Here is a 144,179-nt window from a genome sequence, read left to right as displayed (position 1 = left end):
GCTTTGTATTCATGTAAAGGTCATATTGTTATGCAATCTCTTTTGTTCAACAATGTTTTCAACAGGATAAGAGTACCTTATCTTACTACTGTACACGGTATTCTTACTAAAAGAATATGCTTCCTTTAAAGGCACCAGAAAGCTGCTTTTAATCTTTGTCACGTTAAACTCATTTCAGTCTTTTTTAAATGGTAAAGGGACTGGTTCTTAAATAGTGCTTTTCTACTCGAGCAAAGTGCTTTATACTGTACACCATGTCTTCATTCAGCCATTCACACACACTCAGACAAGCACATCTAAATCACATCAAGTGCTTTCTATCTAACACACATTCACACTCTGATGAACACATTGGGAGAAACTCAGAGTGCAGCATCTTGCCCAAGGATACTTTATCATTCAGACTGGAGCAGTTAGGGATCGAACCACCAACCTTCCCATTAGTAAGTAACCTGATCCACAACTACCCTGTCCCCAAACTGATGGGTGGAGAGTGAGCTACTGCTTCAAAATGTTTGAATCTTTGGGCAATTAGCTGTCAATACAACAAGCAGGACGGCTGACACAATTTTGTTGGCGAGTGGTTAAAAAAAGAAAAAAAAAAAAAAAAAAATTGCAAAAGTCAACCATACAGAACTTCACCAACATGACATCTTGCATATTGATATAAATTATAGTTTGCTGGCAACAGTGTCTTAATTATTTGCTAAACATTTGGCTTCCCGACAGAAGCATAAAACAGTGTTTCCAACTGAATCAAAATTGTTGCCAGCATATTTTTTGTTGCATAAAAAAAAAATAAAAAATCATAAATAAAACAACAAGAAAACAATTCCAATTTCAAACAGTCATTTGGTCAGTTTTAAGAAATATTGTGAAAGATTACTGCAGCTCATTGTTTGGGATAAAAAGATGCAGGGGTGTTTTTTTAGACGCAAGGAGCTACCTGCATGCATTTCAAGTTTCAAAACCTTTTAGGTCCTCTCATTAGGGTCTGGTTGTCCTGAGGACACGGTTATAATCCAGAGGGGACTGTCTGTCTGTGTGCCGTCTGCATTCACCAACCCTTTGCAACATCCTCCCCCTTGATATCACACTGAATAAACAAGCACTACCTTTTCTATTCTATTTGATAATAGTGACTCAACTATATAAAACTGTTTTGTTTTTCATGTATCGTATGTTTTTCTTTTACTTGCTTACATACCATTTATGCTGAATCACTTTGTAATGTAAGCGGCCAGAAACTGTGGTTGCAAATAAATAAATAATAAATAAATAAAACAAATTGTTGAGAGGCCAATAATTGCAGTGGAGATGGACACGGTAAAACAATATATCATCAAAAGACACTGCAGGATACTGAACGTGGGTGAAATAAAAATAGACAACACAACAGCAAATACAGAAGGTGCTTACTATGCAAGCTGTTACAGATGATGACACAGTTGCATAGTCCATAACATTATGATCTAATAAAGTAGCATGTTTCCAGTTCTTAATTGAATGCGATTGTGGAAGAAGAAAGTTTGTCTGCATTTGACAGGTTAGCGTATGCTAATGGAGCTACGTGCAGAGGCACAAACCACAATAAGTATGGTTAAGCCTAACTGAAAGAACTGAATTAATACTTGAGTTGTTTGACTTGTATCCCCTCTTTGGAGCAAAAATATCAAAGCCAATGTTGATGATTTGTGTGACATAGTCCTGGGTGCCTGACTTATGGATATCAGAAGAATCAGAATCAGAATCTTTATTGTCATTGTACACAGAAGTTGCACAACGAAATTTAAAATGCATTCCTTTCTAGGTGCCTCAGACAATAAATAATAAAATAATAAAAATATGAGTGATAAAAATGATTACTAAAATACAGTGCACAATAGTAAATTAAGACGAATCTAGCCCCAATACACACACCAACGCACGCACACAGTCAGCACTACCACCCCACATCACTGTCCAAACCACACAGAGTTCAGTTCAATGATAGCCCTGGCATAAAAGCTGTTCCTCAGTCTGTTTGTTCTGGCCTTCATTGTCCTGAAACGTCTGCCTGATGGCAGTAGCGAAAACAAGGAGTGTCCAGGGTGTGAGGGGTCCTGGAGGATGTTCTGTGCCCTCCTCTGGCAGCGGGCATTGAACAGTTCCTGGAGGGAGGGCAGGGGACAGCCTATGATCTTTTGAGCCGTGTTGATGATTCGCTGGAGTGTTTTCCTGTCTGCTGCTGTGCAGCTGTTGAACCACACGCACAGACAGTAGGTCAGGATGCTCTCTACACAGCAACGGTAGAAGGACACCAGCAGATTCTGGGTCAGATGCTCCTAAGAACCCTCAGGAAATGCAGTCTCTGTTGGGCCTTCCTGACAATGCTGGTCGTATTGATACTCCAGGTCAAATCATCCTGCAGATGTACTCCCAGGAACCTAAAATCTGAAACCAGCTCCACTTCATCCCCCTCGATGAACAGAGGTTGAATGACATGTGTTGTCCTCCTAAAGTCTACTACCATCTCCTTTGTCTTAGTGGTGTTCAGGATCAAGTTATTCTCACTGCACCACCTTGACAGCCGCTGCACCTCGTCCCGGTATGCTGACTCATCCCCGCCTGATATGAGCCCCACCACAGTGGTGTCATCTGCAAACTTAATGATGCAGTTACTGGCATGTATGGAGGTGCAGTCATGTGTGTAGAGGGTGAAGAGTAGGGGACTCAGCACACAGCCCTGTGGAGAGCCGGTGCTGAGGCTGATGGCTGAAGAGAGGTGGGGACCTACTCTTACCCTCTGGGAACGGTCTGTCAGGAAGTCCTTGATCCAAAGACAGGTGGAGCGTGGTATCCCCAGATCTGACAGTTTAGTCACCAGTCTGCCAGGAAGGATGGTGTTAAACGCCGAGCTGAAGTCCACAAAGAGCAGCCGAGCGTAGTTCCCCCCCTGCTCCAGGTGAGAGAAGGCAGAGTGGAGGGCCGTGGCAATGGCGTCCTCTGTGGACCGGTTGGCTCTGTAGGCAAACTGGTGGGGGTCTAGTCTGGGGGAGAGACTGGAGATGACGTGAGCCCGGACAAGCTTTTCAAAGCACTTCATAACAATTGGTGTGAGTGCTACTGGCCTGTAGTCATTCAAACCTCTGATAGTGTTCTTCTTGGGGATGGGGACGATAATGGAGGACTTCAGGCAGGAAGGGACAGCAGCCTGGCTCAGGGACTGGTTAAAAATGCTGGTAAAAATACCAGCCAGCTGAGCCGCACAGACCTTCAGTATCCGTCCAGAGACACCATCGGGCCCCACAGCTTTCCTGGGGTTCACAGTTTCCAGCATACGCCTCACCTCTTGCTCTTGCAGCCTGAGGATGCTGCTGCTGCCTGCTGATGGATGTTGGATGGCTGTCTCTGATTGCTGTACCTCAAAGCGTGCAAAGAAGCTGTTCAGCTCCTCTGCCAGATTGATGTTACGCTGATCAACTAACAGGCTGGGTTTGTAGTTCAAAATATGCCGAACCCCTTGCCACACCTGCCTGAAGTCGTGGCTCTGGAAACAGTCCTCAATCCTCCTCTTATACACAGCCTTGGCCTCCCTGATGCCCCTCTTCAGGTTGGCTCTGGCAGCGCTGTAAAGCGCCCCATCACCAGCTCTGAAGGCGATGTTCCTTTCTCTGAGTAAGCTCTGCACCTTTCCATTCATCCATGGCTTTCTATTTGGAAAAACCCGGATATTCTTGTCCACAGTTACAGTGTCGGTGCAGAACTTGATGTAGTCCAGAACAGCCGAGGTGTACTGCTCCAGGTCCTGGTGCTTGAATACGTCCCAGTCAGTTGTTTCAAAGCAGTCCTGCAGCTGTTGAGAGGCACCTTCAGGCCAGGTCTGAACAGTCTTAGATGTAGAAAGAGCAGTTTTGCTGAGGGGGGTGTATGCTGGAATCATAAGCAGGGACAGATGGTCTGACTGGCCCAGATGTGGCAGTGGCACAGCCCTGAAACCCAGCTTGATGTTAGAGTAGACTTTATCCAGTGTGTTGTTCCCTCTTGTAGGGCATTTAACATGCTGATGGAACTTGGGTAGAACAGTCTTTAAATCGACATGGTTAAAGTCTCCTGCAATGATGTGTACAGCCTCAGGATATCTGCTCTGTTGACTGCAAACCGTGTCATGTAAGAGACTAACAGCCGAGTTAGCATTAGCATCAGGGGGAAGATAAACAACAGTGATCAAAACAGCTGTAAACTCACGGGGCAGATAGATGGGCCTGCATTTAACAGTCATGTACTCCAGGTCCGGAGAGCAGTGGCTGTTCACAGTCATACTGTCTGTACACCAGCTGTTGTTTACATACAAGCACACACCCCCTCCTCTGCTCTTACCGGAGGTCCGCATTCTGTCATGCCGGTGCGTTGTCCTGCCGGCTAGCTCGATGGCTGCATCAGGAATGGATGAATGAAGCCAGGTCTCAGTGAAGAGCAAAACGCAGCAGTCCTTCACGGTCCTGTTTGTAGCCACCAGCAGTCTCAACTCATCCATTTTATTCGGGAGTGATCTTACATTGGCGAGGAAAACACTGGGTAACGGAGGTCTATGAGGCCGTTTACGTAGCCTCTCCAAAACGCCAGCTCTGCCGCCTCTTTTCTGCCTCCTTTCTCTGCGCCGTCTCCGTCTGCGACCCCCCCTCACAGGGATGATGAACCACAAAGAGCCAGGTGGTCTGGCGATGTCCACCGGGATGTTGTGAGAGTGGAGGAAGTCAGCCATAACCGCCTGCTCACTTTGTGCTCCTATATGTAGGAGTTCGTGCCGTCTGTATGTTATAATGTCCGCCCGACATAATGGTGATGTGTTGAGCCACAGTTGAAGCACACATAACAACATACACAATTTCACAGAGCACCGAAAAGGAGAGCACTGAGCCGCTGCGACTATGCGCGCCGCCATCTTGAAAGACCGGGATCTGTCCCTGTGTGCTAGTGTGGTTCAGAGTGTCATGGTCCTAGGTCGTTGACCCTGAATTCTGAGTTTTTTGAGACTTTGAATTCTTGTTTATTATTAGGCCTCCTGTTTGGTTCTTAGGTTGCATATTGTTATATTCTTTGCACCTTAGTTCTTTGTTCCTGTTTACTGGTATTAGTATTCTGCTTAGGACTTATTTGATATAATTTCCTGCATTTTCAGTCTTCCCTCTTGTATCTTTCTATGTCAAGTTTGTGTATGCTAGGATCCGGTCTCTTTGTGTAGTCAGTCACTTCCTGTTTAATTTTGGTAGCCTTTTGCCCCTTTTGTCTTGTATTTAGTTTTACTCCCCCGTCTCCTTATCACTGATTAGTTTCACCTGTACCTTATTTACCCTGATTAGCCCTAGTGTGTCAGTTAGTATAAATAGCTTCAGTAACCCTTTGTTCTTTGTCACAGTGTCTGTTGTACTTCCCTGTGTGCGTGCGTGTTTTGTTTTTTTTGTTTTTTGGGTCTGGATTTTGGTTGTGGTATCTTGTCTGGACTTTTCACCTGTAGGATTAAAGATGTGCTTTCTGTTTATTCTGTTTATCTAGAGAATCTGCATTTGGGTCCTCATTTATCAATTCCTGACAGTGTGGGGGCAAAGAGTCATCATACAAAGAAAAGACTGTATTACACTTACCCGAATCAGAATGCAACAGGAAAGAAGGGGAAAATGCTATCTTTTCCATACGCACTCTATTCATAAATCCAGTCTTTTCACAATCTATACAGTATAGCTGCATTTGAAATTTAGATAGCAACTCACTAAAAGTCAAATGATAAGTGTGACTATGTTGATTTAAAATCTGCATGGTGTTTGATGTAAACTCATTTTTCTTTTAAAATGAAAAAATATAGTTTTGTTTTATGGTAGAACTGCTTTTCAATCAGCTATCACCATCCCCAAAAGGAGAAACTCAATGTAGCTCGTTTAAGACTGAGGATCTGTGAGGGGTCATACAGCTCTGTGTCAGCAACAGGGAGATGGATCAGTTACAAATGAGATGGGTTACAACCATTAACTAAATGGAGAAAATAAACACCACATTTATTTTACTAAGTTCTTTCATGGTTACAACCTATGTATATGGTACAAAAATAAAAGGCTTAAATAGTCAAGTTTCAGTGTTATGTGTGCAGGATGCTGGAATGTGTTGTTCAACAAAGCCTTATTTTCCAGTGTCATGACTACAGGAGCTCTTACTGTTAGCAAACCTGCCTTTTTCCCTGGCAATTTGACCCTGTTAGTTACATAAATACACTGCACTGGATTTCTTTTTATCTTTGGCTGGGATGATAATATTCCACTTTTTGCAATTACTTCAAAAGGTGAAAATATGTGGAAATGATAGGTGGCTTACTGCCAGTGTCTCTGGCAGAGTTGACAGCCTTTCCTGTTGCTGCCAAAGATTCAGCAGCATTTGATTTGCCTGGTGGCTAGCACCTAATTTGCCACCCCATACTCTTCTCGTCAAGACAGGCAAAGCAACTAATTGCAGAGAACTCCATGTTTTGCAATCAGGAACCATGGGCCAACTTTGCTTTAATGGATGGCTCTATTTCTCAGTTTTGTTTTGTTGTCTTTTAATATGTATTTCTTATTATGGCATTTTTCTGTACTGAGCAGTACTAACAGGCACAGCTCCTGCAAACACAGAACGATAAAAGAAAAGGTTTCTCATCATTATTTTTAACAAAAGGGTGAATCCTTAGCTTACATGCTGACTGCAAATTGATAAATAAGATGAAATGTTGCACGTTTAGTAAAGTTTGTTCTCATTTTAATGTAATCTTTGTCAGCAGGTGAAAGCCTCTAATAGTTTCTGATGCACTTCATTTAACATACAAAGCATATAATTACTAAGGGGTAATTAAAGCGGTGGCCTTTTTAACCAAGACTATAACTCACTGAGCAGCAGGGTGACAATGCTCAAGTTGTATCTAAAGAACTAAAACTAACACATAAGTTGAATAGAGGTCAACAAAAAAAAACTGCTTAACAATAACAGCTCAGACTTTATCTTTAAATTAGGATTCATGGCAGTTTTGTTCTGTATTTCCTTCTCAAATGCTCCCTTATAACAACCAAATCCTAACAAGCGGTCTCTTTGGTGCATCTTAATTGGGCTCATGGATTTACAGAGGATTTGGTATTACGGCCTCTGCAGACTTTAGGCTCAGTGTCAACAAAAGCAGCTGGAATATATTCTTAGTCTTGACTTTAAAGAAGAAATCATTACAGCATGCTCAGAAAAAGATGAGGTCAGCACCTTCAGAAGACACTATCTTGGTGTACAGTATGTTAAGCTGTGAAGTCACAGTAACCTTAACCTCTGCTCTTTGATTCTTTTTAAAGTGTTCACAAGAATGAGGGAGACTTACAGACGGGTGTACAAGCTGGACAACTCTCTTTTGCCATTGTGGAGCCATAAAGATGAAATTAATCCAGATTTTGAGGATGACATGAGGTAAAAGAGAATTTTGATGGTAATTCTGATTTACTGTTTGCAGTCGCTTTTGATAGTACTGGTAAATAGTCCCCAGCAAGCAAAAAAAAAAAAGACGCTATAGCTGATAATGCTCTTCTAGTACTCATCTTAACAAATTTGTGATTAATTAATCATAATTACAGAATAACAAAAGACACAATGCACAGTACCTAGACTAAACCACTGACAATTGCTAAAAACTAGCTGAGGCTTGTACTGACCTGATCTTCTACAGGGAAACAATAATCCTATAATAAGTGTTGCAAGGCTTTTCTGCCAACCACATTTGCCGATTCCTTTAACTTGTTTTGTGTAATTGTATATTCCAGTTTAAATAACTAAAACCCACATCTTCCTTATCCTCCCTGTAAGAAATAGCTATTATCTCTGGCTACAGTTCCTTGGCACAAAGCTGCATTTTATAGAGATCAGTAGTGCAGAACAACATGGAAAACAGCACCCCAGCTGTACTGCAGAGAGTCAGGACAGAAAGCCGTCACCCGCCCCGCTCACAAGGGCAGTGAAGCAGACCTACAGGGCACTAGAATATTAAAATCTGGGCTCAGTAAAACTAAATTTGTAATCACTGTTGTAGAATATTTGATATAAAGCACAAAAGGAGAAAATTCTGTATTGACATTTGTGTAAGAAATATTTTTTTTCCTTGAAATTCACATGGATGAGAACTAAAACAATGCATTAACCAATTGCTACAGTTATATAAACATCATCTACTACACCAGTTTATTTGTCATTTGTCACTTGTGTTATGGCATTTGGAGGGAGTAGCTGTGCTAATTTTATGGATGAATTAATAAAATGCAGTACTGTTGCAGTACTGTCCATGCCATTTTGAAGTTGTAATTAGAATATTATAGTACTGTAGATCGTGTAGATGTTCATTTTGATTCACTGGACTATATGAAAATGAACTCCTCACAGAACAGAGGATTTGATATTGTTGTGAATGTGGAATGACCTCTGTCAGGTACAACTGATAGTGTTTTGTGGTATTTTTGTTGACCGCTCTTCAGCTGCCAACAATTGCAGATTCCCTCCACGCATTATATGACATCTTGAATTTAATATAACTTTTGAGACTTTTTTTCTTATTCTAATAAGACATGTTACAGTTAAAAATACCGACACATTAAAGCTGTGTAAATAAGTGCTTTAACCAACAAAAGAAAATATCTTCAATGTCAAGATAATAAAAACATTTTCAAAACGCAGGTAATGTACAGCAGTAAAGCAGTTGAAATAACTGTTTATATGTAATGTAGATACAGGCTTGGTTCTTGTATGTCTGGCCTGGGATTCCTGGAGATTTTAATCCATAATAATGTCTGAGCAGCAGAAAAAGCCTCCCTTTCATATTTCCTTACATAGCATCAAAGCATGTCTCCTCTTCAGTGTACCTGGTTGATCTTATCAAAATTCGATGATTGTACAACCTGGGACATGACAAGAAGAACCCAAATGTCTTTGCGGCTGTAACTGATTTCATCATCCGCAGATGCTGGACATAATTTCTCTAAACAAAGTACACATTTTGAATTGTAAAGCTTTTGTGCAGACTTCACTGCAGGATCATGATGAGTGTGTGGCACTCCAGTTACTTTTGTTTAGTAGATAAAGGCTTATAACTGAGGAATCCACAGCAGTTTGATTCTTGTCTTCACCCACTTGCAAATGCCAAGACATTGACAGTACAAGTTTCAGAATGTAAAATCATCTCAAAGCTAAAAACAATGAACTTCAAAGGCTATAAAACTGCCAGTTAATGACAAGGTGTATATCCATGAGAAATATCTGCAATCACTAATAAGGAACGGGGTTTTCATTCTAAACACATTTTGACAGCTTAAGAAAACTATGATCGCTTAAAGGTTCATCACCTTCAAAGCTCCAATATTGCCTTGAAATTTTAACTACTTGGTCATACTGTTTTATGGCAGGAAGACACGACTTCTTTCTGCCGTGTGGATAAAAGCCTTAATAAAAGATTGGAATAAATGTATAAAATATTTAAATGTTCCTATTTCTTTTTCAGTCTTAATAGGGTAAGTCAAGAACATCCAAACGTTACAAGAACAGCTGCATAATCCAGATATAACAAACACACACACCAGCTGTTTCAGGTGGTCCTTTTGCCGCTCTGACCACTGCAAAAATGAATCCATTCTTTTTAGGAAAGTCAATATGATGACGATTTTAGCCAGTGATGTACTCTCAGTGGTGAAACGCAGCATTTCTCAATTGTCATCACCATCTCCACTCAATAACTTTGAAAGATTGTCCTGGACAAGGTCAGTCTTCAGTCACTGTGTCCCAGTAGTTTCCAGCTGATTTTACACAAGGATCTGAAGAAGCTAATGATGCAAAAAAATAAATGGTCAAACGCATGCTTGGCATGTTATAGAAGGCAAATATGATCTGGACAAACAGAGCAGGCTTTTGCAGCATATGTAGTGATAAAGATAACGCTCATATAGAGATGGGGAAAAGTAAGCAAAAGAATGCATCCAGTAATAATGACTAACTGTAAAAATGTACCAACCCTACCCTTCATTTACAGCACCACCTACGGAGGTAATACTAAAGGGATATTAATGTGTTGTAATCTAATGCTGATTATATATTGGGAAATATAAAAGCTATACTAATGATACTAATGTATTCAGACACATTTTGCTTTGCTTTTCTCTAAAAATACATTATTTTTTTAAAGTTCTGCTTCTATCACCTGATAGGAAACTGTCACCAAATCTCCTTAAATGGGATGTGCCCCTGAATAAATGTCCTGATAAAGATTTATGCTGCTTGCATCCAGGAAGACTCAAAGAATTTCTGCTCAGGCTTACAGAAGGCTGTGGCATTTATTTGCTCCTCATGGTGCAGTATGTTTTCATAAATATTCAGCTCTGTTTCCTTTTGTTGGAGATAAAAAAAAAAAAAATGCTGTCAATTGTCAGATGTGTCAAAACATCTAGGAGACATCTAAGTGACTGTAACAAGCATTAGCTAACTTCAGTCCTATTATTGGCTGACAGTGTTACAGTGCAGTCTACTGAACCACGCAACTGAGGAGTCACTGTGGAAAAACTTGGAAACCTCAGCTTTAGCTGCTGTGTGTATCAAAAGAGCAACTGTGTACAAAAATTGAGAATTTTATTTTATTTTTTTTTACCTAATGTGATTCACTGGTGGAAGAAACTGATTCAGTGTTGCATTCAGTTATCAGTTTGCTATCAAGGATGACCGTGTACCTTGTAATATGACTATTCACTCTACAATATGCTATAGTGATCAACAGCTGCAACACTGCAGAACACAATACAGATAACAACACACGTAGCAGTGCAACACCACTGCCCATAACCGTTTAGCTCTGTCAGACAAAGAAGTGTCACTGTCAAATGGTAATCGATTATCATTAAATCAGCAAATCTGATTTCTTAGATGTAAAATGCCTGATACCAGTTTTCCTACACATGACTTGCTTAACTGCTTCTAAAACAGGAATAGCAGATGAATTCCAACAAAATAATCACTTGTGACTATCCACTAATCCATCAGCAGTGGGTGTGGTGGCAGCGGTTTTTGCATTCATTATCTTTATTTGTCTTTGTAAAAACAAAACACAAAAACTAAAGGAAAAAAACCTCCCTATTGGATCACTGGCAATGGCTTCTAGAGGCCATTGTAATTATAAAGGAGGAGATGAAATGATGAATAAAGTTATAGAAATGTAAAGGAGGATGGGGTGGACGGGTGGAACAACAAAACATCAAACTTTAATATGAGAGATTGATGGTCAGTTTCCGTTTCAGACCAAAAGTTGACATTTGTTTTAACCTTGACTTTCTATAAACTTTCCAATGTGTTTATTAGTAAAAATGATGACAGAGGTTCTTTTTTTTTAACCTTTCAAGCTAAAGAAGAAAAATATCTGTCCTATCAATCATGCACAGATCATCAAACAACACTTGCTCAGGTTAGAGAATTTCAGAAATCTAGAATTCCTTACTCTGGAGGGGATTGCTGCTGTTTTGCAAATGGACACAGTTTACATCTTAGCCTGACATCATTCAACACTGCTGCACTAACTCATATTAAAACCAGCCTGCATTTCAATAAGGACAGATAATTTGAAAGAACTGAACATGATTTATTGAGATACAGAATTCAACTAAGCTATTTGATGATTAGACTCAGATTAGACTATGCAGATCAGAATCCCAGCGGTGATAGGAATTAGGACAGGACCACCTAGAGTCTAGACGCAGTTGGTGGTGAAGATGAAGATGGATGCTTGGAAGGAGCTCAGACTGACCAGGGTGAGTCAGAGATGGGGGAGGTGGCTTGCATGAATGAGAGTCTGAAAGGCAAAATGACAGAAGAGCACTGAGATTTGCAGAATGGAGGCTGATTGGGTCAGAGAAGGCAGGCAAGAAGATGACTGGACCAGAGCAATGATGTCAGCATTGAGTTTGACAGTGTGCGAAAGCAGGCAGATGAGTGATTACAGAGCTTCCTTACTGAACTTAGGAATAAGTTTATGACAATAATAGCTTTATTTTTATTGACACAAACACAGTATCTTACAGTTGTTCATACATATATAATTCCATACAGCATTTGGTGTGAATTATATGCAAAAATTGTGGTCAAATGATTAAGAAAAAGCTATAAAGCCTTGTTTTCACCAGCTATTTAAAAGCAGACACTGATTCATCAGACCTGATGGACTGACAAAGTCTGCCCCCACGTTCAGGCAAACTCAAAAGCATGGGAGCCTTTGGATTTAAAATAAGCATGTGCAACAGTTAAATCATCTCATCAGATGATGGTAGAGGCCGAGTGCTGGAATAAGGTCCCGGCAGCTTTGCTACTCTTACGTCCATAAGTATCTGCACAATCATAATTTTTGTAATTTTAACACAAAAGAAAGAGACAGATGCAGAGTGGATAATTTGATCAAATCGTCAAAATGAGTCCCTTAGATTTTTTTTAACACAATTTTTGTTTTAAGTTATGTACACTAAAGGGTGTTGTGATTTTTACAAATAATGCTTTATAGCAGCTCCCAGTGGCAGATTTGTCATGTGATACAGGTCAAAACAAAACAAAACAAACAAACAAAAAAAAATCAACCAAAAAAAGAAGAAATGACTTGACAGTGGTGAAAACTGATGTAAATCCATGAACCAAAAGCACACTCCAACCCTGACAACACAGGTTTAGTTCTCATTTGCAATCTTCTTTCTTTTAACACATCCATCCATCCATCCATCCATTTTCTACTGCTTATCTGGGGCCAGGTCGTGGGCATAAGAGCCTGAGCAGAGAAGCCCAGAATCCCACGCACACTCGAATATCCTTGAGAGGATGAAGAGCTGGTCCAGCATTCCGCAGTCAGGACAAAATTGCATTGTTCCTCCTAAACCCAAGGTTCAACTAACAGATTCTCCTCTCCAGTACCCTGGCATAGACCTTCCCGGGGAGACTGAGGAGTGTGATCCTCCTGCAACTGGAACGCATCCTCTGGTCCCCCCTCTTAAAGTCTGCCAATCCATAGGCACCACCCCAGATCTCCACATGTTACAGATGCGTGTAAACCAAGATAGTGATGAATGAGTCATCCCCCTCATCTTCAGACTCTGCTTCCTCTAAAGAAGGCATGCCAGTGGGATTGAGGAGATCCTTGAAGTTTTTCTTCCACCAACCGACTATGTCTTCAAAGTCAGCAGTGCCTCACTTGCACTGTACACTGTGTGAGTAGAGCAGTTTTCCCCTCCTGAGTCACCTGACTGTTTGCCAGAATCACTTTAAAGCCTACCTAAATTCTTGTTCCATGGCCTCAACTTATTCCTCTCACACTTGTGTTTTTGGTTAATCTACTACTAGAGCTGCACTCTGCCTGGCCTCTCGGCTGCCTCTGTCCCACAGGCTAACCAAATCCAAAAGGACTCCTTCAACTTGATGGCTCCCTTCACCCCCTGGTTTGGGGATTACCACCATGACAGGCACCAGTGACCTTGCAGCTGCAGCTCTGTGCAGCTGCCTCAAGAATGGAGCGGCGGAACACGGTCCATTCAGGTTTAATGTCCCTAGCCTCCCTCTGAATGCTGTTGAAGTTCCCCTGCAGGTGGAGGAGGGAATTGAAGGTTTCACTGACGGAGACTCTTTCAGACATGCCCAGTGCACCCTTACTATACATTTGGGTGTTCCAGACCTGTCCAGCATGCTACCCCTCCACCTGATCCAACTCACCACCAGGTGGTGATCACTCGACAGCTCAGCTCCTGTCTTCATCTGAGTTTCAAGTACATATGGCCGCATATCTGAAGATACAATTACAAAATCAATGACCAAAAAAACCTCGTCCTTTTAATTTTCTAATTTTTTATTCGAGTCATATGAATCGCTCTTTTTCTTGGCTCCTCACCCAGGACCATTTTGCTCTGGGAGATGCTACCTTTGCCTTGGGAGACCTTACTCCTGGTAGTGTCTCCCAAGGCAAACAGTAAAGCCCCTAGGATCACTGGGACACACAAACACCTCCACCATAATAAGGTGGTGAATTACAGAGGGCTTTTGAAATAATTCAGATAATTTACATTTAAAAGATCATTGTGACTTTGTAGTTCAAAAATACCAGGGCACAGCGTTGAAGAATGGCAAGAACATGAGCAATTATGACTCCATTATCAGGGATTTTTTCTGAGGTCATATGGTGAAACACAAAACAGGCCTGTCAGTCCAGTCTGACTTTAACAAACATGAATTAGCTGCAGTACTGGGCAATGTGAGAGAGCAAGGCCTGATTGAAAAGAACACTTTTCATTGACAAGCATTAAATCAATGGGACTTTAGACATGAATAGCACACTATGCCTTCAGTACAAAGCCAAACACTCAATTTCTCAGCAGTGTCTTGATGTGACTGTTGTGTAGCACTGACTGTACTGGGGTAATGATGGTGTCTTTCACTCTATTAGAAAAATCCAGTAGAACACAGGATGTATAAAGTGATTTTCTTCCACATAAGGTATATGTTCCTGACAAATTATACTGCAAAATATCAAGTTAGTCAAAAAAGTCCATATCTCATAATGATGGCCACTGCTCCTGGACTAAAAGAAATGTTGAGATTTTTTTTAAGCCATAGTATCTTTAGTTTAAAAATGCTGATGGTTGAACCATTAACAGGTTCCTCGTTGAGACTGTGAGAGAAGTAAATCTAACCATCTGGAGTTTGTGCAATAAATTACATGTTACAAGTGTGTTTTGCTATCTTTGTGGGGAATTTCCATTGACTTCCATTCATTTCTACAGCCTAAACCTTACCTTTACCCTTTTCCTAACCCTAACCATCACATACCTAACCCTAACCCTAACCTAACCAATTCATACCTTAGCCCTAACTCTGACCCCTGACCCAAAAACAGGGTTTCCCCTTGTGGGGACAAGGTTCCAGTCCCCACAAGGAGCAATTGGTCCCCACAACGTAGTATATGTCAGGAAAATTGTCCCCACAAGGTATTATAAACATACGCACACACACACACACACACACACACACACACACACACACACACGCACACACGCACGCGCCATCTACCTCTATCTGTAAACTCGTACTGAGCTTCAGTCTTGTGATAAGGGATGGCAGGGTCTGTGATATTAGACACAGTTGTTTGGTATATTATTGTATATGTCAAACAAACATGCCTGACTACAGACTATGAAAGACTATGTTTCTAAAGATTTAATAATGTGCTGGATTTATGAGGTTGTCTTGTGGTGTGTGTGTGTGTGTGTGTGTGTGTGTGTGTGGTGATCACTTAAACTGTTGCATTTTAAGTATGTAACTGTTTTTACTTGCAAAGATAAGAACCATGCTGAAGCTATAACATACTGCAAATGTGATATACTTCTCAAAAAATTAAAGAAACACTTTGAAACCACATCATAATGCGAGGAAAAACATCATGGTGGATATCTATGCTGAAATGGATTGGGTAATGTGTTAGGAATGAAAGGATGCCACATCATTTGATGGAAATGAAAATGATCAAACTACAGCCTACTCAAAATGGTAGTTTTGATGGCCCCTATGTGCTTGTATGCATGTCTGACAATGTCAGGGCATGCTCCTAATGAGACAACGGCTGGTGTCCTGGGGGATCTCCTCTCAGATCTGTACCAAACTGGGGAAAACTGGCGCCGTTGGATGAACTGAAACATAATATCCCTGGGGTGTTCTACTGGATTTAGGTCAGTCAATGGCATCAATTCCTTCATCCTCCAGGAACTGCCTGAATACTCTTGCCACATGAGGTCAGGCATTGTCATGCACCAGGAAGAACTCAGGACCTACTGCACCCGTGTAAGGTCTGACAATGGTCCAAATCCATGGATTTCATCCCAATACCTAATGGCAGTCAGGGAGCCGCCTAGCCTGTAGAGGTCTGTGCATCCCTCCATGGATATGCCACAGGGTGAACCTGCTCTCATCTGTGAAAATCACAGGGCACCAGTGGTGGATCTGCCAACACTGGTGTTCTATGGCAAATGCCGGTTGGGCTCCATAGTGCTGGGTGATGAGCACAGAGCCCATTGGAAAACATCAAGCCCTCAGGCCACCCTCGTGAAGTCTGTTTCTGATGGTTTGCTTAGAAACATTCACACCAGTGGCCTGCTGGAGGTTATTTTGTAGAGCTCTGGCAGTGTTCATCCTGTTCCTTCTTGCACAACCAAGCAGATACCGGTCTTGCAGATGGGTGAAGGACCTTCTACAGCCTTGTCCAGCTCACCTACGGTAACTATTTTCTGTGTACAAATACAATTTTATACACAAGCAATAGTAAAAACACACCAACTAGCTGCGGCTGTTATAGGGTACAGAGAGTTAAGTAGCAGAGGGGGTTGTTAATCAGTTTCAGCTGCTCTGAAGTTCATGTTAGGTGCGCTAGAGACATCCCTCAAAACAGGAATGGTTTTATAGGATGAGACCATCTACATTTTTTCCCCATTCAAATTTTTTGAGCAATTTATGTCCACATCCTGTTGGCTCTGAGCTATAGCATCAATAGACAAAAGCTACTGTCAAAGCTGGAGATCCAGACTCTGCAGCACAACGGGAACAACAGTGAGTAGTATGGACATAATGAGTAGAAGAGGGCAGTGTTACTGACCTAGATGGTGCCCAGCCACCTGCTATGACAGATGAATCTACTAAGCTGAGGATGAAGATTGCAGCCAAACTCAAGGCAACCATACAACCAAGGACACGGCTCCCCTGGCTCACTGACAAAGTCCAGTCAGAGGAAAATCTTGTGTAACCTCTGTAATGCCCTCAGATTCACCAGTTGGACTGAAAAGCGATTGAATAGTTGACCGGAATTTAGGTTCAAGAGACAGATGCTACAATGTGTGACATTACAGTGAATAGGTGGAGGCCTTAGCTGAGTGGCAATTGCTCTATCTGAGAAAATGAAAACACAAATGAACAACTTAAAAGATTGATAATTTTTTTTTTCAGTGTATAGTAAATGCATTCTTTACTGTACCTTACAGGACCTTAATGTACCTTACCCTGGGCTAGGTGAAATCTAGAAAATGTTATAAGACACAAACAGAAAAATCACCACAATGTGGGTCTCAACAGACTTAATATTCAGGAAAATAAATGTGATAACACTAAATTTTTTTTCAGTTTTACATCCTTTACAGTTTTTGATTTCATTCAGTTCTCTTTCAGTAGTGATACATTCTGGCAACTATTAGTCAGGACTGCATCACTGCCTGTTTCTCCAGGTAGAGTATTTAGTCAGGTCTAAAGTCAGTTTGTTCTTTGTGGGTGCACCCAAAAATAATAATAGTTATCAACATTATGTGGGCTCTGTTAGTCCTACCATATTGGGCTGTTTTACACGCTCACCACCTTCTAGGTCAAGAAGGAAATCCAGGTACGAACTTCAGGGAGTTTCATAAAATATCAAAGAAAACCCAGCCTGCATAATAATAAAACTCTTATACACAGTCAAATCCACATTTCTGTTTCCTTCTAGATGTAAACATACTGACAAAACATCTCTGACATTTTTAATGGCATAAGGCTAATTATCTCATTTGATAAGCAATGTTTTAGTCCTTTTTACCTTGGTTATGAACTGTCCCATACAGCTTTAAAAACACTGAGGATTTTTTTTTTTTAGTTCTTTTCAAACCATGGATTGTAACTGTAGTCAGCTACAGTTAGCTGAAAATTCACTCAAACATTGACTTACTGAGACAGTCAGAAAGTAAAGTAGTTAGACTTTATCAAGCAGGTTGTCTGTTGCCACAGTCATTTTTACTGTTGCTTCTGAATACGTTTAATACTTTTAGCTGATACAAGAGGACTTGTTTTCACTCTGTTTTTTTTTTTTTTTTTCCCAATTTTACTTCTTCTCAGCTCTTTTGTGTCATGTGTGTTGTGTTGTCTCTGCTCTGGCTGAGTGTGTATGCTATGAAACAGCGTGGGACTTGTTTCTTCCCTCCAATAGGATTTCAGTATTTGCCATGTTATGAAAACTATACATAATAAACTTCAACAATACAAAATTTTACGAAATAATTCAAATCAGAACCCATTTTATAAACCTAAAAATAAAACTCTACTGGGCTACATTACAGATGTGAGCACAGCTCTACTCACTGTCCACACTATAAGTATTACTGAGACCAATAAACTCGTATGCCACTGCCACAGTAACCCTTGAAACACTTGGGTACAAGAGCAAGAATGCATGCAGAGAAAGCCCCCTGTGGAGAAGAAGGGTGGAAGCCAAAATCAGGGAAGCTGGCAAGGACCGGCTAACAGAGGTGCAGAAAGGAATTTGTGGATGGATAAAAGATACAAGATTTCCATAACTGAGATAATTTACATTTCCACCAACAATGTGGCATCCTTTCATTCCTAAGACATTACCCAGTCTTTGATTTTTTTTATTAGGGCCCGAGCACGAACTGTGCGAAGGCCCTATTGTAATTGCTTCGTTATTATTATTTTTTTTTTTTTTTTTTTATTATTATTATTATTATTCAGGCAAATGAATTGGCTTTTTGGGGGCTTTATCATATTCAAAAACTCATGAAACTTTGCACATGCGTCACACCTGGTGAAAATTTAAGTATTTTAATGGGCTCGGGCAAGGGCGCGCCCAAATGGCTCGCTAGCGCCCCCTAAACTGGAGCCCCACCGCTGTGTTTCACGTACATGAATGAAACTTCATACACATGTATATCATGTCCAGGCGCACAAAAAATCCTCTTGGAGCCATGCCCTAAACCCAACAGGAAGTCCGCCATTTTGAATTAATTATGCAAATTTGGCGATTTGCAGCCCTCACACTTTTTCTAATAACTCAGAGGTTTTAGACGTTATCATCTTCATATTTGGTTTGTCTAACCTACACCCCCAGGGGAATCTAAATCTCGAAAATGTTGAGTTTTTGCCAAGGGGGAGGGGTCCTTATGCCCCTTTGAACTTTGATCATTCGCCATGAAAATTTGATTGCCTCTCATTCATACCTACATGATCCAATGTGCATCAAACTTCTCCAGTAGGATGAGGGTGCCCCCCTGAACACATACATATGACAATATTTAATATCAGTCGCAGCGCCACCTAGTGGGAACAGGAAATGTCATATTTTACACTTGGAGGTCCAGCTCCAAGGTGGTTTAGCAGAACCATCTCAAATTTCACCTGGAAAGCCTTAAGAAGTTGGACTTACTGTGTTTTCAAAACTGTGACTTTTTGACAAAAGGGCGTGACCCTTATGGGACGGCAAAGTTCGATGATTCGCCATGAACACAAAAATGGCTGTAACTCAAAGCCAACTTGCCCAATCTGGCTCAAACTTCAGTGGTATGATAAGCATGCTGCCCTGAACACACTCATATGCATAAAGTCCATAAACGTTAGAGCGCCGCCTAGTGGCAGCTCGGAATATCTTAAAATAGCATGTTTTTTGAGTAGCCCCGGAGCTACGTTTTATCTACATGTATGAAAATGTACAGGCTCATGTAACATCCTAAGACGTACAAAAAAGTCTCTTGGACCCATACCCCAAACCCTACAGGAAGTCGGCCATCTTCAATTGAAGGTGTCAATTTTTGCGATTTCCACGCCTGCTATTTGAACGAACTCGTCCTAGGGCATTTCACCCACTGACACCAAATTGGCTCCAGATCATCTACACAAGTAGCCCATCAAATATTGTGGAAATCTTTACAAAATATTAAACGGCCTTGTCACACCAGGCCATTAAATTTGGCCTTTGTTTTTCTCCCTCACCACCAAAATTGTTTGTGCACTTGTTCGCACATGCTTTGTCTGATCAGGCTGAAAATTTAATCACTCATGTACACACCCAGGCTGAATCCATAACTACAGATTCAAGACTGTAGGCGCAATAGCGCCCCCTACAGAAGCAAATGAAAATTTGTATGACCGTCCACAGAATTAGTTTTGCTCTGAAATACATGAAATATCTTTCACCATTCCTTACAAAATCCTCATCTATTTGATAAGCCTCCTGCCCTGAACACATTGATATGCATAAAGTCCATAAACGTTAGAGCGCCCCCTACTGGCAGCTTTAAATATCATAATATACCATGTTTTTTAGCTAGCCCCTGAGTTACATTTTATCTACAGCTCTGAAATTTTGCACACTCATGTAACATCCTAAGACATACAAAAAAGTCTCTTGGAGCCATACTCCAAACCCTACAGGAAGTCCAGCATCTTCAATTGAACGTGTCAATTTTTGCCATTTTCAGGCCTGCTATTTGAATGAACTCCTCCTAGGGCATTTCACCCAGTGAGACCAAATTGGCTCCACATCATCTAGACAAACAGCCCATCAAAAAAGTCAATCAGACCCATGCCCTATTTTGCATGCTGGAGCCGTGACCACACCCCCAAATATTCCATTGCGTCTATGCCGAGAGCAAAAGATACCTTTTCCTATAAAAGAATTCAACTTTCTAGAGACCCATCACGATCACAAAACCTCCGAGTGCGGCACGGGTCGACGAGCGCCACAGGTCGACGCGCGCGGAGTGCGAGGGCCCGATATCACCGCTTGCGGTTTTAATTTTTTTTTTTCCCCATTGAGATCAGATTTGTTTCAAATTGTGCCTTACATTTTTTTGAGCTGTGTGTGTGTCTTTTTATTTATATATATATATATATAGAGAGAGAGAGCATCTGTAGTGAGTTTGTTACTAGCAGCTTGTTGCTAAAAATATAATTTGCTCCTACTGTATTTCTTGAATGTTAAATCTACAAAATGCCAAAGGCAACACAGTTTGACAGGCATAAAATAGAATTTTTGCACCAACAACCAATAGAATTATGACAGAAAAAGTACTGTCACATTTGATCCACCATGCAGTGTATATACTCTATATTTCCATTCATGTTTGTATATTTTAAACCGCTGCTCCAATTTCCCATTTTCTTAGCACAATATAAAGAAATGAGTGGCGGCTTATGACTTTTGCACAATACTGTAGACACACACAAGTCTCCTTATATGGTAGCATGAGTGACAACCCTCCTGGGATGTTCAGGGATGATTTCCAGCATATTGCAAGTCTTTCTTTTTTTCCCCCTCTCTTTTTTTTCTGACATTGTAGGCAAATGGAGGCGCATTCATTATTCTGTAATTAGCCTGCTGTTAGTCTTCTGGTATATTACTCATTACATGCATTTGCCACACAGTGTTGTGACAGGAAAGGTAAAATGAATGAGTGCCGTAGATAGGATCCTGCTCTCAAAGCCACTGCTAAGTGACCATCTCTCTCTCTCTCTCACTCACACACGCACACACACACATGCACACACACACAGAACTTGGCAGTCTAATACTGTAAGCATGTGAGAGCTTGTGCAATATGCACCTGTGATACAACCAAATCTCTCAAATCTTTTGTTCACAATACTGCGAGAAGATAAAATTCCAGTCCATTCTTTGAGTACAGTGGCACTTCATTCTTGGAAGTTTTTCATTTTGGTAGAGGAGAGCGCCAACAGCTGGAAAATGTAATGTTTCCGTAAATGATGCTTTGTGGTTGATGGTGAACACGATGCTTGTTGACTGATAATGTTTCAGGGGGTTGAAAACAGGCCAACTCAGAAGGATTTGGTAGGATGTAGGAGAGCGACAGGACAGTGAATCATTCTGTAGAGATCAGTGCACAAAGAGAGGCAGCTCACCTAAATGCAAGCAAAGCTGGGGGAGCTAGATTCCTGTTTAAAAGACAAGAATACATCAGCATTGTATTAATCTACAAGTTAATGCAGCAAAGAAATTACACAGTTTCATGAGAATGTGACACATTATACGTAAGGGGACAGGAAATTAGTTTTAGATGCAGTTGGGAAATGTTAAAATATACTTCTGTATACTGTACAGTATACAGTAGTATAAAATGTGATATAGCTGTAAAGTCACCAAGTATCTCACCGAGTCCTCTTCATCTTGGCTGTTTTCTCTTGTCAATAATTCTGTCCACATGTTTATCAGGCAACATTGGCCAAATACTCTTGAGTAGTTCATTGTAATATTTATACCCCCTGAGAATATACAACAACAGTAAACACTGCACTGGCAGCACATTTTTTAATGGTAAAGTATAAGCCAACATTTGTTAATTTATACATCAGGTAGACATAGAACAATAAAAGCATACATTTTGAATTGTATTACTGTCCATCCCATAAATGTAACTTTAACTCTCCTTTGGATTCTAAAAATCTATAATCCTAAAGACAGATTATAGATTCTCTGCTGTTCACCAGCTGGCTGCTAACTGTATCTGTCTACTGTTTGGTACTGGGTAGTTTCATTTTGATACTTTTTTTTTTAATTCTGAAATTACTGCGTGGGTACACATCTCAAAATTAATATCACAGAACACAACTCATCACTGTATCCTGCATGAAGGTGACCAAAGGGAAGTGGAGCTGTGCTATGTTACACAAATCAAAATTTCAGAATCTTTTTGGAAGGAAGTCTGAGCTAAAGAGGAAAAAAGGAAGATTTGGCTTGTTACAGCTCACAGCTATCACTGCAATCACAATAGAACTGTATAGAGGTGCATTAGTACACACGGCAAGCGTGAATTACACTTCTTTGAAGGCACCATTAGTGTTAAACAACATTTACAGGTTTGGTGCAATATGATGCTGTTCACCGTGTACAGACAAGCAGTAAAAAACAGGAAGTGTGGTACATGTCCTGGGGCTTTGACCCAGAGTTTTGAGCTCTGATTATTTTTTAGTGATTATATTTGCTCCTGTCAAAATGCTTATATTAAAATTCAATTTACAGTTAAAGGCTAAATTGTGGACATTCACTTTCTGGTTACTTCATTTAATGGTAAAGGTTTATCTTGCGGGATAACTGTCATTAATAGGTGTGGCTGGTAACTGTAACTGCCTAGTGGAGCTATGCAGATGCATTACTAGAGGAAGCAGGGTGGGCACTTTGAGTTAATACCTTTTGGGACCAGAGACTTGGCCTCTTAAATGGAGAGCTAGTCCAGACCTCATGTGCAAAGGTAGCTGGGATCTGACCAAAATAATACATTATTAATTTCTATTTTCATGTGCATTTTACACTATATGCTAATCTTTTCAGGAACAGGGTTAAATCAAAGTGAAATTGTGATAAATACATATTTGTGATATATATATATATATATATATATATATATATATATATATATATATATATATATATATATATATATATATATATATATATATATATATATATATATATATATATATATATAATGCATGTATATAGTTTGTTGTTTTGCTCACTTATCAATATTTAGGTTTAAATGCCTTTCCAAACTTCACTTTCACTTATTTTTTTATAAACCATAGATGATATCTTAAATTATAGAAATGATTTGTTGTAAAATACTGTAAAAATAGAGCCAAATCCTTTTTGTACACACAACATATTTTCAGACAAACATCTCAGTGATTAAATGCCATATTTCTCTTTTTTTCTTTTTTACATGTGGTATTGCTATGAATTTAATGTGAGGTGAAAATAGTATTTGCTTGAGATCTTTTGTTAAGCATATTCTGAATAAGGAAAGACCAGTTAAATGGATATCTTTGTTTGGCTGTGCCCTGTGTGTTTCAGGATAACATTAAAATTGATTTTGCCACAGGGGATCCAAAACTGTCCAAAGGAGTCCCTCACCCGTACGCTTTTCCTTGAACCTGGATTCCCACTTGGGATTTGATGCTGGCCCTGATCTTGTGCCTCGGTCTAGCAGAGTTTCTGCAACACAGCAACATTTATATTTCAACGGCTGAATATGAATTATGCACAATAAGCAGTGAGAAGGAATTTAATGATGCCTCGCTGGTACAGCCTGCCTCAACAAACGAAGAGTGATTCCCCCTGTCTTAGCTGCGGGGATGGAGGTGCTGATTTGAACAAATCTTTGACCTCCTCCTTCTTGTTGCTTAAGGTTTGCAGTCAACGCACAGGTTTGGAGAGAGAGAGATGGGAACGAGGGAAGCTCACCCTGTCAGAATATTGATCGACTCTGACATCTAATGTAATGATTCTTTGTCAGTAAAGAAATGACTGGACAGGCTGAATTTGGGTGGCATCACCAGTGACTTTTAATTAAGACTCCTCCTGCCATATCCTTTTGACCTCGTCATCTATAGCACAAAGCAGCCAGTGAGAGTTGATGTTTTGTCATTAAAACAGCGAACACTTCTTCCACAAAAATCAGATGATGAGTTATCCTCTGTCGCTCAATATAACCTTGATTTACTGAAGGTAAGACTCCCGCCGTGAATGAAAATTGTATTTTGTAACAGCAGTTTAAACGTATTCTTCCATGCCCGGGACAGTTTATTCTACAAGTCTCACAGAGCTCAGCACTTGTAACTCTAAGCCTCATAAACAGCAGAGAGACTGCTCGTGCTTCTTCCACAAACATTTGATTTAAGCTCCTGGACAAAATTAAACATTTAAACATACACGTTCAATGATTCACACTTCCATTGCTAACAGCAGTGGTTTTCCGAGACAAAAAGGTGTTATGCTGAAACATTTGCTAAATGCATCTGATTAATGGGATTTACAACCTATTGTGGAATGATTCCTGCATTCTTTAACTGATTTTTAGTAGAAGTGAAGTGAAATGCCATTACAATCAAAGCCCATTGTAATGTGGGATAGCAGGGAAATGGGTTAGCATTTTGTATTATTTCATTAAACCACATCAGGAATGGTGTATTTTACATACATTGTTATTGCATTCTATCTAATGTTTTTTTAATTTATTTTTCTGGCCTTGATAAGGATAATGTACTCATGTGTATGAAATAGCTATGTCCAAAAAGTACAAAAAGTAAACTGCTTCCTGTTTATCGAGGCATCATGGGTCTTCTCTTCCTTAGCCTTTTCATCTTTTTGTTACATGCAAAGAAATTAACACAACGTTTCTGCTTGAGCAGTTGTTGACTCTTGATATTAACAATGACCACAAATATATACGGGATCCTATTGTGGGATGTGTGTGTGCACACTAAACGGGGGTTTGATTCTGAGCCACATCACACCCTTCAGAATTAGAAGCTTGCTGCCTGCAAGTCGGTGTTAAAATAGAAAGTTGAGAGGCTGTGTGTTGGCTGTGTGTGTGTGTGTGTGTGTTTGGGGGCTGTGTTTATTTTCCCTGTGGTGCCACATAGTTAATAGTTATTAATTTCTGTATCATGACATGGAAGGCTATTATTAAAGTATATTTATTAACCATTTCCCACGAGGTGAAAACAAGCCTTTTTTTCTAGTGCATGTACATATGCTGTGGCACATATAATAACACCTTTGTCCTTGGTAGCCCAGGTAGCCACTGCCATCAAGTTGTTTTCTTTTGCCACTTTCAAAAATAGGTCAGGAAATAAGGCACATTTTCTGGTGTGATATTGAAGGGTTCTTTATTTTTTAGAAGCTGAAAGCGTTTTCAAAATGTTTTAGTTTGTGTGCGAGTGGCCGCAGGCTTCCATTTGAGTCAAGTCAAAACACTGTAAATGCCTTTGGACATTTACTCATAGTGATGAGCTATATTCAGCTCAGTGTTGACTGACTTTGTCTAGATAAAATGTTTTTCTCATTTTAAGGGCATATCCGTCGTGTTATATATCCTGTTTGCATATCAGGCAAACAACAAACAGTGTTTATGCTCAGAAGGCTTTAGCCTTGTAACCTATGCACAGCAAAAAATCCTCCACTTGAAGCAGATCAATGAAAGCTATGCATCGGCACAATAATTGCAAGGCACACTTACTGTATTAGTATAAAGTTTGTCTTCCACATATTTCATATCAAATAAATCTGCTCTAAGGGTGATTTTTTTTTTTGGATTATGGATTATAACAGCCCGTTCTTCCATATATCCTTACCTGCACTGCATTGTCTTTAGACTGTTATGGAACACGGTTGTGTCTGCATCATAGCTCCACATCTCACAATCTGCTGTGATTTCTTCTGCTGTCATTTCCCATTCATTAAATGATAAGGCTTTTTTTTTTTCCCCCACTTTTCAAATGAAGGTAGTGTCCAAACTGTTTTCAGGTATACGGGTTTTTCTGCTTCAGTTTGCGGCAAATCTTTTTTTTTTTTTTTTACTTATAACAAAAGATTTGCCTTTAAACCTCCAAACTTCCCAGTTGTTTTCACCTGTGCAATACTTTGTGCCATTTCAGTTCTCTCAAGAAATATAATCATATGTTTGCAGAAACTCTGTATCTTCAGGGAATCCACTTCTTTTTCTTGATTAAAAACACAGTCTCTATTGTAAAATACACAAATTGGCATTTCCAGCAGACAGGGATTGGAAGTAGTTGTTGAAAACATTAACATAGTGCTCTCAGTTTGACAGGATGGACAGCAGGTCAGGAATACCAACTTGCTGCTGTAATCTCAAGTCGGTTCATTAAACCTGTCTAAATCTTACTCTCAACTGGATTCGTCTAAGAAACACATGTTTGGGTTGTGTTGTCCACATGAACTGCTCTAAGTAGATCAGTAGATCAGCAGTTTCTGAAATACCCTTACCAGCCTCTCTGGCACCAACAATGATGCCACTTTCAAAGTTGATGACATCGCCTTTCTTCCCCATTGTGATGCCCGGTTTGAATTTCAGCAGATTGTTTTGACCATGTCAACATGATGCATTGAATTGCTGCCATGTTATTGGTTGATGGGATATTTGTGTTAACAAATACTTGAACACATGTACCTAATAAAGTACCCAGTGAATGTATATTATTTACTGTGCTGTAGTATCCATCTTTTCTGCAACAAGCATGTTTTTCAGAAGAGCAAGAATGCTAGATATAATTTCTGCTGGAGACTAATGATGTTTTCATGCACTAACCATCTTTTTTCATTTTAGTATTGGTCTACAATGTTCTGCTTAGGAGTTGGATTGCTTGAGGCAAAAAATTTGACATGAGTTTGACTCCTGCATCATTTATGCATTGTCAGCATTGGCATGCAGTAGCTGCAACAGATTCAGTCCAGTGAACAAACATATTGACGTGCTGCCACCGTCTAAAAGACTGAACCAGAGTCATCATTGGCTTTATATTGTTCCAATGAAAATAATCTAATTTTTATTTAAAGCTTATTTCACAAGTCTCAGCATTGAGAGACTGAAAAAAAAGAAATGAAGGAAAAGAACTGAAGTAAGGTCATTAGAAAAAAGACATAAGTAGAATGTACAGGACATGTTTTGTTTGACCTTCTTTTTTTGGTTAAGGGTTGAATGCTAATATCTAGATAGACAGGTGTCTCTTGTTCCTGTTATTGAACCAACACTTGCTGAAATAAGAATTTACTACAAGACTGTTGCACAATTTGAAACTGGATTAATTTTATAGCAAGTAGTACTTAATAAACCAGCAACTGCCTGTGGAAGCATACATAATTTGAATTAGACTATTACAAGACTATTAGAAGTCCCAGTCAGTTTGATAATGAAGTTACTACATATACATAAAAATGGATATGATATTCATTAAATCTACTAAAGCTCACCTTTTTTGAAACCAGGGAACAGGAAAAAAAAAGTCCAAGTTGAAAAGAAAATGTATTAACAAGAATATGTAAAAAGTACTGGTTTAAGGTGCAGGGATAACTTGATCCTTAGTTCAAAACTGCATTGCCAGATGAGACGTTTCTTCCCCTCCCAAGGCCTCAAGTCATTATTCAGTCCCTATTTGCATTCAGAAGTGTGATGGTTTTACACAGCCCAAGAAATATACCTGCCACTTGTGGGGTCAAGCATATTCCTTCAAACACTATCTCCAGGCTGACAGACTGCTACTGCAGAAGCGGATAGTTTATCATGCACTAACAATTAGGAGCTAGATTAGCGCTGATAGAAAATGTAAGCAGTTGTCATGACCAGATGAGAGAGTGAGCCATCAAATAGGATGAAAAGATGCAGCTGTCAGCCTCCTTGTTCAACTTTGACTGGGGTTCAGTTTAATCCAGGGGAAAACCTATCTGCACAACTTACTTTTTACCAGTATTTTCTTCATACATTATAGCTTCCCTTGTCCTTGTCAGGGTATTCATGCCAAACATTATGTTTTTAATTAACTAAAGGGTACAGTATACTATTGTATACTGACAGACCTTTACTCAAATTTTAAGTCATTTTTCAAACAATTATATTTACACATTTCCCCTTTGGATCTCATATATTTAGTTGCAAAATATTTGGAAAGTAAATGCATACAATTTCCACTCTTTTCACCCCCACACAAAATACCCTCATTAGTGGCACACAATGGGCCACTGGGTGTTGATTCCCTGAAGTGTGAAACTTTCTGCCTGTCTTTCTTCTACCTACGCAGACCATGCTTCCACCCAAACACTATGATCTGATTCCTTTAAGCTATAATTTAAAGTCAGACATACAGCACACAGTGGTTTTCTCACACTTTCTTCAAACTTTGCACACATTTAAATAATTTATTGCAAAAAGAAAAATCAATATGTCCAATAAACTTATTCTCCTACACATACAACCAGAATGTTGCATTTACCAATACCTACCAAACTTTACAGCAATACATCACACCTTAGCATTCATGGCACATTCAGTTTATGGACTCTTTTCTCCAGTTGTCTTGTTTCTGTAAATCTCCCTGCTTGGTGCAGGATTTACTGGACTCCTGTTAGCTGTAGCTGCCTTTCATGAGAGTCAGTAAAAAATGAGTGAGTGTGGTTTTCTTATGGGAAGCTCATAAGCTGAAGTGTGGCACATATGCACGGAAAGAGAGGGAAGGGAACTGAGTTGTCAGAGAGAGATTTTAGTAAATTCACTTTGGAGGCAAGTTTAATTACTATGCAAGGTTTGATGTGCATGGATCGTTGTAGTGTAATGACAGTGTATATGAGTATACACAAAAGATGACAAGGATGTTTTCAAAATTAAACACTTTTGATGTTTTAACTTTAAAAGGATTATAATTAGTGCCCTCAGTTTAACTGCACTTACTTTGAGGCACACTGGGATGTGGTGACCAGGTGTTGCATAGTAATCCCTAACTAAAAGTATGCGTATTCAGAGCATGATAATTCAAACTGCATGCACGGCTTGGCAAAACAGAACAAATGACCTCCCTTGTCACTCCTGCAAAATTTACCATGCGGGGTGAGAGATTAGCAGTCCTTGTGGTTGAGGCGTAGAGGGATCAATAAATCGATCATTTGAGTGTAAGAAGTCAGCTGGACATCATGAAGGACCTCTAATGTCAGGAGCCTATTAATTGGTTTGTTTATGGAGCTCCAATCACAACATACCACACCTCTCCCACAGAAAATTAATGATTACTGGCAAAAGGTTAATATCCACTCAGCTGAAAATGAATCAACACTGAATTAATGGGATCATTACCTACACGGATTGATAACAAAATTAGTCTTCTTTCAAAGCAGGACTGTCTGGGATGCGGTGGTATTGATTTGAAAAATAATGCATCTGTTAGTGAAGCCCTTGACCAGATGGCCTTCATTGAGCGATCTCTAACGTTGAAGGTTGCAGCCAATGAAAGAATGGTTTGGACTAGAAAGAAATATCCTTCAGATAAGAATGTTGGTTTTTTTTCCTCTTAGAATTTTTAAATGATTGAATGCGGGCATGTCTCGAAAAAAGAAAAAGTGTGCTGTTTTGATTTAAATTAAAATTTTGGAAGACAATGCCATGCCTTCCTACTTCTAAAACTTGCAACTTCTCTCTTTGAGAAGACTCCAGGGGTTCGTTTTTGTTACCATCCTGTTTTCGCAGTTTTAAAGAGCTAAACTAGCAGCATATCTCACCATAGTGATTCATATGCGTGAAATAATGTCTCTGTGGAAAATTGTACTGGGTTAATAATTGGCAGGGAGTAAGACAGTACTTAGAGTAGACTCTGGAGATGGGTTGATTCATGTATCAATTCTTCATTTGAACAGCACTTCAAAGTAACAGTCAAATTGAATCTGCAACAGAGCTGAAATTTCCTGTTAGCTGTAGAATGTAGGTAGAGTTTTTTTTTTTTTTAAAGAAGATTATGTATCTAATTCTGATATATAAATTTTATTTATAGATCTGTTTTATTCTTGTGTGTGTGTGTGTGTGTGTATGTGTGTGTATATATATATATATATATATATATATACACATATACACATATATATATATATATATATATATATAAACACACACACATATATATATATATATATATATATATATATATATATATATATATATATATATATATATATATAATATATATAATATAATCAGGTTCTCAACATCTGTGTTAATAGCAAGACCCACTGTGCAATTATGATCTAATTTTTTTTTTCAAAACTAGGGTGTACGGGTAATTTTCAGAAAGTATTTAATAAAAAATGCATTTATTTAATGATAATTTTCACTGCTTTTACTTTTAAGACTATATTTCTAATAATCTTTTCCTCTAGATAAATATACAACTAATAAAACTTACAAAACAGTATTGTGTGCATTTTAAAACCCTCTTGTATCAAATTTTCTAGCAAGCTTAAATGCAGCATTCTAGACATTTTATTTGGAGATACTGTTTTTCAATTTTTTCTAAATATTCTAGTTGTTACTTCCAAATAGTGTACCACAGTAACTCAAATATTTGTCTGAAAATCTGCACCAATAGGATAATTTCAGAACTCATTTGATTTCCTTTTACTAGTCTGAACGACTCCACTTATGCAAATGTTTCTCCCTGTTTTCAGCATTCATAAACTGTCTGCCGAGATCCAAATTTCTTAAGGGAAATCTTCCCATTAGTGATTTTCAGCACTCCCTCGAACCACATAACTGATCAGTTTAGGAAAGAAGCAGCACTCACCACTAATCACACATCTTCTCAGTTTGCTTGTTAACACATACATCACATTGTTAATGCTGTACTTGGCCTCTTTTTAAAACAAGTAGCTTCAAAATTAACTATTTTACAAAATTGATTTGCTTGTTTGTCCTTTGGCTTGACAACAGCTTATCACATTCCTTCAGCCAGCACTGCAGTCCTTATATTCATTAGCACTAAAGCTTGGCTTCTGCATGTGATACAGCTCAATCCAACTGTGACGTAGCTGCCTCAGGCCTACTCTTATTGCCTGCTGAGGGTTCATTATTATCAGAATCAAAAATCAGTCTGTAGATGAACAAAATAATTTAGAAAGAAAAAAAATCTGGCAATTTTATTTTTGATTTTAGTCAAATTTTTTCTTATCATCCAGACAACACTGGTTTGCACCTGGTAAAATATCTTACTTAATATTAATTTGGGGTATCCTTCTGGGAGCTAGTCCTGTTTGAAAAGGATTCAAAGTTCATCAAACCATAGACACAAATTGTTTTTTGTTTTTGTCCATACTTTGAAAAACTGAACTATACTGCTACGGTTCACAGGTCATATTCTGTAGGACAGATCCTCAAATTCAAGTGACGGAGGACGTCTTTAGAAGAGCTTTAGAATTTTTACTGGAGTGCCAGGCTTCAAGATGATCCCTTGTATTGGCCTGAAGCCTAGACATTAAAGTTTGCTCTTGGAGGACTGGCCTCCACATTTTTGATCCTTCCCCTGATCTTCACTGATAGACACTTAGTGCCAAGTAGATAAAGACCAGTCGTGGCTTGTGAAGTAGCAGGAAGGACTATGTTCCTGTAGAACACCTAGTACCTATGGGGCCTAAAGCAGACATGTTTCAGTATCATCATTTTTTTTTTCTTTCTTCTGTCTACTAGCATGACTAGTGCCATTCTGTTTGCTGAGGCACTGACATACCCCTACAGTGTGTGTACAGCCATACTGTGTGTTTTCTAGAAATGAAAAGCGTACCTTGATAATTTCTTTGTCTAAGTTGTCTTTAAAATGTTTAATGAATGGAGACCTGAGCTGCTGGTTGTCATATAACTGCAGTCACCTGTCTCGCTCTGATTAGAAGAGAAGTTGCTGCTCTGGGTCACGTCAGCTTTTCACAGCCTCCTGCTGATTGTTTATTCACAGCTACCACACAACCAAAAATAAGTTAACTTAAAACAGCAGCATGTGTCTGTATCTGTGTGTGTGTGTGTGTGTGTGTGTGAGAGAGAGAAAGAGTGAGTCTGTTGTTGTTGTTGTTGTTGTTATTATGAGCATTAATAAGTGATGGGTAGAGGAAAACCACTGGGTTAATAGTATTCAGTTGCAGCTAGATTACTGCACATTACCACAGAAGAGTTTGGGAAGGCAGTGTGATTTCCTGCCAATTCCATTAAACATACATTAATTATGTATGCCTAATTTACTGGTCTACAATATCAACATGTTTATCTGTCAGTGATTACTGTTTAATTGGTGATTAGATGATAACTGTGCGCACTAATTGTGAATGGCATTTTTTGCTTTTAAAGTCATCTTTGCTCATGTGGACTTTTACACAACGCACAATACCTGCACAGAAAGCACCGTATTAATCAACAGAACACAGAAAGCAGGATTAATAACAAACAACACCATGATGGTAAAAATAGTGTAGACTTCCCAGACTTTCAGATTCAGTTGCTTGTTGGTTTGTATTTTTGCAAAAGTGCTCCGAATCAAAAGTGTTTTTTTTTTTTTGTTGTTGTAAACATGAGAATTTTTAATAAAGTGGACAGTTGCAAAAAACTGAAGATGATTCATATCTGAGTCATTGTAAAAAAAAAAAAAAAAAAAAAAAAGCATCACACAGGTTTGTGTGTAAGAAGAGGCAGACTCAGAGAATGTGTTGGGGCAGCAGGGATAGAAAATCACCCATCGCAGCACGGAGCAGAGAATGGGCTTTGAGTCAAGATTTATGAGAAGATGCTTTCTCTCCTGAGGTGGTTAAAGAGGAAGTTCCTGATTTGGAAAGCAGCATTATATGAAATGATTGTTGGTAATTGCCAGTACTGATTCTGGTGTATGGAAATGGCAGGAACTGTTGATCTCAGGATATTAGAACCATGTGTGATTGAAAACTCTTTCTGTAATAATTTTTGCCCTTTTGTTATTGACTTGAAATGATTATTACAGCAACTTCAGAGCGAGCTTCGACTGAAATGGGTTGCAATATAATTTCTTCTCCACAAAGCAGGGCAACACTTGAATACATTTTAAATGGAAATGTGGATTCTTGCTGAAGACGCATACGTTATGTTTGAATTGCATGTGTTGACATGGTCAGGGTGGGTTGTCCTTGGCAACCGATGTGTGCATTGTTCTCATTGTCAGACTCAAACACTTACATCCATCTAAAGATAAAAAATATTGGGAAAAAATATAAGAAAAATACATGACTGTAGAGAGTGGGGGGAACAGGTTTTGCTAAATAGCAATTCCATAGCAAATACAATTGCATTATATATTAATTAGTTCACTAGAAATTAATAAAGGTGAGCATGATAGTCAAATGTAACGTTGCGTCTCATTTTCAGCTTTTTTTTGTTTTTTTATTTTGTGGACAGTTTGCAGTTGCTAAAAAAACCTTCACTGCTTGTTGGCAACGAACAAAGAAGTTGTTTTTATAGAATTTAAAACCTTTTCTAAAACTAAGCTCACAAATGAATCTGTCCTTTACTAATGTGAATGTCAGTGGGCATTAAAACGAGCAATTTAAGAGACTACATTAGAGATTTACTCAGAGTGGAGGAGTGCTAAGTTGTCAGAGTTGACACTATTGTGCCTCTTTACACAGCTGGTGATCATTCACTCAAATGAAGTGAAAAACCAATTAGTTGGTAGTAATGGAGACTTCTCTTCAAACATCCATGTTTCCACAAGCAAACTATTAACACTGTATTTTGTTCAAACTGAGCTTATTTTTTCGGCACCCTTTCATTATGCAGTATATAATTGGAACTCATAAAACAGAAAAGTGAATACATAGTTTTGCACTTTAGCGTGCACAGATTAAAGCCCTTCAACCAAAAGAAACAAACACACAAAAGGCTACTGCAAAAAAAAAAAAAAACATTTGTGGGTACATCCAAGTGTTTTTTTTTGTTTTTGTTTTTTCAAAGCACTTCTTACTGTTTCAACTTCCTGCCAAATTTTCAGTAATGGCTGACAAATATGAATTTGTACCTCATTTTAGAAATGATGGCACTTGAGCAGTGACAGTTTGATGAGCAGGTGATGATCATTTATCATCACGATCGTCTTTACTTGAAGCTGGAAACGCTGTGGAACCACATTAACACAGCATGACCCCCAGTGGGAGGAACACATGAAGGACAGCTTTGCATGTCTTTCATGCATGGTAAGCCTTGCCGGCTGTATCACAGTGCTCCGCCTGTACCTAAAACAAGGAAGAGATACAAAAGAAAAAAAGGTGTGTGTGTGTGTGTTTCTGTTAATGAGAGACTGTATCCAAGTTTTCACTTTGGAAAGGAATTCCCTTAAGTGTGCAATCCTGGAAATGCAAATGACAACACGGCTGCATATTCAAAGATGTAAAATGGAGTCATCATCTGTCCTAATAACCCTGTGGGGTGCTTTCTGTGGATTTCTTTGAGCATCTCTACACTGAGTAGGAGGGACTGTTTGGCTTGGAAGGTGGATAATGCTTGTTCTTAAGCTTAGCAAAAATGTGAATAAATAAATGATGATAAGGGCTTTTATTAACTGTGTGATTAGCATGTCTTGCTTGGAGTTCAGTTATCTTTAATGCAGTGCTGAACCTTTGTGAAACAGCTTTCCAACACACTTTGTAGGTTTGGAGGATGACATCTGTGAGGAGAGAGAAATAGAGAGAATGGGGGGGAGGGGGGGGGGGGGTAAAATTGCAGAGACATTGTCAAGAAAACACCAAGGGATGGCTGCACAGAAAAGCCTCAAAGTGGAAGTTGTGACTCTGGGATAGTGAGGCTCAGAGGTAAGTGTTCAGGCTTGGTGCTACAAAGGGCAGTATAGTGCTTACTTTGATTGAATCAATTGCTCTGTGTAAGTAGCTGCTGGTGCCGGCTTCCCCCTGGGTGACAGAGAGGTCTACGGAGAGTGAACCAATCCAACCATCCATGGCAAGAGAACAGGGAAGATTAACAGAGCAATGCATCATAGCTGTAGCAACCAGTGATGTGTAGCAGACTGTATTTATTGACTCATTGGCTGTATTGATTGTCTCAATTGATGAAAAGTCCAGAGACAACAGACAGATGCACAGCAGATAATGCAAAATCAGAAAATAATAAAGAAATGAGGATGGGTCACGTTGTTATTTCATTGCATGAGTAAATGAACATTTCACAGCAAAAGCCTGTAATATCTGATACAAGCATTCAGTCGGTTAGCACTGCTGATCACGTGATTAAGTGTTTGCTAGTAAAACGTCTGGTTACAGCACATTTGACTGGCATAAGTTATCTCATTCAAGTTAAGCACACACAGTAATGGCTTGGTAATTTACCTGGGCATGTATGTAGCTTTTCCTTGACAACAAATTCTCTTTGACATTGACATTGTTCCAGCAGCAGCAGCAGCAGTTTATTTAACACGCCATTAATCTCTAACGACAGAAGACTGCATAGCAGCAGATGTTTGGTAACAAACTTCTGCTCGGTCCTCTGGTGTTTTTCTTCACCCTCATTGACATGTATTACTGTGACAAGAGGAGGGTCACAAGGCAAGCAGGACCGAAAAAGTCAACTGTTATTTTGTGTATGCTTTGGCAGCACCAAATTTTTCTTTTGTCCAGGTGCAGAGTTGTTTGATGCACGAGACAAAACAGATTCATCTGTCATATTATACCAAAACCACTGATAGCGCACCACACCGCATTGCATGGTGCATGGTCATCAGTATGCTAATGTTCAAATGTGCAGTGAAACAATCCAATTATTGAACGATGGTCACTGTACATCAGCTCTCTTATTGAATATGTGTGCAATTAATGAGTGCAGATCAACCATAACAGTGACACAGAGTAAATTAACACTTTGGTAAACTTAAAAGGATTGTCTCCACTCAGATTTAGACAACTGAAAAGATGAGCACGTGTCAAAGTAATATAGCACTATGTCTGTCATGTCCTCTTTTCTCTCTCTTCTAAAGCAGCAGGACTGTGTTAAAAGAAATAATACAGAACACACCACGGCCTTAGCCATTGAAATAGAATATCTTTTTGTACTGAATGCTGGTGAGTGGGTGTGAGGGCAACAAACTGCAGGAAAGTAAAGGGAGAAGAAACAGGCAGAGTTTACCCTTAGGGCTCATGAGGTAAGGACACTTAACTCATCGCATGCATTGCCATAGTCAACATGATTTTTATATCAGTTCTATGCGTAAAACCCAAAAAGGAATAAATCATCTCATTTACACAAATATAAATATATTTTATGTTTGGTATATACAATAATGATTTGCCGTCATCAAGAAAAAGCATGTCAGTAAACTCTTGCTAATGGATACAGACACTGCAAAGACAGCCATGATTGATTGGCGTGCTCAAGCACTCTCTGAAGATGAAGCCAGACAATAGGAGTTTTAGTGAGAAGGCTGGTGGTGTGGCTGAGCCGTGCCATGCTAGTCCTGAGAGCTATGAGTTTCACTGTCCTCCTCCAGCTCCCATTCAAAGTTCTGACCAGTCATTTGGTAGAACATCATGTTAAAGGGCTTGTAGAACTTGTGCAGCCGCCGAATCACATCCGGGTCAATTTTAGGATGAGTTCTCCCTTTAGACTTGCCGAGGCATCTGGGAGTGCTGCTGTCCTCTGGCTTCTTCAGACATGGAAATCCTTTTGTTTTATTAAAGTAAAAGTGTTTGTCTGTGACAATCCGCTTCAGCCCCAAGAAGTCCTGCACTTTGGCCATCTCACCAGCAGGATCCACAATGAGCCTCTCCCCGCTAACAAAGTGCATTTGGGAGAGAGGGAAATACTGCATCCAGCTCTCCAGGTGAAGCGCATATATTCCTATACGCAACGCACTCCATGAGGCGTCTATAAGACCCAGCGTCCGGTTCTTAAAAGCCAGAACCTCAAAGGTGGGGATATCAGGTTTCTTGGACAAAGTCTGTGTATAGTCTGAAATGGCTCTAGTGACAGGATTACGCACAACAATAATAAGCTTGATGTCCCTTGCCATGGAGTGGATACGCTTGGGGGCATGGTTAGTCACAAAGTAGCTTGGTGTCTTCTCCATGGTGATCTGCCCCTCCAGCGTTGAAGGCATCAGGTCTCTGGGAACAGAAACAGCAGGGAGAGAGAAAAAAGCAGCTTAGCATGGTATTACCCTGAACACGTCTTCCAGTGCAAATTAAATACGCAAGGACAAGGTGCAAGCAAATTTGGTACATTTACTAAGCAGTGCATTATTCGAAATTACAAGAGAAAATAACCATTATTATCACTGGACATTATGTTGTGAGGAGAAACATACAGCTAATTACATCCGTAGAGTAATATGCAAGAGATAAAAGAAGGAAGATGAAACAGCAGGAAAGCAAGTATGCTCATTGCTTAATTGACTCCATCTGTGTTACTCCAGGAGCTGTTTTGGAACTTTAATAATGAGTTCACTGCATATCATTAATACTGGGGTGCCTGGGGTATTGTTTTGTCATACATTTATTATGCATGCTAGGCTCACATTCTGTGCAGACAGTTTTATTTCTAATGCACATGCAGTTCCCCTGCAGGAGAAGATTGCAATGGGTGCAGGCAGCTCTTTTCTTTTCCTCTTTGTGCTACATTTAAGGTTAGGGGCTGCTCATTGAAAGCAGCGGTGATTAATTATCAGATTCAAAGTGATAATTTGTAGTACAGTTGAAATGTCCCTAACTTGATAAATTTATCCAGGGAGTAACGGGAAGCCCTTTGCCATTGCCACTAATTTTATGTTGAGCTTCTTCTACGAGAATGAGTTGTAGGATAGGCCAGTGCAGAGGCAAGTATATCAAATGCACAGAGGCAAGTCTTGTTTTTGCAGCTTTTATTTTTGTATCAGTAATAAAGCATAGCAATTGCCTCAAGCAAACCCTTATCAAATGTTTACACTGATGTTCATTCCAATCCGTACTGTTTTCTTTGTTTGTAGGCTATGTGATTCAGTGCTAAATTGGTACATTAAATCCTCTGTGAGACATGCAGATTATTTAACTACTAACAAATACAAGCACAGGAGCTCTGCAATACAATGTAAAAAGAAGCAGAATCCAAGCACACAGATAGTTCCTTCCTTCCAAATTAAGCAGTGTTTGCTTGGAAATGAATGTACGAACAACCGACCAAAATCCAAATTATTTCTTCTGCAGACTCACTGATTTAGTGGAGGAAATTCTCCATAATTCTGGGATAAAAGCTATTTCCTTCTCCCTGCAATATTCTTTTTCCATTTGGCTGCCCTGCACCACAAACCTACAGTTGTAACGATATAGTCACATCAATCATTTGCATCTTGGACATATTCTAAATTAACTGTTCTCCAGCAAAGAATCCAATTTACTCTACTAGACATAAGAGCTGTTATGCACATATCGACCACACACATGTACCCACGGATACTGGGCTGAAAGTCTCACAAGTGGCCTGGTAATTGCATCTCAGTAACAGTATTGCCTTCCTGATGGGTAATTTCCCTCCAGATTATGTTTGTCTCTTGACAGTATAGAACTGTAGTTACTTCTGGGCCTGTAATAGGATATTAAACATATCTACAGATAGCATAGTGACCAGAAAGAGTATTAGTTTTCATTATATTCAATCGCTTTCCACACTTCTCCTTTCCAGTAATGAATGGCTAAAGATTTTTGTAACCTTTCAAGGGCTTCAGGTCTGTCTACCATTAAACTTCAAAGTACAGTAGGTGGTCTAATGGTGCAACATCGCCATGCAGAAAAAAAAAAAAAAGTTCAGATATACCACAGCGAATCACCTTGAAACAACCGATATCCTACTGTATGGACATTAGCTGCAGTGTCTCAACGGCAATCTTTGGAACATATCCAATTGAAAGGACAGTTGTACACTGTTCAAGGTTACTTTTTTGAAAACATGAACATAACAAGCTATTATTCTAATCGGGCACACTGCTCGTCATCATGCATTTAATTAAAAAGCAATGGAAACCACACAAGGAAGGTACTTTGTCATTGTGCCTTTGATTGGGAATCAGTCATGGACCATGTACATCTAAAATGTCAGTTGGATGTTGAGGCGGGACGGAAATCAAAACGCTGATAAACAAGGTAATTTCACTGTGCATGGCAAATGACTCCTCTGGCCTTGCAGTCTAGTGGAACTGAAGTAAACAAGAGCAAACAGTTAACTCTCACTTTTTTCTCTCCACATCAGCTGCTCAGCTCAATGCAGGTCATTCAGGTGGGTAGCTAAATAAAATCCATAGCGCTAAAGAGGCACTGCTTACCATCTGCTGTTTACTGCCTCACACTGAGAACATACCACATAACATTTATTTCTTGCATTTCAACACATGCCCAGCACTTTATTTACATAGCAAACAGAAGTTTAAAGATACAGTAAAGGTGCTTCACACTTGGATGCATTTAATCATATTTACCATGTGAGGCATACTAAGTTTTTGCATCGCAAGTGTTTCTAATAAAACCATTGTCAAAATATGATTCTATTACAATAAAAATAATTCCTTCAAATGTTGACAAAATAGCTTGCAATTAGATCCGTTAAGTGGAGCAAAGAAGTCCTCTGCAGTGAAATAATTGATGAACAGAGAAGGTCAACCTTTAAAACAGATTCATTTTCCAGTTGTACCAAGGTTACGTACTCTTAGGAAAGGAATTCCATTTCACACCCACTCCGCATAGTATTCAGATCTGGAGGATGTCATTTTAGAAAGCTGATTCATCATTCAGAATGCAAAGCACACCATATCAAATTTTTGTGTTTGTTAAGGCAGAATATTAGCAGATAATCACAAGTCTTCATGTCTAAACACCCACTACAGCATGCCCAAGCATTTAACTCAATGTTTCATTCTGTTCTGTCAAACTGTTGCGGGGAGGAATATTTCTGAGGCACGATGAGGTGAGGGATCATGCTCATCTACATTCCCAGATACTGTTTATGGAGAAACGCAGTCTCTCCAGGGAAGCTTCGTTGTTTCTAATAAACTCTGGCAGAGGAATAAAAGCTCCCACAGTCTCTCATTTGGATTGATCACATCTCAGCTGCAGCGTATCAATCTGCCCTGTTTCCTCCATGTCATGTCAAATACAATCAATTATTCTAAAAGAGTCCACTCATAATAAGCTCCTGACTCCTTGGAGAGTATATTTTGGAAATGGTCCCAATGATGTGGGCAGAGTTCTGTGATTTTTTTCAATAACTCTTAAAAACTAACATAATGATATTGAGGTGTAAATTACAGAAATGCTTTGCTATCTGCCAATACTGACTCAGTAAGAGAGAATAATCCTTTTGTCGTGGAGGTGTCAGAATCTTGTTATCTTGCCATTTGTGAAGGAACATATTCTTTTAGTCCTATAAAAGAGAAAGCAGAAGCTGTACTCAGATTTGCTAAATAGCTTTGATAAACCTTTACAAGTTAACCCGTGTCCAAACTTTGAGTGCAGGCAAAAAAATATATATATATAGAAAAGGAAAATCAAAGGTGAATTTATTGCACTGAGTGCAATTACAAATATCAGCTGAGGGTGTAAAAGCATTTTCATCAACAACAGTCAGTCAAGACATTTGCAGTGAGAGATACTGTGGTCATTTTGCAATGAATAATCCAATTATTTCACCATGAGTGACATGTTTGTGATTACAGCAGCACAAAGAACAAAGACATGGGTTTACTGCAAAGTGGAGAAAAAAAAACAAAAAAACAAAGGTTGGTCAAATGAGTCATTCTTTGCTTGGCTCTCAACAAGTGGATGTGTACATGTTTGGCACACAAAAAAAACAAGCCCACAGGCCAGAGCAATGGGGTCCTGGTGGGTCTGCTGTGGAGTGGGAGGCATTGTTTTGTCATGGTTAAGGTGCAACTTTTAGGAAGAAAACAAATACAAAATAGGCTGCCATTCTGAGCCATCAGATTGTGCTCAAGTAATGGCAGAGAGTTTGGCTTGGTTTTTTGTTTTTCTCAACCTGAGTCTGACCTACTGTAACCACTTGATTGCGTAGTGAAAGTATTCCTTTACCAGGCCTGCCTTTAAGCTATAACCTGGATTTAGTTATATAATATAACATTTACCTAGACCTACTTAGGTTAAACTAGTACAATTACACTGTGAGTATTATGTAATTTATCATTAAGAACATTATGTGAAAAAAGTGACATTTTCAAGTGGCCCCCCCCCCCCCCCCCCCCCCCCCCGCCTTCTTTTTTTAGTGCTGCTCCCAATTCATTTTCTTTCCTGTTCATCCCATTTATATGTTGGATCTTGTTTTTTTATTTCTGTGTACATTTTTCTGCCCTTTGTTATTTTTAAAAAAAGGCAATATATGAGGCAGGAAAAACCATACCAAATCAAATGATAAAATACATCCAGGTGCTGAATCATCACCTAAAATAAATGCAGTTTTATATAAATCTGTACCGCAATAAATATTACAGCTATGCCAATTATAATGTTCTGTTTTTGTTACAAATGCTTTACAAATATCCTTTTTGAGGTCGTTGTTTGTGGCTGTGTGAATTGCATTGTGTTGTACTCAGAAGTCGTTCTAATATTTTGTCTATTCGTGAGCTAAAACAATATTGTGACCATTATTTATTTATTTATTTTCTGTCAGAGTTCCCAGGTAATTTGCAAAGAAACAAGGATGAAACCAGAAGCATTTAGACTGAAGACTGTTACCAGGTTGTTTCAGTGCTGTTAGTCAATGAGATGAAACCACGCTGAGCTCTGAGTTTTTTTTTTTCTCCTTCTTTTCTTTCTTTTTAATTCTTGTGGATGACAGAATGTGAAACATAAACAGAGTTAATTTCATCATTTTATCATTTAATAGTACACCATATTTATTAAGTGCTATTACGTGAAAATTACTACTGGTGTAGTATTACCACCTTTTAGGAACCAAAATAAGCAAAGCAGATTAAAATCATAATTCATATATAACAGCTTTCTTATTCAGTAGTAATTAGGAGGTAATTGAGGGAGAACTCTAAGTTAATGGTCTAGTAGCTGGAGAAATTTTTTGTGAAGGATAAGTCATTAATAAGTGATTTATAATGATTTCTAAAGAGTCATTAAGCTACTAATGTGCATGATAGTGGTAAATAAGTACATCTTAAACAACATAAAGTGCTACTGTACTATGGATTTAAAACCAGCTTAACACATTTCAGATTTAATGCTGTTGTAGACAGGCAAACAATATTATTCATACAAACAGTTTGCTTATTATATTTTCCACCACCTCCTGTGATCATGCAATACAGACTATATGCCTGTCCAGCTCCATCATGCCATCTACACAAATTCACCACACAGTCATCTTTGTTTAAATGCAACATTTTGACCCCAGTGGTCAGATTTATGCAGAATGATTTTACGCTATCGCTGTTAGTCCTTCCTCAGGGTTTAAAAGACAAGCAAATTGTGTCTGTAACACGACAGGAAAAATGAAAATGTGACTAATTAAAACACAACACAGTCCCCACTCTAAACAAGCCCATTATACTTGTGCTTCTGCGGGACTGTAGGCTTCGGCGGAGTAGTTGAGGACAGAAGTGACAGCTGGTCCTGATCAAACCCTTATTCCCCACTCCCTTCCTGAGATCCCCTAAAGACCATCCCATTCCAACAGTGGGTAAGCCAGGTACTTCTCTGCCCACATCACCAGACTGCAGTGCTGAGATCTAAAGCTGTGCTCAGATGCCCTTTGGACATAAAACATCATGAAGTAAAGTGTGGCAATGAGGGAGACTATGAGGATGTTTGGAATACTGTACCAACCTGCAACATTAGTTCGTAACAGTGTATATGAGCCAGAAAATGAGTCTATTTTTAACTGTATTAATGTCTGGGAGAGAGAATGGAAGCGATCTTATCTCAAATCAAACTTCAAGGATATTGCCTGTTTTCAACTTCAGTGTCTTGTCTTAACATTGCTGGCTATAAAAAGGAACTGATTTCTAATCATAAATCTAGAAATAAACATACAGTACATAACCCAAAATAATATCGTTACATAATGGCTCATCTGTGCTCTAATAAAAAAAAAAAAAAAAACAGTTTGCCACTCCTCTGAAAGATGATTGTCTTCTTGTATTGTTCTTTACTTGTTTGTTTATCTGCCTTTGAATGAACTGATGAGAGCACTTCAGACAACACTCATTCAATTTGATCACAATTGCCCTCAATATTCCATTATTGATGTTGCCGCTACAGAAACAAGCTGTTGTTATATGCTCGTCCCAGCAGTCCTGCACCACTTTTACATTCATTTATTTACAAAGTTGGAGCACAAGCAAAAAAAAAAACACAACATAACAGCCACATACAGTTTAATGTAATATGGTACTATCAATGTTAATGAGCCAGTCAATAGAAAGCGGCCTCTACGTTTTGATTACAGTTAATCTGAAGACACTGCATGCTCTTCTGCATGAAACAAAGGAATTTTCATTAACTTCTGCTTATTCCAACTTTATTTACTTACACTGTTAAAACCTTCAAATGTCTAATAGCTCAAAGAGACGCACAAAACGGCCAGCTCTAATTGAAAGTCACACCTGAATACGTCAAAGTCAAAGGCTAAAATTTACATCCTGGATATGTTGCGGATCCAGCTCAGTTAAGCAGAACCAATTAATATGACAGTTTGAACATGATAGATTTCCTTGCCAGAGAAAAATGGGCAACACTTCAGGATCCAATCAGTTTAAGTTGACCACAGACAAAACTCTGCACCTGTTTGGCTCCAGCATGTAAAGCAACCTTTTATTAAAAAAAAAAAAAAAAATACTCATTATTTTTGTTATATAACTCCTTAATGAGCTCTTATAAGGCATGCTTCTTCTAAGTGGATTTATGAGCTAGCTGAAGTGTAACTTTTGATAAAGTGTTTGTCAGAATGACAAAACTGAAAGGCATCAATTATTGTTGTTAAACAAGATGACATGAAGATGTGAGCTGCTGTATTTCACCAGATGAGTGCCAAATGATTGGAGAAAGAAATTATATAAACTAGATAACTAACGTCAACAGATTTGCATGTGTGGCTGATCTAATTTAATATAATGGGGGAGCATATATTTTATTTGATTTTGAGTATGATATGTAGGTTTTGGCAAATTTATAAAATGCTCTACATCGCATCTTACTGTTGGTCTGGTGAAAACTTTAAAAAAAACAGATTTCATATCCAAATGATAGATTTTGGCAGCACTATCAGTTAACACCTGAACATTTTCTGGGAAAGACCTACCAGAATCTATATTTTTTTTTTTTCAATTTATTATTAGGCTGTGGGTCAGTGTGACACTTCAAAGAAGAAGGCTGCACAAACTCTTACTTTTTGTGTGCAAGACATTACTCTAACACAGACAGAACTTTGACAGTTTTCTCCTTTTAGAGAAGTTTGAGGGAACTCACAAAATGTCAAGATGAATATCGTGGAAAATTTAAAGCAAGGAGACTTCTTACTTTTGTCATTTCTCATGTTGCAGAAATTGGTAATCTTTGCAATGAAACCTTTAAGAAATGTCAGTGTTGGGCCCTGCTGATTCTATATAATGCACTTTATTCACACATTAGAACAAAGGAGGCAAGCCACTGAGTTGAGTACTTGGCTGTTTTCTCCCTCAAACGTATGCGTAAAGCTACTCACAATTTTCACGGGTATAGAAATGAAATAGTAAGCAATTCAATTCAGTTTTATTTATATAGTGCCAAATCACAACAAGCATAAGGTAGGGGTGATATTATTTAAAGATAATAATTAGTTCACTGGTTCAACATCAGTATAATATGTCTTGAAGCTTCCACCCAAACCTGATTAGCACTGTTCAGAGCACATTTGCATCCATTTCTTAGCTACTACACAGCAGATATTGAAATGCATCAATAAGCAATCCAGCAAAAGCAAAAGTATGTACTGCCTTTCCTTTCTTGTCTTTCCTGTTTAACATTAATCAAGGACTTCAGCAGCTCCAACAGAAATGCAGGAACATCACACATAATGGCATATAAATGCTGCATGGAGTCACACTTTCAATCTTGACAATCCTGAACATTATCATTTAAATAAATGTCTGAAGCCCCTATAAATCACTTAATGTGGTATTACAATTGTAATTAAGTCTGTGGCTGAGTGATAAAAATGGTGCAGCATATTTATATTTGGAGTATTACGAAATGGTTCTAGTGACTTTCCCAAGAAACAAATGCTTTATTAAATTATTAAGTTAATAATTTGTACAACAAATACTTCCTGCTGCTGCAAGCTTCATATTAAAAACATTAACTACCAAAACAACATTGCACTGTGTTAGGGAGGCTGTGTCTCAGGAGCTAGAGAGGGTCATTTACCAATCTGAGGTGCCCCCAACGCATCCATCAGACTGTGAGTGTGTGAACATTAGGTTAAAAGTGCTTAGGCATAGAAAAAAAAGCACAGTGTGTATGTGTGAGTGGGTGAATGATGCTTATAGTAAGAAAGTGCTTTGAGTGCTCAAATTGAGTAGAAAAGCACTATACAAGTACCAGTCCATTTACCATTTATGTGCAAAGGAAAGGAAAGGCAATGTGTGTGTCAAGGACCTGGGCACTTATGTCAATTGTTCATTAAAAATGCATCTCTAAGACCTGACAAAGGTTATTTTATATGTTTTTAGATTGTGGATCAGTTTGACTATAACAGAGAGTAAAGGGACAAAAAGGAACAGCCACGACTTATTTGTATTAAATCCAGTGTTTTTACCTCCAGTGGAGCCAAACTGAAATCTTTGAGACTGCTTCTTTAAAGTATGAAGTTGTGCAGGTCTTTTACATAGACTGACCCCTTCATACCATTGAAATAATGCTCATTAATCCTATATTTGCTAGATTAATTTCCCTGTAATTTGCATTTGACCATTTTTTTTTAAAATGAGGTGTGTCCTGCTACATGTACATTCTCACATTTTCTCCCAGTTTCCCTGCATTTTACATCATCTAGCAATGGTTGGCGGACCTGAAAAGGGCAGAATAGCAATATGATACTTCCGATGCTCCACATACAAAAGAAAGGATTATTGCCTTAGAACAAAAGAAAAACTCATTGTGAGGACAAATGGAGATTAGCATTGGTAAAGAAGGGTATAAATTTAAGCTGCAGGTTTAACACATTCCAATATTAAGCTTTAGCTAATAAGGAATACACTATGACCCAAGAGTGTCTGTCGACACAGTTTCTATCCTTCAGTCTTTCAGTAAATTCCTCAGTCAACTGTGGTGTGAAACTTCCAACCTCAAAAGAGATGACAAACGCCTCTGGCATTTAACTCTTTTTATCCCTGAATGTGTGAAGATGAGGTCAACTCTCAACACTCATTAACACTGTTTTATCTACAGGGTCCCTCTTTTCTGTTTAATTCCTTTCACTGTAAATTGGATCATTGTGGTACTTCATGATTTAGAGAAGTGTACCACAAACTGAATAAAAATGTCACTGAATCGTAATTCTTCTGTATTTTCTCTGTAGTGTCTTCATCGTCGTGTCTGACCTCCTGTTATGACCGTATGAGCAGCAGCAAAAACACATGGAAGTGCTCTGAAACACGTATAGATCCTAACATTTTAGCTTTGGTGCAGCTTGAAAGGCTTAGATAAAATTTACAAAGTGAAATGTGCAGTATTTGAAATGTTGGGTCAGCAATTCATAGCTGCGACTGGTCAGCAACTAAAAGTGATTTTCTCTCTGGAGGAAGGGTGTGAGTCTATTCTGTCTGGAGAGTGTGGCAGCCTGCTGGTGTGCGTGATTTTAGATGACTTCGGGCAATGTGCCATTGCTGATAGTGCTTTGTAAACATTGTATTTCATTTTAAATAGGGTGTGACTCATGTATCACACAGTATAGCATGTTGATCCTGTCCAACAATTTTTATTATGGTCTGTCTTACATATCTTGCCCTATACCTGTGTCTCCTTTTAATGTCATCCAGGTTCTAGGCATTTTATGTTTTGTATATATTTCGATATTGCTGTTTCCATGTGCATCCTATGAGCGTTTGAGACTATATTTCACTTTTGTCGTGCATTTGAAAAAAGCCTCTAAGATTTTTTTATTATCTCCCCACAGACAAAACGGAAAGCAAGGAAAGAAAATAAAGGAGGCATGAAATAAAATGCATCTATTACCTGTGTTTGAGAGATTTACCAACTACCTGTCTCTACTTATACACAGTGCAACAGTGTGTAGTGTGGCGCAAAAGCACCTTTAATACCAATCAAACAGAGCAGCACAAATTCTTTTAAGCTGCTTTTGGTCATCTGGGCAGGTTGGCCCATCGCAATACTCATTGTAAAATATTACCTTTGGCTGTGGCAAGAAAGGATGGAAAACAGATGAGAAGGGTTCCTCTATAATATGGGGGTATGTGATGCACCTGACAAAGGGAGGAAAATGGTCAGACGTGTCTAAATGGTAGGTTGTTGCTAACAGCTTTTATTCGTGTCTTTTTTTTTTTTTCGCCCATACAAATAAGCTTGAAATGAAACATATCAGCAACTACATGTATCTTTCAAGCACTTAGGATGCTTACTGGTGAGAGGGAAAATAAAAACTCCCTTCTAAACAACAAGAACAACAACACTGATCAGCCAAGGCCCGGGACACCCAAGGGACTATAAAAATAAATTATCAAATAAATGATATGTAGCCCAAAATACATTTAATGCATTAAACTGTGTTCTACATGTTCTCCTTGTGCCTACATGTGTTTTCTCTGGCTTCCTCCCACAATCCAAAGGCATGCTTGTTAGGTTAACTGCTGATTCTAAATTGACCGTAGGTGTAAATACAAGTGTGAATGGTTGTCTGTCTCTCTGTGATAGCCATGCAATAGATTGGCAGCCTCTCCAGGATGTCCCCTCTCCATCACCCTAAGGTAGCTGGGTTAAGCTCCAGCCTTCCAGCCCCCATTACATTCCTTATACTTCTTGATAGCATCAATCTGTGACTCAAAATTATAATAGAAATAATGACATGTAGTGTAAAAAGGCTAATGTGTGAGTATTCCAGATGATGAGGTTAAAAAAAAACATATATTTTTTTTAAAACAACAGAAATAAATGAAAGTGACATTTTGGTCTCACAAACGGTAAGATGTGCCTGCAGATCACATGCATGACATTTCTGAGCCTAAGCAATTACTGTGTGAAGTCAAAACCACTGCAGGGTGCCGTGCAGGAATGTGGTGGAAACCTGTTGCTGGACACACGTGCTGGTCATAAGTGTCCATTTTAATGGTGGAGGCATGTGAATTAAGCTAGCAGCAAAAGTTCCCTTTAAATAAGCCATGAACTTGGAAACAAAAAAGTTTGCTGTGGAAGAGAGAGACAAGCTGATGAAAACATCCTGGCACGTGTTTTATTTCTGTGAGAACATCTCGTTTAATATTAATGGTGGAAGTGTTGGCATGGTTGGGTAAGGAGAAAGGTAAATGATGAAAGCCCCCTGAGTGAAACCTGTGATCAGAAGAGCCTGGGAGACTTCTGAAGACAGACAGCCCTTTGAAAATGACTAAACCACACAGCAGTTTGCATAAACACTAGGACTGTCATTGGGAAAAAAAATAAACCATTGATTTTTCAGGTAATCTCCTTTGAAACCCATTTGCATCACTGACAGCACCATTCATGAACCTTTAAAACGTTTAACCTGGTTTTGGCCAGTTTGTATATTGCACTGAGAATGCAGACAACGTGCTAAGATGAGAATCACTATGTATTATTATTAAAAATGCATTGCACTATTGTGCATTGAGGCTTTTCCAACAAATGCATACACACACAGTGTGTCATTTCTCCATGTCAGAGACACTGGTAGAGTCTCTGACATGAGGAAATTTACTTTGTCATCTGTGTTTCATGAGAAGAACTGGAACAGTCTGGGAGCTCTAATTTAAAGAGCAGTCACAAATTGAAGTGTTGAAAATAAATTACAGCTGAAGGTCTGAGAAATGGGGTTTTTTTGAAGTTGAATGTGCAGCTGTTTAAATGCACACAGCGCAAAATAACAGTGCTGCTAAATATCAATTAACTATAAAGCATTCGTCATGTGCCAGCATTTCTAAATGAAGTGTCAGAGATGAAATGTCTGCTGTAGTCTAATGTAGTTAAAACGCTGTTAACATTGACATTATGATGCTTTCATTCGACAAACAGACGAAACGACAAAATTGTGCGAAAGATAATAACTTTTACAAGAAATTATTTCTGCCAAATAAACGAGAAGCATTGCTTGAAATATTTTGCAGCTGAAAGATCATTTCGACATTTATTACAAACAGCATTGCGGTGACAATTAGGGGTCTTGTCACAATATATCACATATGGAATAGATATTTTTAAAATGTGCATCATTGTTCCTGTGATCTAAATTTGTCGTGGACTTAAAGGGAGGCCGATATGTTTGTGCCGTAACATCTGGAAGCAAGGCAACAGGCCGCTAAGAATGTTATAATCATGCAGAAAAGGCCTAAGCTGCTCCATTACGGGCTAAGCTGACCTATCAGTGGGGCTTTTGCTAATCCAAATTGTGCTTTAGCTGGCAGAGATTGCTCAATTCAGACAGTCTGTTGGGAGGGCTGAAAAGCTGAAATAATTCACCTGCCATGTGAGCTGCTATCACTTATAAGATATTAAACTCCCAGTGTCATATATGCACCAGAGGTTATCTATTTTGTTTAAAGTTTATTTTCAAGATGAATATTCTTTTTGCTTACCATGAAATACCAGATATAGTCAGTTCAAAGTGCCTTAAGTGTACTTTCATTTTACACAGGCTTAATAGCCCAGCTGCCATACTTACATCATGGTCACATCAGCTGAGTGACAGTTATATTTGCAACTGCAGGCAGAGAAAAGTACAGAACACGTTGTTAACTGTGTGTGTTTACTTGTAAAAGCACACGAAGGCCTTTTCTTATATCTGGCAAAAATAGGCTTTAATGCCCTTCTGGATGCAAATGCACAACTTGGCAGACCTGAATTCTTGTTGGTGTTGGGGGAATTTTTTTTTTTTTTTTTTTGCTGTGACTTATGTAAAGACGCAAGCCATTATGTTTCTGCGTGGTGTGACTTCAGCAGCACAGAGTTGGCTCCATAGATAGACTGTGTTACCCAGCTGACATGACACTGGGGAAATTAATTTGCTACAGTCATATAATGGTTGGTTATTTAATTACTGTTAGATTTAATGTAACACCTTATTCTCACAGGGTTGCTTCTCCTGCCGGAGTTTCATACCTGCAAAGACTGAAGGGATTAGAGACAGGATTAGAGAGAGTCCACTATAAACAGGACCTAACTCTGCAGCATGAGTGGGTTCAGTGTGCTGTCAGAAAGAAAACATGAAAATAGCTACTAAACAACCACTCCACTAAGTGTCTCTCTTTATGGAGGAATGGCTTCATATCATGGCTTTTGAGCCTTCTGGTTTCTGTCATGTATATTTAATCATTTTCAAGATCAAAGCATGGCACGTTGCTTCTCAGTCTCATGGACTCAAAGACTTGCAACTATAATATTAGCTGAACACCAACCAAAGATCTCACTGAGCAGAGCTACTCTGCAAGACCTGTTTATTTTGTCAGTTCCACATTATTTCTGCTGGTTACGGCCCCAAACCACCAAAAAAGACAGTCTTTATAGTGCAGGAAATGGGCAGACAACACCTCAGCTGTGAAATGGCTGTTGCAAGTCATTGAACATCTCTCTGGTTTTCAATACTCAAGATGGGAGGAGATATGAGGATGTAATCCTTGAATGAATCTCAGTATAGCCCTCAGCCTTTTGAGCAGCTTGTTTGAGCACTTCCAGTAAACCCTGTACACACCCTTAATCTCCCCAGCAGAGGTAGTTTGACACAGCAAGTGAATCTGCCATAAACACACATCACAAATGCAGGATAATGTTTTAGAGATATACAGATTTGCTCATGTAATCCAGGCTGCCAAAGGGAGAGCTTAAAGAGAAATGTGTCAAATGTTTATAGATAGAATAAAACCAAATATTAAACCTTAATCCCTGAAGGCTTTTTTGATATTGTTGTCCTCACATGTTTTGCACTATTCTTGAAATATACAGAGGATCAATTGCAATTGATTTAAATAGCAATGAGCTATAAAATACATTCTTTATGAAAGAATAAAAGCATTTTTAAAAACACGTTTAAAGTGCTCTTTTTTTCATCTTTAAAATTCACGTTTCATATTTTAACTGTCCCTCTTTGAATACATGCCAGTGAGGTACTGACAGAAAATTCACCGAGTAAAGTCATGTCATCTTCATTCAGATGGCTTTTCCTAATTTCATGGCATAAGCAAGTGCTTCAGTCAGCACACTACAGTTTGTGAATGATTTAGAGGACAAGGGTGTTTAGCATAAAAATATGTCATCTGCCCTAAATTCACATCATGAATTTATGTTTTATGATATGCAGTTAAACACAGAATAACCTCATTAGGAATTTGTCAAATACAAAATACTATATATATATGTATATATATATATATATATATATATATATATATATATATATATATATATATATATATATATATATAAACATGGTATGTATGTGAAAAGCCAAGCAGTCTCACTTTATCATGCTCACGAACAGCCTTGAGTGCCCTGAGGGTCATATTTTCCTCTAACTTTGAGTTTTCTGTTTGTTGACAAGAACATAAATCTGGTAAGAAATATATTTGGTTTATTGGCACAGATCTGTGCATTTAGACAATCATCTATATGCTATTATACTATATGTTTAACCCTTTCTTTATAGTCAGAGGCATTGTATACATTGAAACAAGCAGCCCATGTAAGAAGAAGCAGCTCAGACCTGCACTATTGAACTCATTTACTTTTAAATCAGAACATAAAAATTGTATGTTCTTAGGAAATCACGTTGTACCACATACACCTATGCAGCAATCGAGTAATTCCACCTGCTCAGCACTGGCTTTGGTTGCCTCTGTGTACATCAGTCAAAACCGTTTCCCCCTCCGGTTTCCACTGGTTAAAGGATGGAATTGAGTTCTGCAAAAGGGCCAGATGCAGCCCGTATCAGTTATACCAAAAACATTTACTTGTGGTCATGGCACGATAGCGTTATGGTTTGAATTTGGGTGAAAAGCTAGGAACCACATCTGGGTTCTATATATTGCCAAATCTGTGCCACAGCGTAGCTGTTTATTTGGACCACATTCCTGCCAAAGAAAATTTGCTGAGTGGATAATGTACTTAGAAGCACACTGTGCACCACACTGTCCCTATGCACATTCAAATTAGCTGATAAATGCATATTCGCAAAGCAGTGAGTGCACTGTGTGGTGTGTTACAGTTCCTGTTGTTCTTGTGTAGCAGGGTATCTCTGAGCCTCTGTTACCAAGTGAATTCTCGTACTACATACAAAGGTAAAAGCACAGATTTCATTTTCTTATGGACAATATTTCCAAATGTTCAGCTGGTATTATATAACAGACCAATAACTCTTTCACTGTATGTTGACTGGATATTAAATCCTCTGAGAAGTGAATGCTCTGGAAATGGAAATGCTTTATCAATAACTAGCTGCTAAAGCAGGTACACTTCAACACAGAGGATAAATGAGTTAAAGCAAATTATCCATATGGGCTGAGTTGCATGTTTTAATTACTTGTGAAGCCTGCACTGCTATCTCCCGTACTCTGCATTTCACATCAGTATTCAATTAAGCACTGTGATCAGATGATTTGGCACCGCAAACTGCATTGCGGCATTGAAATGCAAGGACTAAAGGAGCTGTATATTATAAAAAAGGTATTTTTCCAATAAATGAATGTGTGATAAATAGATGATTGTAATGACTAATAATAATAATGACAATAATAATCTTTTGGACATGCATTTCCATTGGCACATTTAGTGTTTTAAGCACTTGAATCCATTTTCTCTCTTTGAAAAACTGGAACTTGAACTGTTGTCTTATCTCTGCCAGTAGTCAAGTTTTCTTTTGTGCAGTGAGTTCTGTGTTACTATACATCATTAACCACTGTGAGCTCTTCACATATTGATCGTCCACAAAAAACAGCCTTTGGTGTGTACACCAAGCTGACCAGAACTTGAACTCTCCACGTTACGCTGCAATAATTATGGACCCTCCCCTTATATAAAAGAAAAGCTCAGTCAATTTAAAGAATCTAATTTCCCCAATCAATCTGCATTTATAAATCGAACTGGACACCAGGGTGTGTAAAGTTCCACAATAAATTAATTGCGTAATGACTCTTGCATATACAAGCAATATATTCTTATGATAGTATTGGTAGAACAGAAGACTTCTGAAAACCGAGTACTGTACCTCATTTGAAAGCTCACAAAAGCAGCAAACAAGGACTCTTTGTAGCTCCTTGTTAGCAGATATGTCTTATAATCTTGTAATGGCAGCTCAGATATCATTCACAACACAATGTGGCTTAATATTTTCTTCAATAGGAATCTATTTAGGCGATAAATGTGCGCGACAATCAAAACAACTTCAGCAAAGGCTCTCTCTAGTGACTTTATCAGCTCATTCAAATGTCAGAAATGTGTTAAAGGAAAAGTGAAGTGAGGTATGATTATCTCCAGCACTCGGAAATTTAGTGTAAATGAGGCTTTGGTGTGAAGAATAGAAAAGAGGCTAGGAGAATCCAGGTGGTATTTCATTTAGTAGTCACTAATTAGGTGTTGCCCCCCCCCAAGGGAACACTTGTCAGAAAGACATTTTTTTTTTTTTTTAGAATAGTTAAATGAAACTGCATGAATTTACATCTTGGACAACAGAATATGACAATAGTGTCTTAAAGAAGATTACATATTTGATTATCTTTGTGTAAAAAAATGCTAAGAGCAAGCACAATGAAACTAGCAAGTACTACTGAGGTGCCAGATTTGGGTCTGTTAAAGGGAACAAAAGAATACTGTTAAATACACTGATCAAGCATAACATTATAACCACTGACTGGTGACGTGGATAATACTGATTATCTTTTTTGTCATGGCACCTGTTAGTGGGTGGGATATATTACGAAGCAAGTGAACACTTTGCCCTCAAGTTGATGTTGATGTGCTAGAAGCAGGAAAAATGGGTAAGCATAAGGATTTGTGCGAGTCTGAGCAGGGCTAATATGTGATGGGTAGACGACTGGGTCAGAACATCTCCAACACTGCAGATCTTCTGGGTATTCCCAGAGTGCAGTGGTCAGTATCTATCAAAAGTGGTCCAAGGAAGGAAGAGTGGTCATGAGTAGCCAAGGCTCATTGAAGCAAGGCGTGATTATCTCCACTTGAAGGCTGGCCCACCATCGGCTGGCAGATCCAACAGATGAGCTTCTGTTACTCCAACTAATGAAAAAGTTACTGCTGGTTCTGATAGAAAGGTGTCAGAATAAACGGTGCATCACAGTTTGTTGTGTATAGGGCTGCGTATCTGCAGACCAGTCAGGATGTCCATGTTGACCCCTGCCCACCACCAAAAGTACCAACAATGGCCATGTGAGCATCAGAACCAGACCATGGAGCAGTGAAAGAATATGGCCTGGTCTGATGAATCACTTTTTTTTTTTTTTTTATATCAGGTGGTTGACTGGGTTCATCACTTCATCACCTGGGGAACACATGGCACTGGGATGAACTATGGGAAGAGGCAAACTAAGCCAAGCTGGCAGAGACAGTGTGATTCTTTGGGCAATGTTCTGCTGGGAAACCTTGGATCCTGCCATCCATGCATTGTTGCAAACCATGTACACCCTTTCATGGGAACTGTAATTCTCTGATGGCTGTGGCCTTTTTCAGCAGGATAATGCCCCCTGCCACAAAACAAAAATAGTTCAGGAATGCTAAGAGGAGCACAACAATGAGTTTGAGGTGTTGACTTGACCTCCAATTTCCCTAGATCTCAATCCAATTGAACATCTGTGAGATGTGCCAGACAAACCAGTCCAATCCATGGAAGCCCCACCTCGCCACTTACAGGATCTGTTGCTAACATCTTGGTGCAGATACCACAACACACCTTCATGGGTGTAGTAGAGTCCATGCCTCAATGGGTCAGGGCTGTTTTGGCAGCAAAAGAGGGACCAATACAATATTAGGCAGGTGGGCATAATGTTATGCTTAATTGGTGTGTATATAAACACCTTGTGGAATAACAGAGAGAGGAAAAAATGTCCTCATAAGACCAACCTAGCTCTGCTAATAGAGCTAATATTTTAGACCCAAGTCCAAATAGATAGTACAAATTAGTACTTTTTTGACATAAGTAAACACTGATGCATAAACAAAAGGATTTCACCAGAATATTGTGCCAAAACTGGACTGAGCACACAGACAGTCACACCCTGGACACAATGCCCTGACAAGGTCTCGTCAGGGCACTGTGTCCAGAGTGCATGGCATCCAACACCTCTGGGTTTTACTGGAATGCCAACTGTAATCCAGGCTTTATTGCCCAACATCAGTAATGCTCTTGTGACGAAATAGGATAAAAGATCCCTTGGCCCTGGATCCAAAATCTACTAAAAGGCTTTCACAGACAAGTAGTATTTTAATCTCTATGGTTTTGGATTGTCGCGCTCACATGTAGGCATCATGAATCCTGTCCAGAAATGTTAATCTATAAAAGTGTCTTTAAAAAAAAATCTATCAGACACTATTTTGCATTTTATCGACAGCTCAGCCACTCTCAAACCATGTTCTCCAAAACCATTATGTATAATATTTACAGGAGTAAGCAATTACATTAAGTCATTAAATACAATATTGCTGTTTTTGCTTCAACTTAGTAATATTGCATTTTTTTGTCAATTATTGAACTTTCTCTGAGGAGAGAGTGCCATTAATATTACTCACCACAGCCATTTTTCACACATGGATTCATTTTCCCTGGTTTCATCTGGAAATATAAAGTGTTACCCTCTCCCACCACTTGGACATTGAAGACATTACAAAATGAAGAGTGGTTTCAACAAGGATAATCTCAGATGAACATAAATGGGTAAAGCTAGTTTCTAGTGGACATTTTGTATATTTGAGCACAGCAGTTAAAAGGTTGTCAGGAAGAATTTTCTCCTAAATCCTTTGCTTGGTTATTCACATGATCACATTTCAAATGTGCATTTCCGAGTCAGCAGGTCCTACTAATCTTTACAAGCCCAGCTGAATGTCATGTTCAAAACCTTGGCAATTTGCATGATTCATGTGAATATTCACACACTGTGGATGTATGCAATGTGCTGTTCATTCCTCTGGTTGTAACAAGCTCAGTAAGAATTCCTCTTCTTGTCTTAGGGAGGGTTTGTAAGCCAGAAAATTTTCAGGGTATATTATGAGAAACAATATTATCGCAAGCTCCACCTGATGATTGCCTCATTATAAATGGTCTGCACATTGACTTTTACCTCAGCAAGACAGAGGGCTATTAAGAGATGCTTTATTCTCCTTCTGGATGTTCATTATTTCGCACAGCTAAGGATGTTGACATCTCAAACAAAATCCCTGAAGTGACCAGCCTCAGGCCTGTCAGGGGAAATTTAGATAAGCTTCATATGCATATATTTTCCCCACCAAAACTGATGAGGTACCATCACGATAATGTAATCTTGCAAACGTATTTCTTTTTTACTTTTCATTTCTAAAACCGATTAAATTAGCCTTGACTGATCCCCTCAATGAAACTCATTCTATACATGTAACACATCATAAGTATAATGTAGCGAAGAAGAAGAACAAGAAGAAAAAAAAAAAAGACATCTGCTTCAGACATTTCTGGGCCAGAATGATGACGTCTTAGAGAAATGCATTATTATTGATAAAGATATGGTACGAGTCCCATTTGGACAGCTCTGTATTCCTGATGACTTAATGTGCTGCTTGTGACAAGCACAACCAATCTCATGATCACATTGTCAGACATTCTCAAAAACGCTTGTAATTATTCGTGTTGCTTAAGTGTTTCAAAAGAGAAAAGCATCTGCTCTGACTTACTTTCCTAAAGCTTGCTTGAGAGAAATTGAGTCTTTTTCATTGCAACACAGTTGGACTCGTCATACATTTCAAAATGGTTTCTCGAGATAAAAACCCAAGGCGCTGGCAAACCCGAGCGGTAAGGTGTTTACATGTATGGTGCAAATACTTCTTGGTTTCTCTAATTGATGCTAGGTAATTAAAATGTCTAACTAGAGTATTTGTATACCTTAAAGGTTAATTTTGTTATACTGAAGTGTGTTTTTTGATGTCCCTGACATGCAAGTAATCAAATCAGGCACTTATTATGTTGATTTGATTACTATTTAGCAACATAGTGCACCCATGATATTTCCCTGTTATTCTCAGAGCAGATGTTCAGTGCAGTGTGATGGAGCACCACAGGAATGTAAAAGAGGCTGTTAAAAAAAAAACAAAAAAAACCCCAAAACAGCTACTGTATAAATGGTATAAATGCTGCACATTTACAGATTTGACTTCAAGCTCATGTATACATTTATATATACACACCTATACACACACACGAGCACATCGCAGTTCCTTCAGAATGCTTCAGAATGGACGTGAAAATAGTGTATAATAGCTATATGCAGTAACTTAAACTTCCAAAGGCAACCTACATTTTAGTGTGTGCATGAAAAATAAAACTGTCCATTCTCTCAAATCACTGCTTAGTTTTGCACCTTTGACTGAGAGAGCTTTGTCCTTGCACATACAACAATATTAGTGACAGTTGAAAAAACACACCAAGTTTGTTTTATATTAAAGTGTCATTGACAACTGTGGCCTTAGCTATTTGAAAGAAACAAGTAAGTCACTGAAAAACAATTTTTTTTTTTTTCTTATTGTAACATCTTAACCAAACACGGGAATGGGAAGTCAAACATCTTCCAGGTAGGCTGCAGCTTAAATGCACACGCTGTTAGGATTTCTTTAGTTAGCAACTTCTCACTCAAACATTTTTAGATAATGACATCGCTAAAAGCTTTTTTTTTATGCATTCTTTGTGTGAGGCATTACACATTTTAGTTTGAGGACTTGTACTTGTACGTATACACACACACACACACACTTTTTCCAGATATATTTGCTGTCATTGTTTGTGAAAATATTCCCCACTGGATCTTATATGCTAGCCTGTCTATATCTAGTTAGGCAGGTCAAGTATTTCGCTAGGAAAAAACTTTTTTTTTTTTAGATGCTTTTCAATGTTTTGGATTATTTTTCTTGCGCATTTGCTCTTTTTAAAAAATATTTAAAAAATAAATAAAAAATGCAACTCCAATTCCAAATAAGCGGGGATGCTATTTAAAATGTTTATAAAAAAACAGAATGCAAGGTCAAACTCATATTGTATTCACAATACAACATAGAAAACATAGCAAATGTTTAAACTCAGAAAATGTACCATTTTAATAAAAATAAGGTCATTTTGAATTTGATGACAACAGAACATCCCAAAAAAGCTGGGGTAGGACCATATTTACTGCTGCGTAGCATTTCCTCTTCTTTAAACAGTCTGCAAACATCTGGGAACCGAGGAGACCAGTTGCTTGACTTTTTGGGAGAGGAATATTGTCCTGTTCTTGTGTGATACAGAATTCTAGGTGCTCAACAATCCTGGGTCTTCTTTATTTTATTTTTCATTTCATGATCCTCTATATGTTTCCAGCTAGTGAAAGGTCTGAACTGCAGGCAGGCCAGTTCAGCACCCAGACTCTTCTACTATGAAGCCATGCTGTTAAAAAAATAAAATAAAATACAAACTACTGAGTACTACTTTGAGTTGCTGCACTGAAATTTCAGCAAAATGGGCTATCCTGTCACATAATTTTTTCCCTTTGCATTTTGAGGTGCCTTTGAATTCAGCCCACTACAGGCTAATCATTTTTATTTCCATCAAATGCTGTGGTATCCTTTTGTGCCTAACACATTACCCAGTCCATATCAGTATAGATATCCAGCAGGACTTTCTTCCCATTGAGATCTGATGGGTTTTCAAAGTCTTTTTTTGAGCAGGATAGATGCAGTATGCAGTTTAGCATTGTCTTGCTTAAACATGCAAGGCCTTCCCTGAAAAAAGACGTCTTCTCAATATGCTCAAATGCTCAAAAACCTGTATATATCTTCAAGCACTGATGGTGCCTGTATAAGCTGCCAATTCTATAGGCACTTATGTACCCCCGTACCATCAGAGAGACAGGATTCTGAACTCACTGCTGATAACAAGCAATCTCCGCTTTAGTCCAAAAATAAAATTTAGAAAAAGAATTAAAAAATTTTATGACCACAGAACAGTTTTCCACTGTGCCTCAGTCCATTTTAAATGAGCTTTGACCCAGGGAAGATGGATTCTGAATGATGTTCACATATAGCTTCTACTTTGCATGATATTGTTTTGACCTGCATTTGTGGGTGGCATGATAAACTGTGTTCACAGACAACGATTCCAGTCATTTCTTAAAGTCTTCCTCAGCCCATACAATAATTTCCATGATAGAATCATGCCTGTTTTGAATGCAGTGATGCCTGAGGGCCTCAAGATCACGGGCATACAGTAGTGATTTTCAGCCTTTACCCTTATGCACGGAGATTTCTCCAGAGTCTTTGGATTGTTTGATGGTATTATGATCTTTAGATGATAAGATATTCAAAATCTTTGCAGTTTTAAGTTGAGAAACTTTATTTTGGAATTGTTCCACAATTGGTTTGCTCAGTTAAAAACTTTGACGGTTATGACTTGAGTTTAGCAAATATACATTTACTTACTTTTTTTGTAATAAATTTTGTCTATATTCTGTTCCTTCTCCTTTAAAAATATCACTTTCACTTGAAGGCAATATGTTTTGTGATGTTTTGATGGTATGACACTCGCTCTTGCCATGTTTTCAAGTGTGTGTTTCTTGGCCCCAGACAATCCCCAACCTTCGCTGTGAGCTGATATGACAGAGAATCCAGTCTGGCTGTCATTTGCCCTGACCATGACAGAGAAGCACATGGCTGTGAGCTGCATACACATTCCTCTGTGCAGAATCTGCCTACACCACTGACACTCTATCTCAGCTAGAATGAGCTGTGTTCACACCCTGAAACCCAACAGTACTCTTTGGAATAAAAGTATTTTTCAAGTGGGTCTGAATACCTGTCAACACACATTATTGTTGTTCCTTTTGGCCATTTTAAATAAAGCAGCTACACACACACACACACACACACACACACACACACACACACACACACACACACACACACACACACACACACACAAAAACAAAAAACACACTAGAACCTCATATAGCTGAGCTAAACCCTTTGGCCCACAGCTGACAGGCTCGTCAGCTGGTATTTGGGTGTAAATTTTTATAAAGAAAAAGCAGGCCTTCTTATACAAACATACCCCAAATCCCTGATCCCTCTTAAGGTAGAACAAGGAACCAATTATACTAAAATATAAGAACTCTTCCTTAGCATTACAAATAACCATTTGCTTTAGTGTAACTAAACCATATGTGTGTTACCATTAATGAAATGTCCCATTTGTTTGCTTTACAGTGACAAATTTCAGGGAAACCTAAAGTCACTATCCTGGCTACACTAATAGGACTAAAGTCATTCTTCTAGTAATACATAAGTCAGTGTCAGAGCTAATGGCTGCAGCCCTCATGCGCCATTTAAGTCTAATACATGCATTTTTTATCTTTAAAAGTGTACTTTAAAAGAGAATTGCTGTTCAAAAAGTAGTTTTATATATTATTTCAACAGACTGACTGCGCATTCCACAGCACCTCGTAGTCAAGAGCCCGCTGAAGCTGACCAGCTGAGAAGAGCTTTTACTTTTACTGAAATCCCCTTAACACAATTACAAATCAAAATATTTTGAACATGACATGATAAATAGCTTATGCATTCATCTTAAAGCCACGACTTTTTGTTGTTTTTTTTGCGAGCCAAAGAGGAACAAGTCTGACTTTTACGTAGGTGATCCTGCTCTTTTTTTTCTTACCTGCACTTTCATTAACTACTTGTCGTACATTAGAATAAATCTTGTCTAAAAGGCTGTCATGCATCTAAAGTGGAGCCATTTCAAATGTTGCACAAAAGAGATGGTGAGGCTATTACCCATATAGGCAGCAGTGTTTTGATAGTTGCTTTGATGGAGTGGCCTTGTGAAATCTTGTGAATGAAGAAAATGTCAGTCAAAGTGGTTAAATGTCATCGAACATGCATCACAGATCAGAGAATAAAACACTGCAGCCAATTAAAGATAAATATGCCACAGACCGATACAAGAGACATTAGGTTAACAGGTTACTTCCATTTCATAGCAATTAGCCTGCTGTAGAGTCAAAGTTCTGGAGTCAAAGTGAAGGCTGAGCTGTTCGGCACAATGTGACAAGCTCTGCAAACCTGGCACATGACATCAGTCGGAATCCAAGTCTCTGACCCTCAAAGAATGTTGAGTTTTCTGTTCAGTGCTTCCTCTACAATTGTGGGTTATACATATCAGAGTGAGGACTGATCTTCTGACCCGGGCTGATATACAAGCTACTCTTTGCCCCTTGCTTGTTGATGTTATTCATGCTGAACAATACCTGGCTGTTACAAACTGAAAAAAAAAAATCAAATAAAGATCATGACCTTTTTAATATTACACCATTATCATTAGAATTGACCCCTTTCCAATTATTTGCCCACCCTGTCTTCCATCATGAAACAAAAAAGAAAGAAAGAAAGAAAAAGAAATGTAGGTAATTAATAACAACCACAAAATTGGAGGTTGAATTGCTTATAGAAATAGAAATCTCAGCTTTTTCAAAAGCTACTGTTTTGTTGACTGCAGGAGAAATATGATGTATTACCAACCTTGTTAATAAGAGACCAAAATGTGAGCCCGGCAGCGATCAGTTTCACCTTGTTCTTTTGTCTGCACTGGATTAACCTTTGCTTGGGTTTAAGATGTAAAGGTAACATTGCTAATATAGAAACCTCAACAGCGAATGAAATTCATACACTTTGTAGACTGTAACTGGGCCAGTGTAACATGTTCTGTGCGGTTCTGTTCCACACAGTCATCAGATAATGAATGTCACAAAAGTGATCACATATTTAAACTTGCGTGACATTATTACATAAGTGGAAACGAGTCTGTGGTAATCAGGAGAGACTGCGTTTTAAAGGCATTGCTTGATTACACTTGAAGAAATTGCTTTTGGCAAAAATATGTAAAATAACAACTGTGAGGGACAACATTTAGTTGAGGGAAATCTCATAGTGCTGAAATTGAGGGCACACTAGTTTTGTAAGATATTGGCAAACACATGGTGAGAAGACAAAAAAGGAACCCCGACTGAAGTTGTACGCAGTGATGGATATCTCAGTGTCAGGGCTGGGCTTTAGTTTACAATTCTACTAAAATACAGAGTTACGCTGGGAGGATTATTATATTTTCTTAGCTTCTTTTATCTGTGTGAAACATCAGATCCACACTGTTGATGTCAAGTTGTATACTTTATGAAAGAATAATCTTTTATTTTTTTTTTTTAATATACATGACTGTGTTTTTATTGTATTCAGGATTGCCTTTGCAAAAAAAATCACACTTTTGGGGATCCTGAGGCTCCAGTGGCTGGTTTATTATAAAAGCCGATGTTCCCAGTGCAGCACCTGAGTTTATATACTGTAGCAGCAACAACTAAACAAAGGATGCAACATTGATCTTTAGCCTCTAGCATTCAGTATTCCAGATAGTAAATTATTGATAACTTATGACAGCTTTGTGAGGCAGTCATCAACAGGTTAATCACCTGGCCACACTTAAGCTTAAATTTTCACTGGCTGTTGCATAAAAAATACACTTGAATTTGGACGATCTCACACTATGCATGTACTACACCAGTCAGAATGGCACTCAAGAGAGAATAACAGATTCAGAGACAAACAATATCATTAAAAATGTATGTTTGTCTTCTCTTCTAAAATAGTGTATTTGGCCAAATGGGTTGTTCACATAGCAATTGAGACACAAAGACGAAGGCTATTCAAGCAAAACAATGCAGCCCTTTGAGAGTATATGATCGCTGGGAAAAAAAATAGTGTATTCCTTATGTATTACTTTTACTACAGCACAGGAAGATAGTTTAAGTGCTTGAGAAAGTTGTATACACATGTACGCACGTGCACACAGACACACAAGATTTTAGTAGTCAGCGGCTCTCACATTTAAATTGTGAGGTTTTTTTGTTTTGTTGTTTTTTTTTTTTTTTTTGGTGTTTTATTTTGATGCCCAGTGTTAATCAAATCTGGCATTAAAAACATCTTTCAGAGACACAGGCTTTTTCTCTAAAGGCCTTCCTCCACTTTCCTCTCCATACACTTTTAGATAGTTTGTGAGTGACTTGATAAGTGAGACGCACGGACAGGCAGGGGGTAGTAAACACACTGCCGAGAGCTTATAAAAAGCATGTGTCTTAAGCAGAAAAAAAAAAATCAAAAGCGGTGAAATTGTTTATGATCAGAAGGACCAGAATCACAGTTAGCTGTTAGCTGCAGTAATCATCATTTAAAAAACAAGCAAACTGTGGATCTTTTTATAATAAATTACAGAATTAAATATCAGATACACTGTTACTTGTCCAACTCTGTGATAAATTCTTTGTAGGTAGTTATTAGTGGAATTTTGCCTGTCTATAGTATATGCATTTTTTACACTGTACATCTGATATTAATGGAGTGTCTGTGAGAAAACAGTAGTGTACTCCGTGCTTGTCTTGTGCAGTACTAGAATAGGAGAAATTTTATGCTAACAATATTCAGAATTTATATTTTTTTATTTATGTTAGGAGCTGCTATGCTGCAACACTGTACTACCAGATGATTTTTCATAGGGACATTGCATTGCCTGTAGCTGTAACTGTAATAAGTTATAACTTCTGTCATGTTAAATAGATCTAAAAGACGCGTGTCATAGATGAACTGTGGTTAAACAACATTTAAATAAAGCAAGAATTGTGTTGGGTATATGTTTACATGTGAAAAAGTAAGTTTACTAATTTCCAAAAATTGTTTGTAAACACTGAAAATGTTTGCATGTGAGCTATCTTGGCACTGATTTCCAATTAACTACTGAGAGTGCATCACTGATTCAAAACTGGAATCTCATCTATTGGCATCTATGGACTGAAGCGCCCATACTAATAAATGCAATTTTTTTTTTTTCATCATGTTGGTAAAGTGTAAAAAAAAAACATCTGCTCACTAGACAATGCAGCAATTTCAGGCTAATGTAAATGAATAAATAAAACCAATAAAGGTCTTCTGTTTAAGTGTCACAATCGAACCTTTCCGCAGTTCAGTTGCGGTGTAGTACTGTATACACAAAGTGTCTTCTTCTTTTTTTTTAATGAGATGTGATATTTTTTCCTTCTATATATCAATTTGATATACAATATTTTCTAGAAACGTTCTTTATTTCATTTCATCTTTTGACATCAAAGCGATAAACAATGGCGTTCAGCAAGAAGCGATATTGTGACCGTTGTTCTGTTTTACCTTGAGATCCTGTGTGAAGTGTGTAGCAGTGTGAAGTGTGAAGCAGAGGTTCAAGGGAAAATGAAAAAGGTGCCTGATGACAGCCATGTGTGTGAATACACAGCACTGACGTGTCTAGTGGCAAGTGCAGCCATGTTCAGAGAAAAGAAAAGAGTGGCTCGTGTTTTACAAAAGAGCAAATATATGTACAGACCAGGGTTATAATAGTTTTGGATTTTACATTATAGTTTAGTTTTAGTTAGTTTTTACTTTTTTTTCTTTAATTCAGTTAGTTTTAATTAGTTTTCAGAGTGGTTTTGCTCGTTTTTATTAGTTTTTATTTTTGGTTTCATGCTTAGTTTTAGTTAGTTTCAGTTAGTTTCAGTATTAGTTTTAGTATTTTCATACCTAATCAGGTGCAAGATTCAAGGCGCAAAAGTGACTATTGTGTAATGAAAACTTGACAAAAGATACAGTTTAAAGAAATATATTCAACAACCAACTGTTCACAAGACATGCTAAATGTGTGTAATATTAAGGACACACATGAACATCAACAGGGAGAAACAAAGAAAAACATGAACTCCCAAACTCAATAAATTCTACAATAAACTCCACAATAAAGTTCAGCATCAGTGCAGTAGATTAACAACAGCTACATGTGGTGACAAAAACAAACTCTTTGAAGGAGTCAAAGCTCAAATCCAGCTGCATCCTGATGTTCTCACCACCTGAAGCTGCTTCTGTTTTGGAGCTAGCTTGGTTAGATGCTGCTAATTAAACCTGCAGGGTCTTTGCGGCCTCTGTACACAACCTACAGAAGTGTCCGACCTCATGTCCGCATTTATGCTTGTGTAGCTGGATTGTGAGTGTTAATTACCTTGTGGTCGTGTGCAGGTGTTTGTACTCAAAGAACCTCCATACGGGACTCGGCAGACCGCAGCCATTACTTTGCGGACCAGCGCGGTGAGCGCACGCACATGCGCACTCACACAGTTGTCCTGTGGCGCTCCCAGCTTAAACTCGGAGAGCGGAAAAAATGATTTCATATCAATCCACAAGGCTTAAAAAAAAAAAAAAACAAGTAAATGAAAGTCAGCTTATCGATAATTTCAGTTAGTTTTAGTTAGTTTTGTAAACTCGCAATTCAGTTTTAATTAGTTATCGTTTTTTTCCTTTTAATTATAGTTTTTATTTATTTCAGTTAACGACAATGTTTTTTCAATTTCAGTTTTCGTTATTTCGTTCGTTTTCGTTAACTATAATAACCCTGGTACACACCCTGTCTATATAAACCTGTTCAAGCTTCATATGCGCCAAGACCCGGATGGATGATCAGTTTGCCCCCGCACTGTGTGGTTACCGTGGTTACAAAAAGACTCACACTTTGGCCATCTATTTATTGTTAGATAAAACAAACAAAAACAAACAACTAAGATTCAAATTTAGAAAAAGATTTATTTATACGTGTATGTAAAGACAAATGAATCAGGTCATCCCTCTTAGTCTTTGAATTCAGGTGTACAAAATCAAATTGAATTTGAGTGTGCTGCTATAATATATGAAAAAAAAGAACCAGTTTTCCCATAATATCAACACTGGATCATTGCCAGAAAGAATTCCTCATTTTTTGGACCAGTGAGACCAATCTTCAACCAGACTTTCTGTCATGGTCTTCAACTGCTGTATGTATTTTTTTTTTGCAACATGTCCCAATCTCTTGCTGTTTATACAGAAAAATAGGAACTGCAAATCAGAAGTAAAATTTAAAATTATTTAAAAATAGAAAATGAGGTCTTACTCATTTTGGAAAAATAGGTTCTTTTTTATTAGATGTAAGAAAAATGTGAGTGATCAGCCAGTGGAGTTGAGGAATAGCAGACAATGACATTTAAAATGATTTAAATACAATAATACAGCAAGTGTCAAACACAGTGCCCTGTTATTTCTGCTAATGAGAAGCCCTGATCAATATGACAAATTGTTTGTTTTTATAGGGACATAAACCCATAATAACCACTGACTTGAATGAAGCCCTTTATCATATTGTGGCATTCATAGCCTGAGGTGAATTTGCAGCACCTCTCCCAACTTAATTGCTAACTGATGCTTAAATGTTAACACCATGATTTTTTTTTTCTGTGGCTATTAATGAGCTGGCGCTTAAAGGCTTGTTGTTGAATAATAAACCTTTATGAAGAATAATGTTATATATTATGTAGTGTATACCACTGATTTACTTTTTCTCAGAGAACGATCTGATTCCACTGACCAAAAAGGGATTTTTTTTTTCTGAGGGACTCTCTGTTGTGTCTATGTTAAAAGATTGATTGTGTCATGCAGCCCAGCCATAGAGTGATGGCTTATTATTTTTGTCCAGACAGGTAGAAGAAGAAACATTCCACAATCTGACATTTTTCCTAAGCATTTTTTAAAAATAGGGGTTTGTTATTTATATAAATATATGTAACCTGAATAATATAGATTAGCAGACATTTAAAAGCAGCCACAGATCTAAAATAGGCTCAACATATCAGTCATTACAAATGCAAAATCTGGAAAGTTTAGAGCAGCACTGAGCTGTGTACTCCTTGCTAATCCTTTAAAACCCGACAAATTCAGGGAATTTGGAAAACTAATGCCATGCTTGACCGCTCTGATATGCCTACGCTGCTTTAGCGTGTGTAGCGAACAGAGCCGATTTTGACATCTAAATCGCTGTTTGTCAGCACATGTGTTGGGAGAAAGTCAGTTGTAATGCACAGCTACAACAGGCTGTCGGGAAATATCCTCCAGGGGAGATCATGTGCAGGCACTGGCTGTGCTGTGTAGGACATAATTATTTTATTTGAGAATGAAACAGGCAGTCATTATCAAAATGAATGATGGAAAAGACAAACTAATTGAAGGTGTTAAGTGTCCTCAAACCAAATGAGGTATGACTAAATGCATCCTTGGAAATATGAAGCTGCATTAGGTTTTGGAAAACAAACAGTCACTGCATTTTTTCTTTTTTTTTTATTTTTACCAAACACTCCAGAATACAGAGGCATATGGTTTCATGCCAGATTCATAAAAACAGCAATCAGCAGAATACAGAGTGCCAAGGAATAACCCCACGATTTCTAAATTCTCTGGGAATCCTAAATAAGCTGTGTGCTGTGTTTGCCTGTCCTTTTCATTACAACGTGATGTGCTGTCTGTTACATTTCAAACGAGCCGTGAATTCAGTCATACACAGGAAACAGAGATGAAAATACTCTCACTTTTTTTTTTTTACAAGGTTGATGTCAAACATCTGAGATAATTCTCCTTCCCTCCAAATTTCCATACTGCAAAATAGTGGTCTTCTTTATGTGTTGTATTAGTTTTACTTCTTGGTGACAAGGAAAGACTGTAAAAATAGACACAGTGATCAAAGGCACATCTGGGACTGGTGAGAAGAAAAAGAATTCATCAGCAGTCGGAGAAAGTGGGTCTGCGGTGCACGTCTGTCTAAAAGCAAAGTAGAAACTGTGGATCCGCTCCTCACACATCTCCTCTGAGAGCCAGGTGCTCAAAATCACCTGAGGTCACCAACTGTCCTCCCACGTGGGCATCCATGCCCTCTGCAGGCACTATCAATGTTTAAAAGCTTTATAAGCGTGGAGAGACTAAGAGGCAGAAAGGAGGTTTGTCATATGAAGTAAAAGCAAGAGAGAAACATTATTAGAGGAGAAGATCAGGGAAAGAAAAGGCTGGGTTTGGGGAATAGAAAGCTGGATAGAAGAAAGGTGGTGCTTTTCGGTTGCTTTTCCACCTCTGGCTCTAAAACTGTTTTTTTTTTCTAAAAGCCAGTGTTAGTCATTTTGGACAGTTTGTGTCTCACAAGTCAGCTTTTTTCGCATCCCTATGAAAGCAGACAGGAACCCAAGAATGAAAAATTGATGGGAAACAAAAGACAGCACTTCCTGAATGCCAATTAAATCTGTGTTGCTGTACCCAGAATACACGCATATAAATAACGTGAAATGTCTGCTAAACACTGGACAATAAGGGGTAATTTTATTTAAACATCAATCTAGCCCAAAGGACCAGTGCCTCGCAGTGTACAACTGATATAATTAAATACTCTGTCACAACATATGCAGGAGGTTTAATTACTCCCCAGAGCTGTAGATAAAGAGAGGACTGCTTTTTTTTTTTTTGGTGATGTAGCTCTTTTTTCGGATGACGCTTTGCTTTGGTCATGGGCCCAGTCACTAGGTAACACAGTACTGTGTTATGTGTGTGTGCTTCTTACAGGGAGTCACTTTTAGCACTGCTCAGATCCAGAAGCCTGTGGTGTAAATTACAACAACCAGAACCACCATTTAGAATTTGGCTGGGTGGGAAAGCCATTACTTGAGATGTTACAAGTCATTACTAAGTGTGAGGATATTCTTGGTAGCAAGCAGCATGTGTGTGAATACGTGCGTTTGATTTGGGAAACCAATATGGAGACGTGCAATGAGAGGCCTGAAGCTTGCTGTATGTTTTCTTTTACAGAGTCTGAACCACAGATTTGCATGAGATTCTGACTTTTTTTTCAATGTATGTGGGATTCAGACTGTAAAGCGTATTGTAATGTGTTTCTTAGTCACATACTGTACGACACAGCATGACAGAATATCAAGTATTCACTTGAACTTTGAAAGGAGGTTATGCCTTCCTCAAACTCATTCACTCAAATTTAATCCTAAAAACAAATTTACCTCACTTACCTCATATCGTTCATATAGTTTGTTTGCAAACTCCTGCTACGTGATTAGGAGTTGAACAACCAAACCTAGCATACAGGCACATCTTAGGCCCCTGAAGATTTTTATCTAATGTATATTAGCGATTATGATGTTATCATGTTGACTAGCAACCATGTACTAATAGACTACAGTGATCCATTTGTAGATTTTTTGCACCTGTAGCACCTTAGAAAAGAATAGTACGATTTCATTTCATTGCAGTAACATGTAATTTAGATCCACAAAACTTTCATTATGCACCATTAAAATCACAGACCAAACAAATACTGCACCATGAGCATGGAGTAGTGAAATACCTTTCATGACGGTGGGGTTTTTTTCAGTCAGGCAAACATTTATTTTTTTCCTCTACTCAAATAAAGCTGAAGTATCTAAATGTAAAATGGTTTTATATGTAGTGTTTGTGGAAATATTTATAGTTTTTACATATTGAAATGTATTATATGTCCTTTTTTTCCTTTCTTTTTTTAATTACCTGAATTCCATTCCCCTGAATTCACTGTATGGTGTATGCCATTTCCAACCATGGCAAAGAGGTAGGATCTCTATTATTTGGTTTTCATTTTTGCCATTTGCAATTTATTTTAAATTGGGGATAGTTTGCCTGAACGTTAATGACAGCATATGGTAGATTCATTATTGAATATTTTTTTTCTTTAAATCCCAAACAAATTTCTCTGCCATAGCTTAATGAAGCATATAGTAAAGTTTTTTTCAAACTTATTCCTAAACACCCGTTTTCATCTCCTGCATCCTATACCAGCTCACTGCATATTGCATGAATAGTATGTAGTACGCTCATATTCAGTGGACGTTAAATAGTGTGTCATCAAACACCGGCTCATTAACGGCGGCATCATTAGGATGAAGCCTTTGGGAGCAGTACTCAGCCATGTGACAACACTGTCAGAAATGTGAAGTGCGACTGCACTTAGTGAAAAATTTGCATCTCAAAACAAATCTTTTTTTTTCTAGTGGGCAGGATGGAACGCTGACTCTTGCTGTGTTTTATGTACATTTCAAGTTGTCAGTGTTAGCCATGTCACATTCCTGAGCATAGCACTGTGAAAACAACATACTGTGCTGTAAACGAGATGAGATGAGCCCTGTTGAGAGGTGGCTGCACAATCTGTCTCTTTTTGTGTGTCTCTGACCTTCTAATGATCGAGTCATGGGCCCAGGATAGCAACCTCGTCTAAAACTGCAACTCAAGCCAGAGTGAGGAAGGTGATATGAACGGTTAAGACTATGGCTCACAGAGACTCATTTTGTAGCACCTTGTGAAGCTGATAAAGAAATCCCTTTGACATTAGGGAGGTAACTGCCTTCCCATTTTAATTACCTGGCAAACTGCAAGGCAAACAATATTACTCCAGCCTCCAGATTCTTTGATGGCATTTGTCATTTTAGAGAGATAGGAAAAACTGTCAAGTAGAGCTAACTCCTCTCTAAACTGAAACATAGATTTATAGCTAATCTGGGTGGGACGGGGAGTCTGAATGGATAAACACTGAACAGAACTGAGCAGGCAAACAATTTTAGCTGCTGTTCAAATCATGTCTTAAAGTAAACAGCATCAGAGATGTTCTTGAACTGTCTTTTGTTGGAGAAAATGTACAACAGTTTTATTTTTTTCACTTAAGATTGGGTGGGCAACTGCAAACCGATGTGTGGTTTTATTTATTCATTGCACTGGTTTTTATTGGCCGTGGAACATTTTTACAAATGACTCAGAATGGTTGGAAATATCCCTTGAATAAGACTTTTTATTTATTTATTTTAATAGAAATAGTCTGTTCTGTTATTGTAAGAGGGGTGAAAATCCCATAAAAACTAAGATCTGCTCAAAACTGATGCAGAGCTGGAAGCACTTAAGGTCATATGTTTGTGTCTGTAATGGTGCAGTATCTTGACTGATTTGTGCTTGAGTAATTACTGAGGTAAAAATGATAAAACTGTACAGTGTGGTTATATACTTTCCCAGCACTAGGCCACAGAAATTGGAAGTAATGAAGTACAAGTACTTTGTTATTGTACTTAAGTATAATTTTCAGGTTTCTGTACTTTTCGCATTTATATTTCTGATAACATTCTCATTTTACTTGCTACAGTTTAACTGTACTTTCTACTCGTGACATTTTCAAAACTGATTCGTTACTATAGGTTCAAGACTATTGAGGGGAGTTATTAATTCCTGTCACTGCATACTTTCACACATCAAAATGATTTGAACCTAAATGGAGGGAACAATAACTCATTAAAAAAAAATAATCCTGTATCCCACACCAGTGCTTAACACCACACAAAGAGATGAAAAAGGCAAAAAGGCATATATATATATATATATATATATATAAAATCTATACATGATTTATAGCACTATACTCAGGGATTAAAGAGGGCTGGAATGGAGTTCTTGGTGCATAAGTTGCAGTCGTGGTACTTGAGCATCTAGCTGGTGCTACAGAAGAGGAAGCATAAAGGGAGTAATGTGGCAGGTAATTTCAAATGCAATGTTTCTAGCAGCATAACAAATATCAGCAAACACACAAACTGTTTCTGTGCAGTTTGTCACACAGTGACTGCTAGCTAAAGGTGCTGTTGTTGTTTTTCCCGGGGTGAGAAAATATTTTGAGATAACTTCACTCGGACAAAGATGTAAGAAAGGCAGGACAGAACAAGAACTAAAGAGATTATTTTTAAGGATAAGGACTGCTCAGTGAAATCTGGAAATTTAAAGCTTACATGTAATGTCCTCATTCATTTTAGTTTTTTTTTTCTTTTTTTTTTTTCTTTTTAACAGATATTGGCTCTATAGCCTACATGAAGTTTTGCTGAGGTTATGTTTTTTCATTTTGTGAAAAAATGTGCAAAACAAACTTAAGCATTCTTATTTTGTGTTATTCAAAGGTTGCATAAAAATGCTAGGCAGTTTAGTGTAGACTTGCAGTGTAGGTTTGCAGTACTATGGTGTAATGCGCTGGGTCAGACTGATGCAGAGTGGCTGTGGTGTTCGTGGGCAGTGTCGCAGCAGAGATCAATATTTATACTAACTTTATACTGTGTCCGTGTGGGAAATCAGGCATGACAGCTTGTGAGACATCTTGTTAAATTCAGCTGGCTAAACCCACAAAGAACCGCATCGCAGGTCAGCTGATCACAACCTGTGTACAAAATCTACTGGTATTCACAATAGAAATTATTGTGACTTATTTCTAGGTGATTCTTTTCCCCGCATGGTATCTTTGGGCTCCCGTGCCTGACGAATCTCACCTTAACCGCTGACTATACTCATTTTTCTGTTTAGGTGTGCAGGCAAAGTCACCGATGTGCAGCGTAAGCAACAGCAAATAGAGCTAATTTGTTTTCCTCATCTTGTGTTCTACATAAACAAATAACAATATTATTTTATTATGAGATTAATATAACATGAGGTTCAGTTGGCTTGGCAAAAAATAAAAATAAAGCAAAATAGCTTGTAGAAAAATCCTCAAAGAGCTACTTTTTTTACTTTTAATCTTTGAGTACATTTCAGAGACAATACTTTTTCACTTTTACTTGGGTTGAGACGCTGAACCAGTACTACAGTTTTTTTTGTTGTTGTTTGTTTTGTTTTGTTTGTTAGCGCAAGTTTTTGTACTTCTACTTAAGTGGTGAGTGTGTATACTTTTGCCAACTCTGCTGGGCCACCAGGATGACAACGATGTAGCTGAGAAAAATGATACTGCAGTCACAGCACCGAGTGTGTTTCCTTTACTGTGGTTGTATCAGTGGTTCTCTATTAATGTAGAAATTAGTTTACAAAAGATGGATAACATCACTTAATTATTTGGTTTTATAAAGACGCACGTTTCAAACACACATTATTTGAAATGGCAGTCAGTGCTGCATATCCTTGATGGACGCCTGGAGTTTAAGTTAAAAAACCAGATGATGATGGATGACTTTGAAGGAGGATCCTATTCGTCTCCTTGATCAATGTTATCTTTTCTTCTTTCTGTGATATTTTCTGTACTCTGTTCCTGCCCACTTGGCGTAAGTCTCACTTAAGATAGTGTCAGAGAAAGGGTATGCTGAGCACCCTCTCTTCTTGAGACACTCTTTCTCTCTCATCAAGTATCTAACCAGACACGGACAAGCATGCTTAGAGGTTATATTTGGTCATCGCATACAGCCTTTAAAGATAACACCCAGAGCACAATTCAAACATCAGAAGCTGGATGTGGTCTTAAAAAAAAAAAAAATGTAAAAAAGTAGTTTGCTTATTCATTTTGAAAAGCGTGCTGTGTTTCATGACTTCCTCCCAAGCAGTGTTTCTACTGCAGTAAACAACACCCTCAAACCCTGACTAAACTGTGTGATTTTGAGAAAACTGAAACAAAATATGTCTCAGGAGAGAAGAAAAAGAGAAGCGCACTCACTTGATTTACTGCAGAGACTGCAAAAGAGAAAACTTGAAAGACACAGGTTTACTAGAGTGGAGCAAGGCTTCCCCGGGCACACAGTAAATTATCCTTTTTACTTTGAAATTTAGAAGCAGAGCTAGAACTGGGGAAAACAGCCTTTGGGGGAAAGATGGACAACTGTTAAAGAGTGATATGTTTATGGGAAATGTGTTTTTGTATGTACAATGGGAATTCTTTAAATTGCCACAACATTCATTAAATTTTGTTCAAATTGGTAACTTTTTTATTATTAATACTGTCAAGCAAATTATCCTGCAGTAGTTGATGCAGAGCTTTGTGCTCTTTTTTTCAATATTACACTTTAACTGTAACTGAAATACACACTATACAGGCATAATTGCTGTTTTTGCTGTGACATTTTCTGTGGAAATCTCCTGTTGTTTGCAGCATTTATGTGTAAATGTTCTTGAAACGTACTTGACTTACCTTGTTACCAATTAGAGCCGAATACCAAAAATGTAGGACATTTTATCTTGTGTTCAAAATAATTTGCCATGAGTAATATAAGCTATAAAACTTTGTTATATGTTTTTCTGAAATCTTCTGTTATAAATGACATATTTCATGATCTCTCTTCGGTGGCTGATAAAGCGATAAGAGGCTTTTCCTGTGATAAATTAAAATCACTGCTCCCGACACATGACACGCCAAACATTCTCTACATTTAGCATCTCACACAGATTGTGGTTTTCAATATGTTCACCTAAATGAAGTGGTATGAAAATAAGAAACTGACAAACAAGGAAGAATTCATGGCAAAAGAGGGTCTCAGAGTAACTGAATAAATATGTGAATGTTTCTGTTCTATCCCATTTCAAGCCAAAGAATTTCATGATACAGGGGCAGCTAAAAAAGTGCCTACTACCTACTCTGGTGTTTCTAAAATGATGAAACATAAAAAAAATGATAAGGAAACAACAACAGGCCAAAAGTCTACCAATAATGCTCCACCTTTTCTCTCCTCTGTCAAGTGTTTTGCTGGATAAAAACAGAACAAGCACAGAAGACTAAGGGTCGGGTTATTCTCACTTGTCAGACATGCTGTCTGACTGTGATGGAAATCAGTGTTTGTTCCAAACAGCAACACTACTGTGTAAATATGGAAAACTGTCATAGCGCCAACTAATGCAATGTTTTTTTTTTTTTTTGTCCTTTTTTAAGTGTTTTGACTATCCAGCAAGCACTTTAGACTGAATGCTAACGTCTACATGCTAACATTCTCACAGTGACAATGTTAACATGCTGACATTAAACCAGAGCTGCCAACTCTCGTGTTTTCAGCGTGAGACAATCACTTTAGGGCTGTCATCCTCTGACACTGGCCAAACAAATCTCGTGACAAAAAGTAGAAGTCTCAGTGGCCTTTCTTCATAACAGATACAGTGAGCTTGATAAAACAAAAACAAACAAACAAAATGTTGACAAATTAGGCTTTATCTATATTTCACAAACGATACTGGTCTATAAACATACAGAGTTAGTACATTGTATTTTAAAAGACGAATGAAGATACAAGCCACTTTTCCTCATGCATGTTGGGGTTTTCTCATTCACTTTGAATTGCAATTGCACCTAAAATGCAAAGTCACATATCAAAAAAATATCTGACATCACTGCAACTGTTTGGATTAGTTACCCTCACCAATAAAGTCTCCTTGTGCTCCTAAGTGTAATCAGACTTTTGCCACAACTTGTTTATTCATTTAGCTTTCAGCTGTTTGAAGGTTTATTTCCCCTGAAAACCTATGAACAAAGGTACCAACAATATATGCATTTCCAAGGTTGCAGTTGCAAATTACCCATTTGTGCAAGTAAGACAGTAATGATGCCCTTTATTGTAAATTTGATTTAAGTATCCCAAACAAAACAATCTACTGGTCAGGATTTAATGGCAAACGACATTTTGTACACTTCAGACAGGTGAGATGTAACAGATAGATTTACAGTTTCCTGTCTACAGTCAAGCAATTTAGAGCTGCCATCCTCAGTTTGAGTCCTATGCTCCATCAGTGCTGTCAGAACAATTGCATTTAACTGTAAATTAAATTCCAAATCATTAACTCTGCAGAATCAAACTATATATATATTTTTTTCTCTCTTCTCTTATTTCTTGGACTTTCTGGTTGTGATGCTTTAATCCAAAGTCATGCTACAAATTGCTGCCATTGTTTGCATTATAGGGCGGGCAGATACATCATCGTAATAGACATTGTATATAATATACATTACTGTATATACATTGGTCCAGTGTATATAAATTATTTTAGTTATTCTATTTTGGAACTCTGCAGAGATGTACTATTTTACAACAAAACATGCATTAATTGTTCAGGTGTTTCACTCATAACCACTCAAAACCAATGCAGTGACATTACTGAAGTCCTTGAAGGCCTGTGTTGGCCTAAGCAGCACCCATCTTTGCAATGGGTGCATGCTTTTCCATCAATCCAACAACACAGCTGAAGACAACAAAAGGCATGTGCAACACAACTGCTATCTTTGGTGTTACAGATACTTACAGATTTTGATTCTGGAGACATTAAGCGACTTTTCCCTATAATGTGTCTGGCACTACTGGAAAATTCACTATGACTGTGTGCACAGCATTATTCTGTCCAGCAGTGTTCCCATCTGAACCATTGTGGTGGACTGGTAGACAGATTCCATGAGCTATGCTGCTGGGATGGCTAAAAGTGTTGTGATGTTATTTTCTAGTGTTATTTTCTAGTGAAATTTGTTTGCGCTGTGCTTTAGTTATGCTTTACAGTTACTCTCTTTAATGAGCAGTGTGTGCATGTAATTATTCTAATTGATAAGATATTTTGACAAGATTTAATAGGATGCAATTCAATATAAATATTCAGGAAATGTAAATGTGCCTCCACAAACTAATTAAAAGACTGCAGTGGGTTATACAGGGTACAAATTGAGGTTCATTCCCCAGACTGTGAAAATGCAGAACATACAGATGATGAAGTGTGCTGAATGGAAAATAACTTAAAGAGAATAAAACAGTTTTCTTTTAACCAGAAGAGAGAAAATGCAAGAAAGTTTCACAAATGTGATGTGAAGTGTTCACCTCTGTTCAGTATCATTCCAGTTAAGTAAAATTCAGTGAGGCTAAATGATGATGCTGAACGTCTCTTATTGAAAGCTTTCGTGGTGGTTCGAGGCACTTGGTCAACGGAGGGAAAAGCAAAGGTTAATTTTTAACATCTCTTCATTTATTTATTTTCTGCCTGCATGGTCCCTTTGTGATGTCCATCTCAGCTTGAAAGGAGCTGTCTCGTGCACTGCCATAGGGAACCAGTCATGCGGTGTCATGTTAGAGTGCAGCAGAAGATAAGAGCAGGCTTGTGCGACACACAACAAGATGTTCCTACACAAAGTCTATTGGGGAAAAAAAATCCAGTTAATTTATATAGTTCAAGTGATCTCACAACAGATGCCCAAATCATGAAATTAATTATGCCACAATTATTAATCAATTTTTAAGTTATGTAACATTTAAGAGAATATGCATTATGGCCGTTTTTCTTCCTAGGTGTAAAATGTGCTTGTTAGTAAATCCCTTTAAAAGACTGCATTAAATGAAAGCATTTGAAGACAGTCTGACAATGGAAATCACAATTATCACAACTGAGATCTTGGCACTTGTCACACAATAATGGGACAATGATATGGATGTATGCAAACTGCCAGGATAATTATGAAGTACAGCAATCACCAGTTTCACCTTATACTGTGATCCCACCTTTATGATTATTATATCCTCCACTTATCACCTCTACATTTGCAGTTATCCCCAAGTTGGTAGAATCTGACACCTGAAAATGATTGTGGAATTTTAATTCACAAAAAATCAGTGAGTTTGACTATTTAAAATAAGAAATGCTTGAGACAGAGAATGTACTAAAGGCATAAAGATGTATCCAAGATAGCTCATCGTGCTGTTATGAGCCAATATATTAGACTGCATATTGTGTAAGGCTGTAATGAATTGTCACAGAATACCAACTTGTGTACCTTCTTCAAAGGATGAGAACAAAAGACAAAGGCATAACAGAGTTGGTTGTCTCCGATATTGGATATTACACACCATGCCCACAGAATCGCTAATGAACTTCATCCAGTTTCATGCTAATGGTTATCAGGGTGAATTCATTCCCTCGGCCTTTGTGTGTAATTATTGATTTCCCCAAGAAAGGTGGGGTATATAAAGCCCAGTAAACAGCAGGTAATTAGTATTTCTGGACCTTTGGCAGGATAATGTCCTGTGTTGCTTCTATTTGTATGCATGAGGGTAGAGAATATAAGAATTCTTTTCACACACCAAGATAACTGGGAGTAGCCTCAAAAGCTGCCACCTGAAGGTTCATTTTATCTTCTCTCTAGAACGTGTTAACAATTATAATTTTCAATTGGACATTACTGATGTTTTCAATTAAAACCAAAAAGATTAATAATTTTCTAAGAAGCAAAGTTTTCCAGGAGAATGGCTGGGGTGCTATAGAGAAGTCTTACATTATTCATTATTTTTGCTTCAATATGACAAGTGACACTATTTCATCTTATTTGAAAATGCCAACATTATTCTTATTGCCATGATTTATTTGAAGATTTTCAAGAAATATCATCTATCATCTCACTTTTCCAGAGGACAAATGATTCAAATTAAGTGTTTTATAAAAGTGGGGGTGTAAAAAAGGCTGTTCCGGGGGAGATTCAGCACGGGAAGTATCAGGAGACCTGGCTCGCTCTCTTCCTGCTGACGGCGGAGGGATTGAGAGCCGCCTGCGCATGAGCTACACAGGACGCGGTAGTTCAGCTGCGCCGGCTACGAGCGGAACGGGTGAAGAATATCGACTGTCAACCCAGAGGGAGATTGGTGCAGCGGCCAGTGGACTGTGTGCGTCTATTTCAAGTAAGGACTGGGGTTGGGAGTAATAGCTTAAGATGGTGTAGCATCTACGCCCTGGACTGCCGTGATGTTGCTAACTGCTAGCCCAAGGAGCGCGTTATTTCCGGCGCAGCATGTTAAGGTTGTATTGTATTATATTGTGTTGTATAGTATTGTTATCTGTTAGACTGGGCTGGTGGCTGGTTTAGAGGGGTAATTATACGGAGATTCCCTACGTTTTATGTGATCGCGGGACGCACCCGTGCCGCGCATTAATCAGAGTAATTAGCAGAGTGAATGCCACTCCGAGTGCGACTGTAAGCGGTCATGTTTGTGTTCACTTCAGAGACCAGCAGAGGGTGCCACTGGATCGTTGTAAAGAGTATACCTACTAGTTATGTGCATTATATGTTAAGTCTGGGGAGTAAGGTTATTTACTGAGCTATGGTTGCTGTGTTAAACCTGTTACATATGTGATTTGTTATGTTTAGATTGTAAGGCTGCGGGGTGTACTCACATGTGCATTTGTTATGATGTAATTTTCATATAGTTAAACCTGTTTTGGTGGTTCTTGTTGCAGACCACACAAATACCCACACACCTGCACCCCCGCAGACCCATACTACTGACCCTATGCGACCACAACCTGGTGGAGCTAAGAACAGCTGTAACTGTCTTGGTGGTGGAAATAAAGCAAAATAAAGCGAGCAAGACATCCGTGTGGTTCTGACCGATCACCTGCTGCGGGTCCCAATTCAATAATCTGGCATTATTAGTGTAGAGGAGGCAGACTGCCCCAACAAAGTGGTCCTTCGAGCCGGATGAGGAGTCTACAGCAGATAAGGATGTCTACAGCACAGGAAGACGAGGTGGGTATGTGTGTCAGGAGGCAACAATCCCTCCCCGCATATCCGGACAACGATGACCGATCTGGGTTCCCAGCCAGATCGGGGCCACCACCAGGCATGGAAACTCCTTCCTCAACGCAGGATAAATTGGGAGATGGAGACCACCACAGCAGATACGTCACACGCTCGGCCTCCCCGATTAGCCAGGAACCCCATAGCCCAGAGCAGGGGAGGAGAGAACGTCATGATCTCGAACTGGAGAGGGACAGCCTTCTAGCATCGGTGGAGAAGCTGAGACTCCAAAACGAGCAGCTCAGGGTCAAGCTTGAGCACCACGGCTTGGTGGAGGGGTATCGGCAGGGGGCTCCCCAGGGGACACTGCACAGTACAGGTTCCGGCTTTAGAGCCACAGCCTTGCGGCCAGGCTCTCCAGAGGGTTTTCTTAGTGGGGCCGCATCATATCCACAGCATGCGGTCAGTGGTCCCGACCAATATTGGGGGAGACACGACTTTCCGTCTGACCCAGGGCGCGCGGGGCCCTACGCTTCACGTAGGGTACCCAGGACAGGAGGGGAGTATTACACCAGCTATGGCCAGGAATGGTGGCGCAGGGACTCCCCCGAGCAGAGACGGGGCTACAGCCCTGAACGGTGGTGGGGTCCGGGTCATGGACCGGAACGGCACCAATCCAGCTTCCAATACATGGGCCCACCGGGTGGGCGAGAGAGCGTGTATAGGGGGCCGGCGCCTACCATCCCAGATTTCAGCCGCCCGAACCCTAGGGAGTTTGCGAGACTCCGAATGGCTCTGGAGAACCTGCTGCCAGAGGGAGCTTCGGAACGCTTTAAGTTCCAGATATTAGTTGACCATCTGAAATTGGAAGAGGCACTGCTAGTCGCAGATTCCTATACCAATTCGGATTACCCCTTCACGGACACTATGGCCGCCTTGAATCGGCAGTATGGGCAGGCGCACCAGCTTGCTCTGCAGCGCATCGCGGAGCTCATGGATGGGCCCAGCATCCTAAGTGGGGACATTAAATCCTTTAGGTTGTTTGCCTTGAATGTCCGCTCGCTGGTGAGCATGTTAGAGCAGCTGGGGCAGAAAGGATGGGTGGAGTTGGACTGTGGTTCACATGTCACCCGCCTGCTGGGTAAGTTACCGCACGAACTCAGATCTGGGTTCAGACGGTATATACACCCTCTGCGGATCCCGATCCCCACGCTTCGGGATCTGGCTCACTGGTTAGAGTATGAGCTCCAGATCCAAGATGATATCGCACAATACCGCCCCAAGAAAGATATTGATGCCAGGCCCAAAGACCTCCGGCCTGCTACGAGGCTACCTACCAAGGCTTCCATTCTCATGGTAGGTACCGAAACCAAAACCGAGGGAGGTGCCGCTAAAGGGCTAGGCCAGAGTGCGAAGAAATTCTGCCCATTCTGCGACAATGACAAGCATTCGCTGAATAACTGCTCAAACTTTAAGTATCTGAGCACAGCGCAGAAGCGTAGTTGGATACAAGAGAATAACCGTTGCTGGAGGTGTGGTAGGGAGCACAGAGCCTCAGACTGCAACCTGAAGATGCTCTGTAAGTCCTGTAATAATAGGCATCTCCTCGCCCTGCATTATCTTAATGCACCAGCCAGTGGGAAAAAGGACGGAGGCGATAAGAGGTCAGACATTGGGGCGGCTGAGGCCAGTGAGGCCACACCTACCCCAGCGGTAGAGGAGGTGTTCTACATCGGCAAACCCCCGCAGGGGAGCCGCGTGTTACTTAAAGTCACCAAGGTCATTTTGCGGCATGGCACTCAAACCATGGAGACTTACGCGGTGCTTGACGACGGGTCAGAGCGCACCTTACTGCTGGACCCCGCTGTACAGCAACTGGGGCTCCAGGGCCAGCCCGAGGACCTGCCCTTGCGGACGGTGAGACAGGAGCAGCATGTGCTTACAGGAGCATCGGTCGCGTTCTCCATCTCACCAGTGGGCTGTCCAGATAAGGTGTACCGCATAGAAGGGGCCTTCACGGCACCGAAGCTGGGACTAGGGCAGCACACCTATCCGGTTAAGGCGTTGAAGCGCAAGTACCGGTATCTGAAAGGGGTTCCTATCCCATCATTCAAAGATATTGTCCCATTGCTGCTGATTGGCTCAGACTACCCCCACCTGGTGACCCCAGTTGAGTCGGTAGTCCTGGGGCCCCCCGGGGCACCTGTGGCAGTCCGCACTCGCCTCGGGTGGACACTACAGGGGCCAACCAATAATATCAAGGCGTATCTTCGTGAGCAGCATTGCCTGTTCACCAGTTATAGAGCCCCACCAGCCGACATTCAGCAGCATGTCGAGAAACTGTGGCAGTTGGATGTGCTGCCATGGCGAAATGAGAAGGCTAGTATGAGGTCGCGACAGGATCAGGAGGCTCTTAGCAGTTTGGAACAAGGGCCTGTGCGGGTCGAGGTGAACGGCATTTACCGTTATGCTACCCCTCTACTGCGCGTCCAAAACTTCCCGAACCTGTGGGCACCTAAGGAGGCGGTGTTGCCTCAGCTCAGGAGTACTGAGAGGCGTTTGGCTAAGAACCCTGACATAGCCCGAGTCTACAACGCTGAGATCCAACGACTCGTGCAGGCCGGTTATGTCGTCAAGCTACCACTTGACCAGGGCCAGACTGTTAACAGTTGGTACATCCCGCATCACCTGGTTGAGCACAATGGCAAGCATCGAGTGGTTTTCAACTGCTCTTTCCAATTCAAGGGGGTCGATCTGAATGAGCTTCTGCTTCCTGGCCCAGCACTCGGCCCTACCCTACTCGCTGTTCTCCTACGTTTCAGAGAACACAGCGTGGCCTTTAGCAGTGACATAAAGGGCATGTTTCATCAGGTTAGACTCTTACCAGCAGATCAACCTTTACTCCGCTTTGTGTGGAGAGACCTCAAACGGGATGAACCGCCCACGGTATATCAATGGGCCGTGCTTCCCTTCGGTACGACCTGTAGCCCCTGCTGTGCAATCTACGCCCTGCAGAGGCACGTTACCGATCACACGCGGCCCGGTGATCCAGTGAGGGACGTGGTACTGAGGAACTTCTATGTGGACAACTGTCTACATAGTGTGGCCTCAGTGGACCAGGCGAGGTCTATTATCCAACAGTTGCAGTCTCTTCTGGTTGAGGGGGGCTTCGAGCTGCGCCAATGGGCTAGTACGCATCTGGACACCATCCGTCACATCCCAGCGGAGCTGAGATCAGCAGGTGCCGAGAGATGGATAGCCCAAGGGCACCCCGGCCAGGCCGAGTCCGCCCTAGGCCTGCAGTGGAACTGCCATCAGGACATCCTGTCCTTCAAACATCGGGCATCCCTGACGAGGCCAGATTGCATAACGCTGCGCTACATTTACCGAGTGCTAGCGAGCCAATATGACCCCCTTGGGTACCTTGTACCCTACACAACCAGGGCCAAGGTCATCGTCCAGCATTTGTGGGAGAAGAAGCGAGACTGGGACGATCCCGAGCTTCCCGAGCACCTGATTGCTGCATGGCGAGGGTGGGAGAAGGAGTTGTTGCATTTACCGAATATAACCCTTCCCAGGTGTTACACTAGTCCACCATTAGACACCATGGACTGTCAGCGGGAGATACATGTGTTCTGCGACGCCTCCGAACAAGCCTATGGCTCGGTAGCCTACCTCCGGTCGGAGAGGCCCGGGCAGGGGGTGGAGGTAGCCTTTGTCACTGCTAGATCTAGAGTTGCTCCCAGGAAGCAGCAATCGATCCCGCGTCTAGAACTATGTGCGGCCTTGACAGGAGCCCAAGTGGCCCAGCTCCTCAAGACTGAGCTCACGTTCCCTGTACAACGAGTGGTACTGTGGACGGACTCGACCACAGTCCTAACCTGGCTTCAGTCAGAGTCGTGCAGGTACAAGGTGTTCGTCGGCACACGTGTGGCCGAAATTCAGGATCTCACGAAGGGAGACACGTGGAGGTATGTAGAGTCGGCCTCCAACCCTGCTGATGATATAACCCGTGGGAAACCTCTTCCCACCCTAACACCCGAGAGTCGGTGGGCTCGGGGGCCGGGGTTTCTGGGGAGTAGCCCGGATGTATGGCCGGCAACTCCGCCTCTTCAGATTAGTGCAGAGGAATGCGAGGAACGCAAAAGAACAATTTTCTGCGGTCTTACTACCGGGGGGGGTCTCCTGCCTGATGCAACCCAGTTCTCTACCTTCAGAGAGCTGCTCGCCGCGGCTATTCAGAGCCTCCACGGGGCGGCCTTGACCAGCGCCACGGCTGAGGATTACCACCAAGCTCAGCAATCCTTGCTACGTCAGGTGCAGCTGGATTGCTTCCCCACGGATTACGCCCAACTGCAAGCCGGTAAGCCGGTTGCTAAGAACAGCCGCCTGATTACCCTGGCCCCTGAATTTGAAACTGGTGACCAGCTCATCCGGGTAGGGGGTCGTCTTCGCCACAGTAGTCAGCTAGAGCCAGATGCGGTGCATCCAGTTGTACTGGATGCCAAACATCCGATCACCCGTTTGCTGATCCAGGACTATGACCAACGATTGCATCATCCAGGACCGGAGAGAGTCTTCGCTGAGATTCGTCGTAAATATTGGATCCCAGGAGGCAGGGAGGCCATCCGGCATCTCCAACGGAAGTGCTCTGAGTGTCAGAAATGGAGGGCCAAGCCACAAGTCCCTAGAATGGCTGACCTGCCCCCCTCGAGACTTCGCTTGTATCAGCCGGCCTTCTACTCTACAGGAGTTGATTGCTTCGGGCCCTACTTGGTGAAGATCGGTAGGAGGACTGAGAAGCGCTGGGGGGTTCTGTTTAAATGCCTGACCACCAGGGCGGTACATATTGATCTGCTCTCGCACCTGGATACAGACGCCTTCCTGATGGCATTAAGACGTTTCATAGCCAGAAGAGGCAAACCTTTCGAGCTACTCTCCGACCAAGGAACCAATTTTAGAGGGAGCAATCGAGAACTGCAGGAGGCTTTCATGGCCCTCGCACCAGACCTCCAGACCCAGCTGGGCCCTCAGCAGATACGGTGGAGGTTCAACCCGCCTAATGCACCCCACTTCGGGGGCTGCTGGGAACGTGAGATACGATCTGTGAAGCAAGCGCTTCAAGTAACCCTGGGAGCCCAGTCGGTCACTGAAGAGGTATTGAGGACTCTGTTAGTGGAGATTGAAGGAATCCTTAACTCCAAACCCTTAGGCTACACTTCAACAGACATCGCAGACCCAGACCCGGTCACACCTAATACCTTGCTAGTCGGACGTCGGGACGCTTCGCTCCCGCAGGTGGTGTACCCTTCCTCAGAGCGCCTGAGCAGTAAACGTTGGCGCCATAGCCAGCTGCTGGCCGATCATTTCTGGAAACATTTTATCAGTTTCTATCTGCCTGGTCTTCAAGTCCGGCAGAAGTGGAATACAGAGAATCCAAACTTGCAGCCTGGCAAGACGGTTCTCGTTGTGGATCCTCAATTCCCACGTGCCCTGTGGCCGGTGGGTAAAGTAATCGGTGTCACGCCTGGACGTGATGGGAAAGTGCGGTCAGCGGAAGTGAGGGTGGGGGATAAGACCTACACTCGCCCTGTTGCCCGGCTCATCCAGCTCCCAGCTATCCCGGAATAGATATTACCCTTTGACAAGGAGAACGGTGGAGGCCCCTTTTTTTTGGATGTACAGATTTCCTTCCGAAATCTGGGGGCGGCTGTAAAAAAGGCTGTTCCGGGGGAGATTCAGCACGGGAAGTATCAGGAGACCTGGCTCGCTCTCTTCCTGCTGACGGCGGAGGGATTGAGAGCCGCCTGCGCATGAGCTACACAGGACGCGGTAGTTCAGCTGCGCCGGCTACGAGCGGAACGGGTGAAGAATATCGACTGTCAACCCAGAGGGAGATTGGTGCAGCGGCCAGTGGACTGTGTGCGTCTATTTCAAGTAAGGACTGGGGTTGGGAGTAATAGCTTAAGATGGTGTAGCATCTACGCCCTGGACTGCCGTGATGTTGCTAACTGCTAGCCCAAGGAGCGCGTTATTTCCGGCGCAGCATGTTAAGGTTGTATTGTATTATATTGTGTTGTATAGTATTGTTATCTGTTAGACTGGGCTGGTGGCTGGTTTAGAGGGGTAATTATACGGAGATTCCCTACGTTTTATGTGATCGCGGGACGCACCCGTGCCGCGCATTAATCAGAGTAATTAGCAGAGTGAATGCCACTCCGAGTGCGACTGTAAGCGGTCATGTTTGTGTTCACTTCAGAGACCAGCAGAGGGTGCCACTGGATCGTTGTAAAGAGTATACCTACTAGTTATGTGCATTATATGTTAAGTCTGGGGAGTAAGGTTATTTACTGAGCTATGGTTGCTGTGTTAAACCTGTTACATATGTGATTTGTTATGTTTAGATTGTAAGGCTGCGGGGTGTACTCACATGTGCATTTGTTATGATGTAATTTTCATATAGTTAAACCTGTTTTGGTGGTTCTTGTTGCAGACCACACAAATACCCACACACCTGCACCCCCGCAGACCCATACTACTGACCCTATGCGACCACAACCTGGTGGAGCTAAGAACAGCTGTAACTGTCTTGGTGGTGGAAATAAAGCAAAATAAAGCGAGCAAGACATCCGTGTGGTTCTGACCGATCACCTGCTGCGGGTCCCAATTCAATAATCTGGCATTATTAGTGTAGAGGAGGCAGACTGCCCCAACAGGGGGGATATGTACCCATTAATTATCAGAAATCATAAAGTTATCTCATGTTTTTCCTCATACCATACTGATCAATGTAATGCTTATATTCAATATTGTTTACTCTGTATTATCTCAACTGACTATTGATTATCTTAATTGATTTTTATCTGTTACCCATTCCATTGTAATTTCCTTAAAATATCTTCTAATTAATGCTGTGCCAACACCACCAACGCAAAGTGTCAGCCATAGATATCTGTGCATTATGCATGATGAAAACAGGTGATCATCTGTGATGTAAGTAAGTAAGTAACATAAGCTAAAAAAAAAAATAGGGTTCATCAAGAGTTTGCCCAGTAGACTTGAAAATCTGAATACACAGTATATATAGGAAGTACGTTACAATTGTTGCCACCGGTTGTTTTGTGTGCTGCCTGTTCTAAAAGCCTGGATGGGTCGGCGGGTGTCACTGCATGATGTAGGACCACCTTTTGGAGAGATTTCAGCTAAAAAATAGAGTTTTTGTTGCCCAGAAATTGCTTAAGAAGGACACTGTGTAAGTTATAGTTATTTGGTCAGTCACTCATTTCCCAAGGTCATATCCTCATTAACTGTCATTTTCTTGGGGGATGGAAGGAAAATACTAACATTGTGTTTCTTGTTGCTATTATGAAACAAGACTCTCAGTGCTCCAGTTCTAAACACTGATTACCAAACACTGCAGGCAGAATCCTGCACCACATCACGGCAGTATGAGACTTTGATTATGTGCTTGTTGTTTAATTACATTGGACGTATTATTAGTATTTTTCGCGTGGAAAGCACCTATGAACTGAAAACCATTTTAAATAGCACCTGTAATGCAGCGTGAAATAGAAAACTGATTTGTGCAGGCTGTGCAAGCATCACCTCTGCTGGCATGGTGTGGGTGACCTGTGCTGGGCTTGGAGAATACAACATGCTTCCATGAAACACAGTATTAATGGACATTTGTTGTGGAACGCTCACTCTGAAATGTTAGTACATTTTCTCCTTTTAGCAGGAGAGCAAAGAAGCACATGATCACTTTTAGAAAGCATCCTCAGCTCTATGTGTGGTACACATCCTTCATGGACTGATGACAACATCTAGACAGTGGACAATATTTGTGAAAACAGAAATATTATATAAGCTTGGTTAAGTGTTTATATTTGAAAAGTAAGGGGTAAACTATGTTACTGAATGAATTAATTCTTAATTCCAGTATCTTACTATAATGATCATAGTGTTAGTATGTATGTATATATTTCTGTCTCCTCATTAATGGGTGGGTCAGTCTGAATAAAACGTTGCATGAACATCGTGACACATATGACCACCTGCCTAATATTGTGCCGATCCATCTTTTGTTGCCAAAACAACCCTGACCCATCGAGCTGTGGACTCCACTCCATGTTATCTTCTGCTGTTGTTGGCCAAAATGTTAACAACAAATCCTTTAAATGCTGTAAGTTGTGAGGTGGAGCCTTAATGGATTGGACTTGTTTGTCCAGCACATCCCACAGATAATAGATTGGATTGCGATCTGGGTTATTTGGAGGCCAATCAACACCTTAAACTTGTTGTTGTGTTCCTCAAACCATTCCTGAACCATTACTGCTTTGTGGCAATGCGCATTATCCTGCTGTTTCCATGAAAGGCTGTACATGGTTTGCAACAGTGCTTAGATAGGTGGTACATGTCAAAGTAACATCCACGTGGATGGCAGGACCCAAGGTTTCCCAGCAGAACATTCCCCAAAGAACTGCTTCCACTGGCTTGCCTTCTTCCCATAGTGCATCCTGGTGCCAGGTGTATGCCCAGGTAAGCAACACACACACATCCAGCCCTCCATGTGTAAATAAACAAATACAGTGATTCATTAGACCAGGTCACCATTGCTTCGTGGGCCAATTCTGATGTTCACTTGCTTTTGTTGGTGGCCAGGGATCAGCATGATCCCCCTGATTGGTCTGCGGCTATGCATCCTCTGACAAACTGTAATGTACTGTGTATCCTGACACCTTCCTATCAGAACCAGCATGAACTTTTACAGCAAATTTTAGCAACTCGTTTATTTAGCTCAGACCACACGGGCCAGCCTTCGCTCCCCACGTGCATCCCACATGCATCCATGAGCTTTGGTTGCCCATGAACCCAATTCCCCACTCTTTCTTTCTTGGACCACGTTTGATAGATACTGAGCAGTGCAGTCCAGGAGCACCCCACAAGAGCTGCAGTTTTGGAGATGGTCTGACCCAGACATCAAGCCATCACATTTTGACCCTTGTTAAACTGACTTAAACTCCAATGGTTGCCCATTTTTCCGGTTTCTAACACATTAATTTTGAGGACAAAGCGTTCACTTGCTCTCTAATATATCCCACATACTGACCAGTGCCATGATAATCAGTGGTCATAATGTCATACCCAGCCAAGATGTGAATCCAATAGTGTAAAATGTGTATTATTGTTGGGATCTTAAATTATTGACCACATAAATCAATATATAAACTATGCCCCCTTAAATGTCTCTTTCAAAATAACAGGTCAAAGGCATAAGTGTTTTGGTGATTATCAATGGCCATACCAACATTAGGTATTCCACGTAAACATCCAACCCAGGGTTTACAGGTTAGAGTTTGCTTATCTTTCAGACTCAACGGGTTTCTCCGTAGCTTGACTTATGTAGCTTCCAAAAAAGATCATTGTATGTATATGTCATTCTGTTGTTTACAAGTGTTTATAAAAAACTGTTTTGTTTTTTTTTTTGTCATCTGACTATATTCAGTGGTATAATGAAAATATGAAGAATAACAAGATAAAGTAACCATACATTTCTGTGCCATACATGAGCGAAAAAGTGCCGCAGGCCTAGCAAAAACCATCAGTAGATTAATGCATCAATCTATTTCTCAATCCCTGAGCCTGTTACAGTCTGTCCTTAATCTTCAAGGTTGGCATAATTCATGGATCTATAAAAATTCAACTGGGAACAGTGTGCTAGTTTTCAGAAGAAATATGCACAAAACTCCACACAAATTAAACTCCCTTCACTCGCTGGCCACTCTGTTAGGTACATCTTGCTAATACTGGGTTAGACCGCCATTTGAACTAAGAACTGCCTTAATTTTTTGGCACAGATTCAACAAGGTGCTGGAAACATGATTGTTGACTTCTTTGTCCAGCACGTCCCACAGATTCTGGAAATATGCTCTACTGGACAGAGACCTTGTGACTGTGAAAGCCATTTGAGCAAAGTGAACCTATTTTCATGTTCAAGAAACTATTTTGCGATGATTAGAGCTTTGTGACATGGAGCGTTATCCTGCTGAAATCAGCCATCAGAAGATGGGTACACTCTGGTCCTAAAGAAATTAACATGGTCAGCAACAATACTCAGGTAGGCGGTGGCATTTAAACCATGCTCAGTGGGTACTAAAGGACCCAAAGTGTGCCAAGAAAATATCCTCCACACATTACATCACCACCACCAACCTGAACAATTGAGAAAAGACAGGATGGATCCATCCTCATGACCCTAGCATCAAAGTGATGCAGCAAAAATTGAAACTCATCAGACCAGGCAACATTTTCCAGTTTTTTATTGTCCAATTTTGGGAAGCCTTTGGTGCTAACTATAGCTACCGTTTCCTGTTCTTAGCTGACAGGAGTGCCCCCCAGTGCGATCTTCTGCTGTTGTAGTCCATGTGCTTCAAAGTTCAATGTGTTATTGTTCAGAGATGCTGTTCTGTTTATTGTTATCCATGAAATTTCCATTAAGGCTGTGCTGACTTATTATTCAATATGCAAATCAAAGAAAAAGACAAGGTGACCACAAATATATTTCAGTAATATTGCATATTAAATGTATTCCAACATGGCAGGAAAAGAGAATCTTAAGCAGCATGAAAACAAATGTTTTTTTTATTAGAGAGGGTTACTTTTACAACTGAAGCTACAAGATGTTTGAATGTGTATTTGTTCAATACCAACAAAATCAAGCATAAATTTTGATGGATTTTATGGATCTGCTCTCTGATAGGTTCATAACAAACAACACCTGCGACAGCATATGTTGTCTCCATACTCCTGCGAGAATAAATTGTGTGCAAAAAAAATACATAAATGCAAAAAAAAAAAAAAACTGAATTGTTATATAGAAGCTCTGTGAAGTTTCACAAGATGAAGGATTTTTGTTTTCATTTTTCACTTAAATTATTCACAAGGTCTTACCCTGAAGGTTCTTTAATAAAACCCAACAAAACAAAACTTTAAAGCTACATAATGGTAAACTCCGATCAAAAAAAAAAAAAAATGCATGAAGATTTTACATATGAAGTAGTCCACACCTATTGTGATAAAAGCAAACTGTCATATCTCAAAAATATTTGTAAATATTTGTATGGGAGCAAAAAGTCTACTCTTCAGTTTGCATCTGATGCACAATTAAGCCTCTGTCTAATGGCACTAGGTGTCTGATACTGAACTTAAACTTAAAGGAGGCACCGACTAATTTAAACAACCTTTTCATTTATACACATGTGTACTGTTATGGATGCAGCAAGTCCTCTGGCCTGGGATGGCTGCCATGCCCCCTGATGGACAGCCCACCTCTAGACACGGCTGCCTTGCCATGACACCAGATGACCTGATTGATTACATCTACTGCCAGTCTCCCGGAGAACTGCCAATATCCAATGTCTTGCCAAAATGAATGCACCAAGTATGTCTCTGCTCCTCTGTGAGTACCGGATGCCTGAAATTTTAAAAGCTCAAAGCTCCATCTTTGTCTTGAATTTGAGCCTCATTTTCTCAAGATTAAAGTCATCGACAGCTTGATGCAGCTTTTGGTGGAGTTAAAAGAGAGTGAGGGGTAACCTGGAAAAATAATGATCCATCCATAGAACACAATGATGAAAAAAAAAAATCTTTTCTCCTCTACAAGGTATAGGATAATTATTCCAAAGGTGAATTTCCTTCTTTTATCCACTGATGTGTTAGATTTTACCTAATATGATTTTGCATAAAAGGAAAAGTAGAAGCAATTCCTGTATCCATTAACAAGCTTTGGTTTAATACAAAGGTGAAAAACCACAAATCTGAGGAGAAGTGATATGTGAACAAAGATCAGGAGTATCAAGAAAACACACCTCTCTGTCTTTAATTAATGCTGCCACATGCGCACACTATAGCATCTCAGATTACAGAAAGCAAATTGCTATGTAATTGCTTGCTAAAAGTTAGACAATTACAGCTATACTTTCTTTTCTACAGTAACAGCTGCATAATCATATGCAAATTAGTTTCAGGGGCTGTTATCACTTACCTATGTGAATGGCATGCTAAAAATCACTAAGGGACAATTTAACTCTCAAATCACTTACTCAGCCATTAGGAATAACAAAGACTCATGTACAGGGAATGATAAAGAATTCAATCCTTAATGCACCAAATCCTTTTTAAGTTTAAAAAAAAGAAACATGTCTGGTTTGTGATTACACCAATCCCGCTGTCTAAATAATGAACATGTATTATAAACCAGTGATTTGGCTTTTTGCTCAGCAAGTTATTCAGTCCCTGAATGACTTACTAAAAGTATTGCCCACCTTGGCCTTGTTCCCTGTTCTCAACAGTATGTTTTCAGAAGAAGGGAATCAGACTTGTGCTGGCATATGCAGAAAGACTTCCTTTCAGTTTCTCCACTGCTATACCTCCTGGCAATCACTTATCAGTAGGCAAATCAGCGTAGTCATTGACCTCGTGCCTCCTGGCACTCATTAGTGCAGCATGTGACAGTGATCGAGGGGTGGGCTTGTGCTGGAGTATGATGCTCACACAGGGAATACATGGGTCACCACTAGTGGGTGGTAAGATTAGTGTGTACCACAGAAAGCTTTCTGGTGTGCTATGCCCGGGGCAAGCTTTTTCTTGCTTTGCCTCCCCCTGCCAAGACCCCTTTTTTCTACCTTTTTCTCTTTCAGTTATTCTATTCTTGTTACCCTGGATATCAGAGGAGAAACTAAGAATTGGAGAGTGCCTGCGCTGAGTGATGTCATGTAGCTCAGGCAAGCACTCAAGGCATTATGGGCCCAACGTGCTGAGTGCACTGAAATGAGAGAGGATCAGCTGTGGCTTTCGAGCTTTCTCTAAAGCATCAATGGCCATGCACAGTGTGGCATCTTTAGACAACCCCCGCCCAGAGCTGCTGTGGCTGTACATTTGTAGTGTGGTTGTTATTGGTTAAGGGCAGGTAAACGCCACCACAATGTACATTTTGATATATATATATATATATATATATATATATATATATATATATATATATATATATATATATATATATATATATATATATATATATTTGTTTACATGAACAGAACAGAAAAACATAGTTTAATCCCAAAGACAAGACAAAAGTTAAAATTTGCTACCTACATGTGGTGTAATCAGCATTCAAGGCAGTCCATAAGAGGTCAGTCCTAGAACCAGCTAAGATACTGTACACGACCCTCAAGCTCCCAGGACCCAAGCTTGAAGGGCAAAGAGCAATGTGTGCATGTGTGTGTGTGTGTGTGCTGCTATGAGACAATTGAATAGGTAAACAGCCTTAAAAAAATGACAATAATACTTTCTGAAGAGGAGTCACATATTTTGGAGGGGATTAAAACCATTGCTGTTTACATAGGCAACCTCTTGTGGTTATGTGAGTAAGTGCATGTAAAAGGTCTGAGTTTTTCAGAAAGATGGTGGTGATCTCATTAATGTGGTAACCAGAAAATAGGTGGGGAAGTTGGCCTTTTAGAAGTTGTTAACCTTGTGAAGGGTTTATTGCGACAGAAATCATTATCTTATCAAGAATAAACAAATAAATAAAAAGTGGTCAAATGCATTATAAACTACCTCATCAGAGTCCACAGATTGTTTTGTTGTACTAAGTAATGCTGATTTTCACAACCTACACAGTAGCTATATAATTAATTTTTAAAATAAGTAGTCCTGCTCTTCAAAGTTGTTGCCACAAAACATGAACAAAAGGGGGGAAAAAAGAAAATCACTCAAGCAGTTGTAGTGTTTTGGCTTCATATCTATTTTTTTGACAGATACTTGAATTCGGGGGGGGGGGGGGGGGGGGGGTATTCTATACTGCGGTTGTGTGAGTGTACATGCGTAGCACATCTGGTAAAATGGCACAGAGGACAGCCTTTAAGTTTTTGAAGTATTTGAGTTACTTTGATTTCATGGCTGAAAAGGACAAAAACTGTCAGCAGCAAAGAGCTTTACTTCAAAATAGAAGAAGGACCCGCAATCTAAGCATTGCTGCAATACTGGTCACAAGGCCACTGAGAAAGAGAGGAATGATTTTGGGGCAACAAGTAAAAAAAATAAACTATGGAAAACATTTTTTTTTTTTTTTTTTTTGCTGTTGAAATTTATCGTATCAGGGGAAATTCATAAGCGTGATAATTACACAGTGGAGAAGATGTTACCAAAAGGATAGACAGCAGTGAGGTAAAGTCTATGAAGTGTCTCTGTTAAGCCAATTACAAAGGTACCTTGGCTGCAGTTTGTGTATGCTCGTGAGCTGTATCAAACTTGATACTTACAAACGACACCATACAGTCAGTCAGCTATCACAGGGTGCACATAGGTATGCATTGTGATGGAACTTCTGTTTAAAGCTGCAACTCCTGCTAATGTTTTGTTAGGACCCAGATACGTTCACTAGCGTACCCCTGAGCGCTGATAATTTTACCTGTTGTAGACAATCTTCACCACAGTAAGTTGTATTTTTACAGACAGTTTAGTTTGTTCCATATGTTCAGATCTATTACAAAGTGAACAAGGTAAGCCTCTACAAAAGCACAACACGTCTTTCATGTATGCAAAGGTCTCTGTGCATCTCAGTAACCTAGGTGCATGTATACTGTGTCTTTTGAGCTGCCTGTGATGTCTTTTTCCTGTGTGCAGCTATTGAGGCTTGAGATTACATGTGCAGGCTGGTGTATGTCCCCATGCTCCTTCAGTTTACGAAAATCCCGCATCTGTGAAATCGTCATCACCAGCGTGACACCTATGTCACATGTTTGTAACACCTGTGTCTCCACTGTGAGTGTGTATAGATTGTTGCTGTGCATTTAGAGCTTTGGAGATCTCAGACGTCTTGAGTTGTTGTCAGTTCCTGGCTTAGTGCTCGTTGCAAAATTTGACCCCTCAGCCAATACATTCAAAATTTTATGTCTAGTAAGTTTCAAGCTCTCTGGACATTACTTGCCAGGAATGCAGATGGATGTGCAGTTTTGATAAAAATATGATTTTTAAAAGCAATGCTACCCAAAACTGGTCCCAAATGTCAAAGAGTCAGTGGCAATGGACATATTCTCTCTTTAAGGTACAAGGAAATATCAAATCATCTCCAAGTGAAGTAATGAAACACAGCTAGACAAACAAAGAGTGTCTTTTGCACTCGCTCACACATAAGTCTCATACAATGAGTGATCCATTCACATTTGTTCAGTCTATTTTTTTTTTAACTCAACAAAAGATGTATTTTAAGATTCACACATCTCCTCCCACCTTCCCACAGTTCCACCTGGGAATTGGATTTTCAGTACTGATAGTACTGTAGGTGCAGGCAGTGACGCATTCATTTGGAGGAGTCTTCTTATAGCTTTAGGTATCTGGTGCCTGCACCTCTCTAAATAACACAAAGTAAGACCTAATAGATAGCAAATGCAATTACTTTGTGTGGCAAAAAATGTACAGAAATTGCAGAGAAAGAAAAGACTTAAGGATGTGGGATGTGTGGCTAATTTCATTCTTTAGTATAGGCGGGTGTGAACACTATGGGATAGTGTTCACCCACATACTGTATGCCCGATTAAGCTGGCTGGAAAGAAGCTCCCATGGTATTTAATCAACTTCCCCAGACCATAACCTCAGTATGGCTGAGTGCAAACACCCAGTATTGTCTTTTCTGTAAGTCAGAGCTATCTCTTATTCAACCAGAATGACAAGAACAGACATGGTAGCAGCAACTGTGTGTGTGTGTGTGCGTGCGTGTGTGTGTGTGTGTGTGTGTGCATGTGTGTGTGCGTGCCTGTGTGTGTGTGTGTGTGTGTGTGTGTGTGTGTGTGTGTGTGTGTGTGTGTGTGTGTGTGTGTGTGTGGGCAGAGGGTTGTACTCATGCAAGGCTGTAAGCATTGACAAGACCAAAGACGTCCACAGAGAGAAGGTAAATAATAGCAATATCTCAACCTCTAACAAGGATTTTAATTAGATATTCAACTATATAATTACACAGACTTTGAGTAATAATTACTCCAAATATATGACCTTCAGTGTAACCAAATTGGCATTGCAACTCTATAGTTATAGTGTCCTTAGAACTAAATTGTTTCATAATGAAATTATCCTCCATTAAAAGTGATAACGGACAGAATGTGAAAGGCTTTTTTCTCTCTCTCCACCTCTTTGACTTTGCTTCCACTGACTTTTTTTTATGAAGAAAAATCAAAAAATACTGGACCTAAAGTAGGAGTTAACCTCATTAGATGCTACTTTAAGAACAACACGTGCGGCACACATATGTGTAGAAAGAGTATTTTAAAGTCACACAGCTAGTTTAAACAGAGCACACCACCAAAGGCTTTCCACTATCAGTACTTTTTGCTGCAAATCATCAGCCGATCTAAAATATCAGTTTTACAACTTCAATAACAGATGGTAATATAAGCATAAAGTATCTGAATTTATGTCGGTTATAATAGTGATGAACATTAAGTGAGAATTACTGATTTGCCTACAGTGACGGTAACGCAGATTCAACCTAAACCTTTCAGCTCTTCTTTGTTTTCTATAAGCACACATCTGAGCTGCAGAGGAGCCTGAGGAGGAAAGTCAGAGGTAGTTAAGACTCTCTGGCAGAACTCACTCAACAGATCAAAGTGTGAGGCTTTGTCCAGTGTGAGAACAGTCTGTGAAAATGGGACTGGGGACTGACAGGCTCAGCTCTTTCCCTCAGTATTGGGTTAATGCAGTTGCGCCACTAAACCTGTCAGAGCCAGCAACAGTAGGGCAGATTCACAGCTGTGGCTTTAAAATGCTATTACTGTTGCTACGCTCAACAGCCGCACGACAGACACAAACACAGAGTGATTCCCAAACCTGATGTTTAAAGAAATATTTTTCAGTGTGGACAATGTTGAGCAAAGAATGAAATTTTGAGCCTAATAATGTAAAATGCTGAATTCTGCCAGTGTTACCCAATTATTCAGTTGGGCTATGCAATTTATTTTTATTTTTTTTCAGCAAGGATGAGAAAAATTTAATAATGATGTTTTCAAGTATGCAGAGCACATGTTTAAGTTACATAAAAAGACTGGCAAAATTACAGCTGACTGTAGACTTCTGTGTGGCAGTACAGTGCTTTGTTGTTAAGATAAGAAGATTTGAAAGCTGCGCCATACTTTTATTTCAAGCAGATTGACTTCACTGGCTGGTCTCCAAGAATACCACTTCCATTTAAGTGTTTCATATGATAGCTACATACCCATGTCCAAAATAGGTATACACTAAACTAATTATTATGATGCAGAAAGAAGCTAAACCAAGAGACACAACCAAGCACATTTTTCTTCCATTATGTTCTGATTTAGATAACCTCATATGGGAAGACAAAGAAGATGTACTTTGTTCAGTACAGTGTAGGCCAAAAGCCTTAAAACAGGGGTCAAGCCGCATCGACTATTCTTTGATAAACTCTGCAAGGGAATCAGAGAAAACCACCAAACCCAGACTTGTCCAGTGGGGGTTTTAACATGCTCTAGTGCTATTACATGCAGTGGTTAAACAAACAAACCCACGTGTGAGTACAAATAATTACAGTATTGCATTATGTAAAAAAAAAAAAAAAAAAAAAAAAAATGGTTGCTTGTTTTGTCGTGCCTCTCTGTGTGGTTAACAGTCTAATTGTTTCCCTAAATAAAACATTCTAAGTTTGTGGTAATTAGCTTATTCTTGCCAGTTGAGTTTTTCAAATTAAAAACCTTGACTAACCTAAGCAGCCACAATTTTTTGCACATTATTAGATCCTAATTATGCTGATTGTGCTACAGAAACCCTGGATTTATGTAGCATAACAAGGTTTTTAAAGACAAAGGTAGGAACTGGTGAGATTTGTTTACTGTAGGTGATTTTTTTTACCGCCCAGCTAGGAGCTTGTAAACCATGTTAAAGTTACCTACCACAAAACAAGGTCATAAGTTTTGGTGTAGCTTCAAAGTTGAAGGCATTTAACTACAAGTCTGTTTTGTTTGATTTCACTAGTTTCTAATTTTGCTTAACTAGAAATGCGTTGAGATATTTAATTGTGTTATTGTGTAATCCATGAAAAATGTTAATCCCACAATCATTCATTAATCTGTAATGATTAAATAATCAGTTTTTTTTTCTACACTCACTGAAAAATCCATTTTAATTATTGTGAAACATGAAATCAATGCAGGCGCCTGCCTGTTACCATTGAAAGCAAAGTTTTGCAACCTTGTTTTTATCTACTAGGCCTCCCATGGCATCATTTTCAGAGCGCTACTCAAAAGTGTTTGATGCTGCTTGGTTACAGATTTATTTGTTTTCGCTGTTAGATCATAAATAGCTGGGGTGTCACTGACAACCAGGATCAGTTTCTCCATCATTATTCATCGTGCAGGTATGTTAAAGGGTTCACCAACTTATGGTTAAAAGTGTTCCATTCTTTCTTGATATTGATTGGTTGGTAAGAGAACACTGACACTGAAGTATCGTGAAGGATGGAAAAAAAAGTGAAATGTGAAGTGCTGAGATCTTTAAGTGCTGCTAACACTGAACTTTAAATGATTTGCATAGAAAATGTAATCTGTGTAGACAGATCCTTAATATTAGAAACTGTATTTAGTGTTGTGTTGCTGTGAAAATATAAAAAGTCATCGATTTAAAGAGTTTCCAATGGTTTGTCTTTTCTGGTTGGCTAATATCTCTTAATAACCAGCATTAACTTCAGGTAATCTTGACTTTAAGTCTGCTGTACATTAGAAAATTTGCATCTTGTCTACACTGGCCACATAACAGAAGCAGGAGGAACATCTGCCAGTGTTTAATTTACTGCCTATATCGGAAGGATTTAGTCATCATAATGCTTTGAGCTCAGTCTCAGTGCTTACAGACAAATAAAAATAAAAAAATCTAAAAAAAAAAATGTGGTGCAGAAAATAGAGCAGGCAAATTAATTATTCCTGTGGCAGTAACTGAGCAGTTCTGATCTCACCAGAACTGCTCAGTTCTGATCTGGTTTATGTTACATCTTTAGTAAACAATTTTAGTTAATGGGGCCAAGGTTTCAACATCTTTGAAATGAAAGTAGTTTATTATGAGATAGGAATAGACTTAGAATGTAAATTACTGGATCATTCTGGGTGTTAATATTAAATAACAGACAATTTGGCATCTATTTCCTTCCATCCATCCATCCATCCATCTTCTTCTGCTTATCCAATTCAGGGTCACCGGAGGGCTGGAGCCTATCCCAGCTGCCACAGGGAGAGAGGCAGGATACACCATGTACAGGTCGGCAGTCTGTCGCAGGGCTGACACAGAGAGACAGACAACCATTTGGACTTGCATTCACACCAATGGGAAATTTAGATTCACCGAGTAACCTAACCCCACTAAGTGCATGTCTTTGGACTGTGGGAGGAAGCCGGAGTGCCCAGAGAGAATACACAGACATGGAGAGAACATGCAAACTCCCCCCGAAAGGCCCCGACCAGATGGTGGATTCAAACCCAGGATCTTTTTGCTGTGAGGCAGCAGTGCTAACCACTGCTTCACCTTCCTCCCCATCTACATTGATTCCTAGAGTAAAAAATATAAGCGATTCCAGTGATCTTCATCACACTTGGCATTTATATGCAAGACTGCAAGACCACCATCAGAAGGTGGTAAATTAAATGAACATTTTAGAGCTGAATAGTGTTTGAAGCAGTGAGACTTTCCTTGACTCAATGGTAGTTCTTTTGCTAATCTGTAGTGAAGTCTCAAGAGCTGATTTTGATTAGCTGGAGTCAAGTGAAAAAGTCATTTATTGTTGCCATGGAAAACTGTGTTTCACACATTGATCAACAGGAAGCAATGTTCTAACAATTCAGAATCAAAGAATCCCAATAATCAAAAAATATTTAGAGACCAGATGCTCAGTGCAAAAAAAAAAAAAAAAGAAAAGTAACAATTGCCTTTGTTACCAAGTAGCAAAGTAATTTGAAAAACGTGGAGAAATGAAGACAGGACAATAATGTAAAAGTATGTCAGCTCATGAAAAAAATTAGAAACAACTTCCATTTTTAAAGCCATACATCCATTTTCTTATATAATTCAGGGATTTGGGTGGACTAGAGACGAAGACAGGTTGTCAGTCTATCACTGGGCAATCTTTAAACCAATGGGAACAATTCGAATTGGAGATAATTTTGGTAATTTAGGTCATTGACCTAATCTTGACCTTTGCTTTGCTGGGATAGTCTGAAAGTGTTTTGTGCAGATTGTTAAAATGATGTTCTTATGCCTTTCTTTGTCAGTGGAAATCACTTTGAATTGCCTCGGTGTTCCAAATGAGCTATGTACATAAAAGTGCCTTCATTTTCATTTCTCATTTTCTTTTATTTAAATTTTCTTTATTATGAAATATAGTGTGATAGTACTCCCTGTGAAACATAGGAGCAATACTAAGATTCCTCCACTTTTCGCTTATGCTTGTTTAATGAGGATCTGAAAAACTGACAGAATTAGTGTTGTAAAATGTCACGGTGAAGCTGCACACAGTAATTACAATAATTACAGTAATTAATTAAATCACTTGATTTTGTGATACACCTTATAACCACAATAGAGCGAGTTCATTCTTGTTATTGTCACACAGGTGTGATAATGCCCGTACAAACGATGGATGAATGAAAAGGTAAATGGCTGCATTACGCATTTGGCCGCACACATTTGCACTCGGCCACTAATTAATATATATGTTCAATAAATGAATTCTTCCACTCAGCCATGCAGCACTGCGTAGCTCTAAGTTTAACAGGAAAGTAGCAGCCAGTGATGCCCATGAAATGGTTAAGCACATCCTGCCTCTAGCTCTGATGTGACAGCATTACTGTTACTGACAGGGCAGGCAAGCCTCTATCAGGAGGGATGCAGCCGGCATTACCATGGACAGGTATCACTACAGCAAGGATGAATGAGGACAAGAATGAAGGTGGATATTAACATATCCTCTCATTACCATATTAACAGTGTGCATGAAAATGTGGCTCAAGCACTTACCTCAATTAAATTATAGTTGAATTCCAAGGTCACTGCTATGCTACCTTTGATCCTGCGGACAGTCTAAATAATTCTGTTTTTCAAAGCACAAAAAGTGATATATATTCTCTTTAAAAAGGTCAGCTGTGAGAGTGCTATTTTATCTGTTTAAATAAAGGAGCATTTTGTTTGAGAGTGTTTGTTATTGTATAATTGCACTTTCTGCTTCTGCTAAGAGCAGGGTTCAATTAGCTAAGACGCTGTCTATCAGTGTGTGTATAGAAACAGTTGATGTTTCATCAAATTGGCTCCATAGTCTGTGTCACAGACCTCACTACATCCTTTGCTGTTTTGAATTGAGTTTGACAGATGGGGTAGACGAGTCTGAGTTAACATATGCTAAGACAGGATGCTAAATCCCATATGTGTGCAGAGGCACGCTGTTTACATAATATTCTAAGGGGAGTTGTGAAACGCATACTCAATGCTGCTTAATATACACTCCACAGTTTCCACATTACTGGGCACACAAACAGTTCACTTTAATTTGTGAGTCATAAAGTATATAGATAACGCATGAGTATTAACAAGAAGACAGGGTTAAAAAGTTCAGCTACTGTTCATTGAAACGCTAGAACAGGCGGGATGTATAATTACAACTTTTAACATGTCACGACTGTTGGTACCACACTTTCAGAAATAGCACATCTTCACAGATTTTGGCACATCGTAGTGTCTAAAACTGAGAATATTGTGGTAAATTGCACTGAACAGAACACCACCAGAGCACCATGATGAATAAAATTGTCTAGGTGATGCTTTTTTTTTTAAGCATGTCAAGCTTTGTAGTATGAATACCATCATTTTACTAAGCCTAATTGCATTCTTTTAAAGCCAAAGTTTCTGAAAGCAGGATAATATGCTTCTGTTTTCAAATTCAAACAATTTTAACTTAATTCACTCTGACTGCCCTTACAGTTGTCAAATAAACCCAACAGAGTAAGTGAGGCATGAGGTGGAACATGTTTCTGGCCAAAAATCTGCAAAAGAAAACAATGCTATTGAGTCACTTGTGGAATATCTGAAAGATCTTTTTAAATCCCCCCAAATCTGCAGTCTTCTCTGTACTAGATATACTGTCTCATGAGAACTAGTTTCTTATTGAGTACAGTGAGCTGTGTATTGTTGTTCATCCTTGCGTATTTAAACATTTTCAGATCAGAAGTTGTGATGGTCTCTTTTTTTTTTTGTGAGCAAATTAATTTTCTACATATGTTTGCAAACTTAAATGGGGCCCTAGGGAACAAATAGCAGGTCTGGCTTGAAGCACAGCCTTTTTTCAAACTTTCTGTTTGTGAGGAATAGCCAATCAGGATCAAAACCACAAGCAAACAAACAAACAAACAAACAAAAAAAAAAAGTTTTCATTGACAACAAGTTAAAACAGCTTGATTGAGACAGTGGATAAAGTGAGTGGCATGAGATAAACAAAATTTATTTTGAAAATTACATGTATATCATGCAGATCATGCTCGAAGAATAAAAAGCTAGAGGAGAAATTGCCATAACAGGTCCGCCTTAAATAAATTATAAAAGCTAAAAAGCTACTGCATGTGTTAGTAAGAAGGAAGGTAAAACATCAGTATTAGAACCCTATTCTAATTATTACACTATACCGAATGCAAAATGTTTCATTTCAAATATTCAGTGAAATTACACATTTGTCAATGTGTTGCCCCAACCAGCTGCCAGATTGAGGAATAGCTCATCATAGTCATGACCATGAGCAATGTCAATTGAGTTGCACAGCTGGAGTTGTGTTAAACGTAAGGCGAAGTGACAGAAATGCTAATCAAGTATCAAAACTGACACTCCACTCCCATCGATGCACATCAGACCTTCAATGATTTATTAGTCAAAGTGAAAGCATGTGTCACTGAGCTGAGAGGCTCATGGGTAAACACAGATCGCGCCAAGGTGCACTACTTAGCAGCTCCACCCCTGTGCTTTCTCTCAAGCATGAACAATAGTCTCTATGAGGGCCACTGATAGTATGGTTGAAGAATAACTTTAAAAAAAAAACAAACAAACAAACTAAACAATAGACAAACAAACAAGTAATGTATCTCAGCAAGTCCTTTAAGAGTATATAAAGGCCAATTATGAGAGTAGAAAGTAGAAGGAGGTGTGTGTGTCTCTACTTCAAATGGGTCTTCTGCTGAGCAAGCTCAGCTGCTTTCTTCCTCCCTGACTCCCATTCCTTCCCTGTCCCCAGATCTAAGGGACGACAGAGAGCAGCAGCAGAGCCCAATTATCAGACTGTTATTCATGATCCTTCATTTGCCTCCTCAATCGCTGCTCACCATATGACATTAATTTTACTCAGGATATTCCAGCTGGAGTCTTAGGGAGCTGGAGGTGCAGAGGTTAAACACTCTACAGAGCAACTGTGTTCTGGCATAAGAACCGAGAGGATGAGACATAAAACACAGCAAGTGCTGGCTTTTCCCTTACTGGATATTTTTTGCCTCATGGATAGAGAAAGAAAGTTGTCTGTTTGCTGTGCCTCTACTTTAGTCTTGCCAATTAATTCTGAATTTCTTTGTGAGTGGATTGCTGGAACAGGGCCTAGTTTGATGGATAAACAATGCTCCAGTGCATAATTTAGTTGAGCATGGAAGTGAAAACACGAGATCCATTCACTCTCGCTCTCCCAGTTGTATTCTTAGCATACACTTACATTGACTGCAGGGTTGTAATGAGATTATTGTGATTGAACACCAAAAAAACAGATAATTGGGCAATGTTTTTGTCACTAAAGTGTTTAAATCATCAGCTATTGGTAATTTTGAAACCTAAATATATCAAATGCGATGTCTGGCCCCTAAATGCAGTAAAGAATAACACATATAATCATAAATAGTGAAATAGTTGCTTTCTACATAATAAATACATCTTAACATCTAAGAGAATCCCTGCCCACTTTAGGCCATTTGATTGGCTACCCTTCAAATCCCCAAAAAAAGAGATTCCTGTTGCCAAATTCTGCTGCTATAGTGGGTTTGTACATCTTTAATAGCACAGAATGACAAAAAAGAATGGCTAATGATGCTGAAAATTCATCATGTTTGGATTTCATTGAGAAAAATGTAATCATCATCATCAAGAATCATATAGAAGTCCTCATGTTAACATATGGGCACACACACACACACACACACACGCGTGCGCGCACACCATTTCTCTAAGGATCCAATTTGCATTAAGTTTCTTCTGTAACTTTGATGGTGTTTATAACTATTAACAAGATCCCTTTGTTCATTTATGTAATTAATGCAGAGCCTTTAATTACTTCAGCTTTATTTCAACGGGAGGTTGAAATTGACATTCGACCTAAGGCAAAATCAGAACACCATAATTACATGCATAGAAAAAAAAAAAATCTCTCCATCCATGAACAATGGTGTCCTTTATTGTTGTTTTTCTTCTTTCTTTTAAAGGGAGTATTATGTGATATGGTGTGTGCTTTCCTCTGTTACAGGATGGTCAGTGCTGGTTGCATAAGAACACCCTGCAGCAATTTATGCTTTAATGTGAAAAGTGAAAGGGGAACCACTGTGAGAGATTAATGGTATATGAACAATATAAATGAATGTAAGTACAGAAACAGTGCATTTTTGTTTTCTCTTTTTTTTTTTTAGCCTTGATTTCACTGATTCAAAATTTTCTATAAATTTCTACTCTACACTCATTTTATAAGGGTATGCTGGGATTTATGACCATAGCTGAAGCTGGTGCAAACATAGGCTCCCTGAATAAATATGCAGAACTCAGATGTAAGTTTTGGGAATTATGAACACCTTCAGTCATCAGCTGAAACTGATGCCCTATTTTCAGTCAGTTCTGTCACTTAAAGATAAATAGCTTTTTTTACACGCTGATTTCAAGACAACCGACCTCCAAATGTACTATAAAGAAATTGTATAGGCAACAGAAGAAGATATTTGGCATTATTCAAAGTTTCATATCAAGACACATAAGGTCTGATCACGCATTTGCACTTCAGTACAATGAAAGGTGCTTGCTGGGTGAAGTTTGTTATACAGGGCCAAATCAAGATAAACACATGCTGACAACAATAATAATTCTTCTGTCTCACCACATCCATATCATTGGATGATAAATGAAATCTGATATGTATGTGCAGAAAGCAGGCTGCTGCAAAGGCAAATCTATTGCATGTCACCATTTTCTGAGCGTGATTCTTTTTATTCTAGTTTAGATTTCAGACAGGTCAGTATACAAATCATCCTCAGCTACATACAAGCAAATATACTGTTACGTTACGTGTTTCAAACTCAAATTCATTATGTGTTTTCTACTTTTACATTATCTCATGAATTCAATTTAAAAAATAAATGTGTATTTTAGTACTTTAAAAAATATATATTTGTTGAAGAGCTTTAAGACTGAATAAACATCAGTTTGTGGGCCTTTGTGGATTTTACAAGTATTCCAGAGGGAATGCTATCTTTAATTATTTCACAAATGGATCATATGTTTTGGACTTGGGATTGAAGTATAAACAGATAACTGTTTGGCACTATACCTCCTGTGTAATAAAGATGGTCCCTCTGCACTTTCAAATAGGTCCAATATGCAAGTGAGGAAATTCATAGTCTGCCCTGATTTATTTGCTGTTATTAATGGGGCAGTGTTGAAGGAAGTGGTCTGTGGCTGCCAGCACAATATCTGAGCTCCAAGAGTGCATTAAATCAAGGCATTAGGGAATGCAGTAATCAAAAGGCCAGGCAAGTCAGTGAATCCACTCTGTAGATAAATAAATAAATAACCAACCATAACACTCGCCCGGAAGAGGCTAAACTCACACCCAGAGGCTTATCTCATACATAAGACACCGACATAGCAGGCAGCCATGCAACTGTTATGTGTCCATGTGATGGCTGTGCAAGGTTGTTCTTAAACACAGTGTCAACAATGCTATCATGCTGATGTTTAGCAGGTAAAAATTGGTACCATGTTTACCAGGTTTTGTATTGCATGACCCCATGTGGGAACAATTTAGTTAAAAAAAAAAAAAAAAATACAACGAAGACTGATGTGGAGCTACTTAAACCCTATTCCCTCAGGTTGATTATTTTATTAATAGTGTTTCATCCTCACCCCTACGACTCTGGATACTGTGACTCCTGTAAAAAAGAAAGCTTTAAATCAGAGGTGCTTTACTCCCTGGTATAACTCACAAACGCGCCACGTCTGAATCTTTGTGGAGCCTACGATGTAACCTACGTAAGTGGCCGACATTGTTGGCAGCATTTATGCTTGTGCATGGTGCATTATGCGTTTATTACCTTGTGGTCATGTCCCAGTGCTTTATATGTGCTGCCAGCTGATAGAAAGCCAATCAAACAGGCCAATCACAATAGTTGAGAGATGCATCAATGGGAAATATAGTTACATTACTAGGGAGGTGCACCTCAGGTTATGGCATAGGGCATCAGAGGGGTTTGCAGTTATGATGTAGCCACAGCATAGATTTCCCACTGAAGCAGATTTCCCTCTGTAAAAGCAGATATAACCCATAACCTGAAGAGAAAATGCTGTTTCACTAATTTAGAAAACCTTTGTTTGGCTTGGCTAAATAGCCTAATAGTTTGTTGCTCTATGAAAACCTAGGACATCTTGCTATTCACCCCTGATAGAAGAAAACAGGAATAACCCTAGGTTTCTTTTCAGCACTGCACCGAGGCCAGATGGTTGATTTTCTCTCTAATATTGTAGGGTCTTTATGCTACAATATACAGCACTTTGAGGTGACAGTCATTGTGATTTGGCAGTATATAAATAAAATTGAACTGAATTGAATTGAAGTGATGCAAATGGCATCAGTTTGACAGGCATCATAAACCAAAATATTTAAATATTTGTTGATGAAAACAACAGCTTAAAACAGCAGCTATATGTAATACCTAAGTTATAAAATCATAAACAATCTTGGGTACATAAAGTGAGACTGTTATGTACAGAGGGGTGCCAGTGTCAAAAGAATGTAATCAGTCTGAAACTCTTGTTAAGCTTGCTGAACAAGTTGCAACCTGGCAGCAATATTTCAGATAAACAATAACATTAAATTATAACAAGTTAGAATAAAATATCAGGACAGACACAGTTTAGGTAGCTATTAAAACTGGACATCACTTCAATTACTGTAGAAGATAGTATAACTGTAATAACCAGGGATTATTTCATTTTAAATGGCATCTTTGTTTGTTTTTTATTTAACAATAGAATGAGCGTTGAATCCCAGTCAGCGCGAGCCTTTAGTGATATTTAGCTGTGGACACACACAGCTTCAGACACTACAGAAGAGTAGTCATTCCTTATTTCTTTGAAGTCCACGTGATGTCGACTCGAGGAGTAGTATAGTGATGAGTCCACCTGGTCACAAAAAATTAGGCAGGGATGTAAACATCCACTAGGAACCTCACGGTTTAATGACCAAATTTACGTCACTCTGACCCAGAACATCAGCAGAAGGAGAATACTACTGCAGCTGAAGCCCCCACTGAACAGCATGTGGATCATAAGTTGATGCTGATACAGGAGGGCAGTGTTAAAGAACACAGTAATACCAGACCATCAATTATGACAAGTGGGCCAAGTGTGAAATATGTGGCAAGACTTTACAAAATCAGTGCCCAAACCATCCCTCACCCACCTCACTGATAAAACCCACTACCACAATCATGGATGCCAATCAACTCAGTCATGCCACTGCAAAGTAAATTCTAGATATAAAACAAGGTTGAAAGTTAGGATCAAGAAAGCCCTAAAAGATATTAATCGGTACGTTTCGGGTGCCACGAGAGACAATTGCTAGATGGGAAAGAAATACAAGAAGATATCAACCAGTACGGTTTTAGAATTCACCAAACAAACGATTCACAGCTCTGGCTGCTCGGCTGGTGGGACACACCAGAGAAGCAGAGGCCAAGAAAATAAATAGCCTGGCATGAAGAGTTGGACAGCACCAGGACCTAACATGATCCACTCCTGCTGGCTGAAGAAGGTGACATGATCACCTGGCAGCACAAGAAAGTGTGCTTTCTCACCCAGCCTGGCTAAGGCAGAGCAAGTTTTTCCACGAAGAATCACCACAAAGGCACAGCACCTTCAAAACACATAACTTCCTGTGGAAGCCCGCCTCACAACACAACCCTCAGGATCAAAATAGATGCAAAGTACTGGTGCTTGACACCACAGGATACCTCCTGAAGTCCTTTTCCATGTTCTGATGGATCTGAGATGTTCTGGACGCATGTGAGAACACAGGTGATTTCAGTATTGTTGCTGCTCAGTATAAAAGGTATTAGCCAAATTAAGTAATGCGTAATATGTAGGCGTCAGTGTTTAAGTATCAGATTTTACTCTTCCTCCACAAATGAGCTACACACAAAGACACACAAAAACAAAACATGCACACTGCAACACACACGCTAATCTTTACAGAACTTGAGTAGAAGATTTTTTTTTTTTTAACATGCTCACAGTTCTGAGACCTAACTTTTTTCCTTTTTTTACTCTTTTTTTTTTTTTTTTTTTTTTAATTGCGTCAAAACAATAGGAGGTTGGATGATTACATTCATTTTCACTGCACGAGTTCTCTGGCGACTTTCAAGAACTGACAGAACATGCGGTGGACATTGTTGTGCTTTTCAGATTCAGAGCTTTCAAAAGTCAAACAGAAAAAAGAAAAAATACTAAAAGAAACAATAAGGAAAGATTTCATGGAGAAAAAAAAGACCCGTGCCCGACTGTGGTTTAGCACTTATACAGGGCAGGGGGCAAAGCCTCGCTGTTGTCAAAGTGTCTGCGCAACCCACTGTCTCATTATACATTTGAATAATTTGATACTGCACCTCTACAGAATGGCAAGACTCAAAAAAAGAAAAAAGAAAAAGAAAGAAAGAAAATAAAGCTTTCATTTATATTTAAAAAAAAATGTAATACTAAGTGACATTTTTAAGAGAAAAACATTTACTGAAATGCAAGATAGCAATTAGAGTTGATGGTTTTGGAAGTAGTTGAGTGTTTAAGGCAGTACTTTGCTTTCCAAGCCCTCTGTACCTAAAGGCCTGCTGGTTTTCATTTTGAAGATGTAATCAGGAAGTGGCTTACACCTGGAATGCCATGTGAGGGAAATTGTCTGCAATCAACTAGCTGGCAGGATAGAAGGAAGCATTGCTTTATGTCCTTGGGGTTACATTCAGTGTTGTCTGTGATGTAACAAATAGTTTTACAATGAAAATAGTAGTGCATTGAACACCCTGTTACTATGTCTTTCCTGTCAGGGTGCTTTAGCATTACATATTTTTATATGATTTGTTTTGATGTCAAATGTGTAAAAAAAAAACCAACATAAATACAGACACCCCAAATACAATACATATATATGAAGTATGAAAAAATGTGTTAATGACATCCAAACATTATTAGACATGGATTAAAATATCCTCACATAGAAAGATGTTTTTGAAAACAAAAAAAATGCTTCCATTCTCTCAGTACGAAATGATCACTAAACATTGAGACCATGAAATAACATGAAGTAACATATGCACATTACAACCAGGGAAAATTACGGTATATATTATTAGACTCAAGGTGTGAAATCCCTTCCTCTGGCATTGCTCCATTGCTTAACTAATTATCACGGCACATTAATTTTCTAAACCTTGAAGCCTTTGTTGAGTTTACCCAGTGTGCGGAGCATACGTGTTTATTCCTGTAAAAATGAGGTGTACTACAAAACAGATTAGAAAAAAAAAAACAAGCTATGTGCCCTGAGCGGAGACAACACAGAGCTAGCAGCTGTTGAGACTGCTTCATTTGTATTCTGCAGATTATATCAGAAATTTGGAAAATGTTAATTGGAGACAATGTGTTAAGAGGGAGATATGGTCTGACATGTAGCCACCATAATGGTATTAAGGATGAATTAATTATTTCAGTATGCCCAAGGCAAAAAGAGAATGCCTTCCTCAATCCATAGAAATACCTAACAGATGAAAAACATAGCAGTGAATGCTAAACATTTGCTTGGAAAAATACGCTGGCGTGCCTTCCTGCCACAAACTGAAACCAAAAGACACAACTTTACATCAGCCAACAGTGGACATGTTGACAAAGCCCTCATTTATTACAGATTCACAGCCCAGCATGCACAGCCCCAGTGTGACGCTGATTAGAAGGTACAAAATAAACTTGAGAGCCCCATTTCACCACAAACCTATATTGATTTAGTTCTGCTGATTTATACATCCAGCTATCCAGGCAAAAAATAAAAAAAAATCAGCATGACATGAGAGTGTATTCTGCCCTTTTGAAAAGAGGGTTAATCTCTCTTTCTTTCATGGAAAAAACTTCAATCTTACAGTGACCAGCATGTCTCATATGATGCCGCAGCCGCAGCAATAAATTGAATTAAATAAACCCATTAGTTACAGCAGCCACCTTCTCACCTCAGCCCAGATATTCTTTCATGGTAAGTCGGTCCTTTATAAAGACCAGGGGACATAGCTTAAGGCTATAATGACACAGTGACCTTGAAACAAAATACCAAAGGCATGTCCTCGTTCGTTACTGACATCAATTAAGACAACACGTGTGCTGTACACCACAGCATCATTGTGTTCTGCAGCTGCTTTAAAGTAAGATTCATGCAGCACATAGTTAAAATGCCTATACCATGTGAAAAAAGTAAAGGATGCTGGGATACCATGGGACTGTAAATTAATTCCACGTCACTTCAGGCACATTTGGCATGCCACGTCTATTTCTTTTTAGCGTTGATTGCGTAATCTAATGGTTCAAAGACCTGAAAAGGTTAGGATTAAGGTCAGGGAAAGGCTGTAGGTCATGGTACAAAAAGACATGCAGAAAACAAAAAAATCAGTAGTGAAAACATGCAAAATATACTGGCTGATACCAGGCTGACCCTGTAGGATCCCAGACTACTTCATTCACGAGTCTGCTCAAGGCCCTGCCTTGTATGATTTTTTTTTCCCAGTTTTGTCTGGACAAATAACTCAAATAAAACACTTTCAGAATTGTGGATGCTGATTGAGTATTAAGATGTCTGTCACTGCAAACTGACATTAAAGGCTGACCAAAGTTGGTAAAAAGGTTTCAAGGTATGATTCAATATTTTATTTTACTCAGAGGCCACAAAGGCCATTCGAAGTAGCAATCAACATAATCTTGCTCATTTTGATCATGTCACAGTACTAACAACTTTGCAACAGCATGTTTTGTAGGTTCTGGGATGAAGTATCTTTGGAAATAATGAAAATATGTGAAGCTGCACACCTATTTTACAAACTTGCAATGGAATAATAAAAGGAAAGTGGAACTCCATGCCCCAGCTATCACAACCAAGACACAACTGAGAAGAGTGGCATTGTGGATAATGTAGTCACAAGGGACCCCATATATAAAATTATTCATAGATTCCACAAGGAAAAAAAAAGTTTAACATGCATAAAAGACCTCAAAATTAATGAGATTTATAATTCAGCACTTTCTTGGACTTCCGATCCAAGTTGAAAATTCCCTTTTATAAATGCAATTAATTCAAAGATGTGTGCACTCCATAGTCTGAACTATACTCCTAGAATATAGTTGGTCAGTACAAATTCCTCATGGATATCAATGTATAGATTGTTCCTTTGTAGCAAAGACATCATGTTATAGACACAAAAGTTTGAGAAGCTAAAGTGAACCACTGAAGCGATACCACTGAAGTAATACCAATAAAAAAAAAAAATTTTTTAAATGACCATTGGTGAATGTAATGTGTTACAAAAAATGTGTTTCTGTAATTTCAGTGCATTGTTCAGTAATGCATTAATGTACCAAATTCAGTAATCACATTACAGCTAACATTATGTAGCTACTTGTATCACAAAGGTTCCTCAATTATCTACAAGATGGGTGAATAGAAAGGGAGGGGGGGCTTCTTTTCCAGCCAGCACACCTGTGTTACAATCAGCTGATTTCAGTTTGTGTGCGGTGGGAGGGGGAAGGGGGGGGGGGGGGGGGGGATGGTGGAGCAGTCTAGAACCTTTGAGGGGTGGAGATATGGACATTACTTTTTATTATACAAAAAGGCAAGAGCGTGATACAGTGCCAACTGCATCCAGGACAGAAACAACTGCTTTATACTGCCAACACAACACTGGCTTTTTGCAAGCATCTCCACGGACAGCATGCTAACACAAAGCTTGTGAAGAACCCAAAGTGATGTTAAAGCTGAGTGCATGCCAGCCCCCAGCCTTGCAGCCAGAACCTGATCTTCAAAAGGTAACAAAAACAGTGATGACCAGTCAGGCTTGTAGCACTGCAGCCTCCATTTATACATGTATATGTTTCTACAGTAGAATCACTGTGGCAATTGCTTTGAAGTCTCTTTGAGTTGGTTTTCAACTTTGCTTTGTGTCGTTGGCTTTGTGTTCAAACTTAAATACTAAAAAAGAAAAAAAGAAAAAAAAAACACAGATCACACGTCTGTCCTCATTAGGATAGGGTTTGGTGTCAGTGTGTCTACCTGTAGCCTAAGGCTTATATTGTTAACTGGTAATTATGTGGCAATGCATTACAGGCTATGTTACTTACTAACAAGAAAGTAATGTAACAAGTAGTGTAACAAATTGCTTAATCTGGTGAGTAATTACATAAAATAATGCACTGCTTTAAAAACAAACAAATGAATAAATAAATAACTATAAATGTGTAATACATACTTTTTTTGAGTAACAGCCTCAGCACTTCAAATGACCCACGCCATGTGGGACTTGACCTGTGGTCTTTGATGTGAGGGGCAAAATGACTTCCCCAAATTAAAGAGTGTCATCAGACATAGAGCTGTGCTTCACTACATTCCCGCAGTATTGACCAGCTGGCTGTAAGCATGAGGTAACCACCATTTGGTATTTGTTAAGCACCAGACATGCTTTTTTTCATGTTGTAGGGCTGTTACTAAGTATAAGCAATATAGTCAAATCAACAATTTGAAGCCTTTGAAAAAGCAAAACATTCTCAACTATATTGAAACATAAAAAAAGATGTTTCTTTATATTAAAAGCCATAAATATATCCTTTCAAATAAAAGCAATAAAAGCGCTAAAATGAGCCATTAAGTACCAGCCAATGAGTAGTTTAATAACAGTAGTTTCATAGTAGTCTAATAATAAATCACAGGTTATTAATAGACCGTATTATTGTAGGGTCTTTACCTTACAATATAAAGCACCTTGAGGTGACTGTTGTTATGATTTGATGTTATATAAATAAAACTGACTTAAATTTAGATGGAAAGGGTTTCATTGGTCGAGAGCACCGCACCTCTTAAGAATTGTGCAAGTTCACACTTGCAAAAACTAGGTGAAAATGGAGCACAAACATATTAGCTCACATTCGTATTCCATAGTTTATCATTTTGATCACAGCAACAAATATAAAATGACTTTATATTCATTTCTTTCACTGCTTTAAACAAGCTGCTCAGAGCTTCTGTTTTTTTTTTTTCAACAAAGCCCCTTTTTGCCATTTATGCAGCCTCCAATCATTGCCACTTCACAAAATAACTGAATAACTGACTAGCACTATAAAATCACAGATTACCTTTAAATGCAAAAAGACAGCAATGCAATTATGCGTTTTACAGCTAAAACAGCAAAACATTCATATGGACTGGATCCAGATGCACCGCTGGTAGTTGCGTTATCGGAACTGGCACTAGTGCTAGCCATGCTGTATTGTGTTGTTGTAAATGACTTGTTTACAGTGCATCATAGAGAGCGCAGGACTTCATGGAATCGTTTCACCCTCACGAGACCAAACAACACTTACTTCATGTTCTTTAGTTGCAGGCTCGATTCATTCAGTCCAGTGTTCGCAAAAAATATGCACCTATGCACAACACTGCATAGGAAGCAAAGAAGCAGTACAAGTGAAGTTATCACATAGCCTGCTTCATGAAGTAAATGTTGCTTGCTACAATGTGGTGACCATAAAACAATGACCAACATTTAGATGTGCCATCTATAAGCCTCAGCTTTCACTTTGCAATTCTGTCTGCCTCTGGGTACTAAATCTCCCAGGAAAACGGCTGATTCAAGACACAAAGGAAATATGTCTCCGATTAGGAGACAGCGACTGGATATTTTCTGTTTGCTGATTTCAATATCAACAAGTTTCTTTCAATATGTAAAAAACAAACAAAAAAAAAATGAAATAATAAGTTATCACCTGATTTGGCTTGTATCAGCGCATACTAAAGAACTTCTATCTGCTTTATTGGCTCCATTAGAGACTAAATAAAGAAATAAACTAGTGTTCTTTCCCCTAATGTTTTCTTGTGCTCCCCCTCAACCCCCAAACAATCTCTGCTTATTTACACAAAAGAAGTTATTACTTCATAAAAAAAAAAAATAACAATTTCACTTTGCCTCTTTAGTGAACATTCTTCTTTATTCTCTCTTATTTATAAAGGGATTTGGTTTTTTTTGTGCTCCCTGTGTTTGACGGTATTGGAGTTGTAAAAAAGTAATCTGTCCACACTTTATTTTGCAGTGTGATAATGAGGCATAACAAGCCATAGTTTGTATCAAATTAGACAAATTTAGACAAAAAACTATGAACAATCTGTTCTTTATTAGTCAGCAAACAAAAACACCCTTACTCTAATTAGATACTATACATTATGCTGTGATTAGAATGTTATCTTGGAGCCAGAGTATTCAGTTATATGCAGTGTTACCAGTTTTGCTCTTTATTTGAAGCATTATTCACAGAAATTATACAAAGCACATATCATAGGCTCCACAAGGGAAGAGTTGACTTCTCAGGTGAAAGCAGGTACAGTAACAGCCTTATTAGAAAAGCAGAACTTATGAACTTTCTCCCAAATCTTTATTACCAATAATCCAAATTACCCAGGAAAAACAATCACCTTCTGATATAGCAATTAGCAATTAGCATAATCCCTAAAAGCATCCTTTTGCATTTCATTGGCTTAATCCAAGTCTCAGGGGAGTTTGGCCAATGCCACAGCTTGTGTTAATGACTTCCAATATACCAAACACACAGTGCATCAGAAATCCCTTTTAACCGAGAGTTATGAACTCGGGATTGTAGTGAGAAAATTTCCTCTTTAAAGTCACTCCAACATGGCGACATCTTCACTGTATGTAAGAAATGTGTTGAGAGCAGTTTACACATCTAATACTCAGCTCATACATTGTTTCACACTGTGTTAAAATTCTTCTAACGGAATACCCCATGGTGATTTGAGGGAAAGAAAGAGCATGAATAAGTAAACAACATAAAGCGATGAGAAACTTCAAAGGCAATGGGACAATCAGAGCAAACAAGATCCTGGAAGCCAATGAATGTGTTTGTCTTTGTTTGTGACAGTGACTCAGGGGCGTAAACAGAGGAATTAGCTTATACCTCCGGAGTCTCAACACATCACACAGCCATAATTGAATTAAGTCTGTCAGGCCGTTGCTGAACTGTAGATGTTATGAGGAGCACAAGATGCATTTGACTCCAAAGACCATCTCTAGAAATGGTCCTGACTTTTCATTTTCATAAAATATGTTTTTTCAAAAAGTGGAAAAAAAAATTGGTTTCTGACAAATGGTTAATATGGCACCTATGTTTAGCAAACAGGACATTTTATGTGGTATATATATATTTCACATTGTTGCAAATATCTATTACGTAATGTTCATACTCGTATAATAATGCAGTTTCCTTCCTTCCATCCTTCAGCCTATACTACAGCAGTACACGCTTGAAACATATCTCCAGCAGTCCTTCTATCTTGGCTCTATGTCCATTCCTGTCAGGGTTTTCCCTTTGACTGAACAAATGCATCAGCTTGTGTCTTGAGACCACATCGCTCGCAGCCAATAAGGAGTGTGAGCAGAAAAAGTGCTTCAGGAGATGTGGAAGGAAAATTGGAATCCTGACAAGTATGATTGACATGCGTATTTGTCCCAAAGGTAGTCTTATTTGCAGAGATTTAAAGACGTCTGTAAACCAGCATTCTGCCGAACAGAGTCATTGTTCCTCCAGACTAGAAGCATATCATGGCAATTCTGTCGCATGCAAATAATCTTTTGGGAGAAATGAATCCCTTTGAGCATAAAATGACTTCAGCTTATACTTTATTTTGAGTCCAAAATAAATAATTTAACAGATGAAGCTATGTCTTTCATTTTCAGACAATCTGTCCATGTTGCGGAACAAACACACAAGCATGAGTCCTTCCTTCTATCCCAGCAACAACAGAGGAGAAGGCTGCTGCGAATTGTGTCTAGCTGTTTTGATGGACACAAAAAAGTGGATATGAGCCTTTATGGCAAACCATAACCCGGGGCCACTTCATAGCAATGGAGGGGGAAAAAATGGAGAATTAAAATCTAACCATAAGTAAAATAGACTTCCACTTGAAAGCACTGGAGTGTAGCTACAGCAGGGCAAGAGAAAGAGACAAATGTGTGTGTAAGAGAGGAGGAATGTGCATGAATTCTGAACAAGACCAAAGGCAGGATGAAATTGGCTATACCCATTAACTGCTGAAGAGCTTTTTTTTTTTTTTCTTCTATATGCAGAAAAGATGAAGCGCTATTACTTCTGCCATAATTCCCATGTCACAACACAGATTGCTAGAATAAGCTCAAACCTATCTGTTGTCCTGGAATGAAAGGAGCCTCTATTCAGTCAAACAAATCACCAGCAAAAGGAAAAAAAAAAAAATCCTCATGAAAGGTAATTCTACACTGTAGTAAGTAAAGTGTGTGTTTATGCACTGTATTAGGATAGAAAATATGACACTGGAGAATCATGTTGTAATAGCTGTACTAATTAGTAATTCTCAGTAGTTGTAGCTTTGTGCCTGTTCTTGTTGAAATTCAGAGGTCTCACTTGAGGTTAACGAATTCACAACCCAATGATACATGTTGCATGAAAACGCACAATAAGAGCAAGAAATGTGTTTTGCTAGAATATTGTATTTAGTCAGTGAACATTAGTGACAAAATGTTTATAGCAGCATACAAAATATTCATTCTTGCTCCGTGCGCCTCGAAGGCAGCAGGAGAAGATATTTTGGTTAAATCTTGAAAATTAGATGTATTATGGCAAAAGTTATCATTAAAACTTATCACAATCTTTCAAGTATGTCCACTGAAGCAATTTTCTGCTAAATAAGTAAATTCATGAATACACACACACACACACAACATGCATACTTAATGATCCATGTGGTATTGTTTAAATGATTCCATACAAGAGAGAAATAACATTTCATATTTTAGACAGGCACTCACTGGCACTCAACACTCTTACACTCAGCAGCAAATTCAGTAATCACCAAGGAGTATCCTTTTGCAATAAGAAGCCATTTCTAACTCAGAAAGAATGACTTCATCACTTTGTTTATTCAGCAATGTAGACAGAATAACACTGGAGTATAGTAAGCCTATATAGACAAAGAAGAAAAGGCTGCCCTTTCTATGTGTAGGATACAAAGAGGAATTTTTCTGTGCTATGCAGGATCTGAAGAGATTCTATAACAAGAAATAAACATGATTGCTCCTGTGGTAGCTGGTACCTCAGAGCTCTGTGATCCTTGAGAGTTTAATCAAGTGGAAAGAGGGTGGGCACTGAGAAAGACCTGAGTGAAATAGTCTCTGTCTTTACAACACAGGGGTATGCTGCTAATTAAAAAGTTTAATTCTACAACTGCAGCACTGGCATTGGAGCACTCAGAGGTGCGTCCTTGTGAGTCTTGGCACTGTCTTATCAGGCGTAGGCAGATTCTGCCATGTTGGGAATGCGTGGGACAGGGAAGCATTGCAGCAGCACACAGGCCCAGCTGGAATGGATGGCATCCTGCCTACTCGGGGATCTGGCCCACCGTGCTCTTTCCCATCTCCCCACTGAGTGGAGTCATGGGCTCCCAGTCAGGTGGCAAGAGTCAGGGGCTAAGCTGCCCAAGGAGCAGCTGAGAGAGGGAAAGCAGGTCTAAACAAGGGATAAACGCTGGATTTAGACTTTCTGTTGCTGTGCTTGGCCATGGATTCACATCTCCATTACACACCTCCTGTTCCGAATCCTTTCTTATGACCAAAGGTTGCAGGTACACCATCACCCATGCTGCATTACACTCTGTTCCTTTAACGTACCGCAGCAGCTAAATCAGAGATTGTACACTGGCACTGCCTCCATGAGTAGAATATTTCAAAAGAGTTTTTTTTTTTTTTTTTTTTTTTTTCACGATGCAGTACAGAGAACGGATCTATTTCTTTGATAAGATGAGCCGAGGATTGAATGTACTCCATTGTATGACCTTGGATGAGGTAAAAAAGTTTGTAGCTACGTAGGATCGATTGATTACGGCGTATCTCTTTTGAGAAGTTCTTGGAAGTGGAAAGCCTCATTCTTTTTTAGAAAAGTCATGTTTGCTTATTAAAGCAAACAAACAAACAAACAAAAAAAAAAACAGTAAAAGTAAAATAATTAATTAGAGCAATAAGAGATGCTGAGATAACAGCCTGCTGCAACAATGTTTGAATTTGGATGATGGAGGGGAGGTGGTTCAGTAATTCACAAGTTCTGTCTTGTTTTGAAGGATTGCATTTTGCAAGTTTAGGCACCAAAAAAACAGAATCTACATTGTTAAAGATTGTGGTTTGGTCTGAAATACTTCATAACATTAATCTTGCATCTGGAAAAATGGCACTTACCAAGTACAGTTAAATGTGAGGCATAGTGGTGCTGAACAAGAATAGTTTTAGAATTTGCTCAAATAAAACTCGCATCTGCTGGGAGAAATCATTATGGAGCTGAATGCTCTTGCTGATTTGTTGCTCAGCACAGAGATGGTAAGGTAAGACCATCTTCCAAAGATTTATGGGCACATCCCTTTAGCTTTTATTGCAAAATGTCATTTTAATAACACAGACATATTACAGTTTCCAAACCTCAGGAAAATGTTGGCTCTGGTTCACAGGTAACCAGTTTATCTTATGGTTAAATATGTTTAAACATTACATTCAGACAGATCTTTGCTGAGCTGATGATCCACTCGCATCTTCATTAGTAATCTTCTTGTATTACTTTTTACTAATGTTTACTAATTTTATTACCCATTAATATTTAATTATGTTCAAATTTGAAACAGAAAGTCATACAAGACCTTTAAAATAGATTTGTTTGGATTATGTATTTTTCAACGTTTTCTCTTGACACTGAACCCTGTGGGGCTGTTAATTTTATAAGTTATTGAGAATAGTTACCTGCCGTTTTTATATGCTGGATTTTCTAATAAAGAACATTATATTTTCTTCTGCCTGCTACTGTATTACCTTTGAGTATTGGGCCACTCTTAGTACCAATGATTTGATGAACCTTAGAACATAGATCAATTTTACTTCCTATTAAGTCTTACTGAGAAACCCTATGAGTAAATGATGAATGCTATATTTTTGGTTAGTTATTTTGTGACTGTGTCTGGGTGTAAAACCATGAACTGGCATATATGCAGATTAAATGAATGGATTTTTTTATTTTTTTTTTTTAAGGATAGCTGTGTTTCAAACATACAATTCGTGTTAGTCAATTTCTGAATTACGTATCTGTACCTCTTATTGATTTAATATGTAGTTAATCCCCAATTTGACACAATAATCAGTTACGATGTGTTTTAAAACTAATGTAACCATAATCAATTATTCTGTATCATATCCTCTTTATATTAGAGGAAGAGTCAGTGGTGACTTCAGTAAGTCTTACTATTGGACACCTTGCATAACAGTTCTTTAGTTGAGATCCAGTTAAGGCTTTCTTTCATAGTTTTCAGTAGCTGTTTTAAAAAATGTGGGGCAGAGCCCACTGGTGGGGCATGGAGCCACTGCAGATGGAGTGCAGACAGCCAGGGGAAAAATGCAAAGTGAAACTAAGATAAATGACTAGGTTTAATTGGCAAAAAAGAAAAAGAAAAAAAGAATAAGAGTTTGCTTTTAATGCTTATCTGTGACCTTTACTTCAGTAAAATTTGAATATTTTTTTATTAATTAATGAAGGATAAAAACTTGAAGAGTGTGGGACATAAACACTTTGCACCCTGTGAAGTAGGCCATGCCTGAAAGGTTTGAGATCTACTGTCCTAAAGAAAGTTCAGTATGTAACAGGTTATCCAAATACAAAGAAGGTGGAGTGCATAGAACACACACAAGCACGTGCACTTATGGGCTGCAGATACTAGCACACAGAGACAGAGCTACTTGAAATTTACCCAGCATATTCCTTTCAGAGTCATATTGATTTTTGATGAATTTCACATGGAATTGGGTTTTAATCTATGGTTCTCTGTTGATGTAGCTGTATCACAGACTCCTGTATTGATTGTTCACTAAGTTCAATTTTATACCTCATACATATAGGCTACAGAAGTTGAAAATTAGACTACCGGCACAATTAGTATGAATTGCACTTTTAATTACCTTGAATCTCAGATTTGCTCACAAATTGCATTCAGGCTTTGATGTTTAACATTATTTAATTACATATTTATTACATAATTCACAGCACAATAGCTTCATATGATGTTCTTTTAGTGGGCAGAAAGCTATTCTGATTTGTGAAAAGAGTAATCTAACTACTGACTTTCCAGTGCATTCATCAATGTGGAACAGAATTACACTGAGCCTCAATAGATGAGAAACCTCATGCTCCCTGCTGTATTATTTGATCTGGATACACACGCTTTCAAATAAAATTAATCTGAAATGGACAATCTGACACATTTCAAAACTGTGTGTTTTTTTTTTAGCTGTGTAGTAGGCTGATACTGCCACTATTAATATTCCATGCAACTTAGATGTTAAAGGGACTGAAAAAAATCTATTTTGGATTGATTTTTTTTTTTTAACCATTTTTAAACTATAAGCATAATAAAAAAAAATCAGGCAGCTGTGGGTTGGGTGGTAGAGTGGGTCATCTACCAATTGGAAGGTCGGTGGATTGATCCCTGATTTCTCCACTTCACATGCCAAAGTATCCCTGGGCATGATACTGAACCCTGGGTTTCTCCTGAATGCATCCATCAGAGTGTGAGTGTTTGTGTGAATGCTAGAAAGCACTTAGGCATAGAAAAAATGCTGTCTCAATCTATGTGTGATTGGGTGAATGAGATTTGTAGAAAGAGCTGCGAGTATTCAACTGAGTAGAAAGGCACTATAAAAGTACCAGTCCATTTACCATTTGCCAGTCCAAAAATTGATAGTCTTCTACCATGGTTACTGATACATGACTTTTTAAAGGTTTTTTGACAGGAGTTCAGCATTCTTTTTTTCTTCATAGATTCTTGCTGTGCCTGTGATTCCTCAAGAACCCGATTAGTTACCATTAATGTAAACACCATTGTTTGACATTTTGCAAAAGTGACGAAAATACCAAACAGTCAACCTCTCTAATAGGTCCTCATTAAATCAGTGTAAAGTGAATTCCTGCTGAGTGTTTACCCACATCAGACACAAGTCTTAATGAATGACTCGTAATCATTAAATTCTTTAGCACAATTTATGAGGCACATATTTTTTTTCCCGCTAAAGTACTGTATGCATGAACACAGACAGAAAGCTGGAGGAAACAGTTGCTGTGTTGGTCACCATGCATCTAACATTTCTTTTTCCAGGATGGGCATTTGCACCAGGTTGATGCAAGCTCAAGAGAACAGATAAGTTAAATCCTTGCGGTGATAGCTTATCCTCTTTACTCAGAAATAGAGGCAGCATTAGAAGTGCCAATTGGCTGATGAAAGTCCTCTGTGAGCGGTAATGATGGCACTACATTGCAAATTGCTTGTTCAAGTAAGCCCAAAACACACTGGAGAAACTATCCAAGAGTGCTAAAAACAAGAACACAGCACCAATCACCAATCTGGGCCTGTCTATGGAGGTTTATAACAGTCCTACACTAAACTTGGAAACCTAATCTGACTATCACATGTGGTGGGTTTGTGCAGAAAATATTATGACCACAGAACTTCATACAACAAACTAAAACCTTCTATATAGTCACATCCAGTTAGAAATACTTAAAAAAAAAAAAAAAAAAGTTCATACTTGTGATACAATTCCAGTTAAAAATCTTCTACTGAAATATACAAAAGGTGTGAAATTATAATTTTCCTTCCATTTTCTCTGTAGAAACTTTTATCATTTTGACATTTGGTGTGTCATAGATTACCTGTTAAGATACTTTTGCATAGTGATCCCTTAAGTACTAAGTAGGAAGCATAATTTAAAAAAATATAATTATATGCAAATTAAGCAATGTATAAGCATGACTTTGAACTGCAGCGTTCCAAACCTCCTCTGGCATTAACATCAGCTTTAAAACTGTGCACAAGGAGCTTCATGGCATAGGTTTCCATGGCCAAGCAGCTGTTGTAGATGTAAAGTGTAGATGGTCCATTACATCTACAATAAGTCCATATAAGTGCAATCAAACAAAAAGTATCAGGTTCTCATATTTCTTACAGAAAAAGCTATTTTTAATCCTAAATAAATGCAAAACACATCATGGAGGATGACAACTCACTATTTTGCATTCAATAAAATTAATGCATTGCCTAGATGCATTCTTATTGTGTCTAAGAGGGTTTTAGCCTCATTTAGCCTTGCCATGCCTGGCAGGGTAAATGGTCCTGTGACTAACAAATACAGATGTAAAAAAAAAAAAAAAGTAAAATCAGTAGAAGGCTTACTAAGAAATCTAATATAAGGGCAGCATATGATACAATCCTTTACAGCTTTGGTTCAGAAAATTCTTGCATCCAGCAGGAAAAAAGTAAAATAAAATAAATCAAGTTCCTGCTGCTGAGAATCTATAACTCCCATTGGCTGTGGCTGAATCCACACACTTTTTTTTTTTTTCATTCTGATTGAAATCATTCCAATTAAAAATTGTGTGTCACCTCTTTTCATGGGATATGGCTTTAATATGCTCTGGTGTTTACATGTACTGATGCAGAACAGTGTGACATATATAAAAGTGATGAATATGTTATGCATCCGTCTTCATCATTTGCTATCTTTTCTCTTTCACATGCGTGTGATTAGCTGCTTGAAGATGGATATGTATCACTTGTTCAGCACAGCAGTTGCCATTATTCCGTTGCTCTTAGCTCTTTAATTATTTAAGAGTTTGAATTCAAAGGAAACTCTGCAATGAAGAAGTTCAGCTTGGATGCTGCTATTTTGGGGAAGTGGAGAAGCAGATGTCCCATACATTTACAACCTGATCTGTCCTGCGCTGGGAGAACACAGTCAAAAAGTAATCATGTTAAAACATTTATATTGGACATGTTTTCTTCTGATCAGTTGATGAAAAGGTTTTAAAAAACCCTAAAAAGTGATGAGGGCCTGTTCATTCTGACTGAGTATTTTACTTGGGCTTTTGATGCAATTATGTCTGGTTTATTAGGTGCAATGTAGGGCAAGACCAGTGGTTTTTACTGAATTCTATCATGATATTTATGTCCAAAAGACCTTCCTTGGATAATGACACTTCTTTTCAACAGAGTTGATTGGTCAGTAAATGATGGTTTTTATATGTATTAATCTGTTATCCTGAACATACACACTACGTAGAGCCCGTTAAGTGTGTGCTATGAGTTACCATAGTGTACCAAAACAAGTAAATGACCATTGCTGTAGTCCTAAAACTCCAGAGTTAAACTTAGAATTAACTTCCAAAGCCTAAAACATACTTTGCAGCAGAATCATGAAGGTGACTGGATTGTGTCTCCAAGACATTCTAGTAATTATGCACACAGCCTCATGGTACAACGTGCATTCTTCTGCAAGGATAATAGTAAGCAAATATTGTCTAACTGTTGTAAATAAAGTGGGTAGGCGCTCGCCTTGCAGCTGGAAGGTTGCAGGTTAGAGCCCCTGTCCCTGCACCGTGCCTTGCCTTGGGCAAGCCAGTTAAACCACATTGCCTAACGGTAGCGCCGGTCTCTGGCCGCATGACCGCGGATGCTCGTCTCTGGATGAGTGATCTGGAACGATCATTTCACTGTGTGCCTTGTACGCACAATGAGTTGACTCTAACAGTAAAACAAACAAACAAAAATCTAATGGCTGTGTACAAGATAACGTCTGTAGGAAGAGTTTACTTATACAAGCTTATATCCACAGACCGCTATCTCAGAGCATAATGGCAAAAAGTCAAACCACCTCCTTTCGACACAAAGTACATTCCAAGGCAAAAGAAAGACATGACGTGTAATGTTACACAACTTGCTAACACACCAAACTGATTTATGTATGCATGTCAAGAGCAAAACCTTTTATTCTTGACCTTTGTGTATGTTATTTAACTCCACACAATGACATGCAAAAAAAGATCAAAATGTGTAGAAATAGCATGTGAAGTGCACCTGCGCAACACCATATCACAGTGATAATTCTGGCTGAAATAATTACAGCGTAAATAGCAAAAACAACCAAAGCATATACATGGAATCCAAATTCTCTCTAAACCTAATTAGACCTGAATTTAAGAAGATTTGTAGGATATGTGTAGAAAACTATAAAGTTCTGTTATCTTTTGTTAATACCATCTCTTAGAAAAACACGGGCAAAAAGTAAGCACAGGCATTCTGTTGTGTACTTGTGTGGTATCTTCAGATTGGTATATTCCCTACAGATCTTCTACCATAGCCCTCAAAATGTAGAGCAGGTGTTACTGAGACAGCCCCAAATTTATGAATCCCATTTTGTGAGATTACTGGTCTCATTCAACTACAGCAATGTCAAACTGTTGCAAACATTAGTATGTGATCATAATTTCACTTCCATTAAGTGCGCATTAGCCAGAGCATTACCGACAGGGAAGAGAGAGGCAGTATAATACATCATTTAGCATTTAGAAACAAACAAACTTTGCTTGAATTAATGTTTAAATCAATGACAAAAGGATGGCTCAACTCTTGATAATTTTTTAACCATTTAGCCATTCACTTTTTTCCATCGCAACGTGTCAACATCTCAACCCTCTCAATGAAACCCACCCATCGATGTAAAATGTTTCTTGCATGTTTATTTCCTCTCTGAATGTGTCATTTTGAGGTGAATGTTCAAAATTAAATGCCCCATTCAGGAATTATTTAGCCCAGGGACCCTAGAACACACAAGCACATTTATTATTATTTATGTGAGCATGTCATCCTCCTGTCTAATGAGCCTTTCACCGTAAGCATAATGAAACAGCTTGCATTAGCACAGGATAAATGAACAGCCTGAGAGCTCCCATATCTACACAGTGAGATGAAAGCAGATGTTCCACAACCCAAACACCAGCGTAACAGACTTAGATCTACAGAGGAACAGAAGGGACTTTGAGTCAGTGTCATTCTCATCAGCTCATTGAGTCCATTAGAAAATTCCCCTGGTCAAACATCATTATGTAAAAACAACGCCTAACTGAGCCATGACCAACTGACCATGAACGAACTCCCAAATTGATTTTTTTCTACTATAAACACATTAGTGATAAACAGGTTCCCTGGCAAATAAACCTGGAGTCAAAGTGAATTTCAACTATCACACACATGGAAGGTGGTGTAACCAACTCAAACACATCTGGGAACTGGCTGCAAAACTGATACAAAGGGTATTTTAAGATAAGATAAGATAAGATAAGAAAGTGTTTATTTGTCACATGCGCAGTTATACACAGTACAATACACAGTGAAATGTATTTTGTACCTGCAACCAAATATACACACACATATAAATAAGAAGAATAAAAATAAGAAATCCAGCACTTATGGTATTATTAGTCAATTAGAAGATAGGATTATAAAAAGAAAGCAGTTTTTTTTTTCCCAGTAATTTGTAGTTTCATTTTACTACAGGAAAGAATAACTGACTCATAAAATCAAAACATACTGATATATATTTGTAGATTTATGGGATATCTCTGTGTAATATACAGTAGACCTGTTTATTGATCAATCTGTAACTATTAACATGCATTTGTGTGCATGGGTGTAACTGTGTATAAAGGTATAAGGAAAACTAGAGCTGTGAAAGGATTAACTACACAACAAACCAGTTTCAGTTTTTACTGTCAAAAAGTAAATCTGAACATTTCCTATTAATAGTTTATTGGCCATTCATGATAACTTCCTTTGATAATTCCTTTCCAAAGTGTTGTGTGTTTCAGTTTTACTGGTAGATAAACTCAGCCGGGTGAAGCACACATTGGCTCTATCAAAATATGAGGCCTAAAATAAAAATAAAATAAAATGTTAGAGAGGATAAACATATATAGGGTGAAATATTAAAAAACAAACAAACAAAAAAAAACATGGGGACGGTCCTCTGTTTCTGGTGCTTTCATTGTTAGAAGTCTAACCTTTAACCCCCTGTGTGACAGTCACACCAGGTGTAAAATGTAATATAATTTAATATGTATTAATTATACACCTTATGATTAAAACAAGGGAAGCTTTAAATTAAAACTCTGACAATACTTCTTGCTTTTGTCTGATTAAAAACTCTTACAGCTCTCTTCATCCATCTGGTGCATGTACAAGAGCAGTCAAATGGATTACTGTATTTTAAAGGACCACATCATGTTCTAGACAAATGTCATAAATCCTGCGTGCATTACTGGTACAGCAGCCACTCTCCAAAGCTGTTCTAGTCGATTTTTCCGACACTTTCTGTCTACTATTGGCTCCACTGCGTATGTACGAAAAATCGGTACAGAGAATTACAGTGCAATGCTTTTCTTTTTAGTCTCTGCTTTGTAATTTTAGCGTAAGTAGGCTAATGCAACTGAAATTGCAGATTGACAAATGGAAAAGTTCTACCGTGAAGGCAGAAATTATGTTCAGTGAGTGGGATTACATGAGAGCTCTCTCCCGAAGCTGATTTCTAAACGGAAAAATTAATTATTATAACTAGAAAGCAAATGCCAAACAAAGACACACACATATACACACACACACACACACACACACACATACACACACACACGTGTGTGTATGTGTGTGTGTGTGTGTGTGCCTTGTGGATGTAAATAACCACACAGGACTGAAAAGGTAACTCACCTGTACCAATCAAGTCCCTTTTCGTAGTTCCTATCAAAGAAATGTGGCTCATTTCCAACTGCTCTGACATCCGGATGCACCCTGAGAGCCTCCAGCAGGGCTCTAGTTCCCCCTTTCTTCACCCCGATGATGATGGCTTGGGGAAGTTTCTTCTCTCCATAATCCGAGGTGCAGTTCACCCTGAGTTCGCTGTCCGTGGTGCTGAATTCCTGGTGCTCCCTCTCCAGCGCGGTGGTGTGATACGCCGCCGCCGATTTAGTTGGAGACGGCTGAGTCCTAATCCACTCCACTGTTCTTTGTTCGGCCTCAGCATGTTCTTTCGCGATGGAAACCGGGGTTGTTCTCTCGGATTCGGTGAATTCAGCAAAGCCCTGGGAAGTGGAATAAAGTTTCTCTCTCAATGTTACAAAAGTTGTCTCCTCTGTCACCAGCCTCCCCTGATACACATAGGTCTCTTGCAGAGGGAACTGCAGCGAGTTGTAGCAGCTCATCAAGCTATAGAACAAGTAGGTGACAGACAGGGAGAGGGTGAACATGAATAAGATTTTTCGGGGCACTTTAGAGGTGAAAACCGAAGTGCTGGACCAAAATGCCATCTCTGATAGCAATGATCCTCTCAAAGAAGTGGTCAGACATGTTTCCACCCCGAGTCTTGCATGGACAAAATCAACAGCAATAATCAGTCACTATCAACGCTGCTCCAGCTAAAAAAGCGTGAAGCTGGACCAAACCACCCTAATCCAACCAAATCGCATATTTATAAGGATAGCTGGAACTAGATCGTTAAAATTCCGAAAGGAAAAAATATATATATTTATATCGCGTCCTTTTGCTTGAGTATCGATTTCTAATTCCAAGGCTGACAGACAATGTCACAATTTATTGGACTGAACTTGCAGATATGAGAAGCTGGAGGTCTGGCGTCCTTCCAAATTAGCAGCCTGGCTGGAAATGGACAGCGTGTGATGGACGAAATCCTGGCATTTTATGAACAGGGGAAAAATTTTACAAAAGGCATTGAGAAGCAGAGTGTTTAAAGTACGCGTTTTCTCTCCAACCGTTCAGCCCGAAGTCCAGTCCCGTCTCCCATAAAAGAGTAGATTCCCATCCGTACAGGCAACCTACAAAAACCACTGAATCTTTCCAACATGAGACAGTTTGGCGCGCAATCCTGTACGCTTCTCTCTATTTACTTTGTATAGTAGAAACTCGGTTTCCTTTTAAACAAAGCATCCACACTTCCCACTGACTACCAGGATGCTGTTCGCCGTCCTTACGCCTTCTCACAGTGATAGGATACTATGATGTGCGCCTCGGCTGGGTGAGCTCATCTGAGCTGAAGCACTATAGAGCCACACAGCACAACTAGTGTGTACACCCACTTTTCCCCTGTCCGTGCACAAGTAGTGCTAGAAACGTCAGATTTCCTAATCTAAGATAGTTATGTAGAAAGAAGCCTCTGATCTTTCCCGAATAGATCTACTTGTAGAGAGATAGGGCTCACGCAACTGGAATATGTGAGAGCTTATTGCAGCGTGATTTGCTCCATATAAAGTTCACTGTTAAATTCAATATCAGAGAGATTATTTTGATAGAGGTTATATTTTTTTTTTTACAGAAAGCTCATGTCTGCACCCTGCTGGTTTTTTGCGGCGCATTTATTTAGAAAAGACGAGCGAGTGTATGCAAGAGAGAAAGAAACAGAAGCAAAGTTTAACCCGATATATGAGGTGAAATTGATATTTAACGTTTTTAAATTAAAAACGTTGATGCTAATGTCAGTTTTCTTTAACACTTTTCCAAGTGAAAGAAGACAGAGAACAATTCTGTGTTCTGCTTTATGCTGAGGACGGGGATGTTGCTTAGCCGATTTATACACTGAATTTATTATACATGGGCTGCAGACTATAATTACTGATGAGAATATTCAGTAGACCTTAACTTGTACACTTTGTTGCCACGATATGAGGTTCTAAAATTGCATGCCACCGAAATGTCTCCCCGTATTAGAGAATCTCATTCATCACACACCTCCAACACACCAGGAGAGCCATCGTCACAATAAGTACTGGGTCACAAACAATTTGCAATGCCTGCTTCTCAAAACAGCGAATCCCTGCTATATTTAAAGTTCTCTGCGCTATTTAGGATTCAGCCAGTGCATTTTCACTAAATTGCAAAAAAAAAAATAAAAACAAAAATGTCATCATAAGAGCTACCATGACAGAAAGAAAACATACATTACCACTGCTGACATGAATAAAGTTTTTACAGGGGCTATATTAGTCTAAGGCTGTAATAATTTATAGTTTTTTTATAATAAGAAAAGGTGAACTGACATTCAGAAAACAGGTTGGAAAACAATGTGATTATCTGAGTCATATTCAATCATATTTATTAACGTTCAAAGCCAAATCTGTAGCTCATCTTGGGTTTAAGGAGTTGGTCATTTTTGGTCTCAGCTGTTGTCAGTGTTTAAGGTCTAAAACTTGACTCCAGATTAAAAAGATACATTTAGCGACTGGTGGACACAGTGGGGCATTTATCGGTTACAGACCCACATATTTATTTCAAGAGTTAGTAGAGACCAAAAACTCAGAAAGAGGAGAGTGAATATTGAACTTTAAACCAGATGGCCAAACACAGTGTCAAATATGCCAATTATAATGTTTCTCTGTAACTCCTGGATGTGTAGCTAAGCAACAGTTTACTATCAACACATATTTTTATGGACAAATCAGAGTTATTGCTTGGAAAACAAACCTCAGTGTAGCCTCAAATACCCAATAAATAGTATCACTAGGTTCAATGCAGAGATACATTTTTGAATTTACATTCCATCTATGATTAAATAAATTAAAAAACAAATAAAAAAAATAAAGTCACTGACAAACCAAACTACAAGTAAGCAATGCAGGTGATTGGCTGAGTGGGAAGAAAGTATGAACAAGTGTTTGGAGCACAGTGGTTACTGGGTGTTTGGCAGTCAAGAGAGTGTAGGAGAGCTCAATGGGTTTGTTGAAATTGTTGTATTCATAAATTGCCACTCGGAGAAGCAGAGAGCTCTCAAACACGAACTGCACCGTTTGTGAATTCCCACTGTTATCAGACTACCTACCTGTCTAAGAGTCACTCTGTCAGAGATTTCTGAGCATGTTCCGACACTCTGGTTATGAAGTAGTTGCTGCAAAATGTTCCCGTGTTAATAACACAAGTGAAACGGTATTAAGAAGGAAGCTTCGACTCACTGCTGATGATAAATGATTATCACATGAGCACATGAGAAAATATATTGAACCATTTTATCTTCCCTTTGTTGTGTCCGTTATCTGAGCCATTCATAAATTGCTCATAGATCGTCTTTCCCTCTGGAAGCTGAGTGCACACATTGCTTCTATTTGCATTTACAAATAAGCGGTCGTGCAGAAAAAAAAAAAGTGTTTACTGAAATCTACCCTTAGACTCTACTTCACACTCCAAACAACTGATCTACAGGTTGTGTCAAAAGGCAAAGATCAAAAATGAAATATTTCCCTAACTTACAGGCAACAGGTCTTTAAGGGATTTAGGCTACATGTTTTACAGTGTTACAGTTTAAAATAACCCACCTAACTCATTATTTCATGCAACTAGCACAGGGTAGTCACAGTGGAGCAGCAAATATTTAGTGTTCATCAGGGCAAGACTCCGAGCCAAAGGAGGTATTACTCCTTGGCGCTCACATTAACGTTTGCCTCATGTCTAGATTGCATTTGGATAGGAATTATCCATATTAGATCTTCAGCAAATATTTATTGTCTCATCTATAATATTGTGTCTGCAGTTCCACTGCAATTTTGATTTTCAATATTCATTCATGCTAAATTACTGTTATACCGTAAATATTTGTTTTAAATCTTATTTTACAGGCTACACACATACTGTACAGTAGGACACATCTAGTCCATGATGTTTACATTTTTTGAACAAAAAAAAAGAGATCCTTAAATTCACTATAAAAGATGTCATGTTTTGTATATCATGAGACAAACTGCAAATTTTAAAATCTAAACAAATCAGTAGAACACCAGCAAATGATTCCCAGTTCCAGTTTTTCCTGTGGTATAGTGGGGATGCAGCCTGGTTAGTCAAGAGCCAGTTCTTGCAAGACACATCATCTCTATGTTGAATTAATGTGACTACAGACACTCTTCTGTGTCTGATGGAGCATCTGAAGTTGCAACACACAGTCTCATGCTGAAACCCCAAAGACTCCAAAATAATTCTTATGACAACACACACACATGAAGCTTCTGTGCTGCCAGTGCAAACTACATCAGGCCTGTGGCACTTTCTCAATATAGTTACAGCTCAGGAGCTGCAGCTCCACCTTTGAGATTTGAGTCTACTAATATGAAATGACTTGATTCTGAACTCTGCCACAGTCTAAGCTTGTCTGGTGGAGCTGAGATGAACGGCTATTGTGGAAAGGTTTTGGCAGACCATATACGCTCAAACTGTTACGGGGCTCAGTGCAATTAAAGTCAGAGTACTGTGGCCAGCAGAATCAAAGCCTGTTGTTCCACTGGGGCTAGTACCTGCAAAAATGGTTTATCAGCCTACATTTTGAAAAGGAAATGATAAAATGGATTTAAGTGGCCATGCCTATAGTGACAAAAGCAAGGAGAAAATACTATCAAAAGAGCAAACTTGTCTTTGGCCCCCAAATCAGTAAATCAATATTTGTATGACCTTGTAATTGAATTCTCTCTCTTTCATGCACCCTGTGAATTAATCACAGACTGCAATGTCACAGTGCAGAAGCGTGGCACGTTTCATTCCTTTGACATAAACATATATAAAGAAACATATAATCTAGATACAGAAACTTTTGCAGCAATCTACCTTAAGTAGTGCTGGCGCAGGTTCAGGAGAATCTCCTATCTTGTTGTCTGCATTTAATGGAGATAATAAAATTCATGAGGAAAATGCCCCTGAGTGATACTTGAAGGCATTTTCCTCATGAATTTCATTGTGGAATCTCTCAGCAGGAAGATTGGAAATATAAAGATTTTGTGTGTTCGTCCTGGAGTAGAAGGATTGTTTTAAGGCATGAATTTATTTTATTTTGTTTTTATTATTATTTTTATTATACTTTTTATGTAGAACAACACTGTGGAGCACCTTTAGACTATGAAGAAAAAAAAAGAAATCACACATTTCCTTACACAAAAATTACACACTGACAAATCATCTTTGCATTATACCAATGATGTGAAACTCTCCTGCTTTATTTCTGGGCCTGGCAAACACATGTGGATGAGTAGCACACAATCCTCTGTGGAGAACATTTGTTTAGGGTAAGCAAACCAAACACAATCAGAAATCTGGTTATGGCATATTTGCAGACATAGTAAACAACAACATGGGGTACACAAAAACATGTTCTTTGCATTGTGAGACCTGAAGCATGAGGTCCTGCATTTAAAACAGAATCTGGGATAAAACAACAGGAAAATATGTTTTTTCCACTTTGGATAAATAGCAATAAAAGCAAGTTTGTTTGTTTTGTTTTGTTTTTTCTTTCTATGCAGACATTTAGGGTTTTATGTCTCCTGAGCATTTGTTTGTTGGTTATTTCATTTTTAGTCACTTTCTGGCTATGCAGCACATGCAGGAGTGATTAAATTGGGGGATACATTTTGTAATATAAACAAATATAGAGAGTCATAAGTAATGGTGATAAATGAATGGGACAAAATGAGTCACATGAGAGTCCCCTTTAGTGCTTTGATCTTATAACACCAAGCTACAGCCCTGGATTATGCAGTAAGCTTAATTTATCACCCTGTTAGAACACAAAATTACAACCAACCTCAAGGTCTGGACTGTAAAATGGTGTCCCGTTTTCTTTCTTTTTTTAAACTTTTTTTTTTTTCCACTCAGCATACTAAGGAATTTGGAAGCACCTTAATTGAATTTAGAAGGTCAAGTGCAAAAACTCTACTGATCGATTTTTAATGCAGTGACCTTAATAACCGTGAAAGGCAATAAAGATGAGCTGTCTTTGATTTTCAGAATGGGTTATTTCAGAGTCATATCTGCATGTAAAAGTTTACATGTTAAACTTAACATTTATATTTTAATGATCTGTTATACATTACTATTTAACTTAAGGGATTTACTGTAATAATCAAATTCTATTAAATTTTTTTGCACTAAAATTATTCATTGTCATTATAATTGTGTATATTTATGAGTAATGATGTGCACTGGTGGTATTTGGCAAGCAAGTGCTAACTGCCTTCTTCATTGGCCTGGGTTTTGAAGCAAATTTTGTACTGCAGGCTTTGGCAAAAAAAAAAAAAAATATTTGTCAACTATTTGTCAAAACTTTAATCTGACAAACTTGAGAAACATCTACCAAATTATCATGTGAAACAATAGTAGCTTTTTTAGGATCCAAACATCTAAAAACTGCATTATCTACTTACAACAGCAGATCATGGTTTTGAATGTTTGGGATTGCTGGTCTGAGTTATGTGCTGAGATGAGAAACTGAAGGCCAAGCAGCAAACAAACTGCTTTATTAAAGCTATAGCAATTAATGGCTCATTGTAGCGAGTTCCAGCTATTGATTTACATTGTTATTAAACTTGTTCCTAATGTAAAATTTCATGGTTGTGTTTTACCCCTGATGTGTGCAGTTGTCTTCTTTGGCCAGTCATACTTTTATACACTGACAAATCCTCTAATCCTGTTTCTATATTAAAATAGTTTTGGAGCATGAATTTGCAGAATGCACATTTGCCAGCACTCACTGCATAGCTACACTGTCCCCAGTGCTCTTATTGTAATTTTCGCAAAAGCAATTACTGAGTGTTTTGTCTTAGAACACATAAATCTGTTGCCAGATTAGACTAAAATTGTTGCTATAAAACTGCTTTGGAAGTGCTGAATTTGCCAGAACAACTTAACAGGGTCACTTGACAGAATGAATAACTGATATTATTGATTTGCTTGTTCTAGCATTATAGATCTAACTGGAGATTCTTGTAGCCGCGTCCTAGTTCTGGAACTTTCATCTTTAAAAATTCACATTCCTAAAACCAAATATATCATAACGGGTGGGCATGGTCTGTCCTATTTCAAAGACTACTCCAGATCAGGCAGTGGAAAGGTAGCCTCGTTCTGACATAGAGGACAAATCATCTATGACCCTCAGTAGTCATCAGTCCTTGGCACTTCAGTTAATTGTCTTATCAAGGGTTTCAGTTCAAGAGAGGACCCCCGATACAGGACACAGAGCCATGAAGAAAGACCATGAAAACTTTAAAATAAGTCAGTGAAAAAAATAAAACTCAGTGTACAAAATAAAACAAAGGGCAGCTTAACAGTCCAGGTGAAACACAGTCAATCAGAAGAATGGACGCATGCAGGTATACATACAAAGTGACAAGAAGAAAGGCAGGTTTAAATATGCAATGAATTCAGTGAATATGAGTAAAACTAACATCGGTGAAGTAAGTGATCATAAAAATAGAAAGAAACAAAGATTGGAAGACAGAAGTCCATAATTAATAAAATATAACAAGAAATTCCAAAGAATGATTCAGGAACTTTTTCTACATTAGCCTGTTGGGACTCAGAAACAGGGAAGATGAGAGTAGACTCATCTTCCAGGAACAGGGGGAACAACAGTCAACAGGAATGTTAGCCAACACAGTGGCAATCCTTTGCGGCTACTCACGCAGGAACAATCTCTGCAAAAGGACCCGGACCCAGTCAAATGACCCGTACTCAAGAACAGTGGATTTGTCAGCTGACTCCGGCAACAGCGTTTGCATTGGCAGGTCATGAAAGGGTCTGTGCTTGGACAGATCCAGGTCCAGACCCAGGAGCAGATGAGACATCAGTCAAGTGAACGCTGAATCAGGAACAGCAAGGGCGGTCAGTGACTCAAGAGGTTACTTGTTGTTGGCTGACCCAGGAACTGGACAGACTTTGAATGCTACCTTTAGGAGCCTTTTGAAAACAATATTTCCACTCCTATTTTTACCATTTCATTTCAGCTTCTTTTTTTCCCCAGCCTAGATTATGGCAGAATGCACAGGAATTTCCCATCCTTTTTAAATCAGGGCAAAAATAAGACCAACATTCAATTCAGTTCAATTTTTTTTTTTATATAGCACCAAATCACAACAAACAGCCAGCTCAAGGAGCTTTATATCATAAGATAAAGACCCTACAATATGTAGACATCAAATTGCCTCTTTTCATCTGAGCAGAGACAATAACTTATGTAGAAAAAGAAAATGTATATTTATGTAAATCTAAAATACCATGTTTCCTAGGTGTTTTCCACTTGTTCTTTCAGGCATTTCCAATCATACCCCTTGATGCCTTCACTCTTGTACTCCTAAAACAATAACCATTGCTTTAACCAAAAACAGCATTCTAGAAGGAAATATTATTGAATAGTTTTGAATAGTTGTTTATTGTCTCACCAAGTGTTATACTGCATGGTCAGTACAAGTGGTGCAACTGAAGAGAACAAAAGAATTAACTCCGTTACGAATGGCATTCGTGATTCTCTACACATGTTGCCACAACAATACCATCTTTCCTGTTTTCAAATGGCTAGAGAGGCAATGCTGAAGTGAAATGATAGATACTATCCATTTCCTGATCAATAATTCTGCCTCCCTCCATTGTTGACCAGGCTGCCACACTTTGGACTAATTAGATGATAAAAAGTGATGGATGTGTATTAAATTCAGGTGGACCTTAAGAGAACTCCATTGGGCTTTGTCCTATTTTGAGCTGACCTTTTAGTTGCTAACTTTATTGTACATGAATGCAGTTATACCAGTTTGCTGGATGCTTGTGGTGCATCAATTAAACCACATGTATTGATTCACAGGGATGGATAGATAGATAGATAGATAGATAGATAGATAGATAGATAGATAGATAGATAGATAGATAGATAGATAGATAGATAGATAGATAGATAGATAGATAGATAGATAGATAGATAGATAGATAGATAGATAGATAGATAGATAGATAGATAGATAGATAGATAGATAGATAGCTTAAAGTTAACCTCTATCAGTAATATGCTCAATAGGATTATTTGAGGACATAAGGACATGTTGCCCATTTCAGCAGGGAAAGCGTAAATTACATGGAGGGAGAATTCCCAAAAGGATCAGTGAGAGGTGACTAGAAAGCCCTTAAACTGAAAAGCATTTTGATTAGCCTTTTTTTTTTACCATCAAGGTAATTTCAAGGTTTCTTGTGCGTAAATTTAAAATATAAATTGCATTAAGTGTCGTTAAAATCGTGGCGAGCAAAACATCCATCTTACAGGGACAAAAGCAAGATTCTTTTCTCCAAGAGCAGAAAATGACCAATTCTCTCTTTTGGAGCAAAAACTAATTTCAAGACCATTGTCTTCTTCTCATCTGCTACCCACAGTTTATCAAGTGTACAGTGATAGCACCTAAAAGAGAAAAAAGGTCAACAATCTTATTATAGAATTATAGATCACTAAAATCAAGCTTGTGAGCTATGTCAGTGATATTGCCTATTAAATATGAAAACATGAACAAATATAGGTTCCCTAAAAATATTTTTTTAAGTAAATATCATCAGATCAGTGTCCAAGTTTTTGTGTCATGTACTGTATAATTAAATTGTTTCTAGAGGATTTAGTGTTTCTCCTAGTCTTTCCCCTTTTTCCTCATATTGTTTACTTGTGCGTTTTGATCGTATTTTCTTTTTTACTCATCCTCCCATTATGACAGTGTGCTATCTTTAGGATGTTGATGTTAGACTGATGCAACACTTGGCCCGCTGTGCTTTTTTCTTAAAACATGTCAGAGCACAGCCAGATAATGGGGCACAATTAGGGCTGTGCTGAAAATGTTCAGTTGGAGGCGTCATCACAAAAAAGGAAACATCATGAATTAGTTTCTTTTGGTTTAATTCTAAAAATTGCTTTCCTCTAGCGATTTATCAGTGGAAAGTGTCATGAATTGATGACATCCATTTGCCCTTTCCACAACTTGTGCTTTGGAAGTCACTCCCAGCTATAATGTCCTCTGTGGAGTTGCTGTAAAACCTCTCTTTTTAGCAAGGCCATACAATGACGACTCGACTGGATCTGCATGGAGCGAGCTGCCTGTGGACCACTGGCCTCCTCCTGAGTCGTTCCTGAGTTAGCAATGTCCCCCCGGTGCCTCCCAGGTGTGACTCCCTCAGCATAATTAAGGTGGGATCTGCCAGGGCTTCTGGGCCAGGGTCATTCATCAACTGGATCACCCGCAAGATTAATGTGCACTTGCTGCAGCGCTCCAATGGATTGCTGCCACTTGCTGAGATCATTAGCGTTGGTCTCCGTATGACTGCAGTGGATGGAGAGATTTGCAGCTTTGCATACTAAATGAATAGTCCATCATTGCCTAATTAAGGGATTATTGGAGACACTTGTGTCCAGTCCCCTGGACAGTAAACCATAACTGAAGGGCAAACTAGATAGATTAGCTCCACCTGCTTAGTAGCAAAGTGCAAAGCAATGAAACTGCTGACAAAAGTAAGCTCAAAGGAGAACGAGTGGGGAGTGCGTCATTACACTGCATTTAGGTCCCAAAGGGACTTACGTGCTCTTTTTAAGAACTCACCATTTTTACAGCCTTAGAAGTCAAGATTGCAGCATTTCACTATTCAGACATGGTTTAGCAAATATCCTGATCTTGCTGATGATCGTGCATCATCACTTTGTAAGGTACTGAGTTGCTACAATTAATCACTCGTTTGCAGCGTTTGGATGGAACTAATACTACGCTGACTAATGTGCCTATATAATTTCAACTTGATCATCATCTAAACTCTTCAGAGAAACACGGGCATCCAGAAACCTGGTCCTGCTGTTACCTCCTGTGTCAGAACTAATCAACAACCTTTAAAATAAACAATGGCTGTAAGTTTATTTTCAGAATTTTTCTTTCTTTCTTTTTTTTTTTTAATTAAGCCACTTGGAAAATGAGATTTTTGCCCCTTGTGAGCAATGGAAACAAGCTGTAAACACAAAATTACCTTTTAAGATTATATGACACATTCATTAGTCTGTCATTTACATATCCAGTATAATTATAGTGGCATTCATCTGAAGTATTGTTTCTGGGCATTTGGCAAATTAAATCCAATTCAGTCCCTTGTAGCTCTGTTTATGGTTTCTACCTCCAAGAGGAAATATCTGGTTATAGCTGCTACATGCTGCTCCATATTCATCAGCTATCACTATGTTTGTCTATCTTGAGCTCACAATCCCTTCAACACTGTCTCCGTGTTTTTGCACCCTTCTTATCCTGATATTTATTCACTCCTTTTTTATCCTCATATTAGAAAGCTGTTTAATTACATAACATTTAAAGCTGCATTGAGCCATCTCTAAAGGCATAGTTTATTTTTAAGTGCACACATCCAACAAGTTATCAAAAAAATTATAATTGGCATAAATATTCAGCCAAAACAAATGAAAATGAGTATCTCACTAGAGTTGATTAGTAAGCACTGGGTAATCAACCAGAAGTGCAGCCTGTGAACCTAAATCAGCTAAGGAGCTAAAACTTCCATAGTGCTAAAAGGGTTGGTGTTTTATATCTCTTGGCCTCAGTACAAGCAATAGCTTCATACTACATTATAATCATTTGACTCATTGTCTATAGAAAGGATTGCAAGAACTTGCTAAAAGATAAAAAATGACTGTAGTCACGGAGTATGGAATGATCGTTCACATATTTGCATACAAATCCAACACAAATGTGAATGTGCCAAAATGGTCAAAAATGAGACTCCACTTGTTGTGCAAACCATTATACAGTTTCACACTGAGAGATTGGGGAGGAGGGGGGGTGGGGTGTGTGTGTGTGTGTGTGGGGGGGGGGGGGGGGGGGGGGTTCTGGCTGTAAGCCTCCCTGTATATGAGGCTTGTTTTTCATTGACTGTGTCAGGAATCAAGAGGGCTAATCCCTCAGAGACTTCAGATGAAAGTTTCAAAAGAAATAATGAAAGGCATACTGCCTGAGGGTGCATATCGGGGTGAATGTACAGCAAGCTGGAGAGAACAGCAGCGGCGCACGACAAGCAGCAAAGGAAGAACATAACAGCTTCCCTTGCTGCCACCCCCACCAGTCTAACTATAAATCACATATTCTGTCTCCAAGACATAAACAAATATGCAGCAGAGCAGATCAGAAACTTGGCACAGCATGAATACTTAAAATAAAAATAAAACGTACCATTTTGTAGCTTGTACTTTTAAACTATTTGAATGATCCGTAAAAATGACTAGAGACTTTATAAAAAGGAACAAGAGACTGGTGTTTGCAATTGGCTTTTTGTCAAAATGTCTTCCTAAGAGAAGCATTTGTGTGAGTGAGAAGCATTTGCATATTTTGCAACTGAAATATGTGTAATTACAAGGATGTATGCTATATGATACATAGTCACTAAATCAGAATTGGCAGCAGTGTTTAGGAAAGGTCTCTCTGTGTGGTTGTGTGTGTGGTTTGCTTGCATGTTTGCATTTTTTTCTCTATGCTTGTGTGGGTGCATGGGTGAGTGCCACATGGAAGCTATCCACATTTTTAGGTAGGTAAACATGAAATTCAAGGATCCTTGGGCTCAGACTTTGAGAAAAATGAAACAATTTACAGCAATGTAACAGGATTAATTATGCTATTAAAACAACAAATATTTCTGTTCAGTTTTTTTTTTTTTTTAAAAGTGAGTTATTAAAAAGCTGAGTAAATGCATGGAACAGGTGGACAAATCCTCTATTCACACCTCAAAACAGCATGGCTGTGCCACCAACACACCTGTTAGCTGACTCTTTGTTAATACACACCATCTGTAAACTGTGACCATGAAGTCATTTAGGCTGTAGGGTAAATGAACATTTACTAACCTGACCCTCTTTTAATTTTTAGGAAGACGTTCTCGCAGTGGGAATGACACCATATGTTTTTATCATTCCTCAGAGTTGAGATAAAATACCTCACCAAGACATAAGTCAGTGTGAGATGTTGCTTTCTGTTGATTTTATGACTCCTTTCACAAACAAATTAGTCCTGTGGCCTCGACTCTTGCAGCGGATGAAACATGCAGACTCTGACTCTGGGGCTTGAGCTGCATGGAATGTGCAGCATACCTCTGAAATGACCAAATTAGAATGCCATACTGTTCACAAAACATGTGCAGTGAATGGAGAACACCCCTAATAGTGCTGGTACAGAAAAAAACAAAAACAAAAAAGGATCTGCATTCTGCTGGGTATGCATATGTAAATGTACCCCCCCCCCCCACCCCACCATAGTAATGACTTGTAGGTAGGACCAGACAACTTGGCCAATAACCTTTGCATTTATTAATGTGCAAACAGGATCTTTTAAAAGTTGTTGTTCAGTCAGATTTTGCATGTCAGTTTAGGCATTCACACAGTGATAGCACTCACTGAAGCTTAAATATTTGCTTGCAGTGAAACTTTTTACAGACATTCAGCTACTTTTAAATTATGGTATCTGCAATAAGTATAAAAAATAAATCTTTATACATTAGGTAAACTTCTTAAGAAGAAACTTCTGCAAGTTTAATATAATGTACCTTTCAATCCAGTACTCACCACACAATTAGCTGGCAAAACAGAATTCATTCTTCTAGAAAACAGTGTTGTGTGATTGGGCAAATTAGCTGCTTCAAATTGAATGCTTCTATGCTTATAAACATGGTATAAGGTCTTTACAGTAGGATAACCATTTGATCTTTTTCTTGATCAGCTGTCATTGTACTGTTACAGTACAGCAACTTGGAATAGATGGCTATGTAAAAAGCTTTTAAAGCAGTGTGCATGAAATGCTGACCCCTGTAATGCAAAAAGCTAAAGATGAACTTAAGACACTTTAGTCCGATGTGGCTCAACTGACTAAACTGACAATACTGGTTGCCACCACTTGAATCCAGACTGGACTGCATTAACAATTAAATGTATTTCCATTGACCTCAATGTTTTTTTTTTTCTTCTTTTAACTAATTAGAAAACGTTTCATTTTAACATGCCATACAAAGAAAGTAAAGATGGTATAGGAATTTGTTAGCATACTGAGCATTTACATTGGTTACTGTGACAAAGCATATTCCTATAGACTTTCTTTTTTTAAAATCATGATTAGGTGCTCCATTTAACTTTTAAGTAAAAAATGTAATTATCATTCCATTATCAGGCCATTATTATAATGTACTGATAATGGAATCGACTAGCAGTTTTTATATATAACAAAAAAATTCAGATGCAAGTAGCACAGAAAAGAAGACACATCCTGTGACACTTAAGTGTGGACGTGGCAGTGTTTTCTGAATGACAGAGGCCCAGCTAAACTGTGAGGAGCTCCACACATTTTCATGCACAGAAAGAATATGGGAAGCAGCTGTCTCTGATTCTACACCTGATTTACCAGTAACTGACATGCAGAGCAGGTTTCCACAACTGTTCTGCTCTGTTGGTGTTCTGATGTCAGGAAAACACAAGGGTCACTGTTTATTGCAGGCATCAGAAAACAAGAAAAGACTTTTCTTTCCTCAACGCCTCTTCCTCGTTTCCACAGCCATTCCTTCGTGTAATCTGTGGTTATTAAGCATGGAACACACAGACATATTTTCTGTATGTCTTAACTTTGGATGGAAACTAGCACTGCCAGGGTCCCTGTGAATGGTTTTATTTTGGAGTTTGGATTCTTGTTTAATTGTATGCTGTATTGTGTTAGTATTGGAAGTTTAATTGTGGGTTCCTGTCTTTAATTTCTTGTAATGAATTTCAGGTTTGTGCTCAGTAGTTATATGTAATCTTGCCCTTCCCCTTGTAAAAGTGTCTGTGTATCTACCTCAGTTTGTTCTTTTTGTCTTATTCTATGTGATGATTTCTGAACTTCTGTTTGTTCCTGTTTTGGAACTGCACCTTCAGCCTTATTAAAGGTTTGCTTTTTGTTATTTTAGCCTGCCTGAGGTCCTACATTTTGGTCCTTTATTCTTCACTCCATGATAAGTCCACATCTCATTACTTTTTTAGTCCTATTTCACAGAATTATTATAAATATGGGAATTCATGTATTTTAGAAACTCATGTTTGTATTCCATGCAGCACATTTGCGCAAAATAAGAGAAGTTTATGTTTTCCTCAAAATTTCTGACATTTCTGGTTCCCAGATGTAAATGTAGTGTTACCAAAAGTATGGCTGCCATATGACTCTCCTTCCTTTTTAAACTACCAAAATGCTCATTATGGCATGTTGCCTTAACATATTTTAGCCTTTTTTATTTACCTATTTACTTTATTAATGGGTCTACATGTTGTGTAGCAACATGAGTCTTTCTGAATTTGCAATTCAAATTACAATTATAGCTTCCATTTGTAAATGCAGCATCCATACAGTAAGAAGCAGAAGAAAGTTCAGAAGCAATAAATAAATAAATAGATGAATAGAATTATGGCCAGTGACATTTACACAAAAACGATGGTCAAACTGTGATCAAATTTGCACAGAATTAGGTTGGTAATACAACTCTCATGCATATAGGGACTAACTACTGTGCTGTTTCCTCTTCATCATACTGTCATGACTGATGTGTGATGAAGCTTTAATTGTGTCAGCCCTGAAATTGTGTAGTAAAAAAATCTGTCCCTCAATTATCAGATCACACAATAGTTAAACTGTTTCTAAAGCCAATGGTAATTCATTTGTGTTATCTTTTTGGACAGGATTAGTATTACCAGAGGACATCATGTGATTTTGTGCATTGGATAAGCAGCGTCTGGGTTTTACTCAAATTTACTGGCCCGGGTTTGATGACAAATATCGATCGGAAAGTGTCTAGTCACTCAGTAGAGACCTAATGTTACTATAAATAGGATTCAACAGAATAAATGTTGAGACAGCAAAGTGTTGATCTCCACAGGCTGGTTTTTCAGTGAATAAGTCTCAGGGCTGCTTTTTGACATGAGACTCAAAAAGATGCACCCAAATGCGTCTCCAAATGACCCTTAATAACAGAGATGCCAGTTCACTCGTGAGTAATACTGTATTATCACAGGACTTCTCAAATGTGATATGTAATCTGCAGTTGAACTTTTACTTTCATAGATTTAAGATCTCAGACACACTCTGCAAATGTTACATTAATAGGTGTCTTCAGGTGATACTAGTTCTATGCACATAAGGCTTTATGTATTAATTTTTTCCTTTAAGTGTCTTTTTAAGGTTTTAACCATCCTTGTGTCTCAATTAGGCAGTTGGCATTGTGTCCTTTCTTCAATGTAACATAAGACTTTATAGGAAGATGACAATTTTTCAGCTTTGATTAGTGTGTAGTAAAATATTTTCTGACTGTGTTCTATATTTTCAGTCAGACTGTTTGGGTGTACATTTGGGTGTACATTATATTTCTTCCCTCATGCAGGGAGAAAATGTGGGGGGGGCTGTCATGTTTTTTTTTTTTTCCCTTCTGAACACATATGGTGTAAAGAATTTATCATAGGCAAGGCATGCAGGGTGAAAAAGGAACAGTTGCCCAGATGGGAGATTCAGAATTTACAGTACCTTTCCATTCAGAGAAGACCAGAGGGTAAATGTTCACATGGACTAGAATTATGGTCCTGCTCACTGGTATTTGATAACATCCAGGCAGAGGTTAAGTTTATCCACTATGTCGAGAGATAAAGATTCTGGTTTGGTTTTTCCATTTCTTTCAGAATATACTGAGTCCTTATCACAACAGTGTGACATAGTGGAAAAACAGAAGAATAGCCCAAAGCTGCTGGAACACTGCTGCAGAGGCAACATGGTGCAGAAACATGTTGGTCATCATTAGACTAAGGTCATTTTGATTTATAAAGTATAAAAGATTGCAGATGTGCAATGTTTGAGTAGTTTTGTCAAAATCTGTTCAACTCTGTATGCCACGGTTACTATGAAGAGATGTCTTCTTTTCCATTTCATTATTCCTCTTGATTGCAGTGCTACCATGCTAGTCTTTTCAGTCAGGAGTTACAGCTACTTTATTGTGTCAGA

The 144,179-nt window shown here is 38.9% G+C and overlaps 1 protein-coding gene across 1 annotated transcript; it reads right to left on the bottom strand.

Annotated features, from left to right (window-relative positions):
• Window positions 1–35,291: 35,291 nt before the first annotated feature.
• hs3st4 (heparan sulfate (glucosamine) 3-O-sulfotransferase 4) lies at window positions 35,292–127,903 on the bottom strand. The gene is made up of 2 exons (XM_030736475.1): window positions 127,072–127,903; window positions 35,292–37,300 (listed from the first exon to the last, which is right to left on the bottom strand). Exons 1-2 carry the CDS (start codon window positions 127,665–127,667, stop codon window positions 36,646–36,648), a joined length of 1,251 nt encoding a protein of 416 aa, XP_030592335.1. The 5' UTR covers window positions 127,668–127,903; the 3' UTR covers window positions 35,292–36,645.
• Window positions 127,904–144,179: the final 16,276 nt, after the last annotated feature.

Source organism: Archocentrus centrarchus, chromosome 8, assembly GCF_007364275.1.
Source record: "Archocentrus centrarchus isolate MPI-CPG fArcCen1 chromosome 8, fArcCen1, whole genome shotgun sequence".
Classification (NCBI taxonomy): domain Eukaryota; kingdom Metazoa; phylum Chordata; class Actinopteri; order Cichliformes; family Cichlidae; genus Archocentrus; species Archocentrus centrarchus.
This window is presented reverse-complemented; position numbering and strand designations above follow the sequence as displayed.

Coding starts and splice junctions, on each gene's coding strand:
- hs3st4 (XM_030736475.1), bottom strand. CDS start 127,667: ATGGCATTTTGGTCCAGCACTTCGGTTTTCACCTCTAAAGTGCCCCGA. Junction 37,301..127,071: donor AAGGGACTTGATTGGTACAG/GTGAGTTACCTT, acceptor TTCTGTTCCCAG/AGACCTGATGCCTTCAACGC.